Below are 121,896 nucleotides of genomic sequence, written 5' to 3' on the forward strand. Positions count from 1 at the left end.
CAGGAAAATGCAGCCCCCACCAGCACAGCTTAAAAACATTCCCACAGATGGAAACAGGCTTTGAACCTTCTTTTACCCATCAGTTTTATGAATGAGTTCAGGCTAAAGGCATGTCCTTTATATAAACTCAATGAAAACAGGCTTAGCACGTTTCCCTCCCCATCACATATCGATTCGGTGAATGACCAGCTCTGGAAATAAAATGCCTCTGAATTACAAATAGACTCTCATGCCAGCACAGCAGAAGGCTTGTGCATGAGGGACACAATTAAACAATAGATCCCAGATAAGATTCCTGAAGCCTGATACAGGGCGTTATCACAGCAACCAAATGACAGGTCCTCTTTGGTTGCAATGTTTGCTGCTATGAATTCAAAATCAAGAAAACAGTAGCAGGTTTTAGGGTGTATTTTGTGAATGTACAGGAGTGTAGATACTGGAGCTACCAGACAACGACTTGAGGAAATAAGCACCGTTTGGTCAGCTCAGCCACACCAACAATAGGCCTTCCTCACTTTAATGAAGCCTGGCTTTATTACCACCAGCCTTCTCCAGTAAATTGCCTAATAAATAGCACAATAATGCAGTCTCTGCAGTGAGAGCAATTGCACTCATGTTGTTTCAGGTCAATTCTGTTTTGAGGCATTAGTAGCAGGGACTGATGGCTCATTTGCACTGGCTGATGCAGTCCTTCTGGAGCCTGGTAGACTGCTCAACAATCTTCTTGGGGGTCCACCTCTTCTATAGCCTACTGAAACTGACTTAAAACATGTCAACTTCTCTCAGAGGAAAATGGCAAATCAACAAAAACATAAATCAGGCCCTAAAGCGTCTCTTGTGCCAGGTCAGGCACTGAAATTATGTTGGGGAGCAAAACAGCAAAAAAAAAAAGAAAAAAAAAGAAGACTTTTCACCCAGACAATATGTTAATAGTGCTGACAACAGTTGGCACATAGTGGAGCAGAGGTCTGCGTGATGAACTTGAGCGATGGGCTCTGACATCGTATAACTGTACGCAGTAGTCAGTGTTTGAAAAGCACAAACCAAAAACAAAATAATGAACTTTATTCATGTAATTTGCCACATCTTTATCCAGATCAAATCTGAGCCCAGACATGTAGTGCAGAGGAGAGATTTCAGATTAAGTGTAGATAAAAGGAGCTTTAACACCAGAGGAACTTTAATTTTTGTAGGAACAAAGAAAGCACTATCATCAGAAAGCAGTATAAGTTCTTTTTAAAGCATTAAAGTATGAGATGCATCAGTCTTTTAACAGTGCAAACTTAGAAGTACTGTATGCAGATGTCAACACAACACCACTCAGAGACTTCCTCTTGGTTTGAGAACTCCTGAAGCTAGGTTTTATTAATGTGCATTTCTGACTAAGAAAAGGCCTTCAACAGTGTTACTTGTTTCAGTAACAGGTAATCTAACTAATGACTTTTTCCATCGTTACAACGCTGTTACCGTTACTGAGGATAAAACGTTACTGACAGCATGTTACGATTGTAGGATGAGATTAATTTTTGTTTTGGGTAAGCAGAAGTTTCATATTTGTTTGGACTATAGTGTGCTACTGCTACAGTGGAGTGATTTGGTTAAACTGAAGAATAAACTCAATGTTTAGTAGAAGAGTTGCCGTGCTGTGACTGGGTCCAAGCTAAGAATAAAGTATCATATGTTTGAGCCAGAAGTTTTCCTCAAATTGATTTTATGACCCGAATTCAGTTAATAGTTAACACTGAAGACGCAGATAGTGTTGCACTATAATCCTGCACACTGACACCGTCTTAATCTGACCAGGGGAAAACAACCACAGAGCCTAAATGACAATGATTGACTGATGAAGAGTAAAACGCCATGGCAGACTTGAGTAGGTCTGCGTGCGCAGCCGAACACACACACACAAACAACCAGGAGACGCATGCAGCAACGGTGAAACCAGAGAAAAACACAGGTTTTAATTTGGAACCACAGACATCATTTTCCCTCAGAGATAAAAGACAAGAACATTATGAGAAATGTTCATTATGACCAGACGCAAAGAGTTTCTTCATGGTGGCTGGAAGCAGTTAGAATCACACGAAGCTTCTCTCCTGAGGAGGAGATGGAGACACGACATCCAGCAGCCTGAGATTTGTGTAGTTGATTTTTATTCCACTAGGTGTCCGTTCAATTCATTAGTCTGATGTAATATTCTGTTTATTATGAATAAATAAACATGCAGATAAATTTGAAGTTCTGCTTAAGGGGACATATTTGAACTATTTTTTTTAAAGTAACGGAATAATTGCTTTTCTGTGTAATTAATTACTCTTATAATGCTGTAACCCTGTTACTGTTACTTTTGTGAGACATTAAAAATAAAAATATACACATTTATTAATATCTAATCTGAATCTAGTAAAAGTAGCATGAACACTAAGATAATAAAGAAAAAATAATTATTAATCCAAGAGGGAAATTGTTAAAAGAAACGCTGTTTGCTAATGGTAGGAAAGTTTAAAAAGGAACAAGTCAATAGGGAAAAAATGTCTCATGGCTTTTACACCTAATACGCCTGTGTGGTAACACCAGCAGATCAATTTGCATTTGAGGCAGCCTTGAAGACACTGGCATGGATAAAGACATATGTTGGTAGTTTAGACATTTAGAGCTGGTTGTTGGGTGTTTGAGAATAATAATATTAAAATCTCTATCCTTCGTCCTTCAGTCTTCTACCTCAAGAACTCTACATGATGAAGTCTCAACAATGTGGAGACAGAAAAATGACCTTAAATTATTGGAAACTTTGTTGTTTGTACAAAGTGTACCACATGGTCGCCTCAGTGCCAATTGCTTGTGCAAGTGGCGTGCATAGACGAATATTTGTTAAGTTTACGATGCAGCAGGTGCGTTTGAACACATGACTGTTGAGGTTTAATTCATCAGGCTGATCGTTCATATGAAAACTAGTTAAATCATGTGTACTGACACTATAACTTTCAGATGAAACAATCAACTTTCTTCACTTAGTCTAATGCAAACAGAGCAGAGGTGTCTGTATTACATTGTTGGCTGTTACCTTCCTGTATGCAAAAGTTATGATAAACTGTGCAAGTTCCTCTCCTTCACCTGACACCCCCTCTGTTGATCCAGCACATCATCCTCCAATATATTCCACCTCCTGTTTTTCTTCCCAGCATGCCCACACTCTGTCACTCCAACAACCCACAAAGCAGCCCAGGCGCAAGTGTGCCTGTCAGACATTTGCATCTTTGTACAGCTCCTGTTCGCATGTGTGCGCACATGTACGCCTATCTATACTGCAAGTGCGTTTGATGGCGATGACTGCATGTCGTCCCAGGCCAGTCCCGCGACAGTTTCATGTCACAAGACTAAAAACATCAACATGCTGAGTCTGCAGCAAGGCGCCAGTCACCAGGGAAACAATTCAGCCAGACACACACACACACACACATTCAGTCAGCCAAAACACATTGTCTGAAAGGCACCAGCAAAAACAAGGCGTCTAAAATGCTGCAGACTTAAACACAAAAAGGCAGCATTTGTACTCATCGTGAGCCAGTAATTTAACTAAATCCTTTCATTTGATTTGTTTAAGAAGGCGAGAACAAATACACTGAATTAAAACAGCCTTAATATTTTAGCTGTTGTGTTATTTGAGAAAATAAAGCCTAAAAAACAGGCAAACCACCCCAAAATCCACTTTGAGTTTGTTAGTAAGGACGTGCTGTCATTTGACAGACATTTGATACTCACACTGAAACCCTTACAACAACAAAGCATTGGACTGCGACCGAATTGCAGTGCGAACTCGTATCTTTTAGATCCTTCTTTGACTGTCCTTAACTGATAAATGTTTCAGATACATTAAAGCAAAGATCTAAAGAGAACTAAATCATGCATAACACTCTCCCTCCCTCGGCTTTCCTCCTTCCTAGCAGTCAAAACATAACAGTTAAGTGACAAGTAGTGGGCTGTAGCTGCATTCCTGTCCACTTTGCTCCGAAATTTGCTTTTACATAAACCAGGTCTGCACCTTCCAAATCAAATCCCAGATGTGCCGTCATGTGTTAGAGTCTGCTTACCTTTCTGACAATGATTGGAGTTCCAGCAGCGGTAATTGTAGTTGTTGTTAAACATGGTCTTTCTGCACAGAGGGTTGTTCTCCATAATGCCTGGACAAACGTCACTGCACTCTTTGGACTGCTTGTTCCCAGCGATGTAATTGTTGAACTCTGCATCCATGATGAGAGACCAGTCTAAGGAGTCCAGGTAGCAGAGCTCTGGGTTCTTCTCAATGCGGATGGCCCCGCGGGTGATGTTCCTCAGGTTGTACAGACCGATGTCCTTCAGGCTGGTCATCTCGAAGATCACCAGGGCGTAGTTATAGAAAAGGTTGCGGCCGCGGATGACGGCGAGGTTGGGAAAGAGCGTGCTCAGACTGTCCAGGCCAGACACCCTGAACAGCAGCAGATAGTCTGTGATCATGGTCAGCTTGGGAAAGCTGAGGGAGCGGAAGACTTCCTGGTTGATGTTGTTGTTGTTTTTGTCACCGATGAGGAGGATCTGCAAGTAGCCCTCCACCACCGTGCAGTTCTCCAGACGCCTAAATTCACTGATGTCATTGCCAATGTCGATGCTGGGACCACAAACTACGGAGGAGGAAACAAAAAGAAGTCATTTCTTTGTTTTATCCTCTACTTGATGTAATCAAAACAATTTCATGATTGCAGTATGACTAAATCAAACACTTCTGCCTTCTTGTTTTTTTTTTAGGCACCAAGCACCAAAAATCTTAAATGTAACAAAACAATGTCCTCATTCCTGAAATAGTGATACTTATGAAAAGAAGTTTATCCAATACATTTTTTAAATATTGACAGTACACTTGAGCTGTGCTGTTGTTGGCAGAACATGTTTGCCTTCCAATTCTGCTTTTCAAATAAACCTAACATGGCGCGATAAAGTAAACATTCGAGTCAGGTTTGATTGCAGCTGAGGTTAACAGCTCTATAAAGTTTTGATTGTGTCCACCTTTTAAGCCCTTGGTGTTTAGTTTCATGCATCTGCTTTTACAAAGCTTTCTTTGCAAAGCATCAAAGGACGTCATACTTTTCTACTATAAAAGACGTCATCCATAAATGCTGTGTGTTGATCGAACACCATGAATGTGGTCGAACTTGACAAAGGACAGAATTAATGATGGAGGAGTTTTGTTAGTACTACAGCAACATCACAGCTGGCCTTTGAGGCAAAGCAGTGGCACATGCTACTAAATGCTAATGCAAATATATTCAGTACAATACAGGTAGGTTCAAGTTACAATTATAGGTCATTTAATAGGACAACTACCCTCATCCCAGTATACGTGAGAGGGAAGTTGATTTATTGTTTGAAATTAGTCGGAAAAACATTTTTATGTCACTAACAAAAGCAACTGGAACAATTTAGCTTATTTAACAAAGGGTTGGCATAACCATTTCATGTGAATATTTTCTGTTATTGCTGGTTGCTTCTTCTGTGCACGGGATAGTTTTATGAAAAGAGATGAAACAAAGGATGGGCACCATGGAGCATATCCTGAACTACATATGCTCAGGATATGCTCCATGGGTTCATTTAAACTAAGGATACGTAATGATTTCTGGATATTGTAATTCATCTTTCAACCACATCATCTGTGTGTAGTAATTCGATTCTGAGAAATGTGGTTAAATATGAATACGGTCAGATATACAGTGTCTCACATAAGTGAGTGCACCCCTCACATTTTTATAAAAATATTTTAGTATATCTTCTCATGAAATAACACTATATAAATTAAACTTTGTTATACAGAATATCAAACTATGGAAAGTAAACTTTGATATTCTGTATGTCAAAGTTTAATTTCTTTAGTGTTGTCTCATGCAAAGATATACTAAAATATTTGCAAAAAAACACAACACAACACAACACAACAACAGAAGCGTCACGTGTCGACCGCTAGTTTTGATGCATGCAATTTATGCATCTTTGCTGACGGCATAAATACTCTACCAGAAACAGGTTTTGCTTCAATAGACCAAATTAAAAACATGACACAGAGGTCAACCACTGTTGCTGTTGTGCTTTTCGCTGGTTAAGTTTGGTCTGAGCGCGTAAGCGCCCTAAGATTCCAGTTTACACTGACGGGACTCGCCTTGCGTTGTGAGTAAATTTCACTCTGGAGGCTGTTGTTAAATCTTATCCGTTTTATCCACCCAAAACTCTGTTACGGTGTAAACAAGAAGCCAGAACACAACAGAACTTTTCCGTTTTACTGTGTCAGCATTGTGGTGTAAACAGGGCCTCATTCAACAGTTTTCAGTTCAGTTCAACAAACATTAGCCTCACAATGGCACTGGACAAAAAGGTCAGTAAAATACATCTGGATAGCCAAAAAGGTCATAATTCAATTTTGCACCAACTCACTATATGCTTCAGCTGTATGTCCTCTATTTGTTTAGATATAGCAATTCAAACCAAAGAAGTCCAAACAACACTACCATGGCATCTACAGACTAATGCTGCCAACGCTTAATAAAAACTCTGTTTCTAAATTAAGTGTAAGCCACTAGAAGTCTCCACGTGTACTGGTCTTTGCATACACTATGATCTGACAAATTGAAGAATTTGGTTAGAGCAGGAAGTGAAATGTCTTGGCTTTAGATCAAAGGCCAGACAACAAAGGACAGTTGTCTGCTGTTTGATGTGAACAAATGACAAAAACATGCATTTATGTCCCTTAATGTTCAGTGAAGAGTAGAATTGTGCACATTTGTTTATTTTTTTTTAAACCTTTTGAAGTTTGCTGTTGTTTAATAGGAAGTAGACTTTGATTTAATTTAGATAAAAAGTTAGAAAGTAAACCAGAAAAACTACAGAGTAAAGTATATGGGCTTTACACTGTGTGGGCGCTCTGAGTAATGTAAACCTGCATGTGGAAAAGTTTGGTGAGGCAAGATGGTAATGATTGCTGATGATAGGTGGAGTGTTTATATTTCCAACTCTTACTCCCACCTGCGTGATGTGTTCCAAACAATGCTCAGCCTGGAGCCCCAGCGGCGCACACAGAAACATGGAGGCCATTATCACACATCACTGCAAGGAGGATTTAAACTTCAAAAGCTGCAGGGCAGTGAGTCATGGAAAACTCACACCAACCAGTTAACAGGTTGCTACACTACTGCTTTGCCCTGTAAAGTTTTAATGTATGAATGTGAAGCAGAGAGGCAAAAATGATGGATTCCCAACCAGAAAATGTCACGTTTTCTTAGTAACGGCATGGTATAATCAAAAAAAGTTTAATTGTGGACATAAATTACTTTCTTTGTTTAAAATCTTTAATACAAAACTCTGAGCTATGCAGTGCACTGTTTCATTTTCACTCTGATGTCCAGGTTCAGCTAATAAATATATATAGTTACTATTAGAAAGACAAACTTGTGCAATTGCATAAATCTAGTAAATGGCTCATTGCCAATTATTATGAGATTTGTTACAGAGTAATGCTAATAGGAAGGTTTGTAACCCTGTAACAAAAAAGTCAAATGTCTCTGAACTACATCACGGTGACATGTCAAGCCAAGTTCACACTACAAGATTTTAAGTTTCATGTTTACATCACACAGTCAAATGGCAAAAATCTGAGGCAAATCCAAGTTCAATCAGTGGTCATCAATCAATGTATGTGAATTAGGGCTGCATGATAAATCGTTTAAAAATCGCGATCTCGATTCACACATACACGTGATCTCATTTCTACACAGCGATTCTAAAGAATTTTATATCACGAGCTGTATCACAAACCAATGCTCCTAATTTCCAGTCGGATTTTTTCCAAGCGTCCCCAAATGCAGCACTGCCGTTGCTTCCTCCCTCAACCAATGGGAATTCGCCATTACAACGCGTGATCCAGCGGAGGAAGGCCAGTGTTTAGAAAGAGTGAGTGAAAGCGGAGGAAAGTCCGCAGGAAGGAGGTTTAAATGCATAGCGACGAAAACCCAAGTGGTAGTGGCGACAGTCACCCCCCCCCCCCCCCCCCCCCCCCCATCCCCCCCCATTCACCGGAACCAAACTCATACCCAAAACAGGTTTGCATTCAGCAGCGGTGTGGAAGTATTTTGGATTTAAGCCAGATGATGACAAACGGTGCGAGTTGCATAGTAACACCACAAATCTCTACAATCACATTAATCACGTACAAAGCAAGAAACAAAGACAGATGTCAATAACCGGACTGAAATGTGTGTGTGTATTATATTTATATATGTAATATATACCTGTAGAAAGTTTAAGTTTTTGCATTTTTTTCTCTTGCTATAACAAGGCATTTGATTTTTCAAATGAAGAAAGCCTGTAGAGAATGTTTTCAATTGAAGTTACTCTGGAAAAAAAAGTGCATATAGAGCCAAAGAAATTAATGCGACAGATCTGAACAGACTTTTGATTTTTTTAATTTAATGATTAATGTTGTTTCATGGGCAAGCACTAATAAGCTCTGTTAGATCCAGGTTCAATTTGCACAATAAGGTCATTATAAAAAGGTTTTTAATAAATATTGAACCACTCCGGCCCTCAACTTGTTTTTGTTTTTTTTTTAAGTTCAGTGCAACAAACATTTTGTGAAAAAAATCGTGCCAGAGAATCGAGATCTCAAATCTAAGCACAAAAAAAAAATCGTGATTCACATTTTTTTTTTAAATCATGCATGCCCTAATGTGATTAATTTAAAAACATTAATTTTGAGCCTTTGGACATGTCTCAATGTATTCTGGGGTAGTTGGTGAACAAGGAGACACAGCCAGTGAGAATGGGAGCACAATGAATGGGTTAGGGTACAAGAAAAAAAGATGGAAAAGGAAAATAAGTAGAGAGCAAATAAGGACAGAATGATAAACTACTGTCTACTTGGCAACCAAAGTAGAGCTTGGTAAAATATTGGCAATTCCAACCATAATGCTTTAACACTTTGATACTATTTGACAGACTCCAAAAAGAGACAAGATGGAAAGAAACAGTCAGGTGAACAAAACATACTGAATCATACGGTGCTACTTGTTTCATAAAGCAACACTGCCAGCAAAGGAGAAACTTGTCTTCTGTTTTATAAGAGATCAACATATGAGTTGGGAGTTAAATCCCCCACATCATACATCATCCATATTCTTAAGTTTTAATCCATCATGGGCGCGGCTGAACTGGCCGTCTACAGTCTTTCTAAAAGCTCTTTTCCTTTAACTTTACTGAAATAATCATTGGTATAAGCTCATGTTTGCATGTTTTGTTTGTTTCTTACATCTTCGAAATGCTCCTTTTGTCTCTGCTGTTTTTGTCCAAGTGGCGTTAAAGAAAAAGTGGTAATATTAGTTAATACTTATTAAACTGGAATGTTTTGGAGAAAATAAAAAAACTGTTCTTTTCATAGCAGCCACTTGGAAATTTCCAGGTAATTTTATTTAGTTGAGAACCTTCCTAAGCCTAAATAAACACTCCAACTGCACTCTACTAGTTTCAAAATCACAATAGAAGCATGCTGCTATACAAAATTTGAAAATCTTGTAGTGTGAACTTGCCTTAAGAAAATCAGCATTTCTTTGTTGTACTACTTTACAGCCTTTGAATCTTCTCAACTGTTTTCAAACAAGCACTGTAGCTGTAAAAAAAAATGTTGTTTCTGTAAATGTTCCCTTTAGACTGACCAGACTTTACCCTGCCAGGTCCCAGATATAAACTCCAGATAACGTCAGGTAGTATGGGCAGACCACAAGCTGTCCCAAGGAATCTTTCCATTCTTTCATCAATATTTTGAATAAGTCCATTTAGGTCACACATGTAGATGATCGCCACATTTTTTTTTTATATATATATTTTGGATGATTTTTCATCCCTAAGTGAACAAATCTGAAAACGCCATGATTTAATTTTCATGTTTACAACCCATGCGCATCTTTTCTGAACCAATGACAGCATAGCCTCTCCTTTAACCCGCCTGAACAAACCCTGACAACAGCTACAACAATGGATTACAGCAGGGCTCCTCAAAAAAAAAAGACTTGAAGAACACCAGCCTTCGAGGACCAGGACTGAGGAACCCTGGTTGACAGTGTTGCATTAATGTTGCAGAAGCTACTGGGCGTGATGTGGCTTTCACATCAAAATTTGTAAAAAAAAATCTTTTCAGCGCCATTCTCCGCCACCATCTTCTTCATATGTTTGTTTACATTGGACAGGTTTGTTAGCATGCTCTATGTCTTATTTTCTGTTTTTAACATATTTCTGTGGCAGCATTACAGCGCCACCTACAGACCTGGAACTAATATTTAGAGCATTTTCAAAGGTTTTGTGTGGACACACATTTCGTGTAAAAACAGTCAGCACTACATATTTTATTATCTTCATTGTGCTGAATATGTACGTTTCGTTTTTTACTTGTTTCTGGCCTCCAGCATGCTCCAACAATATGTGGAATTTCCATCGCTAAGAATAAGTCTCCAATAATAAACCCAAACAAACAACTCTGTACAATACCCTGACATGATAGTCCAGACATTATCCGAAGCTCAGAAACGCTTGTAAACTGGTTTAAAAATGGGAAATCTAAGGATTTTTGGACCATTTTTTTATTGACGCGGATTTTACCATGAAAACGAAATAATTTTTTCCAGATCCCACCGGGCAGAACATAGCTGCTGGTGGAAAGAAACTAGTCTGTATTACCACAGAGAAGCACTCTCTCTTTTCCTTTAATTGTGTTAAATAATGAGATCTCAATTTCAATCAAAATAATCGTGATTATCATTTTTCCTATAATCGAGCAGCCCAAATATATATATATATATATATATATATATATATATATATATATATATATATATATATATATATATATATATATATATATATATATAAATATAAATCTGTTCACACCAAGGATGACTTTTACCCCAATATTTAATAAGAAAATGTCTACTGAGCTAATGTTGTGTTAAAGAGAAAGAAAGAAAGAAAGAAAGAAAGAAAGAAAGAAAGAAAGAAAGAAAGAAAGAAAGAAAGAAAGAAAGAAAGAAAGAAAGAAAGAAAGAAAGAAAGACTAACAGTCCATCTCTAGGAGATCCATATAAAATTCAAATTAAATTTTTGTGTTTGTCATCATTCAGTGCTCAGATATATTTTTTAAAAAAAGACAGTAAAGAAAATGAGTGTTGTTATGAGCAACCAAAACTGAGTTTCAGCCATTTCTAAACAGGGCCTTTGGGGTGATTTAAGGCAAAAGGAGTGCTGGTATGGTGGTTATGTCTTCCTCTATAATCTACTTGTCAGCGCACACTGTCAGCAGCCCTCAGCAAGCTGCATACCTGTTAATACACTCTCTGTAAAAAGACACAGTGCCTGGTGACGTTACATCACCACAGCCTCATTGCTTCACCCTCTGTGGCCTCTCTGCACCACCAGCATGGCCACCTTTCACGGGAACTGCACCCGATCATGCTTGTGAAAATCCCAAACAATAGTCTCCAATCAAAATGCACATCTTTGCACCAGCTAAGTGAAAATACAAATGGCAGGTGTAGCAGCTTATTAACTCCCCCTCCCTCTCCTTCCACAGACAGATTTTAAACAGCTGAGTACACAAGCCTATCTGTGTTGCTTTGAAGAGCCTCCAGATCACATATTTACTTTTGATAACCTTTTTGAAGCCGTCTACAGTAAGCGGACTGTCTACAGTCAATCACACAAAATCTACTAGAAGCTCCATGAGACAGGAAATAGGCAGCGATATGCCCTCTAAGCTGGTGCTTCATCCACTGCCACTAGACTGCAGCAAGTCTGTTTACTCCTCATTTCCATCCTGTTCGTGACAGAGTGCCCGAGGGGGCAAACATATTCATAAATACTTTTCCACATGAGAGCAAAGGTGACAAGAAATACACCAGAGAGCTTTAGCAAAAGATCATTCTTGACAGAGAAGACTTGTTTGGGTGACATGAAAAGCAGTAAAGATGAATCTGGTTAACCTAAACCTGCCAGCTCCCCTTAAGTCCCAGCTGATACAGTAAACCAGCAGCAATGCTCAGAGTTTGGCCACATAAGGAATATTTAAGCAGCTCCACACTGGAGTTAGAATAAATGCAGGATTTCAATGGAAGAACCTCACTGCTGCTCGCAGGTTTGTCCTGTGACCACCGGGGCTAAAAGTAAACCCCATAACGCACAGTTCACAAGCTCCTCACTCTTTCCAATCAACAGAACTTAGTCTGTTTTCTTGTGAATGTACTTTGGCTTGTTCTATTTTAAAACCCAGACCCTGGTTCAACCCCGTAAACCACCCCTCCCCAACTTGTCATAATGAATGGGATGAATCAGGAAGCCTAGTTTATGGTTTCGCTGGAAAATTTTCAGGTGGCAACACATAAAACAAACGTTTGTGTAAACAGAGGAGCTTTACATTAATCAAATCTGAAGGGTTACATGGTAAGCTGTGAGGACTTGTGTCATTTCAGTCTCTAGGAAATTCTCTTTTTTCCTCTGTGTGGATATAACTGTTGCTTCTCAATGTTTGTTAAAAATGTTAGAGGAATGTGCCCTGTTTCACCTAAAATATCAGAGAATTATTCATTATTCCAGCGCTTTTAGATTAAATTATTTCCCCCGATGAAAGGATGTTGCTATGCTCCATCAGCACAGAAGCATCAGCCTGGTATTCATGAAGATACTTCCAAGGTCAACTTATCCCTAGGTTTGTTTAGCAATTGAGAACAAGTGTCAGGACTCTAAGAAAAGTACAGATGGTAATTGGCAAACCAATTTCTTAGCTTAGATTTCATTCCTTGAGATAAAGATACTTTCTACTTTGTTGTTGATTATGATTCACCACATTGTGACTCAGAACTGACAACCCGCTGTGTGTGTGTGTGTGTGTGTCAGACTGACTTTCTCTGTTGCATGAATCACAGTAATGTATTTAAAAACGTAATTAATCTGACTCATGATCATGGCGTGTTTGATATCCTTATTACAACTACATTTTCTGCCATCATTAAAACAAAGTTTACCAACATCAAGCTGAATTTTGGAGCTAAAACAAATTATATTTGGTTATTTTTCAAATATTCTGTCATTTCACAGCTGCACAGTGACGTGCCATATTTTGTGCCCCCATCCTCATCAACTACCTTTCCCTTTGTATCAGTTTTAAATCATTAATGCAAGAATGTGGTTTAAGTGCTAAGAAAACCTTTTGTGTCTTGCTCCATAAGGGTTTATAATTCATATAATATGGACAATAAATCGTGGTGTCTATTGTATTAAAAACGACCCATAGCTCCTATATTCAAGTGATGCTGGAGCATAGAAAAACATGGTTTTCCAGTGTGTGGTAGTGTGAGTAGCATTACTTACTCTCTGCGGTGGCGGGCCGGAGGCAGAACGACAGACCCAGCATCAGACCCCAAAACAAGGTCAAGGGGCTCCTTTCCATTCGACACCGCATTCCTGTGAATGTAAATCCCGCCAAAATCCAGTAAATAAATAGGCTTCGGAGGCGTAAACGTGGGAAAACCTGGTCAGAATAGTTAAAACGCCTTTTAATCTCCAGCCAGCACCTTTTAGCTGTTAGCCGGCTAATGGAGCTAATAGCTACAACTAACAGGCTAGCGGAGTAGCCCTCTCACGTTCCTAATGGGAATCCAGTCGTGCTCCCAAAAAAATTTCACCGATTTATCCCCCTGGCCAGACGGCGTGAACTCATAGTTCTCTTTATCCCTGCCACAGACCACGCCGGATTGACGTGTATGATAAGACCATTACGGCTAAACTAGCGGCGGGGATTCCTCTGTAATCCACATCTTCACACTCCATATCTGGAGGAAAAAATCTTCAACGTCCCGCTGATAGAGGGTCCTCAGAATGCAAAAAATAACGGGTCAGACCTCAATTAAAATAGGTATGGAAAGAGATGAACCGGGTCACACTGTAACATATTACATTCAAACACAGCCCAGTTATGTTGAAGACACCACGTCTGCTTCGAAATTTCCAGGATAAAATCTGGTTTCAGACCGCAGCCTCCTTCTCCTCCTCCTCCTCAGCCGGTCATCATGCACGCACACACACCGCGTTGTTGTGGTAGCCGTAATTCACCTTCATGCTGACGGAAAATGTAATATTTGACCTATTTGCTCCGGCTCAGGTCAAGTACTTTGGCTACCCAATGCTCTCCGTCGATAGATAGCTGAACTGGTAGCGTAGTTGAACAGATTAATGCACAGGTACATACACAGTCTCTCTCGGTCAGTCTGCAGTCTGCTGTGATCGCTGTAAACACGGCGCCGTGCGCAGAGATCGTCTCTACTTCAAAAGATGAATCACTCCAACTTTTGCTCCGCCTACAGTCTGAGAAAGAGGAGGGCGTCGCTCTTACTGCAGTTTAGCCACCATAGGGGAATCGTTACCATGGTGATCAGTCTCTTCCTCATCACTAGTAACATTCTATATTTGTACACACTTTACGATAAGCCTATATTATTATATTATTTGCACCAGGATAGTCTCATTACTTCACTCTTATTATTTACTGAGGACAGTTTCATAAATGAAAACTCACCAGACATTGACACCAGAGAAAAAAAGTTTTATATGGTTGAGAATCACTCAATCGTATGTGGTCTATGAAAAAAATAAAATAAAACAAAACCTCTAAAATGGAGAAATATATGTGCGCACTTTCTTGTAAAGGTCCAAATAATCCCGATGACCGATCAAAAATGATGACAGAGTGAGACCTCCTTATTCCCGTCATGTCTTGGCACAGCAGTAGAGACTCCTTTTACAACAGGGTCTGAGTGAAATCCGGGACGCTCGTCCGGGATCAGGGTTGTTTTGCTGCTCACAAATGCACAGCAGAGTGCCACCTATACAAAGACTGTGTTTGTCTGCATCTGGGCAGGTGAGTAGGGGTGAGGGTTGCCGTAAACTACGATTCAGAGCACTGCTATAAAGGAATCTTTCTAGGAAATTGTACTTAAAGATTACGTTTCACTTACAAATATTATTTTTTTAAATACACATCTTAATATTTCTGAGTCAATTAACTATTTGACAGACAATTAGGCTATTTTGGTCCATGACTGCATCCTCTATGGCTCTCTAAGTGTTTAATTAATTTCTGATATGAAATTAATTCTGTTATTGTGGTTTACAATTTTACAATTCACTGTTTCATTTTTGGATCTACACTGAACTTAACTTGTAAACATTAGGACTGAATGTGGCTAATAACTAATTCCCAAACTTTATTATGCTTGCTAATTAACACCATAAATACAGAAAACAAAAATTTCTTATTGGTCTCTGATATGATATGTATCTGTGTCTGTCATATTGGGAGGGCAAGATTCCACCATAAGCTACAGAGTGCAGGCTTCACTGCAAAGAAAATACAATAATCTGTAGATTAAACATGGTGGTGGAAGCATCATGCTTTGGAGTTGCTTTTCTGCAACCAGAACCCGGAAGAAGTGTATTCACAGAGGGAAGACAGAGGGGAAGTTAGATATAGAAAGATTTATATATATATATATATATATATATATATATATATATATATATAGAGAGAGAGAGAGAGAGAGAGAGAGAGAGAGAGGGCTCAGGATTTCAGGTTTGAGTTAAGATCTACATTTAAATAATATAACCACCCAGAGAATATCACAAGGCCAACACAGGTGTCTGAATCTGAACCCAGTGGAGCTGTGTTCAGATTCTGGATCTGTGGAGAGACATGAAAATGGCCGTGCACTGACCCTCCCCAGCCAGTCTAGATGCACTTGAACATTTCTTCTATGAAGATCAGAGATGCTTTAAAGGAAAGAAGCGTTAAGCTTTCATCTCATTCGCAAGATGAGATAGAGATGCTACCAAGTGTTAAATCAAAGGTCCAAATACTAATGAAAATAAGACATTCCACTGTTTTATCTTTCATAAATTAACAAAGCAGTGTTTGCTCAGACATTGTGGAAAAATGTGTAAAAACTGAAGAGAACATGCCACATTATCAGGTATTAAACCTAATGTACTGTAATAGAATTAATTTTCTATAATAATAACTCGTATTTATATATTCCAAACGTATGTACAACCAATATCTCTAAAATATGACATCAATCCAATCATTTTCTGGATGTCCTGTTGGGGGAATCCCAGCTGACAAAGGATTATAGGGAGGCTACAGCCTGGATAGTAGTTAAGATATGTTAAAAAATCTGGGCGTTCCCACACTTTATTAATTCAGCTTTAGTCTAGCCTGAGAAACTTAATATTAAAAATAAGATTTGATCCTGGGTTTCCCGAGAAATCCACTGAAATGCTGCCATCTAGAGGAGAATAAGGCTAACTGCAGGCATATTATTGGCATTAATAAAAAAAAGGAATGATGTAAAGTTTGTCTTGATCTGTCTGGAAAACATATGTGTTCTTCTTAAAGACAAAACTTAAAGCATGTATTTTTTTTTAAATTACATATTATGTTCTGAAAGTTGCAGTGACAGATTTCACTGTTTTGCCAAACCTAAAGAGCCAAAGAGGAATTTCAGTTAATAACTTTGGCCTCCCATAATTTATTGATCTCCCCCCCCAAAAAAGTGAAAAAAAAAATCTGATTGTTCTGTAGACTTCTGACCTAAATATAGGGAGAGACTGAACAGATTACGGATGCTGACTCACATAGGTGGGGAATCGGGACCCAATCAATCTCATAAAATTGACTGTAAGGCAGGTACTACGCCACTGATGTTTGGAGGTTAGAAGCCTGGGCTGAAGAGGTGAAGAACCGACCGCATGTGATGCTGTGAGAGAGGTAGACAGTAAACAAAACCATCCATAGAGGAGCTCTGACAGTTTTGATTATCCCTGTAATTACATAGGGCTTTCATCACTTCCTAGAGCAGAGCACAGAGGCATTATTTGAGCGCCACACATTACCTCAGCTCTGGCAGACAACAATCAGCATTCGTCACAATCTGACAATTAAGCAGTGAAAGGGAGGGAAAAATGCACATTAAAAATTGAAGTGAATATCAATGGCCACCCAAGAGTCCAAATACAGTGAGTCACCCTCTAACAAGTGCTCACTGTACTAACATGACCCCACTGTGCCAGAGAATGTTGTGCCTGTCCACTCGCATTTGTTAAGTCCCTATTAAAGTCCTCATGAAGGCAACCGGCAGGCCCACCTACCTCGACTGTCCTGGTGGAATCCATTCTCGACCTGCACTCATGTGGAAATAAGCCTGTTTACCACCAGCGGGTCACACATGCTAATGAGCGTCTGTGTGTTTTCTACTGTGCTCATGCAGGAGGAAGGGAATTTAGGGGGGAAATAATAGATGATATGCAGACAACAACGCAGGTGGCTTTGTGGCACTAATTGCGAAAAACCTACCACAGAGAATAAATGGATTTGAAATCAGAACAGGAAATGTCCTCCATGGTTTTGATGTTGCAGAGGTTGAGCACACAAGCGTAGAAAATATCATCTGAAAGTAGTGTTATAGTTCAATGTCAGGCGGTCCAACCCAGGCCCTCCATCCAGTTTGTTTGTCTGATGAGCTGCCAGGTAGAGGATGGTTCCTCTTGAAGCAAATCGAAGCAGTTAATTGCTAGATCACAACTAAAAATGGTCAATGTTCAAGCACTCACAGACAGCCAGTTAGCTTAAGCAAATAATATACACTTTCAAACTTTCCCATACGGTAAGTCAACATCAAACCTTTTATTCTTCGGTTAAGATTAATCAGTCCTGTTTGGAGGTCCACACAGTTTTTAAAGAGTTTTGGCATTCAAACTAGACTACTTATCTCATCGCTACCACTAAGGTGCACTTAAGTGAGGTCTTCACCTGCTACTATGAGGTACTGATGCCCGTTCTGAAAAGCTGTGTCTTGTAGGCTACAAAGTCGGGCTGTAGTTTGTGTTAAATGGCCTCAAGGACAATGTAAGCATGCTGATGTTTAGACTCTAATTCCCCCTACAACAATTTACATATAAGGTGAATTAGTCACATTGTTTTACTTCGTACTTGTAGTTATTGAGTGATAAATCTGACTTTTTAGTTTTCTTTTTAAACCTTTATTTAACCAGGTTAAAAATCAATTTGAGATCAAGATTATTTTTTTCAAAGGTGACCAGGTCAAGAGGTCAGCAGTACACGTCTTAGAATACAGATTCAAAATGAAAAGACTATAAATTACCGAGCAAAACATTACCAATACATTTATACATAATTAAGAATGAGGTCAGAAACAATTAAAAACACAGGCTCTGTTCATAAGCTTCTCCCTGTCTGGAAATGAAGAACAAAACATATGAAATTAAATGAGTTCACACATTTAGATTTTAGATTTTGAAGTTTTTAGATTTTAGATTTTTTTTTTAAATCGTAAAAGCGTGTTTTACAAATTTGTCAGACTTGATACAAGTAAAACTGGATGAACTGATCAGTGACAGATGTTCCTCCATTTGACGTCAGCTTGCATCTATTGCTGGCTTGACTGTACCGATCCCCTTTGATGGACCAGTTCAGGTCTATTCTTGTCAAGCTGCTTTCAAATAAAACCAACGAGGACTAAAATTCTATAAACCTTTAATGTTGCCACTAGAAAAGAAAAATGTTTCTTTGCTTTTTTTCTTTTCTTTTGGACAATAATAATAATCATCAATGTTTTTTTAACAAATAGTTGAGATGACTTTTAATAATAATTAATAATATAGTAATAATAGCTAAATGGTCAAAACATGACGCAGTAATGGGATAACAAACACTTACTTTTGGCATTAAATACCTAAACAGGTTTATTTCCACAATTTTTTATCTGCAAAGGCTTAAGAATAAATTCCTGAAGAGATGTAATTTGCTATGACCTCATCCATGACGGAGAAAGCCGGTCATGTTAAAAGAAGGACAAACATAAATGACTTGATTTGACTTGTGAAAGGAAATGGAGGGACATAACTGAGTGTTCATGAGTTTAGATAAATGATTCTGCAGTCTCAGCAATTTAATAAAAATAATCAAAAGCATATTTACACTCCAGAAAATCAGTTTACAAGAATGTTTAAAATGTATTTATGCATTTATATGACTTACTCCTGGGCTTCAGAGAAAAACTTGCTCAAACAAGTTTAAAAGACATCTTGGAGACTAAAACATTTTGAAGATGGGTCTCTAATCAAAGATGAGACGAAACATAATTTTTCTGGCCAACAAGGAAAACAAAATCTTTGCAAACTGGTCTCACAACCCAAGAACACCAACTAGATAGTTAAGAATTGTGGTGTCAGTAAAATGCAGTGGGGGATGTTTTTAAGTGTGGAGCTGAGAAATCCTGACTGGAAAATGATGGATGGTGCTAAATACAAGCGACTTCTTAAGGGAAAGCTGCTTTAGTTTTCCAGAGAACTGAGACTATAGGACAGGTCTATTTTTAGGTATATTTTTTTGTGTGTGTTTCAGACAAATTTAGCATCTTCAAAGTGTTAAGCACATGGTGCTGATCAAATAATACAAATTATGAAAACCTTAAATATCTCTCTTAATTGAGGAACAAACTAATGAAAATGCCAAAGAAGGTGAACAATTCTGCAAGGTGCTGTAGTTATGTTATGTGTTACATAACGTCAGGATTGGTGCTTTAAACTAAGTTTGCAAAGTACACTAGCATTCTTTTAAACATTTATCGGTGTGGTATTGAAAGTCTTCTTACCAGCTCTGTCACCATGTGGTTTGGTAATCTCACTGTGAAAGAAAAGAAAGCTTTAAACATAGTGGTTTGCACCGCTCACAGGACAATAGACGGTGACGTACCAGTCCTGGAGGACATTTACAAATCCAGACTTTTCTGGCCACCCTGCTACAGAGATGTTTGACCTCCTGCCCTCAGGGAAACGATATTGCACTATTAAATGCATCACATCTCGTCATACTAAAAGTTTCTTTCCACAAGCTGTCTTTTAAGCTTGTGTTTCGCATGTTTTGTCTGTTTTAATGTTGACAGTGCACTTTGAGTTCTTTGCAAATGTTTTCCAATGTTTTTTTATAATGCAAATGGCAAATAAACTGAACTGAAGTAGATGAGAGAAAAAAAAATGTCCATCCATCCATCCAGTCATCTACCTGTTCATCAATCAAGTTTCTATATCTCCTCTGTCCCGCTGTGAAAAGCCACTACAGTGAAAGATAGAATACACCCTGGCAGTCAGTCACAAGACTAAAATGAATGAGTGATATGAGTTTAAAATTAGTCTCAGTAAGCATTGGCATGGGGAATTTGTGGAGATAGCCAAATTTAGGTAACAATTAAGGGTATATCTTTTGTAAATTAAAATATGGTGTTGCTTTTTTTATTTATTTATTTTTTTTTAACCCAGAATGATCATCTTTTATGAACATCACAGTTATTTTTTTAAAGATTCTTTTTCTTTCCAACATGAAGGAAAGGTCCAGAAAAACATCTTCAGCCATGATTCAACATTAGATGTTTCTGACCATGTCAGAAGTTTGGTTTCTCAGAACAAGTTAATTGTCCTCTTACAGCCTAGAATCTAAATATAACATAAATATAACATATTTGATGGTTAAATTATTTGTTTTTTTGCACTGGTATCAGATACGTTATGAATAAACAACAGCAAGTAAAAACTAGCTACAGGTGATTTTAATTCTACATAAATTAACAGTAACACTTAAAGCACAGAAGAAGAGTTGCACTGTTTCTTACATTTGTTAATGGACAAATATACCTTGGTATAAATGTGCAATAAATAAGCTTTGTTATAAGGTGAAGACCTTGGTCCTTTCTTATTTAATTTAGCTCAGTCTAAGTCCTTTGTCAGTTCTGCGGTTGAGGAACAAATCCTAAACATGTTTTCTTTTGGCACATCCATATTTATGTTTGTGATCTGTTGCTTTTAATCATATTTTTGAATTTACACAGCAGCAACTGTAAATCACAGCAAAAAGAGGTTATAGTTTGTGTGTCATGGCTGTGGGTTTTCAAGGCAGCATGAGGCAGCCAACAAAGGTACAAAGGGTACCAGTAATTATGTGGAGCCGCAATTGATGGTGCATTAGCCACAAAGACTGCAAAATTATATAATGTGTCTGGGGGAGAATGCTCAACTGGCCAACACATGGGGAAAATGATGACTGAAATGACAGCTATATTAACCATGCAATTCCATCATCCTAATCTAAATCTAAATAACAATGTGGACTTTACTAATCTTCCTTTACTGTTACAAGTTAGCTTGGTACATGAGTAATGTGTTTTCTGACCTTGAGAGCATTATGTCTTCAATGAGGATGATTTTATTTATTTATTTTTCACAGTCATATCTTTTACACTAACATATATTATACAAGTCAAAACACTGGAAGTTTATTGCATCTTTGGTGATTTCCTTTTTTTGGGACAAGGATTTTAAAAAGTACACTATATGCACTATATTTGATTTCTATTAATTCTAATAGATTTTAAAAATAAAAAGTCATTCAATCAAAATGACAAAAGAGGAAATCCTTGACTGACAGGGTTAAACTATCACATGCGGAACAAATATAATCAGTGTTTGGTTGAGGTCGACTTCTGCCTGAGGAGACGCAACAGGATGTAAACCACTTTAATGACTTCCGGTTTCTGACAGGCTACTTAGCACTCAAGCTAACGTAATTGAAATATCAAATATTTGCTCATAATCGCATATTGTAGAATAGTAACTCCAAGTAGTAGACATGATTAAAGCTATATTGATCTTTAACAACCACGGGAAGCCGCGACTGATAAGATTCTATCAGTATTTTGTGAGTATTTAAGTTTTTCTGCTCATAACAATAGCATTTTTCTGTTTCTTTTGCTAGCCGTCAAGAGCAAAACGTTATTGTAGATTTGTGTTTCATCACCACCACAAGAAATTTTAGGGCAGTCTTGATTAGTGTGTATTCATAATTGTTTTACACAAAACAATTAAAGGACGCCAGGTAAGACAAGCTTGCTTTAATGTCAGTGAACAAACTCCTGAGTTTCAGTTCTTTACAGTCACGTGTCTCTGTTATTAGACACTGTCCCCATTTGTTTAACCACAAGATTTTTCTTAAAATTACAGATTTTGGCCATTGTTAATTCATGTAAGTTTTACCCTAGAGCTTCTACTTAAGATGGGCCATGGTAATTTTTTTAAAGAGGAAAACAATATATTGGCACACATAATGTCTTATCTCTAATATCCGCTTTATTTGTATAATGACATGCATAAATGAAGTAAGGCTATGACACGACCTTACTTACACGGCTCACTAGAGTTTTCAGCTGTAGATCACCCTCATGTCAGAGTTCCTAAAAAATAAGGCATTTGATAGGGGTTTGTTGGAAAAAGGTTTTTTAATCTATTCCTAAACATTTTTAAGCTAATCCTAAAACATGCAGGTAGGTCTTATAAAGACTGTGTATTATTGTCTGTGGTGATCTAACAGTTATAACTGCTGTCAGTAACGTTGGGTTGTCACAATTTTATTTACTTATTCTCCTGTCTCTCAGCCAGAAGATGGCTGAGCAAATGATGAGTGGAGCATATTGACACACTGAATCTGTCTTTTGTGGTAAAAACAGAGCTGAGTCAAAATGCTCTCCACATTGATAATAATGGGCTAAGACCGCAAGAATTTGATTGAAATGTAAATGATCTTCCCCTGAAGAAAGGGAGTTCTTTATCACTTATAGAAGTTCAGTCACTCAGGTGAGGCGTAGATTGAAACAGTTGTTTGTATTTCTAACAAGTTTCTAACCATGTCTTGTCAGCTTAGTCGAGGTAAACTTCAATAATCCACAGGAAAAACTTAAAAAAGGTGGCCAGTGAGAGAGAGGCTTATGCAACTCTGCTTAAACTGCTTTTCCAGCAAACCAGACCCATATAAGTAATAGAAAAAGGATTGGATGGATAAATGTTGATAAGTTTTATTATTTTCTGGGTTTAATCTGTTAATGCAGACTAGGATTTTGCAGCTTGTTTAGCACTTAGTCTCAACATGTCTTCTTGCAGGCAGAGGACATGCAGCAGCAAATAATTCGGGAGACTTTTCATTTGGTATCTAAGAGAGATGACAATGTTTGCAACTTCTTGGAGGGTGGAAGGCAAGTATTGTTTTCTCTTCTGTTTGTATTTGAAAAAAATAAGCAAATGTACTACCATGTAACCATTACTAGAGTTGTGTTGACATAATTAATTGAGACTAATATTTGTAAGCCCCTGAGCCACATTTAGAGTTTATTTAAACTGATGTCAACACAAAAGCTGACATTAGTTGATAACATACTGGAAGAGCCAGCAGCAGACTGCAGTAGCTCAGATTAAACCATTAGATGGAGGCAAACACACATAAGTTTCAGTCACTTCTCTCAACTGTTTTTCATTGGTCCAAGAGTTTATTTAATCTTAGCATGTATTTACTGCATTTGTTAGACAGAGTGGAGCTGTCATTTCCCTCCTCAGCGTGATTAACATAAAGCCAGTCTTGTCATTAAAATGATTGCTTTTTAAACCTTTCAGTCTTATTGGAGGCTCCGACTACAAGCTGATTTACCGACATTATGCCACCCTCTACTTTGTCTTCTGCGTGGACTCGTCTGAGAGTGAGCTCGGCATATTGGACCTGATTCAGGTCAGCTGCTCTTTTGGATTGTTGTGACAAAACACTTGATGTGACATTTCTATTGTGGAGATCACACATAATATCCCTTTTCCACAGCACCCTCTGATGGATCTCAAATGTAAACATTAAAGTCCCTTTCCTTCATGAAATACATGTTGGTGTCATCTGTGATTACCCTCTCGGTGCTTTCTTGTTATGTTTTGAGACAGAAATCTGACTAGATCGGACCATAAATGCATCACTTTTAACATAACAGAAGTTTGAATTGCAGAGGTGTCATGTTAAAAGTGATACATAGATGGTCCAATCTGGTCAGATTTCTGTCTCAAAATGTCACAAGAAAGCATCGAAAGGGTAATCGCAGATGACATATGATCAGGAATGATAATATGTCATATGAGGAATACAGCAAGTCAGGATATTAAATGAATAAATCAGTCCTCAGTCATTATTTTATCTAGAATAAATAGCTGCTGCAATAAGTGTTTTTCACATTATCAGAATGAGATAAATGAGAGAAAGTTGTTTGAACTGTAACTGAACCTTCTGCTTTATGTCTGACCATGACTAATTTAGTTTGATAAGAGTTCTTGTAAAATAGAAATTGTAATCCTACAGGGACTTACTTTTGTGCAATAATCCAGCTTCCCCTCCTTCAATCAACTGTGACAGTGCAGAGACACTCTTGTCAGATAAAATAAACATTATGATTTCCTTGAGTTTATAACAACTACGCTGTTTTGTCGAGCAAGCATAATCCTGATTATTATAGGCAAGGCAGTTTATTTGTATAGCACATTTCATGTACAGGGCAATTCAAAGTGCTTTACATAAAACAAAAGCCTAAACCATTCTGGGATTTGTAAACAACCAGAAGGGTTTTAAAATCTATTCTGTGACTGACTGGAAGCCAGTGTAAAGATTTCAAAACTGGTGTGATGTGTTCAGATCTCTTAGTCCTGGTTAAAACTCTAGCAGCAGCGTTTTGGATGAGCTGCAGATGTTTAATGCTCTTTTTAGGAAGTCCTGTTAAAAGACCATTACAGTAATCCAGTCTACTGGAGATGAATGCATGGATGAGTTTGTCTTGGTCTTTCTGGGAGACTAAACTTTTAATTTATTATATATACATGTATATTATAGATGCCAAAACACGTAGGAAGGTAGAACTACACATTTGGTACACTAAGATAAATTGTTATTATAACGCGAAGCATCTTTTTGTCAGAAAAATGTGGTGGATTATTATATTATAGCCATAAAATCATAGCCGGCTGAATGACAGTTTTATTGTCAAATAATATATTAAGTTATATATGCACTTTTTGCATTATGTAGGAGAACATTTTTCCAAAAACAGATAAAAAAAAAAAGTTTTTCCATATTAAGATCCTTGTTAAGAAGAGAGCCCTTCTTTTGGTCTTACCTTAACAACTCTCCCATCTATTGAACTTGTAAATCCTTAGATAGTTTCTATCTGGATCTTATTTGAGGATACCAGAACTGCCTCCCAAAGTTGCAGTTTAGAGGTCTACTGCATCTAGAGGATCCTGCATGGAGAGTGTCTTGTTATTTCACACACCAGCAGCTTCAAATACCTGCAAATACCTGCTTGCTGCTCACCAATTTCTCTTGGGTTTTTATCAGTTGCTTTCTTAATGTGATGCATTTACCTGACAGAGATTTTCCTTGATATACCTTTATCTGAATAAACCAGAGAGTCAGTGAGTTAGTGAGTTCTTCTCTCAGAAGGTATTTCTCTATATGACAAGATCATTCTGTTCTTGTAGGTGTTTGTGGAAACGCTGGATAAGTGCTTTGAAAACGTCTGTGAGCTGGACCTCATATTCCACATGGATAAGGTGAGTCGGTGTTTGGTGTCTGCTTGATGTTTTGGTTCCTTTGAGCTGCTCCTTTCCCAGTCTGCTGCTAGGTAGAGCTGCAAGAATATATCAAATAATGAGGGAAAATGAATCATATCAATAATTTTCACAGCAAGCTTAATATTCTCCAGTTTAGCATCTCAGTTAACAAGATCACGTCAAAAGAAGCTTTCTTTGGACGTGTTTTCAAAGTGTTTGGGTTTTTAACTGTTAGCTTCACAAATTACCTGTTTGTTTTTTTTTTCTTTTCAGAGCGCTGTATAGATTGAATAGTAACAAAATATTTGAATAATTTAAACATAAAAAATAATAGATTACCATTCTGGTAATAAATAAGTATCTCAGCTGTAGCAGCACAGAATGATTCGACTGAAATACAAACTGTCGTCAGTGTCAGAACGACGTGCAGTTTCCAGTTGGTACGACAGCAGCAGACCACAGATATTTTAATATGACTCCAAGTTTCTTTCAGTACAAACCTCACAGTACAACTACACAGCAAGTGTTGTTTTTGTTGTAAAGCTTCTTCTGGATGTGGAAAAATGCTTTCTTCAAATAAGCCAGCTGGTCCAATATCTGTCAAAATGATTTCTCCCTACTTGTTTATTCATACTCTGTCTTCCTTCTACCTCAGCTGGCAAAGTTGGCAAATAAAAACACCTAGTACACTCCTCTTGTATGCAACAAGCTGGGGAATAAAGGGGAATTATGATGAGCTCAGCTGATCCAGAATTAGCTCATTTTTAATTTGATGGCAGCAACACATCTAAAAAGTTGGAACAGGGTGATGTTTAGCGTTGTGGAGCATCCCTCATACCATCAGGAATGCTGGCTTTTTGATCTGTTCACTAATAACAAGCTGGATGGTCCCTTTATGCTTTAGTTCGATGGACACCACATCCCTGATTTCCATATAGAATTTCACATTTTGATTAATCTGACCACAGAACAGTTTCCACTTTGCTTCAGACCATTTTGAATGGGCTCTGGTCGAGAGAAGATGGTGGTATTTCAGGACCGTTTCCACACATGGCTTCTGTTAAGCATTATAAAACTTTAATCTGCAATTGTGGATTTCATGTTTTCACAGGCAGTGATTTTTGGATGTGCTCCTCAGCCTGTGCAGTGATTCCCAGTTGAGAATCGTGTCTGTTTTTAATGCAGTGCAACCTAAAGATCACAAGCATCCAGATTTGACCTTCAGCCTTGTCCTTTGTTCCACAAATTTCAGACTCACAGATTGATCTGTCACAGATTGGAGAACTTCTACCCGTCTTTACGTGAGAAGCTCTGTCTCTCTCAAAATGCCTCTTTTTTAATGTCAGATGCCCCCCCAATTGTTTATTTGTGGCAGTTACTTTCCCAGCCTTTTGTTGCCCTGTTCCAAAGTTTTTGAGATGTGTTGTTGCCATGAAATTCAAAATGAGCTAATATTTTCCATGAACTGGTAAAATGTTTGTTTCAACATCTGACATGTTATTTATGTTCTACTGGCAATAAGAAATGGGTTTGTAAGATTTGCAAATTGGATTCAGATTTATTTATTTTTTTTCATTTTTAATAACATCCCTACTTTTTTTTTTTTTTTTAAAAATTGGGGTTTGTACATAAAAACCCACTGGTCCATACAATGTCTTAAACTTATTTAAATACACCTTTACAAGTCAGTTATTTACAACTGTTGCCAAAAGTTGAAGCCCTTATAGACTTATTTTAAATTTATAGTTTTAACCAGTTTAAACTTTTTCTGCGGGGCCTCACTTTGATGTAGGCTGTTTTTGCACACTGGTTAAAGGTTAAAGAACACTAGTTGAAATGTGTATATGGTCTGAATGGGTTGATATGTAAGTTTTCGGGATAAGTTTTACTTTTTTGGGAGCTCTGTATTAGAAGACAAAACTAAAAACAGAAAGACAAACAAAAAATAAACAAAGGAAGCTGCAGCAGAGGGCTGGTAAACTGTGCTAAGAAGCAATCCCATTTATTACTGAGGTCCAGGAGTTTCAGACTTCATGCATTTTATGTGAAAAATATTGTTTATAAAGTACAAGACCAAAGATTTCATTTATAATTGTGGTGATTGGTTGAATAACATTGAAGTCCTTGTAAGAGAAGGTTCTACCTATTGAAGATAAAATATAAAAATATTTAAAGAAGTTGGATCATGCACTCCAAGCCCACATCATACAACTACACAGCTAAAATAAGAAGGGAAAAGAAAGATGCGAGTGTTTAAACATTTCCAGACTCAACAGCACTTTGTCCATCTCATTCTTTGAAACAAAATATCTCAGCACGTCTCAGGGGAGTTGGTTCAGAATTGACAAACATTCACATGAACCCGTAGATGAACTGGTTAGATTTCAGTAGTCAAGGTAACCGACTGCCTTATTTTGAATAAAAAATAAATCTGTGTCTTCTTTAGAATGAATATCTTTAATGTTCATGTTGGAACATGACCCCCTTCTTGTGTAGCTGATTAGACACATGTACAACCATCCTGATTGAATTTTCCCAGCAGGAAATTGATGTCATATGGTGTGATGGGGATTGGCCTGAGGAATGTTCTCAAGATGAATCTTTGACATATTTTTACATTTGCTCTCAAAAAGGTCGTGATATTGTTGTTTTTTCATATGTGGACACACACACACACAAAGGGCTTTGAGACCTATGGAGATAAATTTAGGGTGCTTGAACTCAGGTCTGCAGTAGAAGACAGTTTTATGTTCCTGAAAATACCAAGAATTCCCAAATGAAAACATCAGAATGGAGCTGTGAGTGAGCAGATTGGAACATGAAGAAAAGCCTTGTGTTACCCGCTGTTGTGTTTCCCTGCAGGTCCATTACATCTTGCAGGAGGTGGTGATGGGAGGAATGGTGCTGGAGACCAACATGAATGAGATTGTTGCACAGGTGGAGGTGCAGAATCGTATGGAGAAGTCGGAGGTCAGGCTCTTTCTGCTCTATAAGTTTTATCTTAAAAACTGCAGCTTATTTGAACTTGCAAATTGTAGTATATGTTTACAAAGCATGACATAGACACTGCATGGTTAAATGTGTATTTTTCAATCAAGTTTTTTTTTTTTAATTAAGTTTTTAAGCTCACTTTACTGATCAACTTTAAAGTTAACGTCAGCAGTTCAGTCAGATCTGGAGTCAGAAATGTGGTCAGGTATTTATTTTAATTAAGGGGACACACTGATTTAATATTTTCTGTGCATGCGGTCACTTGATGATTAATCTTTAGAAAATCATTTACAGTGATGTTCTTCATCACCAGAGTAAGTTTCCCACACACACACAGACTGTAAAGGTATTTTCGTGGTGTTTTCCTTGGGCAGGGAGGTCTGTCAGCGGCCCCTGCTCGCGCCGTCTCTGCCGTGAAGAACATGAACCTGCCCGAGATTCCCCGCAACATCAACATTGGAGACATCAATATCAAAGTGCCAAGCCTCTCCCCGTTCTGAAGAGCGCTCCAGCCGAGCTCTGTGGCTAATATGGACAACACTGTTTTTTTAATTAATGTACAGTCCTACAGAACCACAACCGCTTACTCACCGCGTCATTCCAGTCTGGTCACATGTAGAAGAGAAAAGCTGGGACTACTTTCCAGTTCTGCTGTAAATACATGTTACAGATTGCTCCAGTTGAAGGAATTGCACAATAAAGTAAAATTTAATTCTATAAAGCATTGAGCATTAATATTTATTATCTGTGTACCTACTTTTTTTTCTTTTTTTTTTTTTTGTTCTGTTGTTCATTTTTTTTCTCTTGTCTCTGTGTGTATTTTCCCCTGCAGCTCTCAATCTTTGGCATTTGTCATCAGTTGTTTTGAATAGGCTTTAAAAATGTTCTCCTCCTGTCTGGAGTGAGTTTATTTGGACTTCATTCGGTTGACTGTAATACGATTCCTTGGCTTCTGTGTTTGGCTGTAATTACTCATACACCCTTTCTCATGATTTATTTTCCTTCCCTGTTGTGTATTTCATCTCTGACATCCTCAGGATTTATGATGAATATTGCTCTTCTGGGTGCAGATTGTGCACAGTGCAGACAGTGTAAATGCTGTTTGGTTCAAGCCAAGTTCGAATGGGGTGTGATAGGATTGCGCCAACATCTGTTCAGCAAGGCAACAGACTTTAGATTTTTTTTGTGTGTGTTTCTGTAATGTGTTTTTTTGTGTCATGTTTGTTGTATTTAGTAGCCAGATATGATCAGTCTTTTAAGGAATGAAGACATGTTTCAGTGTCATACATTCCTTGCCAAGTTAAAATAAACAAATATACAAATCACTCTAGCTGTGCCTTCTTCTTCCTTCATCAGACTTCTGGCATTTCAGCAGGTACGCGGAGGTCAACCAGTGTCATGTGAAACTCGCAGAACTTTCTGTACCTCTGGGGATCAGACTTCTTTCAGCTCAACCACAATGAGTTTGCTGTTTTGTTGATGCAGCCACTTCCTTTCAAACCCCCTTACCCCTAATTTTAAGATTTTTGGGAACTGAGGGAATTATTCCCTCCCTGCATTCCTGGGAAAACCTGTGTAAGCTATTACCACCTCCCACTTCCACCCTCACAGATGCTGACTGCAAGTCGCTCACATCAGTTGTGGCTCATTCCAGCTTAACTTCTACGTGCAGGCAAAGTAAAGTGTACAGTGGACGTTTAGTGATTGGTAAGTACTGTTTTCCTTCTACTGGCTGTTGATCTAACGTGCACTTTACCAAGCTACTCTTTGATAGATTTAAGCTGCTTTTTCCTCCACAGGAAGGTTTTGAAATTGCCTGTTTACGTGCTTTCCAGCTCTTGCCATCTGGCATTAATGATGCACTGTTTATTTTACAGTGGATGTTTTTCAGTGTTTGGCTGTTTTTCCATGGCTGTACAGAAATGGTGCATGAACGCATCATAGACTGAATATATCCCCTCCGAAGGAAGGTTTAGTTTTGATGATGATGATTAAATCAATGATCAGTCGTGTTACCTGGCTTCTAAAGCCAGCTGATACCATCTTGCAGTGAGCATAAAACCCAAGGAAAACTGCTATAACATGCATGTTTCCTCAGTAACTCAGTGTACTTTCAGTCCAAGTCACCTTTAGTATGTATGAAATCAAGACTTTGTGTGTCTGCTTTGCCAAGCAGCTTAAGGTGGTATTTATCAGATTCAGTTTGTTGTGGGTATAAGCTTTGCAGCTCCAGCTGCTGGCTGTAGTGCATCTGTACAGCATTGTGAGGACACCACGCAGAGTTTATAGTGTGGAGCACGAGTTCATGAACAAATAGAATGATAACAAAAGTACTTGGTCAAAGTGCAAGTATTTTATTATGTTTTTAGAATAAGCTGAACTTTACTGAGAAACTTCTCAAAAAGTAAGAGGTGGATAAAGAAAATCAGCTTGTGTGTTAGTTTTGTCCTGGTTTATTAAGATTGTACAGCATATCTAACTGTACACATAACATATTGTACGGAACATTTAATCTTTTCATAATACTGGAAAAATGGGCACGTATTTGAAATTTTCTTTTTTATAACTAGTTCACAGAAGGAACACCTGTTAAAATCACACCATGAAGTAAGTGGTCATTTGGCCCTTTTTGTTGTAGCTGTATATGTGATTTTGGTCCCTCAAGGTTAACATTCCCAGTCCAGTCATTAGCCTGCTATGGCAAGAAAAAATCCATGTAATTTGTGTGACTGATAAAATTTGTTAATTTTTTTTTTTTTATATGCTAGAGACAATAGAAACCTAAATCTATCAGACTGCTTATTAACTGAAGCAGAACGCTGATAGGATAAAATGCCCAATGTTGTATTTCTAAAAAATGTGTAAAGGTAAACTAATGCTTAAAGCCTTACACAGTCTGTTTTTGACAAAATGCTGTTCTATTGAACAAGCATTGTTTAAACTAATATACACATTCTGGTTATAAAACTTAATTTTTTCATTAGAGCATATGAATATCTTTTATACTGTATAAAATATTATGCTACTGAAATGAGAATAAAATGCAAATCAGGGGGACAAAAAGGAAAAAGAAAATCAGAGGTTAAATGAGTAAAAGTTAGCTTGCAAGTGAAATAGTGAAAAAACTTTAGCTAAAGCTAACTAGAGCTAAACTGAACAATAGGGAAAATATACTAGATTTTCCCACTAGATTGTGCTTAGTATCCTCATGCTATTAGCAAGGATGCCATGTGGCTATATTTGATGTTTTTGCTAACTCTATGCTAAAAACTCAGTCCTGTTACTTATTATATGAGTAACAGGACTGAGTACAGTCCATTGTTTCAATGATCTATTTGATTGAATATTTGTAGATATTACAGTATTCACTTGATTTTTAAGTTTTACATGTGAAATGACCTAAGATGTTGAGCCTAGTGGTTAGAGATGGGCTTGGGTCTGGAGAACCTGGGTTCAAGTCCCCGGGCTAGCAACTAAGGTAAACCACTGTGGGTCCCTGAGCAAGACCCTTAACCTCTAACTGCTCTCCGGGCGCTCGAACTTGGCAGTCCACTGCTCCTAGCAACTAGGATGGGTTAAATACAGAGAAAGAATTTAAAATAAAATAATAAAAAAAAAACAACAAAACAAATACTGTGTGGTGAAGTATGATGGTGACCTCTACCCAGGTGTCATCACAGGTACAAGTGAGACACATGTTGAGGTCTGTTGCATGCACAAAACTGGGATCAGCAGGTTTTTCTGGCCTGCGCGTGAAGACCTGGGGCCTCATTTATCAAACTGTGCATAGCAAAGCAAACTACAGGCGGCGTCTTCGGCGCAAAAAGGAAATGCTGCGTACCAGGTGGACAAGGAGCTGCAGGAAATGGAGACTGTCTTTATGGAAATTGGGACAACAATCACAAAAGGATTGTGTAAGAATAAATAAAAGAAATCCACCTCTTGTTTCATATGCGTTGCATCACCTCTAGACCTCCAGTCTGTCCAACTCCGCTTTATCTCAGAATAAATGACCAAAACTTACTTTCGGCATCTTCTTTTACTGACCGGTAAATGTTGGCAGCAGACTCTCCACCTCCTCATCTCCTTGATTTTATTCTGGACCGTTGGTGTCGCAGTTTCCCGTTTTCCCAGATTCTGTGCGTAATCCTGGGTCAGAGTTGCCGTGGAGGGAGGAACATTCTCCCGCCAAGTTTGGTTTTCATAAATCCCAAAAGTTGACTATATTTTGTGTACGCTGGTTTTTGTTCCTACGCCAGCTTTAAAAATGAGGCCCCTGCTGTGGTATCTCTGAGGACATTTTGTGCATCATCCCACCCCTGAGGCCAGTCACAGCTCGCTATATGACAATTGAAAAAGAGATCTGGGAGAAACTATCTTAGAATAGCCACACAAGTTTCATTTCACACAAAACGTACACATACACATGTGCACCCGCACATTCAGACACCCTTTGTACACGCTTCTGTTGTTCATTGTTCGTTCCTGTTACCCTTTCTTTAGTCCTGTTACTTTATTGTCTTTTTTTTTTTTTAAATGAAAACAATTGAGATTTTTTTTAGATATGTTTGGTCCATCATTTATCCAACTGTTTAATTGATTACATGATAATAAATTTAATTAACTTGAGCTTTGTGTCTTTGTGAAATTATAAATATAGCTTTGGACCTTTTAGAAAAATACAACTTCTGCATGTAACCGTTGATTTTTTTTTTAAAACCAGTAATTATTTGAACAAATAACCAATCATTCCATTAAAATAGACACTTTCTTTACGGAAAAATGCTTTGAAACATGTTTGAACACATTATTCCATAACTACATAAAGGTGTTGTTTAATGTAACATCCATTAAAAGGACCTTACAGCTAAAGCTAATTTCACGTTTAGCTCCTTTCTTAGCTTAGCTTAACTAAATTTGATGAAGTGGTTTGGTGAAGTTAAGCTTTCTTTTAACTGCATACAACTCTTCATTAAATACAACTTATACTAAAATATTTGGTTTTCAGTAAAAATATAAATGACACTTTATTACTGTACTATTATTAAGCTTACTATCATATAGCACCCAACACTGGTGTTCTTACACCTTTGTTTAGATAAGCTGAGACACAGCTGTATTGTAGGGTATACTGCATTCTCTCCTAGGTTGATGATAATTCAGAAGTACAGAAGTATACACCTTTTAGATATTATGGTAAGCAGCTTCTATGCAACAGTCTATCTGAAAAGCAAAATAAATCGGTTTAACCTCCACTATATTGCTAACTGTAGATTGTCACTGTATTCTGTACAACAGAGCACAACCGTATAATTATAACACTTTAAATGTAATGGCTAAACTTACTTCATAAGGATCTAATTACTCTTTCAGGTGCTCAAAGTCTGTTTCATATCAAACACGTCACAGTACATCTTCATTTGTGTGGTCCTGGTCTTACTATAACTCATCACATTCAGATGCATCAACTCCAGATGTTGTCCACATACCACTGACCCAAGTGAAAAACGTGTGTGTGTGTCTGTGTGGATGTGTGTAGGTCCATGTCCATTACTCATGTTGTGGTGACATAAAACTGTTTACATAGTCACATATTTGGACAATATCTTCCTTATGTACTCATGTTTTAAAATAAAGATGCAACAATTGTTAACTAATCAAGTTTTTAAAATAGAAACTTTTTTTAGGGGTTTGTTTTAGCAGAGGTTTATGAGTAGGTTGGAGTTTGAAACATGAGGTTAGAGTAAGTCTAGAAATAAACTGATAGTTGATCATTTAGGCAAAAAATGTTTTTTTTTTTTTTTTTTTAAACTTTTCCTGACTGCTATGTTGTGCCAAACAAATTTGTTTTGCCAAGGAGAGCTTTACGGGTGTAGGGCTCCTCTTGATAATCTGTGGTTTTTACATATATATATATATATATATATATATATATATTAAGCCTTATTTATTTATTTTAAATTTGGAATTTATGTAATCTTGATGGACCTGACTGGAGGGTACAGAATATAATAATAATAATAAAAAAAAAAAGAAAAAGAGAATCCTGAAGAAAAGTAAAAAGGAGGTTAGAACAAAGTAATAGGTCATAGATGCATCAGGTAATAAATGGAAACAAATACAAGGCATCTAAAGACCTGGAAAAGCAACTGTGTGTTTAAATGTGTGCCTGATCAGCTCGTTACTTTACAGAGATCAGAGGCGCAAATGCTAATACTAGACTGGATAACAAGATGGAATATATATAGCTTTGGCCTCTAACTGTTCTCAGTATTAATAGGTCATTATTACAATACAGAAGGGTCATCATTTAGGTGTAAAAATATGTCTCTTTAGGAACTTTTCATTCATAAAAGCTTATAAGATTGCTAAATTGTGGCTGAATTTCTCAGCAATGTCAATATGCCATTCAATAATCCCAAAATATAGCAATACCTTGACCTGTTGTAAATATTACTCCAGTTTAGCATAATGTAATAAAAAAAATTGTTATCCTCTTAGAAAAAGTTACAGCACATTCATACAAAAGTATGTGTAGAAATGTACATTTGAAAGAGTGAGAAAGCGATGCATTTTTTTTTTTTACGAGCTTTAATATCTAAAGATGTAATGGCTAAATGGGAAATAATTCATTGGTAAATTATTAATGGAAACATGAGTCTTTTGCTCTTAGTCTTTATCAGAAGATAAGGCCATCTCAGTGGTCGTCAGGCTAAAAGTATAAGACTTTAGTCGAGGCCCAAGTTAGGTATAAGTTCTAAGGCTTGACACATTTTCCATTTTTTTTGCTGTTGAAAGATTTATTTGATTAGCCTTATGTTATAGTAAAACCTCAAGTACTTGAGTTACCTTTATTCTGTTTTTTCCCCTCACTGGTAGCACGTAAAAAAAGCACATTTCAGTGTACTATTGTAATACTACATACAGCTAAAGCTTAAGTATGCTCTATTTTAAAGTTGTTATATAGTCATTCATGGATTTCCTGTGGACTACAATCCCTATCAAGTTTGTAAAGGAAATAATTAAAAAAAATATGATTAAAAATTATTGTAAAAACTAAAATAATGTTCTACTTAATCTGAGAAAAATCTAATGACAGGTTATGAGATCTATGGAAGTTCCTGTTTAACCAGATGATGTAGATGAAACACATGCACAGGTTGGATATAAAGGAAGGAAACTGTAGCAGATTGCACAGCACACAAATGACACAGTATGGTCTTTTTTTATATTTGCCATTTTTTTCTTTCTTTTTTCAATCGTTTCTCCTTGTGTACCAGCTGATATGAAGTGATTTTTACAGGATTAGAAACATTAGAAATGGTCAACAGGGCACTGGTTAAAAAAGACAATTTGTCACACTTTCTACTTTCAATTGTTTTGTTTTTTTGTTTGTTTTTTATAGGAGAGTCAAAGGAGCAACAACTTAAACCATTTCATAAACTAAATACTCGTGCCTTTGTTAATGTAAAAGGATTAATTTTATTGACTTACTATTATAACTCACCTTTCTGCTCTTTGGTAAACATTTACAGACTGGCTATTTGGGATCGGACCACATGACGGTGTCAAGCTGAGTGTCATGGCAATAAGTTGTAATCGCTGCTTATGAATAATCACCTTTTTTTATTTTCTCCCCAGACTTTATGGCTGCTCATTACCCCAGATAAATGTATAATTTAAAATAAATAGTTTTACAATGCATCATCTAATCACAGAAGGAAATACAGCCTATTATTTAAAAAGGAACAATAATTAATAGTACTCCTTTTAGTAATAAATCAAAGCATGACGAAAGAGAGGAAAGAGGTGGGAGGAAGAGGTGCCTTGAACTTTTGACATCTTGGAGTTTTCCATGTGCTGCAAATACTTCTTTGTCAGAAAATATGTAACCTTCTTCCAGTTGTGTACAAAAAGCAAAGAACAGCTCATTTAATGATGACAGTTCAAATAGAGAGTTGGGTATGTACTTTAACATTTGATATTACATAAGGTGTTTTTATAACTATAATATGTTATTACATATGCTACAGCAAGCAGTCTGTTAGCTTAGCTTAGCTTAGCTTAGCTTAGCTTAGCAAAAACCAGAGACAGTTGCCACTTTAAACAAAATATACATCTCTACAGATGTAGCCACAAAAATTAGCTGCCAAACAATCAGCAGTGATTGTACTTGGTTAAATGTTCTGACAGTCACAGTTAAACTTTAGGTGTTTTTACATTTTTGGAGTGGACAGAAAAGTGGATTTTATAACTTTATTCTTTAAAAATGATCAAAACAAGAGGTAGAATTTATACCAGACAAGGCATTTACATTCAGTTCTAAGCTTAATTTATTTACAAATAGTTTTTTCTATGTACCAGATGGCAGCAGCAGAGGGAAAATAAACTTCTTCATCGGCTCTTTTTCCAAATTAAATGCTGACAAATCATTAAAAAATTACACTAATTTTGATCTTACAGCTAAGATTGTGCAGAGCTTTCATAGCAGCACAGTTATGTTTATACATGCACAATTTACGTTATCCAACCATTTTGGTTTTTAGCAAACATTAGCACTGTCACCCGTTGTGACAAATTGGTTCAGTCTTATTGTTATAAAAAAGATGTCCTTGTTAACCATGCTGCTACTCCTTCTGTGTCAAACATATTAAACTCAGCACTGCATTAATACACACAAGAAAATGGCATGAAATATCAACTAATAAAAAGTTGATCTGTACTTAAATAGCACTTTTACTCAAAGTGCTTTACCATATACATCACATTCACCCATTCACACACACATTCACACACTGATGGCGGAAGCTGCCATGCAAGGTGCTTAACCATGACCCATCAGGTCATGGTGTCTTGCTCCGGACGACCACTCTACCCACTGAGCCACACTGCCCCAAGTTAGAACTATAACATAAAGTGTGTCCTCAACGTTAACAGTACAATCCTTTTACTCATCAGTCTGAAAGAATAGCAAGTTCTGCATCAGATTTCAGTCCTTTAATGCCTAAAAACTGTCTCCTACTACAGAGTGCAACACTTTTTTACTCTTGTGTTTTTTTTGTTTTTTGTTGGGTTTTTTTTCTTTGCTGATAGATGTGTTTTCTTTGTTGGAGGGGTTGGTGGCAAAGGTAATGTTCACTTGTCAGGAGTTACCACCATCGTTGTAATTACTGTGATTCTCACTAACTTGTGGTAAGAAGCGAACAAGCCAGGGAAATGTGACATTATTTCTTTATTTCTTTATGTCATCTGTAAGTTAAAATATGTTAACCTAAAACACAATCCTGTGCTGAATCTTTGCATTCACAGTTTTTTTTTTTTTACCTTTTTAAAATAGTTGCTAATGTTAGTTAACTTTACTACATCTACACAGATCATTACAATGTGGAGAGAGGTACAGATTATAATTACTGAATGATTCATGGGCAACTTCAGCCCAAATGATGGGATAAAACAGCAGTACTGTGACTTTGACTGGTTGAGTCAAATGACAGCTCATTCCACAAGAAGGCCAATGTGGTAAAAGGAGGAGGGCTGTGAAATGAGTAAGTAAAACTTTATTTATATAGCACCTCTCAAGATTTAACTGAAACATTTTATGCTATTTTTAAAATAGCATGTCTACAACACAGAATGATATGAATAAGTGATATTTAAAAAAAATGGACTTATTTGAAAGGCAAACCTGTACAGAAGGAGGCTGAAGAATGTGACTCCAACTTGTGATTCAAAGAAGTATGTTGTCCACTTGTGGGTTAAAAGTCACTGTGAAGAATGAACCAATTACTAATGTCAGCTTGAGATATTTACAGGACTGGTTTTCTGTTTGTTATAAAAAAAAAAAGTCAAAACACCACAAAAGATGGTGCTTTTGCTCACCTAAAGCAAAAAGCAAAACAGTTTTAAACTTACAGCTTTGCCTCATCTCAACATTCATATTATTTTTCCTCAAAGCTGGCCCTGCTGATTCCCATGGCCTGCAGTCTGACATTATTAAGCTATCACATGAATAAAACATTCAATATTGCAGGTGCTGAAAGACCTTTGATATAATACACTTTTAAATGGAGGTATCCTTCCAACACTTTTGGAGGCTTCGTGTTTATAAAACTATGGACAAATGTGTATTTGGACCTTAGGGCATTTTTTCATTCCAGTACTTTGAGTCACTGGAAAATTGTCAACATAAACAATAAAAGATGAATGAGGCATCTAGAAATGAAAAGTGAGGTCTGTGCTCAAGTTTCATACACAGGGCAAATTTCCTGGTTACAAAATGAAGTCATCCAAGAATACTAAATAAACCCATCTGTAAATCCATCCTGTCGGTTGCAATCCATGCCTTTGTTTTTTGTAATCTGTGCTCCAATCTGTGGTGCATTCAGGCAGATAACTGTAGAATTAATTAGGTAGATTAAAAATGCCAAATTAGTGTTACAAGAAAATAATTTGAAAATGTTTCCAGGAGTTTCGAGTGAGGTTTTTTACATGAATACTGGAGAGTTTGTTGATAAAAGTTACATTTACAGACTTCCAGACTCACTCATTCTTATTGCTTATAATGGGACCATATGGCCCCGGCTGGAGTAGAGACATTAGTGCCACATTCTGAATTAAAACTCTTCTAATCTTATAAGTCAATGCTGTATGAATCAGTATTGGTTGATACCTGGAAATGTGTATGAAATGCTTTAATGTGTTAGTTGTACTTGCAATACCTTCCCACAAATAAACAAGAAAGACTGGGTAAATAACTGAAGTATTTCCAACTTTCCATTTCTCCTTAGGTTTTTTTTTTGCCATGTTAATAAGTCAACCATTAACTGTGAAGAGACGAGCCCTGCTGTGCTGGATTAACAGGGACTGAGATCCTCTGGAGTTCTGCACAAGCCTCCTTACGCAGTCATGGGGAAAGTCTACTATGTCAGTAAAAATGTGGGCCTCGGGATGCTTGTACTGGCAGGCAGTGCACTGGTTACTATTGTAGCTCTATCTATTGCCTATCACAAGGAAAGGGCCAAGAATCAAGGTAAGCCCGGAGATGGATCAGACACCAGCACACCTACACCCCCCACTACCCCCTTCACCCCGAAGGAACCCTGGGATTACTACAGACTTCCAGATGCCCTCATTCCTCATTCTTACAATGTGGTCCTGAGGCCTTGGCTGGAGCCCAATGCAGACGGCATTTACATCTTCACCGGACGCTCAGCTGTGGTCTTCAGATGTGTAAAGAAAACAAACCTCATCATCATCCACTCCAACAAGCTGAATCTCACCACTTTCCTTGGACACCATGCTAAACTGGAAGGCCTGGGTGAATTCACTGTGCCTGAGATACAAAGGACTTGGCTTGTAGTGAAAACAACATATCTAGTGATTCAACTGCAAAGCAGCTTAACTGTGGGAAGATCCTATAAACTTCACACTGAATTTAAAGGGGAGCTAGCAGATGACTTGGAAGGATTCTACAGGAGTGAATACATGGATAACGGTGTCAAGAAGTAAGAAACAACAAGACACACTGTTACACCATTATCCTGCTTTTGAATGTTCCAAGTATTGTATTTGCATAATTTTGCTTGGTTGACATCTGTTTTTTGTTTGTGTTTAATTGGAACATTTTGTAGAGTTGTTGCTACTTCTCAGATGCAGGCAACATATGCCAGGAAAACCTTTCCGTGCTTTGATGAACCAGCTATGAAGGCCATCTTCAATGTTACCATCATCCACACAAGAGACACTGTGGCTCTGTCCAATGGCAAAGAAAAGGGTTGGTTTTAGACTTTTACAGCTTTTACAGGTTATTTCTCTGGTGAAACTTTACTTCTAAAGAAACATGAAACTGTAAATAATTGGTAAGGTGGCTCAGAGTTGTAATTGAAAGTTTCCAGATCAAATTATTCAAACATGATCACGTCACTGGGTGTTCCTGAGTTCTACGTGACACTGTTGGACTTTAGATAATTAATAACTCCAACATCTTTTTAAGAAAATCAGCACAGCTTTTACAGTTAATACTAACAGAAGGTCAAGGTCTAACTTTTCCTGTTTTTGTACAGGCTCTTCAGACATTGAAATTGATGACAGGCCTGTCACAGTTACTACATTTGAGCCGACAGAGAGAATGTCCACATATCTATTGGCATTTATCGTCAGTGACTTCATTTGTATTCAGTCAAACCAAGGCAATTTGTTGGTAAGACAAGTCTGCATTTACATTACCTGTGTCTGCATTATTTGAATCTTTGATCACTAGAAATACAAACATTAAACATTAAGGAAGGTCATGGGCAGAGATTCCAACTTGAATACAGACCAGAACAAAGATTTTCTCTTTCTGTCACTGTGGACTTAGAGCTTTTAAATTTCTTGCAGGTCCGAATCTGGGCCCAGAGAAAAGCCATAGCTGATGGGCAGGGAGATTACGCTCTCAACGTTACACGGCCGATCCTTCAGTTCTATGAGCGATACTATAATACAACCTATCCTCTTTCTAAGTCAGGTAGGCCACCTCAGCATCAACATGTTGAAGCAAACATTTACAGCAGAGCCAAACAGGTTAAAGAAGAAAAAAAAAAAAAAAGAAAAGAAAATTTTTATCTTTAATAACCTGTAGATACCTTGCTTAAAAAGCACTGAAAAAAGCCATTAGAGTTCATATATGCTAGTAAGATAGGATGCACTCACTGGCTACTTGAATAAAGAACCCCTGTTCAATTGCTTGTTAACACAAGTTGCTAAACAATCAATCAGATGGCAGCATCTTAATGCATTTAGGCATGGAAACATGGCCAAGATGCCTTACTGAAGTTCAAAGTGAGTATCAGAATGAGAAAGAAAGATTGTTTTTGTCAGATGGGCTGATCTGAATATTTCAGAAACTGTTGATCTGCTGGGATTTTCCCACACAACCATCTGTAGGGTTTACAGAGGATGGTCTGAAAAAGAGAAAATATCCAGTGAGCATTATGGTAATTGAAAATTCTAGTATAGATAGATAGATAGATAGATAGATAGATAGACAGACAGACAGACAGACAGACAGACAGACAGACAGACAGACAGACAGACAGACAGACAGACAGACAGACAGATAGATAGATAGATAGATAGATAGATAGATAGATAGATAGATAGATAGATAGATAGATAGAGTTGGGATCCAAAAAAAGTTATTTTATTTCCATCATTTACACTTTCAAAATAACAGAAAAAATGGCATCTGCAAAAGTTTGGGTTCCCTGCAGAGTTAATACCTTGTACTGCCCCCTTTGGATAGCTGAGACGTGACAGTGTCGTGGATTGTTCTCAATCATCGTCTGGAAAGACAAGGTGATGTCAATCTCAAAGGTGTTAAATGCCCAGACTCATCTGACCTTGCCCCAACAATCAGCACCATGGGTTCCTCTAAGCAGGTGTCTAGAACACTGAAACTGAGAATAGTTGACGCTCACAAAGCAGGGGAAGGCTATAAGAAGATAGCAAAGCGTTTTCAGGGTGCCCAAACCTTTGCAGATGTTCTCTTTTGGTTTGTTTGTTTGTTTTCTGTTATTTTGAAAGTATAAATGATGGAAATAAAATAACTATTTTTGACATATAAGAATGTCTAATCTGTCATTTGATGCCTTTTGGAGATTTTTCCATCTTTCCTTGGCTTCTTTTTGCACATTACAATGAATTTTAACCAGGGGTGCCCAAACTTTGGATCCCCACTGTAGGTCCAACTCACAAATGATGATAAATGCAACAATGAAAAAATACACACACACACACACACACACACACACACACACACACACACACACACACACACACACACACACACACACACACACACACACACACACTTTTCTGAGAAAAAGATGTGATTATTTTGGTCACCAGTGTATTTCTCTAAAGTGGAAAGTTACTCATTGTGTTCATGACGTGTTACTACATTTATTTTTTGACATTCTGAGACATTTGCTCCTTTCCAAGGAAATAGGCCAAGGTGAGTGCACCTGTTTAGCTTTGATGGTGCATTTTAAAATCTCTTTGCTTGTCTTTGTTCTCTGTAGACCAGGTAGCTTTGCCTGATTTCAACGCCGGAGCAATGGAGAACTGGGGTCTGGTCACATACAGGGAAACAGCCCTGCTCTATGACCCCATGCTTTCTTCCACTGGAAACAAAGAGAGGGTCACCACTGTTATCTCCCATGAACTTGCACACATGGTATGCTGGGTTTATCATCTGAAAGTAGTTTTTCTAATCCCTCCTCAGGTTCCAACAATGGTCAATAACTTCCTTTAGACCTTTTACATTGAGAAATCTTCATCTGTTCTTTCTTTGTGTTTTTAGTGGTTTGGAAATTTGGTGACTGTGCGATGGTGGAATGACTTGTGGCTAAATGAGGGTTTTGCTTCATATGTGGAGTACCTCGGTGCAGACCATGCTGAGCCCACCTGGGATATTGTGAGACGGATCCTTGTTTCTCAAAAACAGCTCACACAAAAAAAGTTCCTCATTTCATGAACGTCTCCCTGTTATTGTTGGCTCAGAAAACCTGTCCTGACTCACCTTTCTTCTTGGATACAGAAAGACCATATCATTCTGTACGACATACAGAAGGTGTTTGCCGTGGACGCCCTTGTTTCCTCTCACCCGCTTTCCCGTCGAGAGGAGGAGGTCAATAACCCTGCTGAGATCAGTGAGATGTTCAACACCATCTCTTACAACAAGGTCTGCTGCTCTGAGTATTTTGCACTGTAGTCACACATGATACAGAGTTCATACAGCTTTAATTACATTCCCACCCCTCTACATCTTATCCAAAGTATTACAGCCAATATGGATATATTTGCTGCCCATAAGATGGAGATTTAATTTTCAATTTAATCTGTTTTTCTAAAAGCCAGGGAATGGTGCATTATCACAAACTCCCCAGCACCATAAAAATATGTAATATTTGATTTTGTGTTTCCTTTCTGAGCTTCTGACAGGTCAACAGTGGGTTTTGATATTTGCGTAGGATTATGCATAAAACCTTTACTGTTGTGAGAAGTTCAAACCAGCCAAATTCTAGTGGTTCATGTATTTGTTGTTTTTAGGGTGCAGCGGTGCTTAGGATGCTGTCAGAGTTTCTCACCGAGCCTGTATTCGCCAAAGGACTGAGTGTAAGTATGAAGTAAGAAATATGATCTCATCATTTGCTCTCTTGCGTTTGTAAATGTTGTAACTTACTGGCAGGGAGAAGTTTCTCAAGCATAAATCATGCTAAAATCATGACTTATGCTTCCTGAATGTTTTTCATGCTGTTCCTCACTGTTTTTTCTTGTCAGTCGTACCTCAACACATTCGCTTTTGGCAACACAGTGTACACAGATTTGTGGGACCATCTCCAAAAGGTTGGTCTGGTCAAAGGGGAAAAAAACATAAAGGTGCAGATGTGTGTTCATGAGATTAGTTTGAGCCGCTGGTATCCTCTCTTTGTTGTCAGGCGGTAGAAGACACTCCAGGTTTAAATATTCCCCACTCCATCCATGACATCATGAACCACTGGACACTCCAGATGGGTTTCCCAGTGGTCACTATTGACACCCGGACAGGAAATGTCACCCAGAAACACTTCCTGTTGGATCCAGAGTCTAAATTGGACAGGCCATCTCAGTTCAAGTAGGCACTCTTTTTTATGTTTGGATTATAAGCGAAGACATTTATTACTTAAGATAAGTAAAAAACAACAACAAAAAACACACTGCAGCATCTGTAATCATCGGCTTGGTACATATAGAAGTGCATTATATGCTGCAATCACTGACACTTAGGACATCTGAAGCTTCCCTAAGGGAAGGTTAGTTTTCACTTAATATTTGTTAGCAATTCATTATCACCAACCATGCCTTTCTATACAAATACACAACCCTCTGATGGTGAAATTGGTGCTTTGTTAATTTATTATCCCCAACCCACAGGTTCAGAAAAAACCTGACTTTGTTCAGCAGTGAGATCGTACTGAAAGTAGACGACCCTCCGCTTCACTCAACAAATCACCTCCCCCACAATTTTGAAAAGCTAGCTATACTCCAGCGGGATTTAACCTAAAGAATTAAGAGGAAATAAAAATAAAAAATTAAAAGGCTAAACAATAATACTCAGAACAACGTCTACTGAGAAGAGTCATGAGGACTATGTCTCCACTAAAAACAGACTAACGTTGTCCCTATGTCTTATTTTTTTATTTATTTTTGTCCAGTTATACATGGTTTGTCCCCATCAAATGGATGAAGAATGGTGTGCAGCAGCAACAATACTGGCTCCTTAAAAAGACGGGTAAGACATTCAAAGTAACACCCTCTGCATTTCTCTTCATGCTGGTGGTGCAGATTAACCAGTCGTTGTGTGAAATAAATATTTTGCACATTCTCCTAGACACCCGTAGTCCGATGACAGCTTCAGGAGAAGAGTGGCTGCTGGCAAACACAAATGTTTCTGGATACTTCAGAGTAAACTACGATCTTGAAAACTGGGATCGTCTCCTCTCTTTGCTCGAAACCAACCATCAGGTGAGTCGTGCCATACACAGACTCTGCAACTGACTACAGAAAAGTTTAAGGAAAATAATTAGTATTTTAGTGATGTTTAATAGTTAAATTTAAGTTTCATTCTTGTTGTATACATAAAGTAGCTACAGAATCTAGTGTGCCCAGAAGATGATTTAGATTAAGCAAATCTGCTTGACGAACAGCATTTGGGTTTAATTTTCTGACTATAAATTTAACCCAAATTTCAGATCCTAACATACGGTTCTTATAAGTGAAATATGTGCTAACTTTGTATACGCTAAGAATGTATGCACCAGGACTAAACTATGACAATAAACTGTCTTCTGTCCTTTTTGGCTCTCTGTGAATTGTATTATCTATGTGGTTGTTCTCCATTTCTTTCAGGCTTTATCAGTCATCAACCGAGCTCAGATCATGGATGATGCATTCAATCTGGCGAGGTAAAAGTAAAATAAATCAAATCAAATAAAATAAAAATATTGTGGTTTTTTTTTTAATGGTTGCAAACTGTTTGTCTTGTGCAGAGCAAAAATAATCTCCACAACATTAGCTCTTAAAACAACTAAATACCTGTCTAAAGAGAGAAACTACATCCCGTGGGAATCAGCTCTGAGAAACCTCAACTACTACATTCTTATGTTTGAGCGTACGGAGGTGTATGGAGCTTTACAGGTTAGTCCTATCTTACTAGAAATGTTGAAACTGATAGCTATTCTGGTGCTCCAGGAGAGGATTTTTGAATAACTGCATACATATTGAAAATAAAAGAACTATGGTTTGCATTTTTGTTTTAGGCATACCTCAAGAAACAAGTCAAACCACTTTTTGAGTACTTTAAGACACTGACAGATACCTGGACCAAAATACCTACAGGACACACTGAGCAGTAAGAATTCCTATGAGAAAAGCTTACATATTCTGTCAAAATTATATGTTCCCATACGTTGGAGGTTGCTCACCAGTTTTCACCATTGTGTTTCTTCTCAGATATAATCAGATCAATGCAATGTGGCTGGCATGCAAGGTGGGTGTGGAGGGATGCAGGGAACTGATCAAGAGCTGGTACAGTCAGTGGATGATGAATCCAAGTCTCAACCTGTGAGTACAGAGGGATTTAAGCCTTCTATTGCATCTTAAGTAGTCGTTTTTCACAACCATAACCTTAGGGACAGAATATGCCTCAAATGTTAAAACTAATGAACCAAGCCTAGAGGCAGTGGTCTAGCTTTATAGTGTTGGCATGTGTGAGGAGTCAGCCAGTGTTTTGGCTGTGAAGTAATCATTTGCCTATCTGTTGGATGCTGACCAGGATACACCCCAACTTGAAAGGCACGGTTTATTGCCTTGCTATAGCCTTTGGTGATGTGGAAGAGTGGGATTTTGCCTGGGGAATGTTTCAAAATGCCACTTTGGCATCGGAAGCTTCCAGGCTCAGGTCTGCTATGGCTTGCACCAAGACACCATGGCTGTTGAACAGGTATGTGCAGCATTTCTGTGGGATCCACACTGACATATGCATTAATCACAGCAATACAACATGCATAGTTGGATTTCAAAGACACAAACAAGTTTACTACATAAAAAAATTTAGAGGTGAATCCTTACAGACGCACTTACAAGAACTTTTTCCAGTGACGCGCTCCTATCGGCAGCTAATTTTGCATCCATCTTGACTCTTCCTGTACTGTGAGGGCTCTCCAGCCAGTAAAAGACAGCTTGGCTTTTGTCTTATTTCTGCCTGTGTCCCTTTTGCTCTTTCCTCTCTTCTTCCAATGTCCTTTGCTGAACAAAGCACTGTGTACGTTCAAAATGGCCATTTTTATCTGCTTGCTAATGTGTTATGAGGTGTGAAAACGCTGCTGCAACATCATGTGGGGTCCTGAAAAAAGCGTTGTGAAGTGTGGTTTCTCAGTGTTGGAACACTGCTGGGCAGCAGCAGCTCCAGAAATCCACACAACGGATGTCCCTGTGCCATTAAACGAGGTTGGAAAGTTACATAGTGCGTCTTTAAAGATTGGGACACTGTGTAAACTATCATTTAAAACAGAATTCAGGGAGTTGAAGATCCTTTAAACCTTGAAAATGATGCAAACAGTAAAAGCTATTTCAAATAAGATGCTTGGATCATGTTGCAAGGACACATGTAGTCCTACTTAGAGTATGTTTATATTACACTAGAGAAAAGTAGAATTATTGTTTTAGTCCTACCAAAACTAGACTCTTAAAATACGCATAAACATGTCAGTCTGACTAAAATTGTATAAAACTGAAGCTATCAAAACCAGACAAACACATCCAGATGATGCATTTAGAGCTTGAGCAACTCCTACATATAACACATTTAGACTCAAATGGGCTTCTGCACAAGTTCCAAACACCATGTCTTGTTTTTGCATTTAAGTTAAAATGGTAACTGATAAAACTGAATTCCCAATAAAGCTGCTTTCATTTACTTACTTTTCTGTTTTGGTTTTGTCAGTGAAACATGCCAGAAACTGAGTCTATTAAGACTTATGTATCAACCCAGAGTCACTCAAAGCATCTGGAGGCTGTAGCTTTACTCTAATGAAACTTTAACTTGCAGCATTATCTGACAAAATGTACCATGCCATAGATAACTGTGCCGTGATTTCAGACTGTCAGTGTCAGTGAATAACTTAGTTAACCTGTCTATGTATGAACACTGGAGCAAGGTTGCTCATCCAATTAAATGGGAAGGTTAAACTCTAAACATAACTCAATCAAAATAAGATGGCATGGTGTATATAACTCAAGATACCTGGGGTATGGTTGAACAGTAAAAATAATCTAGCTCTTATAGTGTTTTCCTTGACCTCATGGGGACACATGAGTTAAGAAAAGGTGGTAGAAAAACTTTGGAAGGACTCAGCAAAAAATGAATGCCTGCAATGAGCATCCGACCACATTTATACTATGATGCAACCTGCAGCTCTGAAACTGATGTTCAGTAAGACTATATATCATGCTTGTATGCTAGGATATAATATAAAATATTACTTAATCTTAAAGTTTATAATTATGAAACAAAGAAAAAAGGCATCAAAATTAAACCCATCACAGGCTGGTGACACTTGCTCATGCATCTTCACATTTATCCAGAAGACAAAATTATTTAACTGTAGTTATAACCAGTAAAGCCCTGCCAACAAACAGGAAGGCACTTCTTTGACAACACATACTTAGTGTTTCCCAATCCAGGTCCTCGGGACCCCCTGCCCTGCATGTTTTAGATGTAACCCAACTTTAATACCTAAATTAAATGAATGGCTTGTTAACAGGCTGCAAGAACTGATGAGGAAGTTCAATAATTTGAATCAGGTGTGTTGGAATAGAAACACGTCTAAGACATGCAGGGCAGGGGGTCCCGAGGACCTGGATTGGGAAACACTGCTTTAGCTGACATCTGAGTTTAGGGAATGAATTACTGTCAAGATGTAACAAAAGAAAACTTAAAGATTTTGTCATACTGATCCAGCTTGTCTTTACTATTTTTGTCACGTTTTATTTTACTTTCAAAATATGAAGTGAGGACTTTTCTTTTTTTTTAGATGTACCAAAAAAACAAGCTGCTTTAAATGATGTCATCAAGCCACAATATGTGAATCACAAACATAGTATTAATATTTACTTCACGTTATATTACCACAAACCTATTTTTACGTTAGTGCTTAATTGTGGGACAGGTATCTGGAGTACACACTTGACCCAACTAAGATCCGCAAGCAGGACGCCACCTCTACCATTCAGACCATCGCTGGGAACGTTGTGGGAATGCCTCTGGCTTGGAACTTCGTCAGAGCAAAGTGGAGCTACATCTTCCAACAGTAAGTTTCCTGTTAGAGAGACGTTTCAGAGAAAAACAACCAGTGCTCTCAAAGGACTAATTCAAGCCAGAAAAACATTTAATTCACAGAATCTGCAGTAGTTCCGACTGAATGTTGAAAATACTGAGGTTTCTTGGGAGTTATTTACACTTCTATGCACAAAGCCCTTTTGTTTAACTGTATCCTTTATCCAAGGTATGGATCAGGTTCCTTTTCCTTCTCTGGTCTCATCAGCGGAGTCACAAAGAGATTCTCCACAGAGTTTGAGTTGCAGGAGGTATACAGCCCACATACCTATAACTACACACTCAGTTTTTCACTGGACATTAAAGGAAAAGAAACCTAACAAAAGCAAATAAGTTATTATTGTTCTTTTTCTTTCTCCAGCTGAAGAAATTCAAGGAAGACAACCTCCATGCTGGCTTTGGCTCAGCCACCTTGGCCTTGGAGCAAGCCATAGAAAAGACCACAGCCAACATGAAATGGGTGACAGAAAACAAAGCTGAAGTGCTGAAGTGGTGTACAGAGGAGGCCAGATGAGAACAGAAAAAGCCAAATGGCAATCAAAATGAAAAATAATCACTATAATGATATGGAACCACTAAAAGTTACACAAAGACCTCATCCAACACCCTCATCAGAGCAAATAAAGAGAACAAGATTGTATTTTTCTTTTCATGATACTTCACATTGTAAGTTAATGAGTATTATGATAATGCATGTAGGACATAAACACAAGGCACTGACCTGGCTGTAGATGACCTGCCTCTGATGTCACTGACAATAAAAGGTTTAGACCTGTGACTATAATTCTTATAATGATTACACAATGCTAACTAACTGATGAACTGCAATTGAAATGAGCTTCTCTCTATGAAGGATTCAAAACCTGTCTCACAAATATGATTTCACATTGACTTTTTCTGAAGCTTCCTTAAAATTGGCTTTAACCCTTTAAATAGATATTGTCATGTGAAAATAACATGCCCTCCTTAGTTTTTAGGTTTTAGAAGGACATTTTATAAAGTTTTATATGAGATCAGTATTTGTTTAACAATTTTTCTCATTTTGGAAAAAAAGGTTGAATCCCTCCTGAACTGCTACACAGAGAAAGGTTTGGGAGGAGTGGTAGCCTAGTGGTTACAGAGGTGGGCTTGTGTTTGGAGGACCTGGGTTTGAGTCCCTGGATTGCCAGCAGAGCCGAACCACTGTGAGACCCTGAGCAAGGCCCTTAATACCCCCCTTCCCTCAACTGCTCCCTGGGTGCCGGAACATGGCAGCCCACTGCTCTCTGGTAAATCTACTAAAGATGGATCCAATGCTGAGCTGAATTTCCCAAACAGGATAAACAGAGCAAAAATTATTATTTTCAGACACCATTGATCACGTCATGTATCATAAACAATGCAGACCTCGATGCATGCTTCACTAAACACTTCCTGGATTTGTCGACACATGTTTCAAAACATCAATGCAGGACGTCTCGTCAGTAGCTGCTGCTCACCAATCTGAGAAGGTTTCCTAACAATTTGGACTCCCATTTATTTATAATAGGAAATTATTTGCAAGTGGAAAAGATTCAAGAAAGTTGCCAATAGTCTCACTAAGTATACCCCAAAGACAGACTATACAATCTTAGAGAAACTGTATAACAATAAAGCCCCAAATGCAATCAGTCAGACTTAAAGACCTCAAGTTGTTAAACAGACGTGAACTATTATGGGTCCTTGAGCAACACCTCTAACCCCCAATTGCTCCCCAAGCACAGAAACATGGCAGCCCGATTCTCTCTACTAGATCAACTAGTACATCTACTAGAGATGGGTCTAACACAGAGCTGAATTACCCATCTGGGATTAATAAAGTAAAAAATATTATTATTATTGTTTCAAGTTTATGGGGTGCTGAGTAGCTGAACTGGCTGACACACCAGGGGACGCCTCATATATAGCAGCCGAAACTCCTCAAGACAGCTGGCCTGGGTACATGTCCTGGCCAGTCTCCAACCTCTTTCTTGTTGAAAGGTACTTTCAAATAAGAATGACAAAACTTTATTAGTCTCTCAGTGGGGAGATTACTTTGTTGCAACAGTACAAGTATAGTAATATAGTAATAGTAATAATAATATGTATAGTATATGGTTTGACAGGGTGAGTATGTACAGTATATAAATATTAAATATGTACATAAACTTGAGTATAAATATGTCAACATAGTTTACCATTTTAATATAAAGTCTGACAGCAGCAGGGAGGATAGATCAGTCTGTTACTGAAGCTGCTCTCCAAAGCCGGGGGGGGGGGGGTCATGGTCCAGCACAGAGATCAGTTGGGCCAGGACCCTTTTGTCACCTACCTCCTGCACTGAGTCCAGAGAACAGTCTGGTGCTGCTGCTCCAGCACACCACACTGTACAGGATGGCTGATGTCCTCAGGAGTGCCCCCTCCACTCCAAAAGACCACAGTCTTCTCATAAGTTGTAGCTTGCTCTGACCTTTCCTGCTCAGTGTGTCAATGTTGTGAGTCCAGTTTATTGTTTAGGAGAACACCCAGGTACTAAGAGTCCACTCTCTCAATGTCCTTTCCCCGGATGTTCACCAGTGACGGGACAGCAAACCGACATGTGCGAAAATCCACCATCTCCTTGGTTTTCCCTGCATTGACCAGGAGGTGGTTTTGCTGCCACCAGTCCACAAAGTTCTGCATCAGTCCTCTGTACTCCACATTGTCGTCCACAGTGATCAAATAAAGGCCACTAGAAAGGAAAAAACAGCTTTTAACAGCATAATTACAGACACTGAGCAAGCACAGTTTGTTTAAAAGTGTTTTTCAGAAAAAAACTTTCTAAAGATAACATGGTATTATTGTATTTGATCAAACCACAAGACCTCTGGAACAATCTGACAGACGAGACCAAAGTTTTCTTGTCAGTTGTCTTTTTTTTTTTGTTTTTTTTTTTTGTCGTCTTCATGACTGTAACTGCATCTGAATGTGCAAAATGTATTAAAACAAGATTTCTGTTAACATAGGCTTTTAGGTTTCTGTTAATGGTCATTACGTAGTGTAAGTTGTACTGACCAAACACATTTGAGCAGGCTGGGGTTGAGCCTGCATGTAACCAAATACAATCATCTGGAGAAAAAAAGACACAGAACTTCACTTTAGAAAGAAAATCTCTAAACCTTGTGCTATTGTCTGGCAGCAGTTTAGTTTCTGATTTGTATACTGAATTTATCTTCAAATAATGTTAGGACCATTGAGAGGACGCTGTATGTGTGGTCTCTTTTTTGGATATCTGTCGGCTACAGAGGAAGTCTGATGCCTGTTGTGGTTTGAACTTGACCTTTACCTAATTTTCTTTGAATTTATGAAGCTTAATGTTAAAATGCATTTTTGTATGCAATCAAAACCTGAAATGTTTCTGTTTCACTCACTAACAGGATGCACTTCCTGTATGTCAAAAAATAGGACGTACACTGAACCTGCTGCTGCAGGCTGTGGTTAAGCTGGTGTTTTGCAGAGCCAAAAGTTTTTGAAAATGCACTAGAGCAAAAGAGCTTTTAAGGTACAGGATGGGCATCATGCCCAACTGGGTCTGAGCCTACGTCAAAAACAAAGTTTTTTAAAGCAGTCAGGTAGGGATTTTAGATGCTTCAGCAATTTCCAGCCCACTGAAAGAGGAACATGTTTTTTTCTATAACTTTAGGTTATACTCCAGAGGGTACTGGTATATAGGCAAGAATAGCTTTTTCTTGTGTTGTGCTTATATATTTTAAAATAAAAGAATTTTCTGAGGAAAATCTGATTCACGTTTACTGATTCCTGGCTCATTAGAGAGTAAGACAGGAAAGCAGATAATACCAACCGACACACGGACCTAACCAGGTGCTTCCTGAAAAGGTGAGTTTGCTTCTATTTAAACTGAACCTGTCAAAGGCAGATAATTTATACTGTTCAAGTTATATTAATAAACTTATGGGTTTGTTTTAAGACCTTAAAGTTTAGACCTCCTGAACTATATATTTATTAAGGCACTTAATAAATATTATTAGCCCTTTAACAGCCTTCTCTACCGTTTGGTTGATAGTGGAATAGATGACTGTAACAATGAAAGAAGCAACAACATTGGCACACATACTCCTTGGGGATAGCTCCTTTGATAAAACCCATTAGCCACCTAAAAATTCAAGATGGCCACCATCTAGAAAAATGGCTGCCATTGAGTATTCAGAAAAATCAGGGGCTCACCTGAGTGAATAAGGGTTAGAGTCTGAGCCCTGAAAGTATCTGGCAGCACGTCATGGCCCAGAGAAAAACTAGCAAGACTGAGAGCTGTTCTCAGTACTTCCACTATATTGGCTGCATATTTTATTTAACTATTGGTTGCTCCTTATTTGCTTTCAACTTGATCATTAGATAATAAACAATTTAACAATGCATTGCGTTTTTCTGTCAAATATAACCACCTTTACAAAAGCTGAAATCCTCCTTTTCAACAATGTACAGTTCACATTCAGTGGATGAAAGTCATTGAGGGGTGGGATCACATTTAAATGCAGTCGGTCTTCTCCACTGAGAACACTTTTACAGGTCGTTTATCATTAGGAGTGTTTCTCGAGGATATCAGTAGACATGGCTCGACTTTCTTGTCTGGGTTATTGTGATGGAAACCTGATGCTTCTTAGCAGCCACAAGCTTGAATGTTTAAGTCCTGAATTCAGTTAAATGAAAAATGAACATCATAGGGTTTCAAATAAAGTATTAAAAGCACATCAGATATTTAAAAACTGTCAGGTCTTTACAGTCTGAGCCATTGTGAAGTTGAGATGTTTCCTCATCCAGGTTCATGTGTGGAATTATGTAAGACTATACTCTTTTGGCAACTTCAGAGGTAAAAAGAATTAACCTAAATTAAAAACTAAGTAGTTAGGGTTAGGTTAATTCTTCAAAAACTCTGTAAATATCCCAACGTCACCCTTCTGATTTTACATATTAATCCAGTGTGGTACTTGTCTGCATAACTGCTCCGTTTGAGAAAATAGCTCAGGTTATATCATCCAAATCATTTGGCAAGAGATTCTAAGAATGCACCTGCAAAAATGATTGTTCTTGGAAAGCAATCAAGAGCTTTGACGTGTTTTACAATCAGTTTTGGATTATACCTTCCCCTCATGCATTCAATTTAATATCAAAGCAGGCAATTAAAAAAAAAAGAAGAAGATATCTTTGTAACTTGATGAGACAGCTTGTAGCATTTAAGGATTCCAACTTTCAGATCCACTTGTAATGAATGACCAGGAGGTCTCTGAACTGTAAGGCATTCATGCCTCTCTGCATGGCGCATTTCAAAACCTATAAATAACAATATAGATTTGTAATAAAAAAACAGTAATTCAATAGCTTTCCTTGCTTAAGAAAATAAGTTTCCATCCATGTCATACATTCTGCAACACTGAGAGTAAAAAGACTTTGAAAAATGTGATGAAAAATATCAGTATTTGAAAACATTTACACTGTGTTACTCCTCAAGACATGACACAACAAGTTCCAAGATGTCTTCAGTCGAGATAAAAATGGTGTAGTCCAGGATTGCACACCATCCTGCTGCACCAGACTAACGAGTGAGTGCAGTTTAGCGGGACAACGCTGCTTTACTGTTCTACTAGCTGCATGTGAAAAAGCCAACAAATCCACTGAGACAAAACCGACTAACTCTAAGCAAGGTAAGAAAGGTTTTATCCTATCATAACATGTTGCTCTAATTTTATGTGTCTCTGTGTGTGTCTCATGATTAAATAAGCCTAGTGTGAAAAATAGTTTAATGGCTAACATGCTGGAGTAGGACTGCTTCCCGTGATATATCGCAGTGTGGGGTTATCAAACACTGATTTACTGCCTGGAAGTTGACATGATCAATGAGACAAAACTATCTGTAACAGTATAACTAACTCCTACTAACTACTACTAACTAATACTAACTACTCTGTTATACTGACAAGTGTGTTGTTACCTCACTGTTTTCCTTTTTCCTTTTCTTTTCTTTTTTTTTTAGCTCAGATATGTCATTCAAATTATATTTTTGTGCTTTTTAATAGTTTTATAGGTTAAAAAAAAATCCCCATGGAAATATTAAACATTTTCACATTTTCTTATGACTCAAACACGTCTTAAAACGGATAAATTCTTTTATTTTTCCTCATCTGTCTTTACACAGTTCTACATATTGACAAATCAAAAGACAGTTCTTGGAATTTTTTGTTGTTTTATGAGTCTTTATAAAGTACTTGTCACCAGGCATGAAACTCTGGGCCTTATGTGGACTTGATCAGTAGTTCTTGTGCATGCGTTTCCCATTGTATAAGACAGTGTTTCACAATCGGGGCAGCAGTGGCTCAAGTGGAAGAGGAATGCCGGCAACTGGATTCCCACTACCCCAGTCAATCTGTTGTTGTGTCCTTGGGCAAAACCCTTCACCGTCCTTGCCTCCAGTGTTGGCATCATTGGTGTATGAATGTGGATAATGTTCGGTGGTTGTCGCTTCCATCAGTCTGCTCCAGGGCCGCTGTGGCTGCACATGTAGCTTACCATCACCAAGTATGAACAAGGAGTAAATGAACAATGGATATGATGTGAAGCGCTTTGAGTGCCTTGAAAAGTGCTATTTAAATCTAATCCATTATAGCTATAATCCTGTTCCTCAGGGGCCACTGCCCTGCACGTTTTAGTTGTTACCAACTCCAGCACACCTGATGCAAATGGACTGAACTGCTCGTCAAGTTCTATGCAAGTCTGCTAATGTGTTATTTAAGTCAGATGTGTTAAAGTATGGACACCTGTAAAACATGCAGGGCAGTGGTCTCCGGGATCAGGATTGAGAAACATTGGCATAAGACAAAGATAATAAATATGATCTTAGTTTAAACTCTAAATATTAAACTGGCTTCTCTGGCCATGTTCCTGAGTCATCTGTAGGGAACTCTGCTTCATTGCTCAGCCTCTCGCTATCTTCCTGTTCCTCTTTTTTCCTCTCCTCAATCTTCTCAGTTCCTTCAGAGAAACCTTCACTTCCTATTTCTTCACTTGCATCTTCTATCCCCCCTTCTGCTGCAAGGAGGACAGACCCCATACAAGCAAAACAGGTACACGATTATTATCTTGGCGGCATTGGTTTGTCTGTTAGGAACATAACTTAGAAAATTATGAACAGATTTTGATGAAATTTTCAGGAAATGTCAGAAATAGAATAAGGAACAAATGATTAGATTTTGGGTGTGATTCAGATCAGGAATTTTTTAAAGGATTATTTACGTAAGGGGAGATGGGGATAATTGTGCTGTTAGAGCTTCTAACTAAGAAATAATGCCCATATTTATTGGCAAATTAAAATTACAGTAGCTCGGTGGAGGTCTGTGCTCTCTGAGATGTTACTTAGGTGGGCTCCACATGTGCTAAATTAAATGCTGCTAGTTTTAATTCTAAAGTTAATTTGTGTAAGGGCTCACAGCTAGTAATGTTTGACAGAATAAAAACCATGCTACGAGTTTGGTATCTGTAGATCTGTGGCATTAGTGCAAATCTGGGGAGCAAAACCAGATGATTTCTGGCTTTTCTCAACCCAAGATAACGCTGTTGTTCAAAACTGGATGAAGTTTAGAAACACAGACTTCCCAGGTCTGGCTCCAAAATAGGTATTTAGAGATTTAAAATCTCTAAGAAAAGAGTTACAGTATAGAGATTAGAAAACCTGAGAAACTGACTGACAACCATCAGTTCAGCAATCCCCCAATCAGAACTTTTTTCATCAGAGTGGCTGGACAGGAGCCGCTTCTCACAAAAACACACGACAGACTGCCAGAATTTTACAAAAGGAATTAGAAGGACTCTCAGACCACATTCATATAGGAAAATGTGTGGATAAATCAATTCCACAGTTTTGTTTAAATCTTTTTTATCTTAGCCACGACAGCAAGGAGTGTGAACTAAGCGACATAGTTATAAAAAACTGATATTCTGAAACTGATAAGAATATAAATTTTTTTCTGTTGTAATATTACAGAGCTCCTCTTTTAAATTATGCTCAAGGAAAATTCACCCGGAGCAGAAACAGGGATCCTGATGCTACAGAAAAAGCTCTTGTTAATTACCAAGTACACATCTGTGCATATTAATCTAAAGTTGTTCATCAGTTTTATAAAAGGTAAATTCTCATGTTCATAAAGTTACAACTTCAAAAGTTACAAATATGAAATGTAATGTATGACTATGGTTTCATCTTTATGAATTTATAAGCAGACAGCTGTGAGTTAACTGCCAAAAATATGTCACAGGGTCACAGACAATATTCACGGAGTAGAGAATAAATCAATTCCAGAAACTCTGCATGAATCTTAAGTCCTTTCAGCTCAGTTTTCCCAGATGGCTGCCCTAGTGAAAAGGTTGCTGAAATACAGGATGTGTTGCAGATCAATTGAGTTATTTGGTAAATTTTTGACACAACTAAAGTACGGTGATCAGATTTGAGTTGGTGAAAAGAAAAAGAGGACATTTGGTGGTGGGGTTGAACCCTCTCACCAGGAAAAGTTTGAATAGCTTCACATGCTGCAAAACTCATTCAAGACCATGAGCAAGACTCCTGTGCACTTTTCCCACAGTTTTACAAAAACACAGTTATGGTTTGTTCCTGTTATCCTGTAGTTCTGAGTGGCCGACAGCAGGTGACCTCATTACCAGGTAACTCTGGTTACTCTGTGCTGCAGCGCCCTCCTTTCCCCCACCCTCTCCTGTTGCAAGTTGTCTGAGAGAGTGTGGATATCAATAGATTGTAGGACTGAAGTGCAAATCCAGTGTAAACATATTGTAGATTGAGATGGAGCAAAATCCTGGACAACTTTGAAAATCTGGCTGGACACATTTTTAAGCTCTTAAAAAGAGGACATGTCTGCGTAAAAGAGGATGTTTGGTCACCCTAATTAAAGTGTTACATTTTACATTTACGATGGTTAAGAAAACCAACTTTTAAGGAAAATTAGAGCATTTTTCAGGGATTTTGAGCAGACTGGTCTTGTCAGTGTGCTTTACAATAAAATTTAGTAAATACAGTAGCAAAATTACTATCCCAGCTGCATTAGCACCCTTTTTCTATTTATTTTACAGTTTAAAAACACTTATGTGACAAGAAAAGGTTAGAGATTAGTTAACATTAGTTAACAACCCTGAAATAATAAAGTCCTGCCAATGCTTCACCCTTAAATTCATTCACATGAACAAGCCAGCAGATGGCGCTCTTTGAATGGATTAAATGCTTCAAGTGAATGGATTTCACAGCAGACGTGTCAAAGTGGTTCAGTGCTTCACAAAGCTTCACTTTCACCCTTCCTGGTAAGATTCAAATAAACAACCCTCCTTGTTTACAGATATATGAACTGTTTGATGTTGCATGATTTTATTCAGTGTCAATATTTGTCAAACATATATCTAGGCATGTTCAACTTTTTTTACAGAGCAGCTTTGTTGGAGGTCATGCTGGTAGATAGAGTTCCCACGAGATTTGACAAGAGAAAGCATGCACATGCGCTAACTGCTCATACACTTGTATAAAGTTCTGTTAATTAAACAAGTGAACTAAAAACAACAGCTCGTCTTTCACATGGTTACTTTCTCCATCTTTTCCTTTTTTGGCAGTCTAGGAGAGGTGGGGTGCATCACTGCCTTTCCCTGTTGAATACATCACTACTAGCAGCTGTTTTGCTTTACACAGTTTATGGAATTGATTATCTTCTACTCTACGTGAATATTATCTCTGACCCTGTGACGTATTCATGACAGTTATCTCACAGCTGTTTTTAATGAAAAACTGTAACTATAAATGACATTTTATAGTTGCCATTTTAAAGATGTATCTTTTCAACTCATATTCTCACAGACAAAATACACAATAAACGCAAAACATACACATCGTTAAATTATGCACAACCTTAGATAAATATACACGGATGTGTACTTATGCTAACACTCCCAAATGACTGTTCTGTAATTCCATAAAGAGCAGTGCTTAAATTAGGGCAGGACTGAACTTGTCTACCTCTGGTTTTGCTGCCTCTACGCCAGAAGTAGACAAGTTCTTGGAGAGTAGCAGTCCTTCAAGTTTTAAATGTGTCCCTGTTTCAACACTACTAATTCAAATGAATGAGTCACTGAGCAGAACTTGATAAGGTTTTAGGCCCATTTAAATTAAATTAGGTGTGTTGGAACAAGGAAACATATAAAACCTGCAGGACTGTGGCCTTCGAGGACTGCAGTTCTCTATCCGCGCTCTACGTCCCAAGTTATTCTGCATGTAGGGTTTTAGTTTACTAAAAACATATTTGTTTTTTTTCTGTCAGATTTAGCTTGTTTTGTTTCTGTTTACATCTCTGATCACAATCTCAGACAGGTTTGATTGTCAGTTTTCCAGTTGAGTTTAATTAAATCAAAACTACTCAAGCAGGTTGTTCCACATTGTCAAACAAGTCAGTTTTCAAACAAGTCGGGGGCGGGGGGGATCTTTTGGTAAATTAAAATTGTAAAAGAAACGTGTGAAAGGAATTAACTTTGGACATTTAACAAAAGCAAGATCAGTAAAAAACATTTGTATGTGATTCAGAAAGCAGGAATCAGCTCAAGGTTAGTTTATCAAGGAGAATTTCTTTCAGGGAAATGTATTGTATGCAGAGAGCAGCTGTTAAAAAGTCACCAATGAGCAGCAGTAATGTCTCCAGGCAGAATCCTCCAGAGGCTGCAGTTGTGTATAAAGCTGTATTTTGTTCACCCGTAACCAATGCTCACAAACAGAAATGTTTGCAGTGGGCTCAGAAATGCATGATAACTAATTTTCAGACAGTTTTATTCATTGATGAATGCGGTGCTACACTGGATGGTCCAGAGTGATGGAGTTTTGGATGGCTGATGACCACCATGTCCCAACAAGGCTACAATGTCAGGTGGTGGTTGAGTGATGTTTTGACCAGGAATAATGAAAAAAGGGAGGATGGGCCCCTTTTGCTGAGGGTGGCAAAATGACTTCTGCTAAAGTGCCAACTGACCATTTTCTGTGTATTTTCTGTTCCTTCTGTAGTAAAATCATTTTCATGTAAGACAGCGCACCATCCCATACTGCAAAAAATACCGTTGGCTAATCTTTGGCTGTTTTAGATATAAAGAGAGAAAAACTCATGGCATGGCCACCATCATCACTTGACTTCAACACAAGTGAGAACTTGTGGTGCATCCTAAAATCTTTGAGGGTCGGAGGGCAGTAGACCCCCAAACATCAACTTTAGAGGGCACTTCTGATCTCCTCAAATGAGATCCAGAGAGACACTAATTATCGACCTCCAAGTTCAATTGATGAGAGAGTTGTTAAGGTGATATCAAAGAAGAGCACCTACTGGATGTTAACATGTAACTGGATCTGGAAAAATGCATTTTCGATTTTGATTTTAGAAAAAATATCTCGTACATAATGCAAAAAAAATCTAATAGGACTACATTTTCATTTTTTTACAGCCTATTTACCATTCACATCCACTGTCATGTACATTGATCATTTAGAAGAAATTAACAAAAACAACACAGTAATATGGAACACAGTGTAAAGAAGCTGAAGATGTATTTAAGCACCCGCTGGCATTTACTGATATCTCAGCTGTGATTTATGTCTATTTTCTGTAGACAAAGCATAACAGTTAAAGACACAGGCCCTTATAGGAAGATAAAATGCATCAGATCAGATAATGCTACTGAGTTTATGGCACAAGACTTTCAGTCACTGTTAAATAAAAATGCCATCAGACATAATACATAACCATCTTACTTACATCATTAGAATGGCAGAGCTGGAGAACCTGGTCTGAAATGGCACAGTGTACTCTATGTCGATGAATTACCTACTTAAAAATCAGCGTGCTGTAATGACTGCTGCACTGATTCAGAATAGGTGTTAAAACCAACATGAGGGACAAACTCCATATGATATGGTAACAGAAAGATAATATCAAAAATGAGTTTGGATCAGTTTGTTATATGTGCAGACAGGAAAAGAAAAATGAGCTCAAAGTGTGATCAGGGATCATTGTTAGTTACTTCCTGAAACACAGATTAGTCAAGTCCATCACTAAAAAAGTGGGTGAGAGGATGGATGATGAATCTGTCATGAAATTAGATTCCAGCTAACACGAGTGACTCAAACTACCCCCACATTGAGCAACAAAAACACAAAGATGACACAAGAAGAGGAGAGTCAGGAAGTGTGCTCCTCTAAGTGAGAGGAAAAACTACTTTATACTTAAAGAATTGAGTGTAAAACTTAAAAGTGATGACTAGTCAACAGCCAGTGTTGATTATTTATACCGACAGATAGGTTACACAATACAGAGAGGCCGTGACTTCACCTGAGTCAAAGCAATTGATAAATTCTGTGAAGGAGGAAAGACTACAGCCAACTTGCTCGAATAGATTATTATAAGACATTTTCACCAATTGCAAGCATGACATCTGTGTGAGGTTAAACGCAAATGGAAGCACAGTATGATTTTAGAGTTCCACCTGATAGAAATTAAACTGCTCATTTTTGTGAGGTTAATATTGAGCAGCCGGAAGGATATGAAGTTAAATCAGATACAGAATAGCTAGTCTGCAAACTCACGAAGTCATTGTATGTTCAGAAAGCAACTGGAACAAAATGTTGCAGGATCAATTCAGTGAAGATGGTTTTGTCTAAAATCCAGCAAATAGTTGCATCCTGAAAATAGGCTCATTATCTGGGCTACTACAGTAAACTACACTAAATGGTGTGAAAGAAGTTTAAAATGAAAGATCTGGGAAACCTTTGACATTTCTTAGGCATTGATCTTATTTAGACTGAAATGACAAAAGACCAAAATGAGGTACAGTATCATGGTCTAAGGGTTTTGGTTTATTTCTTGTTGGGTTTGTGTCTCAGTGTCCATTGGTTCAGGCCGACTCTTTTATCTAATTTCCTGTTTTATTTTAGAGATTTTTTTTTCTGTGTAAACTCACTTCTTTTTTGTTGTCACACCTGGTCTTCAGTTACTGATGTTACACCTGCTCCTTATTTATAATTTAAGAACTTCTCGGTTTCTTTTGTTTATAAGGGGCATATTGCACAAAACCAAGATAATGGATTAAGCCCAGATACTGCGTCTTGGTCATTCTGGCTTAACTCATCCGGTTGCACAACAGCAGGATATTGGAAAGTGTGATATGTTATGACACAAGTTACCACTCAGATTTATTCTGTGGAGCTAGCCTGCTCTGAACCAGGCTACGTTCCAGGATTTAATTAATCTCATCCCTTATTACAGTCAGCAGACACATTGTAATCACATTCAACTACTGTCATTATTTAAACACTTGTGGTTATTAACTAAAATAATTTTAGAGAAATGATTTTAGATGATTTTACAATCACTAAATAGTTTGCGTTTTCCCATGGACTATGTATAACATTCATCGTCCGTATAAAAACACAAGAGAAACATAATGTTCCTTTAGTAAATAAGAATAAATCAGAGCAATTCAACCATGAGCTCCGTTCAAAACTGAAGTCATACAGTGCTCTACAACAGTGTTCTCAAACCTTTTAAGCCACGACACCCAAGATAACATACAGTGTTGGTTTCCTGCCTGGGCTGACACTTAAGTGGTGAAGACATTGAAAGCATCACTTCATGAGGTCAAAGGTCATTTCTATTCATGCCCTTGTCCTGGCATGGGCATTATTACATGCCTGTTGTACTTCCTGAGGGTGTGCAAATGGTGTCAGAAAAAAATGCTGGCAGGCCCTCTGCTCACCTGCAAGACACCAGAAAATTCACCTGTGAATACAAAACATCACCTTCACAACCCCGATAAACAGAGGAATATAACTGTCCCAGCCATGATGTTTAAAGTGATTATTAAGGGACTACGGCTCACCTAGTGAAAGGCGCTGATAGTTGCAGAGGTCCGAAAGACTCGGGTGTCATTGTCCAAGCCAGACCACTTTGCCACATCATTGCTGATCAGCCAGTCAGCTTTTCAGACCATCTGAAATGAAAGATGTAGACCATTAAACCAATCAATGCACATCACAAGCAATGTTCAATGTTCATTAACGGACAATATGAAAAAGTTCATCTGAACATTAGTGCTGTTTCCTATTCATTTCTCCTGGGTATGTGAGGGGGATCATCTGCAGTCCTATTTCACCTGCAATTTCAACAGATTCCTAATCAGAGGACAACTATGTATTTGGAGATTTGGGTATTTGTGTACTACTTACACACTCAGTCCAAAAAGTCCCAAAACTTTCTACTAGCTCTGTAAAGCATACTCCTCCAAAAAGATGGTCACTGAGGATTAATGAGGAACAGCTGTGAGCACTAATAACAGCTTTGCAGTCGGGACAACTTTCATTACATAAATACATGATTGCCTGTCATGCATAGAAAGTCTGGGAGGGCAAGGTTGTAGGACTAAAACAATATTGTTATGATGTTGTCTCACTATGCACCCACTTTACAAAAGCAGGGTATGGCCACAGACGCAGTTCAGCTAAAGTATGCACTAGATTTTATACTGCTCACACTGACTGTACTGAGTTCTGAGAAAGCACAGCGACCACACTTCATTAGTGAGTTATGCTAGCATCCCGTGCATACTGACAGCGTGTTCCTCCCTTCTGTGTGGATACAATCCACACTTCAGATAGATAAGAACAAATTTCCAAATAGGTGACATGTCTCATCAAATTTGTCATAGTCATGGCTTTGGCTTAAATTTTTGTTTAGTTAAGTGATTCATGCACAAATCATGTGTGTTCAGTTCAAACATGTGACTGTCTCTACTTCTTAAAGGCAAATTAGCCTGAGTACATGTAGGGTTTTGAAAAACAAAACACAAAAGAGCCAGGCTTAAATAAAAGTTATATTCCTGTCTAAACCCATATTTAGATTATTTACTTATGGAATTCACGCCTCTTTACTTTCACATGACCACATCTGTATACACTTGACATTTGAAAACTGTATACTCATACAGAGAGAGTTCTGCTCCAAATCAACCCCTGCAGGATTTACATTTGTTAATAAACAGAGACATCACAGCCAAGCTTCTAAACATGGCCATTATTCAAAGCCATTATGCAGATTTAAAGTTTACAGAACTTATTTTTATCCCAAGAACTTTTCTTGACAGAAATACGTAGCACTAACTCTCATTCTTCTGTCTTCTTCTTCTCTGGTGGAGACATGGGGAAAGGCTTCTACACCAGGAAAACAGTGGTGGTATGTGTGGTTGCAGTCATTGTGGTTGTTGTGACCATCATCATCACCCTGTCTGCGGTGCATGCTCGGAACAAATCTAACCCAAAAGAGCCTTGGCATCACTACAGACTTCCAAACACCCTCGCTCCTGTCTCCTACAATGTGACCCTGCGACCTTGGTTGAAGCCCAATGCTGATGGGCTCTACATCTTCACTGGAAACTCCATGGTGGTTTTCACGTGTGTGAAGGAAACTGACCTCATCCTCATCCACTCCAACAAGCTGAACCTAACCCTTTTTGACGGGTTCCATGCCAGGTTGAAGAACCTAGATGGAGCTTTTACGCCCAGCCTGAAAAAGACCTGGTTGGAGGTTCCAACCCAGTACCTGGTGGTCCAGCTCAACAGCCCACTGGAGGCGGGCTTAAAGTACGAGCTCTTTACGGAGTTTGTTGGAGAGCTGGCTGATGACCTGGCAGGTTTCTACAGGATTGAATACGTTGAAGACGGGGTGAAAAAGTATAATATTCTTTATGTTCTTTTTAATCTTGTGTTTTTTCCCCTTAAAACTGAAACTCCTTGTATCATGCTGACATTTAAATTAGAGTAGTCATTCTGCTAGCAGGTTAGTTCAGCTGGAAAAACAGCTAACATGACACTGTCCAGCTCTGAAGTTCACAAATTAACATGTAACACCTCACAGTTGGTCTTTGTGCCCAGTGAGACTAGATTGCTGCTGCTTGTTGCATAAGTCAAAGGGAAATTAAAAGGAACATGAAATAAAGTAAAGAAATGAAACCAACTTAAAGAGCAGTATTTATCACAGCTCATGTGGGATTTTTGACTGGCAGTAACATTAATGCATAATAGTAAATTGTACAATATGGCTGCTATTAAAAACTAATACAGCCAGTAATTTACTACAATCTCATGTTAAAGCATGAAAAAGTTACACAAACATAATTCTCCGTATTTAATTTCACTGTTATTTTTTTGTTTATTTTCATGCTACAAAGATACCAGAAAATATAGTTTCACGGCATGTTGTGAGATTTTCATAAAACAGCTGAAACAGCTGTTGGAATACTGTGCATTTAACACACAAAAACCCACATATATGTTTGGAGAGCTTGAATAGTGCAACTACACACACTGCTGTCATGATTCAGGTTTTGTGCTGAGCTCTTATGCTTAGTGTTTCTCAATCCTCAGGACCTCTTCCCTGCATGTCTTAGACGTGTTCCTACTCCAACACACCTGATGCAAATTATTGAACTTTCCCATCAAGTTCTTTGCAGTCTGTTAACGAGCCATTCATTTAATTTAGGTGTGTTAAAGTAGGGTTACTTCTAAAACATGCAGTGCAGTGAGTCCTGAGGACCTGGATTGAGAAACACTGCTTTAAAGTAACCTCACTTTAAAATGCCATTCTGCATTTAGTAGTTGTTTCCTCACTCGTTTTTTTTCACTGTTCAGCTGCTGTTTAGCATTTTGCAAATGATTTGGTTCAGGTTACAGATTAAAAATTCAATTACTTCAAACAAAACAGTCAAAAATTATAAAATGGATTTTTCTACATATATCACCTATTAACTTCACAAGAAGAAAACGATTTACTGTATTAATATTACTGCCATTATTTCATGGAGTAAAATAAACAAATAAGCAATTATGATTGTAATTAGAACTGATTATGGATCTGAAAAAGAAATATTTTCCTCAACCACACAATTTTTTTGCACAATCCCTAATTTAAAAGAAATGGCATGTAAAGTAGAAAGCAACACATGAACTAAAGGTCTACTCTAACAGTTTATCTGGTTTATTTATGTGCTTCCACTGACAGATAACGGCAGTCTCACATGATGTTGAACAGATTAAACTGTGTTAGTTCACTCAGTAGTACAGCTGTAACAATGCTTCAATTACAGGCTACAAAACTGGTATTTGGCTGCATCGTGATCGGCATTGTACTTAAAGTGAATCCATATAATGCTAAATATTTAAAGAGATTTTGGAGAATTTTTAATTTCATCTCAAAAGTTCATAACTGAGCTTTACAGATAGCTGGCTTGTAAATCAGAAACCAAAAATTAAATTACTTTCTATAGCACCAATATACAGCAAAGTCATCTTAATGCATTTTTAAAGGTGCAGAGCATCAGTTATATTCCAATAAAATCGAACTGAATACATAATCAAATTAGTCCGATTCATAATAACTGTAGTAATATAAAGCCAATTCATAGAAAGAAATACTTTAAATATCAAAGATAAAAAGAGTTTTGAAAGGAAGAAAAAAAATGTATCCACCCCCAAGTGAAGTAGGAGTCATAAATCGTTCCTAACTGTTTTCAAGGAAATAATTAACTCTAATTAATGATGAGCCAGACGCTGGTAAATATATGCCAAATTGCACAAAACATAATATGATAACACTTAAGCATAGAGTTGGATTTCATGGGAACCTAAAAGAAAGGTTCCCCATAAACCAGTTAATCACTTTGATATAAAAATGGTACCAGAGGAGTACCAGGTACATGTTTAATGTTGGCCTACTTATGAATTTTCTCCCTTATCAGAGTTGTGGCGACAACTCAAATGGAGTCGACAGATGCCAGGAAAGCCTTCCCCTGCTTTGATGAGCCGGCATTGAAAGCTGTCTTTCATGTGACCCTTATCCACCCTCATGATACTGTGGCTCTGTCCAACGCCATGAACCACAGTAAGTTCTGCTCTTGTTCCAGTGATCACTGCAACATTTCCATAGAAATGTACTATACTGTATTTAATAATATATATATATATATATATATATATATATATGCTTTAGCTACCCCATGACCCTGAATTGACTAAGCAGTATAGAAAATGAATGAATTATTAGTTTCTCAACTAATTGGAAAAAGACTGATTGTAAATCATATGCAGTCATCAACTAATGATATCTGTTTATAATTTACTTACTTAGTCATAAAAATGGTGATCAGATATTTGATCATATTGTTCAGTCTGACAGACTTGCTCTTTCAATTTCACTTGCAATACAAACGTAATTGTAGTACTGATATGTTTAAAAACAAATTGGTTAATTAATGATGCTCACTCTATAAATACCACTCTGATTTGTTGTTGTTTTTCATCCCACATAGACCCTGTAAACGTCACTGTGGCTGGCCAGAATTTAATTAAGACCAGCTTTAAACCCACAGAGGTCATGTCTACCTACTTGCTGGCTTTTGTTGTATGTGATTTTGCATACAATGAGACGAATCCAGATGCAGATGTTTTGGTAATTATTTCTTAAAGCACACAGAGTCACTAAAGGACATCATCTACATCGTTTGATCAGCACATCTTTTTTCTAGCTTGTTTCTTTTGAGTAGTTTCAAAGTGTAAGACTGTGAGCTTTTCAGCTGAAAAAGACTGACCTCTGAGCTCCATCACAGAAGAAAGCGATAACTACCTGCCTCTGAGCTTTAATGAGCCCAGCTGATGATGAGGAGTATTCACTCTGACAGTGTCTGCAGTAATGTCTACTCTGAAATCTGACACATTGCTTAAGATGGTGAAATCACAGCTTAACAAAGACAAACTCATCAGGCCCTTTTTAGAGCCATTACTGAGAATCTAAAACATTTCAAACTCATCAACCAGTCAGATTGATCCTGTATTGGATCTTTAATTTGCCTTCTCTTTCCCGTGGGCTCGTTGTTTCTGTGCTGCCCTCTGCTGGATTGTTAACGTAGTTCTTTTCCTGTACAAGATTAGGATCTGGGCTCGCAAGAAAGCCATAGAGGAAGGTCAGGGAAACTATGCCCTGGAAAAGACTGGACCCATACTAGCTTTCTACGAGAACTACTACAATTCTTCATACCCCATGAACAAGTCCGGTAGGAGCCCACAGACACAAACAATTACAGTGAATCTGATTACAATCCTTTTATAGTTATTTAAACCACTCATATTTTTGCAACAAAGTTTGAAAATCTCTGACCAGCAGTAGAAATGTACTACCTAAACCTCTGTGATGTTTTTTAGACCAGATTGCTCTTCCTGACTTCATCGCTGAAGCCATGGAGAACTGGGGCCTGATCACCTACAGAGAGACTTTTCTCTTGTATAATCCTTTAGTGTCATCTAATGGAAACAAGGAATGGGTGGCTACGATCATCTCCCACGAGCTCGCACATATGGTATCACACTGAACGGTTACTTGCTGCTGTGTAATCATAAATGTGTTTGCCTTGAAAAGTCTTTAAGAATGAGACAAATGACTGGAGCTGTGTGCTTTCAGTGGTTTGGGAACTTGGTGACCATGAAATGGTGGAATGACTTGTGGCTTAACGAGGGGTTTGCCACCTATGTTTCTTATCTCGGAGCCCACTATGCTGAACCGACGTGGAACATGGTGAATTTTATATTCAACACTGGTGCAGAAATTAGTTTAACATCTTTATAAAATGTGTGGTCGTCATGTGCTCCATTTATCTGTTTAATTTCCAGAAAGATTTGTTTGTTCTGAATGAGATCATGGATGTGATGGTTGTGGATGCTTCTACTTTCTCACGACCTGTCTCTCTCGAAGAGGAGGACATCCTGACGCCAGATCACATCAGTTCGATGTTTGACTCAATCACTTATAGCAAGGTGGGCAAGCAGAGAACGTATGTGATTTTACCTAATGGGTTAAACAGATCCCATCATAAAGAGGGGTGATACTCCTTTCAGCACCCACAGAGAGAAATCACAAATTGCTGCTCATCATTATGTATTAATTATGTATTATTCTTCTATTTTTCAGGGTGCTGCTGTCCTGAGGATGCTCTCAGAGTTTATCTCTGAAACTGTCTTTTCCCAAGGACTCCATGTACGTAAGGCTAATTAAACTGATGAGCATCTTATCTTTGTGAGGAAAATTGGTGCAAACTACAGTATTCAGTGTGATTTATGTGTCAACAGTAGCTTATTCTGTTTTTCACAAATGTGTAACAAATATAGCACATTCCTTATTATCTGTCTGCAGACATATTTGGAGGAGTTCCAGTATAAAAACACAGACAACAAAGACCTGTGGAAGCACCTACAAATGGTAAGATAGTAACATTTAATATGTAGTGCTTTATTTAGATTTGAAAATGTCTTTAGAAAAGGTAAAAAGCGTTTATTTTATTTATTTATTTATTGGAAAAATAATTACAAATTTCCTCATACATTTCTAAATAATGAACTAATGATATTGGATTTTTTATTTTATTTTATGACATATGACATCACACAGACAGTGGACACAGACTTTTAAGTCCCGTACCAAAATAAGCTGTAAATATCCAACAGATGAAATTCCAATATTTACTCCCCTGTTAGCTCTGTTCCAATTTTTGGAGGAAATTGTCTCTTTAACAGCTCAAATCAATTTCAGCCATCCACTCATTGTCAATAGTCTGCTGTGTTTGAACAAGTCACATTGAAGTCTAAATGAGCCTCCTGGTCAGACTTCCATTGAAGTGCAGCAGCACTCTCATCAGGTTGGAAATAGCTGCATTTTTCTTTTGTTTTAAACATGGCACGAGTGCATTCTGTTGTGTTTTCAGTTGATTCCCAATATTATCAGATTAATGGGATGTCATATAACCTGCTGGGCAACACAAGTGTGAAAGAGATGTCACAAAAGCTGAAAACAAATTACAGCAGAACCTGCCAGTGTGGCTGCAAAAGAAAACAAAAAAACAAAAAACAAAACAAAACAAAAATGAATGATTTATTGGACTGTTGAGCAAAATCAGACACAAATGACTGAACTGGCTTGAAAATTAAAAATAGTGTCAATCACAAACCGGGATGTCGTCAGTGGGCAGAAGATAATTTAACCCGAAGACCAGATTGCTGTATGGCTGATGTTTCAATCAAGTTAAAAACGAAAAAAGGAAAAGAAAAGCCAAAGCCTGATGATTGCTGGCTGTCAGCATTCACACAAGTGTTGTATTGCACACTGTGTTTCTATTAAGCTAAAAAAAAGAAAAAAAAAAAAAAGAAGAAGAAGCAGAAAAAAAAACACCACCAGACCAAATAATTAATAGACCTCAGAAAGTGAAGCAAGAATACTGTGCCAGCAAGAGCAAAGCTGGATGTGGTGCTACATGTCCATCATTCCAGCTGCTGGACCGCCATCCCAGCAGCTACAAATAAAAGCTACAACCTCATCCCCCATCGGTCCTCCATAGATGAAGAAAGTAGGATGATGACAGACCAGCCGTTGAAAATAATGTTCAGATCAGCTAATTAAGATCCATCAAACACTGATTCATTAATTATAAGTAAATCCTGAAGTCCCTGTGTTGTTATGTTGCCTGGCAATTGATTAAACTTTTGGTACACAATTTATATAAGCTTATGTTGACATGCTAACATCTCCTGAATTTCACTCTGTCAAGTTTATTGTTTATTATTGGAAGACTGTAGGTTAAAATAATATAGGTCTACATCAGGTTCTTTTAAGTTGGAATCATGTTTTATTATTGTCTTTAACTTTATTTCTTGCATTTTGGCTATTTTATTTTAATATATTCCTTCTGCTTTTATTTCATTCATTGCATTTCTTTTAATCTTTATTTATTTATTTTTTGAATGCACTTGTATTGCTTTCTGCACCCTGCTGTAATGATTTATGTAAAGCACTTTGAATTGTCTTGTACATGAAATGTGCTATACAAATAAATTTGCCTTTGCCTTTAAAATGGAGCCTGACGACTAATCATCAGCTATAGTGACAGATCGCTAAGCTGTTGATGTGTAAAGTCTACCCACTAAGGTTCTGGCTGAATTGCTGTGAACATGGGCTGTAAACACACTTGAGAACAGAGCTGCTGCCAGAACCAGAACAGTGTCTGCGCGAAAACACCAGTGCAGAATTCCCTCTCCTGCTTCTGCTTCTTTATTAGCAGTAGTTTCCATTTGCACATTGTTCTTTTCAGTTTTCGGTGTATTTCCATGGCATTGATACTACAGCTTTTCTCTAGAATTGTGTGGATACAGTTTATGGCTGAACGAAAACCTTTTATCTAAAAAACTCAGTTGTTTCATCGCTGTGTGGATGTGGCCTGACATTTCTATAAGAATAAAGTTGAATTTATATCTAATACAAAGTCAGCGATAATCCAACTTTAGCTAGCTGATCGGTGGATAATGGTGAAGTAGCTGAAGATAGCAAAATACGTAACTATTTCTATGCTGATGATAAAAGTAGTCTATTAACTACATTGTAACCGTTTGATTGTAGCCAACATCTTTGCCACTCTTAAAAAAAAAGTGTTGGATTAAGCTGTTTGTCAGACGATTTTCTTACTATCATGATGATGTTATAATCAGTACACAGTCTTGCCGTGGGCCCGTGGGCACCTGTTGTGCCTGCTGGTTAATTTTGTGAATTGTTGTCTTGACGCGTCACCAAGGCTATCAACAAAATGTGATAAAGGCAAAGTGACAGATTAATTTAGCCCAGATCGTTGTAGTTTCCTAACTTTAACAAGGTAGTTTCTTGGTTTTTTTTTTTGGTTTTTTTTGTAGCTGTTTTTCTGTCATGTAATTGATGCCTGATCTTAACAAAGTAGCTTTGATATTTTGTGTGTGATTGAAAGAAAAGCAATGAAGCAAAGAAACTCTTACTGTAATATGGTCTTGAAATTAAGTTAACTAGTGAAAGGACAAGCATTGACTTTATCCATCCATTTTTATTCCTCCTAACAAGGACATTATTGCTTGTGGAAAGAAACATTTTCTAATGACATATGCTCTGTTGGTATGAATGGGAAACAGCCTCCTGCTGAGTACCTTTGGGATCGTTTGAATGAAAACACTTATGGATGGCAGAGAGTGTTTCTTTTTTTCATGATTCACATTAGATATTACGTTAGCAATAATGTCATCATAAATAAAATATTAAAAGTGAACCTTAAGTAAAGCACACTAGAGAAAAATGGATCAAACTTTGCACAGTAAAATGCAATTCAGTTGTATTTAGGAACAAAGATGTTCTTTTATAGTAATTTGAACATTCTTGTTATTAGGCAGTAGAGAAGTCTGGCATATCACTGCCCCACCCTGTGGAGGTTATTATGAACCGGTGGATCCGACAGATGGGGTTCCCTGTGGTCACCATCAACACTCAGACTGGACAAATCACCCAGAAACACTTCCTGCCTAATCCTGAGGCTGTGGTGGACAGAACTTCAGAGTTTAAGTAGGATTCAGTTTCTAATAATTCATGTTAACATGATACAAAACTTGCCTCTTCTGTCTGTATTATGTCTTTATTCTCTCACTTGTGCGGCTCAAGCTATGAATGGTTTGTCCCCATAACCTGGATTAAGACTGGTGGAGCTGAACAACAGTACTGGCTTCTTAGCAAAGAAGGTAATACTTATTTTACCTTAATGAAGAAACAAATAGCATATAAAAAATGCTAATTTATATCTCCCTGAAAACAGCTACAAAAATAGATATGGTTCTTCAAAAAAATGATTGGTTGGTGGCAAACATAAATATGAAAGGCTTCTATAGAGTCAATTACGATCCTAAAAACTGGGAACGCCTCCTTGACAAGCTGATCTCCAAACATCAGGTATAATATCCATGATGCCTCTTCAGCATTTTTAAATGACAGCCAATGCCTCTAAAGTTTTCGTCATTCACTGTTCAGGATATTCCAGTGATCAACCGGGCTCAGATTATTGATGACTCTTTTAATCTAGCAAGGTGAGGCCAGATCTTTAGAAACTGTTGCTGCTAAGTTCTGAAGGAAAGGTCTGAAAATGTTTGTGTCACTTACAGGGCAAAGATAGTGAATACAGATTTGGCTCTGAGGACTACCAAGTTCCTGAATAAAGAAGTTGAATACATGCCCTGGGAGACAGCCAGACGCAATTTGAACTATTTCAACCTAATGTTTGACCGCAGTGAAGTTTATGGACCCATGCAGGTTTGTAAAGGACCAATACCTCACCAACGATTGATTTCAGATGGTGATCCTGAAAATGTATTTGTAGTATGAAAAGTAAATTCAGTGTAACTGACTTGCATCATTACAGAACAGAAATTTAAATAAACCTAATATTTCTTCTTCATTTTTTAGACTTACATAAAAAACCAGGTCACCCCTCTGTTTGAATACTTCAGAGATCTCACGCTCAGCTGGACAAAGATCCCAGAAAAGCACACTGATCAGTAAGGATGTTAACATGCAGCCTGTTTAAAATCCTTTCTGCTTCATTCTCTGAATCACCTGCTGCTGTGACCTTTGGGAATTATCACCCAAAGACCAAATTGTGAATTTTAAAAAGACAAGAGTGATATTTTACTTTCTGTTCTTGTGACTATAAGACACAGTAAATCCCTTCTCTATAGACTGATAAGGTGAAGAGTTGATTATTTTTTATACAGTTGGGTATATTGTTTCTGGAAAATACAGCCTTTCCACCCAAAGAGCACCACATCTAGCCTACATTTTTATTGTCTTTATTTGACTGAAGTAGTAAAGATACAAAACAAATTTGCCTAAATACAGTTATGAAACAGTTATACACTCATCAGCCACTTTATCAGGTCCACCATGCTAGCACCATGTGGGACCCTCTTTTACCTTCAGAAACGCCTTGATTCTTGGTGGCGTAGGTGTTGGTAACATTCCTCAGGGATTTTGCACGACAGCATCACACAGTTGCTGCAGATTTGTCGGCTGCACATCCATGATGAGAATCTCCCGTCCCACCACATTCCAAAGTTACTCTATTGGACTGAAATCTGGTGACTGTGGAGGCCATTGGAGTCCAGTGAACTCATTGTCATGTTCAAGAAAGCAGTTGGAAATTATTTGAGTTTTGTGACATGGTGCATTATCCTGATGCAAGTAGCCATCAGAAGATGTTACACTGTGGTCATACAGGGATGGACATGGTCAGCAACAATACTCAGGTAGGCTGTGCTGGTTAAACCAGGCCATGTTTGTACTTCAAGGCCAAAATTGTGCCAAGAAAATATCCCCAACAACATTACACCACCAGCCTGAATCACTGATACAAGGCAAGATGGATCTATGATTTCATGTGTTTTCAACAAAGACTCATCAGACCAGACATTTTCCATCTTCTGTTGTCCAGTGTTGGTGAGTCTGTGTGAATTGTTGCCTCAGTTTCTTGTTCTTAGCTAACAGGAGTGATAACCGGTGTGGTCTTCTACTGCTGTAGCCCATCTGCTTGATTGAAACCAGTAGTTATTTGAGTTACTGTTGCCTTTCTATTATCTTCAGCCAGTCTGCCCATTTTCTTCTGACCTCTGACATCAGCACAGGAGTTTCATCCTGACAGCTACTGCTTACTAGATATTTTCTCTTTTTGGTAAATGGTAAATGGTCCGTATTTTATACAGCGCTTTACTGTACCTGGAACGATACCTAAAGCACTTTACATTATACGTCACATTCACCCATTCACACACACATTCACACACTGATGGCGGAAGCTGCCATGCAAGGCGCTCAACCACGACCCATCAGGAGCAATTAGGGGTTTGGTGTCTTGCCCAAGGACACCTCGACATGAACTCGACTTGGCCGAGGGTCGAACCAGCAACCCTCGGGTTACAAGACAACCGCTCTACCTTGCTGAGCCATGCTGCCCCATTTTTCTGACCATCCTCTGTAAACCATGGAGATGGTTGTGTGTGAAAATCCCAATAGATCAATATCTTTAAAAATCCATAGATCAGTCACAGTCACTTAAATCCCCTTCCTTCTTCATTCTGGTGCTCAGGCTGAACTGAAGTCATCTTTACTATGTCTACAAGCCAAATGCATGGCATTGCTGCCATGCATTTGGCTAGTTAGCTACTTGCATTAACAAGCAATGAATCAGGTGTTCATAATGAAGTGGCTGGTGAGTCTATATGATAATTGTTTTAAAACGACTACATTATGGGGATTATGGACATTATTCACAGTGTATCTCAGAGCTTAATGTTTTCTTTCACTGAACCATTCTGTAATTTTGAGCCTTATCCTGATTCTATCTGTCATACTTGTCCAGGTACAATCAAGTGAATGCAATTACCCTGGCCTGCAGTGCAGGACTTGAAGACTGCACAAAATTGACTACTGGCTGGTTCAAAGAGTGGATGAAGAACCCTGCTATTAACAAGTAGAGCATTGTTAGCTGTTGATGTTTTTAAAAATTGCATTTTCTTCCTGTCATTTTGTTACTAGACATGTTTACACTCTCGCCTTCACTCCTGTCTTTATCAAACTTTCCAGCATTAGTCCCAACCTGAGGTCCACAGTGTACTGCAGTGCAATTAAAACAGGAGGAGTGGAGGAGTGGGACTTTGCCTGGACCATGTATAAGAACGCCACTATCGCCTCAGAAGCTGAGAAACTTAGAGAAGCTCTGTCCTGCACCAAAATGCCCTGGCTGCTGAACAGGCCAGTTGCAAAGACATCATGTTAAATATTTGCTGTCATATTATTAAAAATACTTCTTTTTTTTGTCTAGAAACCCCTTTCCCCCCATTTTCTTATATATTTTCTTATATTTGAATTAAACTAATCTGTATGTTTCAGGTACCTGCAGTATTGTCTGGATCCAAAGAAGATCCGGAAGCAGGATGCATCTTATACCATTATTGACATCGCTAGTAATCCTACTGGCCAACCTTTGGCTTGGGACTTTGTTAGAGCCAACTGGGACTTCTTATTCCATGAGTGAGTTTTCATACCAAACTATTTATTTCAGCAACTAAAGGAGGGACAGTCTCATGCCAGGAAACACACATTACAAACCCTGAAGTTTTCTATTCCTCTTTATTTATATGAACCTTTTCGAAAGAAGCACTTTTCAGCATCTTCACTTTGCTGCTTCTTTGTGTTTAAAATGACCAACAAACAAACCAAGGAGTTAATACAGAATATAAGTTACTAGAGGCAAAGACAGAAATGTTTTTGGACTGTACGCAACTCCATTTTGACCATTTCTTTATCAAGAAATTCTTATTAGTTTTATGTGAGGGGAAGGTTATAACACTTTTTAATAGCCTATATGTTACAGCCTACCCCTACAACCTATTGTTAACTTTATCAGCATAGTGGTTTCAAATTAGAAATGGGAAAATGCTTCACATTCTGTCTAAAAGACAACTGTTTTAATTACTGTAGGTCATATGATTTTATCTTCAGTTGCATGAATTCTAAAAGTTTAGTGTTGGTAAAAAAAAAAACTTGAAAATTTTTCCTCAATAAAATCTGCACTTGCCTGTTTGAAGCCCTGACAGCAAACATGTGAGATTGAGAAGGAAGTGGGTAAAGACTGAAACGATCCTTTAGTGGTGGAAATGGTGGAATTACAACTCTCCTCATGTTACAAATATGCAAATAAGAGACCACTGTTATTTATGATTAAACCAGCACCTTTGAGTTTTACTACCAAAAGCTTCATTTCTACACAAGCACATCTCATTCTGCTTTTCGAGGACAACAAAGCTGCAGTCTGGCAAAGGATTAAAACAAATTTGAACTGAAAGGATGACCGCAAACTCATCACTCAGGAACCATCAAGTGACCATCAAATACAGTGAAATTGTGGGGTGAAGTACATGGCAAGAACAGTTGGAAACATGTTCCTATAGGCAGGACTGGAGTCATGCAAAACTCACCTTAAAGTTTAACTACTTAACTTTTGCTATTTTCTTACTGACATTCCCCTACTACTGATTGCTAATTTGGCATCCACATTGCATCCTACCTGTACTGTGAGCTCCCTCAAGACAGTAAAAAATAGTCTTCTGTTGACTCTTCTCTTATCTCTTATTCTGTCTTTGACTCTCTTTTGTTTCCTTCTTCCTCCCATAATGTTTTCTTACATTTCTTTGTTGAATCAGCCACAGTGCACACTTAAAACAGCTAGTTTGTTTACATCTACTTGCCAGCATGTGTCGTGTACGCAAAGCAAACTCAGCTGCAAAGTCATGCAGCTTCCCGGATAAAAAATTTGCATAGTTTGGTTTCTCAGCCGCAGGATGGCTTAAGAAATGCACACAACAGATGTCACTGTGCCATCAAACAAGTCTAGAATGCAGAGTTTTAAGGTAAAAAAGTTAAGGAGTGAGTCTTTAATAAGCAAAGACCTCAGGCTGAGGTGAGACAAAGACCACAGGAACTGGAGAGTAGAAAACTGGAGTAAGGTCATCTCTGAGTCCAGTTTTCAGCTTTGCCCAACACCTAGTTGTTTTATGGTAAGATGGACTGTTAGAGGAGGATCAGTGATGATCAGGGGTGCTTCAGCAAGGCTGGAATTGGGCAGATGAGTCTTTGTGAAGGATGCATTAATAAAGCCACATCCAAGATTATCCTAGAAAAACATCCTTATGTCAAGATTGTGCTCCCCAACTCAGAGGATAAAGCAGGACGACCCTCCAGGCCACACAGGCAGGGGAATCATGGTCTGGACGGTGGATCACCACATCTAAAACCTGTCATGGCCAGCTCAATCTCCAGATCTGAACCTGCTGTAAACCTCTGGAATGGCATCAAAGGGAAAATGGATGGTCACAAACCATCAGGCAAAGCTGAGCAGTAAGATGTGGTAGAAAGTTGCCCAACAGCAATTTAATCAGTTTGGGTAGCGATTGTTGACGGATGATTAAAATGTCTGCCATCTAATAGTGGAAAGTGGTAACAGGTTTAAGCTCTTTTTCTGGAAGTTTGGCTCTAGTTGCCTGCAAAATTGTTAAAAAATCTTCCATTTATTGTTTCCTCAGTTATGTGGGTGGATCATCTTCCTTTGTAGAACTAATCGATGGAATAACCAAACGTTTCTCTACGGAGTTCGAGCATAAGCAGGTACAGTTTTGATATCAGCATTTGTGATGAAAATTAGAGTCAAAACAATGGCATTAATCTGTAAAGGAACTGTTCATAAGAATGTAAGAACTGATTCAGGATTATGTTGACTCTCTTCCTCTCTAGCTGCTGCAGTTTAAAGAAGAGATTGAATCGCAGCTGGGCTCAAAAGCTCCAACCCTTGAACACATTCTGGAAAGAATCAAGTCCAACATGAAGTGGATGGCCTCGAACAAGGAGCAGGTGCTGGACTGGTTCATCAGTGAAACCGCCGTCAATTCAGTAATCTAAGGAAACCGCTCAGTGGACAGCATTTAAATGTACAATGGATTGTTCTACTAAATACAAACACTTTTTTAAAAATCATTATATATATTCTGAATCAAATTAATATGTTTTTAGTGTAAAACTTTGATTAAAACCTTTTAATTTACTGCAACTTGGTTTTGTATCTGAAAGAAATGATATATTTATTTTAATAGACTAGTCCAAGAACATCACAAAAAGTAAAATAACCCTGCTTGCCACCATTTTTTTAAATTTACAATGACATGCATGTATGTAAAATCTGTCAAGGCTAAAATTGTGACTAAGCACAAACAGAAATGGAGGTAATCTTTTCACAAATTCACTGGATAAAGGTCACAACTTTTAAAAAGTGCAGCATCACAGCAGCAAAAGGTTGTGAATCTGTTCTCAGTTAGCCAGCAGAAGCTATGTTTTAAATAGACAAATATTTCCTTTTTGAGTGAAATCAGTCAAGGGATCTGATCAGGTGAGTATCTACATAATGGAAAGACTTAACTAGATAACACTTTTGGCAGCAATGTGTACTAATTCAGAAGACGACGACTAGAAGATTTTAATATGAGCATGATGGAACTATATTGTGCATATATTATAGCAATTTTTGCTTCACTGATGCTTCTTTTAATGTAGCGACAAAGTCAACATCATCTAGGCCGCCTCATGCTGTGTATTAACAAGTGGAGAGACTTCTATTCATTCATTCTCTGTACCGCTTAGGCCATTATGGGTCACGGGTAAGCTGGAGCCTATCCCAGCATTAACAGGTGAGAGGCAGGGTACACCCTGGACAGGTCACCAGTCCATCGCAGGGCCAACATAGAAAAACACACTCACTCCTAGGGAGAATTTAGAGTGACCAATTAATCTAAAATGCATGTCTTTGGACGGTGGGAGGAAGGCGGAGTACCAGGAGAGAACCCACGCATGCAAACTCCTCACAGAAATCCACTGCCCTCAAGGTTCAAGCCTCTCCCCAGCGAAGACTTGTTAAGTCTCTTAACCACCCCACCACCGTGCAGCCCAGAGAGACTTCTAGTTGTTTTAATTTGATCAATGGATCGGTGGATTCTCATTTCGACTGAGACGTTCAATAAACCTTTCCTCTGTCAGTTTCCTCTACATCCACTTCTGATTTGGTGTTGTCATTTTTCAAGTCTTTGCTAAAACTCATCACGTCAGCTGATCCCCGCGTCATTCAAGCATACACAAAAACGATCGAAACAAGTGTATACGTGGTTTCTTTTTTTCCCACTGATTCAGTCATGAAAAGGTTTAAACCACCCCTCTTGATCGGATAGAGAATTGTTTCTGATCGAGGCTGATCGGATAAGCTGTAATTTTTACTTGATGCATTTTTATCATGATTACAGGTTCAACTGGAATCAAAAGTGCTCCATATAAAATCTACTGACTAAAAGACAAAAATAAAAAAGATTCCGTTAGTAATCTTAACTTTGGTTCATTTTCAGTGACAAACATGGAGGAGTTAATTTTCTCTGAGTTTTTAAGATTCCTCCTGGTTAGGTAGTTTAGAATAATATTACAAGATGTATTAACATTTCTGGGCCTGTGTTTATTATTGAAAGGATTTTTGTCACCAAACTCAACAATATTTATATTAAAGATGCATTATGTAACTTTCCGACCTTAAAGTCCACGTTTAGGACTCGTTTGATGCCACAGTGACATCTTTCTAGAGATGTTGCTGCCCAGCAGCATCCTGAGGCCAAGAAACTACACTAAACAACTTTCATCCGGGATGTTGCCTGGCGTTGCAACCAAATGTCGCTTCACATGCCAGCAAACGGATATAAATACACAAGCCGTTTTGAACGCACACCATGACTGATTCAACAAAGAAACACAAGCTGACTTTATCAGAAGAAGAAAGAAAAATAAAGAGAGAAAGAGACAGAACAAGAGTCAAGATAAGATCGTCTTTTACTGTCTGGAAAGATCTCATAGTACAGGTAGGATGGACTCAAACTTGGCTCTCTTGTGTGTTAGTCTGTAAAGTAACACCATTTTTCTCTTTTTCCAACTTCCTTATAAAAACTTAGAACATGTAATAGTCATGTGATTACACATCTGTTACGTGTAATTCAAAACAGGTTAGCAGATTTGATTTTTGAGAACAAGAGTCTTAAAAATGCAGTAATTTGCAGTTTCTCTTAAACAAATTTTTACCTGCACCTGATAAAATTTTCAACTTCATTTCTCCCTGACTGACGGGCCATTTAACCTGTGTGACTTTGTGAAGTTTAGATGAAAACAAGTAAACATTGGCAACCTTCATACATACACTGGAGTCCTGAAATGTACCTGAGCAGTGACATATGAGAACACAAATTCCCTTAGGACTTTCTATGGAGGCTTTTCACCCAGGACCCAGGTAAAATCTTTGAAGCATCAGTGGATATTAATAAATATTACAGAGCTTTTGCTGGCGCTGTGAGATGGTGATCCGAATCACCTCCGAAATGGAGCTAATAATTTGTTTCTTATTCAATTTTCTGACATCTCTTTAAAATTTAATCGAAATTTGTCTATAACTTTTTGAGTTATGTTGTTAGAAGACAGAGAGATGCTGCTGAAAACATAACCTCCACCTTGGCGAGGCCAATAATAACAAATGCCTGTTGGTGGTTTTTGTGAAGTTTCTTGTTAGAAGCTCCTTCACAATGTGACGGCGGATAGACATAAGGGCATTCATTCAGTCCTACTGCCACCAGCTAGGCTTCATATCTTTTTCAAGCCTTAACACTAGATCAATATAACTGTTTAACATTATGGATAATTTTCTCTCAAAAACCACTGAGAAAACTTTAAACTATGAGACATTTCACACTTCAACCCGGATGCTGGTACAATGCACGGTTTGGTTTCACCGTCAAGCAATTCATGGTCACATGACCACTGGGCTGTAATGTAGGTTTGCGCCTGTCCATGGGGAGATGGGGATAATTTTGCCATTAGAGCTTCCAACTCAAACACTAATGCCTACATTGCCCAAAGAAAGTGACAATGGTTTGGCTGTGCTCTTTGAGTGCTTCTAGTTTTATCACTGTGCTGCTTATAAAATGTATTTGATTTGCTGTTTGACAAGTGTGAGCGACTACATGAAAAGCAGGAGTTTTAAAACTTTGCTGCTCTTTAATATTCAGGATTCATAAATGATCTTTTAATAAAGTATTTCTGATTCTGTAGCTCCAGCCCCAATTTGCCCCTGATCTTGGCCCACTGGGACCTGTGCCCTGGGACTGTGGGGGGCTCTTGCTGGGGCTCTCCTCTGCCGCCCTTCGGGTGGGGCTGGAGTCGTCTTCGTGGTGGGGTGGCTTGGGTTGGTGCTCCGGGTCTGCTGCTGAGGGCCCCGGCCAGGCCCTGGTCTGCCTCTGGCCTCCGTGGAGGCGTGGTCGCATTTGCATGATCTCACTCACCACTTTTCATCACTGATCACTCCTTGTTTCTCATGCTCTGCATGCTGACACAGTCACTGAGTTGTCCAGTGGGTTTTTATACTAAGAGATAATTCTTTTTTTTATTTTTCCTGTGAGTTAGTATCTGGTCGTTATTTTCATGATATGTCTTTTTGATTTGGTTATTATTTAAAAACTCTTCATGACTAACAGCTCTGTTTTTTTTTGTGTGTGTGTGTGTTTCTGCTTTTGTAAAAGTTGTAGGAAATTTTCTGGTGTGTTCATGTACAGGTGTAAGAGTTTGTTGTCTGGTGATGGTGTGGATTGAAGGGTCGTTTCCTTCTGTCTGTGATCTTTTTGTCTCCTTTCTTCTTTCCCTTTTGCTCTTTTTGCTATTTTCCATCTTTTTCTGTCCCCTCCGGTCAGGTCCATCAAGATTACATAGATTCCATGATTCAAACTAAATAAATAAATTAATTAATCAGATTATCAAGAGGAGCCTTACCCATAGGCCTCCCCTTGGTAGAGCAAATTTGTCCAGCACGATACAGCAACCAGATTATCATTTTGCTTGCTATGATGGTCTGCTATGATGATTTACAAAGAAAACCCAACTTACCGACAACTTATAAGTGTAGTATGTTACTGAGGAAAAATGCTGTGTACCCATGATGTGCAAATAAAGCGTTAAACTCAGTAAAATCACAAAACAAGTATATTAACAATGTTCCTTAAGAAATTACAGCACTTTGTTAATGTGTATATTATTATTATTATTATTATTATTATTATTATTATTATTATTATTATTATTATTATTATTATTATTGGTATTTGATCCATAAATACCAGAGAAGTAACAAAGCTGAGAACTCAGTACAGTTCTGGTTAAAACCTAAACAAACCAATTGTAAAAATACCAATCTACTGTATTCAAATGTATTCTGTTTGCTGTTGCATTATGAGACTCTTTCCTGGGATAGTTTTGCAGTAAGCAGTCTAATCCATCAGTCATGTTTACGCTGGACAGAAAAAGTGCCAATTGACTGGTCCTGGTTCAGCTGTCACATCTCAGTGGGGGTACTTCCTTGAAGACTTTAGAGGGGATGTGCTCCCTATTTAGCACCTCATTGTCCTGCTGACAGCTGTTTGCATAAGGAAGCACAGGCCAAACACGTGAGAGCAAGCACACTTTCTTTTGTGCAAATGGTCAAATTTGGGGGCAATGAAAGTAAAACCATCAACAAATAATTTTAGGATAAATAATGTTTATTCTATTCACAATGTAAAAGCTTAATAAATACAAAACTCTATGTACAAGAACAATAATAGAATAATAAATATTTTGTTCAAAACAACAACGATGATAAATATCGCCCACGAGTTGGTTAAGAAGTCATTGTTGCAATGAAATTGAATCATGATCATCACATCTTTCAACATTGTCCAGAGAAGGTAAAAGTTTGGGGTTGTTGCTGGTGCATCCAGTGCTGCTCACTGTTGAGACAAAAGCTTGAAACCTGACAGAAAACAGAAAACAAATTAATTTAATTACTGAGAAACAATCTATAATAAGGAATAGAGATATCTTTCCATGATTTAAAGGGACAACATGAACATACCTGATATGAATGCTGCAGAGACGACAGCACCTCCTTGCTCACAGCATCACAGCTTGATTCCTGTGGAGTGCAGCTGGCGGCTGGCTGACCTGGGAGCTGACTGAGGGTTTGGACCCCCTCTTCAATACCTGAGGATCTCCATTGTTCCAGCACCTCCTCGTTGAGGCCCAGCTGAGCTGACAGGTAGGAGATGTAACGAATGGTGAGGCGCAGTGTCTCAATCTTGGTTAACGTCTGTCCTGCTGGTGCCACAGAGGGTGGGAGGTATGTCCGGAGCTGATGCAGAGCTTTGGTCAGATCCCTCATCCTCAGCTTTTCTCTCTCACTGGCAGTTTGCCGCTTCTTACCCGGATACCTGGACCTGGATTTTTTTGTGGAAGAGGAAGTCACAGAGGAGGAACAGAGTAGAGTTTGAGGCTCCACAGGGCTGCTGAAGAGAAAGCTGTCCAAAACATCCTGATCATTTCCCACATTTCCCTGGACGGAGGCAGGGGAGAAGCAGGAGGAATCCACAGAGGAGGTGGGAGACAAGCTGCTACCAGCGCTGACGTAACCAGGGTCTGAGGCTGGCTCATGACCCAGAGGTTTGTCCAGCACAGACTCATAATCAAACAGAAAAGTGTTGGGGAGCTGGAGAGGAGAAGAGTAGGACATCTCCATGGCTGCTGCTGAAGTTGTTCAGTGTCAGAGGCTCTTCTGAGAGTGGTGGTCGGGTGAAGCATAGGGGACTGAGAGGCTGCTCTATATATGGGGTGGGAGGTGTGAATTTGCACCTCTGGTAGTCACCTCCGCTCCTGAGAAGCTCTGGAAGTGTGGGCGACACCTGGGCCAGGGGGTCCCATGGGAAACTGGCATGCTCCAGGATAAGGTGTGACCTGGCACCTCACACGGGGTTTTTAAACTATACAGATTCACACTGTAGGTTCCTGCAGCCTGAGAATGTGACCCTGCCATGACAAGACCTGAACCAGGACCACAGCTTCTGGCTCTGAGCCTCAGATTATTTATAGAAACCCAGAACACTGCTGTTTAAAATTGCAAACAGCTAAATTGTCCATTGTCAACAGTTTCTCCTAATACCGGAGAAAATGACTCATCCAACTCTGTGTGTTGACTGAATGGCTGGATTAATGAAAGAATAGGTCCTGTGCTTCCTCATTCTCCATAAATACATGCCACTTAGTGAGATATGGGAGATTATGTGATTGTATATTTCATGAATGTTCTGGTCTTTGTGTGCTGCTCTGATCCCTTTACAAGGCCATGCTGACAGAAGTGTGCCTGGCCAGCTGGGAGGTGTGAGGAGTTTGCACTTTGGACTGTTTTGACAACAGAGAGTTTGGGTTACTGAATAAAAAATGTGCCTCACTACTATGCTTTTTACCAGATACAAAATACGATACAAAATATGACATCAATACAAATTATAAATAAAATATGTTTAATATCAACAGTCTGGAGGGCTATTTTATGCTTCTCAGTGACTTGTCTCCACTTCTAGTCATCAATGCAAAAAAATCATCTTTTTTTCAGAATATCTCACAAATCTTATGCTGCAGCTATTAAATTAATAAGTAAAACATGTATTAGTCCCATAATCAGACCATTTCAGTGATGAGCAGTTTGCTTTTCACCTGTACTGTGGAGCCGAGTCCTGAGCAGCGTTCCCACAAACCACCGCGTCACATTTGTCTCCTGCCTCTCAGCAGACGTGAAACCTCTAAGCAGGAGGTGTGAACTGGAGGTGCACAGCCTTCCAACACGACACTAATGCAAGAAAAACAGGGAATTTAATTAAGCAAAACATCCAAAGCGACGATGGGATTCCTCTAGAGGCATTAAAGCCGGTGACAGCAAGCTTGCGTACAGTTCAGTAAGAAATAAATGAAATTGTTTTCAAATCTAAGCTTAAACATCATCTAATCCTTACGGCTTTTTAGTGTTTGCCTTTTATTTCTATTTTAATTTGTCTCTAGTATAGGCATTGCCTACATGGAGAAGCTGCTTCTAGTTTTTATGTACCATGATATTCTCTTATTTCTGCTTTTAACCTGTTTTTGTTTATTCATATTTATGTTGGCACCTGTTGGCTTTGTTTTAAACATTTTGAATAACTTTTAATGAAAAGTGTTACATAAATAAAGTTTGATTGCTTGATTTGATTCCAATTAGATAACTACAACCTCAGATAAACAATATGTGACATATGAGGTAGTGTCATAATTTACTGAACTAAAACTAAAAATACAGAGGCAGTGTAAAACATATAACTCTGCTGGATGCTGCTGATCAAATGCATCTGATTATCTGATCATCAGCTGGTGTGAGCATCTCTGTAAAAGGGTTTTGTCACTTTGCTGGTCTGGAGAATCAATCAAGTCAAGGAAGAAAGTTGATAAGATATGATATGATTTACTTTATTGTCCCCATAGGGAAATTTGTCTTAGGGTCGATACTGTGCCCCTTGATGACTTCACAATAAGAACAGCAACACAGAATCACTGCGTCACCATCAATGATTTTAGAAAGGAAACTGTTGCTGCCCATCAATCTGGGCAGGAAGATTATTTTCAAACTATTTGGAGTCCATCATTCTACGGTGAGAAAGACTATTCTCAAGTGGAAAACATTAAAGACAGCTTTCGATCTTCCAGGCAGTGGCTGTTCCAGCAAGTTTAGCCCAAGGTTAGACTGCAAAGCTCTGAAAAACTACAAAAGAAAAAAAAAATGGCTGAGATGCTAGGAGAAATTTTAGTTCTTTTTTTTTCATTTTTTTTTTTTTTTTTGCATCTGAATAAACAAAACAGATTAGACCAAAGTGAAGATGTGTTTTAATGTTTTTTTTTTTATCCATCTCAGACGTAGAGCAGTTTGTTTCAGCCATGGCTGGTGTTAAAGCACTCAATAAATGAACTGATAATGATGATGATGTTTGGCTATAACGCACTGCTTATCAGCTTAAACACCTCAGGCCAACTCTCACACATGGAGGTGGATGACTGATGATTTGGGCCACACAGGACCTGGACAGCTTGCCGCCATTGTTTCAAGCATAAAATCCATAAATTTATTGACAGAGTTATTCAAAGTGCTTTACAGAATACAAGAAGCATAATTTAACATTATAAACAAAAGAAAAAGGAAAAAGAAAGGACATTGGATTAAACAGTATTAAAAGGTTAAAATAAAATATTACAAATCTGAAAACTCCTCCACCAGGATGTGGAAGACACATCATACAGAAAATAATTCTGAATGTCCTGAAATGTAAAACCTTAGAACTGATTCATGGTGTAGTTTCTTTCACACAACTCTATGGTACATTAAACCTACACTTGTTGCTCTGTAATAGTTGTGTTTCTTATTCAATTCCAGCACTCGAAAAATAATGAATTTCATCTGATAAAGGAGGAGTTTCACTGCTCATTTTCATTCAAAACTAACTCAGATTCCAGTAACTTTCTTCCTCCCCCTCAGGTGGAGGCGCTCCCTCTCGTAATCCGCATTAGCTCTGATGGTGTTTACTCTAATGTAATGAGTGAATAATCAGCACTGCAGCGCTAACCCTTTCATCCCAAACCATTTTAGCCCAGAGAGTTTATTAGCTTTACTGTGATGAAAGACTTAAGTGAGTATAATAGGTTTTGTGTTGGCTTGCTGTTTGCATATCAAATGAACCACATGTATGTGGCAAACTAAACACTCGGGTCTAATTCTCCAACCTGATATGCAAAGCCACACTCCTCGATGAATATTAAAGTCCTCTCAGTTGGATTTGGTTAGTAATGAGGGCAGCAGGTGAGAGAAAGGGAGGAAAGAGCAGGAGGGGATTGCAGTCTAGACTTAGCGGTGCCAAGGTTGTCTCTGTGTTTGCAGTGCTCCATTTACAAGGAAACTCTAAAATAAGCCAATAACCTGTTGCAGAGGCTGATCTCTGGCCTGCAAATCTCAGGCTTTATGTCTGCGTCAGACTAGAGAAAGATGACGACTCTGTTTCCAACAAAACTGGTGATAAGCCTCATGAATACCCGAAAAAATATTCAAAATATAACCCAATGCTCAGCTTGAGTAACATGAATTCATTAAAAGATGGAACATTTGATTGGATGAACTTGTAGTGAGTCGGCTCTGATAATTGAGTAAAAGAAAAAAACATCAAAGAGAGAGCAATTTAAAAATCAAAGGACCCATCATAAAAGCAATATATATATATATATATATATATATATATATATATATATAAGCTGCTACTGTTAGAAAGTTAACACTTGCTGTTGTAATTTTCTCTTTTTCTGCTCCAATATCTGAATCTCCATAAAAGCCCCAGTTTGTCAAAACCGTACAGCACAAACCTGGCCGAGTGAATGCATAACTCATGGTCTGCAAGGAGGAGGGCATCAGATCATTCTCATATTCGTTCATTGAGCATCACTAAGCACCAGGTGCTACCTACCAAAGTCACAATTCACATTGTATTGTGAAGTGATACTCACATCACAAAAAATAAATAAATAAAGCAAAATATGAATGTGTAAGTCACTTGTAAGTCATTTTTTCACCCAATGTTTTGGCTTCTCATTTTATCTGCTTCTTTATTCATCTGCTTATCTATCTATCTATCTATCTATCTATCTATCTATCTATCTATCTATCTATCTATCTATCTATCTATCTATCTATCTATCTATCTATCTATCTATCTGTCTATCTATCTATCTATCTATCTATCTATCTATCTATCTATCTATCTATCTATCTATCTATCTATCTATCTATCTATCTATCTATCTATCTATCTTCTACCACCCACGCTTCTGTTTGATGACCTTTTGCCCCCCTAAGACTTATTATAGAAGTTTGGGCCATGGATTTGAGTTGTGAAGAACCTGACAAACTTTGGAAGAAAGCTCGTCACTGATAGAGCGTTGATAAATGTGAGACAATGCATGCATAATACGCTTAAAATATTTGAAGATTCGAATCCAAAACCAGGTCTCACTAGAAGACACAGTTTATATGATTATCCAAAAATTAAGTAGCATCTCAATCAATAGTTGAAGAGTTGTTACAACATGGCATGTTTGGGGCATCAAATTTAAATGAGATCATATTGTTTTTGTCATGTTGTTTTCATACAATTTCCAGTTAGATATAGGTTACATATTTAAAGAGTTTATCAGAAATGAGTCTGTCACTGAGGATGGGCCCCTCAGACACGTAAGTTAAAGCACTATAGTAAGTTTTGGATTTTGATAATATAGGAGCTTTAAATGATCATCTTAAATTAAAGGAATGGTTGAGGCAAACAACAGTTTCTATGCTCCTAACGTTTGTTTTAGAACAGATTGGACAAATTCTTTTATCTCATTGAAAGATGAAACATGAGGCAGAGGAAATACACTGACCCACTGTGACCAGCAGAGGGCGCCTGCTATAAACTATCATTACTGACTATACCCACAAGAATCCAGTACTTTGTTAAAATAATAATAATAATAATAATAATGTCAAAGTCATAATAATTAATTTACAAAAGACCACGATATGTCCGTTTGGGTATTTTGAACAGCAACATTATGGTTGCTAGTTGTATGAATGAGGACCAGTGATTATGCATTTTGATGATTTATTATAAATAGTGGAATAGGAAAATATAAAAATAGCTGTTGAACATATTCACATTTACAAGGAAGAGTCTCAGTAGAAAATAAATAAAAGGTAGAATAATATATATTCCAAATAAATAAACTGATCCACAGTGAAGTAGTAGAAACAGTGAAGTAGTTTGTGTTTCTGGATGATGATCCTTCAGTGATGGAGTGTTTATCCCCAGTACTCTCTCTGAACCAGTGGGATGCAAAAGTCTTTGCCGCACATCTGTGTTAAAAAAAAGAAAAAGTCAGGATATGTATTTGTGTTGTGTAAAAAAAAGAAAAGACAGGGTTCAATATGAGGTTTAAACAAACATAAGTCATGTGCATGAGTGGATGATCACCAACCTGACAGGAGGGCTGCGACACTGGAGGTGACTGCAGAACTGCATCTGTGTTGATGTCTCCTTGAGGGCCTTCACTGTACTGCCTGCTGGACTGATCCACTTCATAACTACAGTCCCCAGAATGCAGCAGTGTTCTCTGGCTGTAACATTGGCTTGGGTACAAGCTCTGGTTCAGATTCTGGCTGTCCAACTGTCCTCCAGTGGAAGCGTTCTGGAAGTAGCTGATGAGATCAGGAGAGGAAGGGTCACTGGCTGAGGTGTCTCCTTGTTCCCTCCTCTGAAACAGAGCCTCCTCGCTGAGGCCCAGCTGGGCTGACAGGTAGGAGATGTAGCGGATGGTGAGGCGGAGAGTCTCTATCTTGGTCAGAGTCTGTCCGGCAGGAGCCACTGAGGGCGGGAGGTAGGACCTGAGGTGGTGCAGGGCCTTGGTCAGGTCCCTCATCCTCAGCTTCTCCTTCTCGCTGGCGCTCTCCCTCTGTTTGCTGCGGATCCGTGTGGCTCGGCTCGTCTTCCGGCCACGTCCAGACAGGGAATAAGGTGAAGATTTTAGACTTTGGGAATATCCACTCTCAGCTGTTGTGGGAGTGGACTGTGGAGGTTGCTGGTAGGAAGGGGAGAGGCTGGAGTCCATGGAGTGGACCGGAGAGAGTGTTTCTGGAGAGGAGATGCAGGAAAGGTCTGAGTCGGAGCACCACTGGTACTGCAGGCTGTAGTCAAGAAGAGGGACCGAGGAGGTATCCATGTTGTGTGGAGGAACTCTGTGGTCTGAATAGCAAAACTGGGAAGCAGTGAGTGCTGCTCAGCTCTCTTCCACTGGTTTATAAGACTGAGCTAGGCCGCAGAGGTGTGAAGTGACACCTCCACAGATTCTGACAAAACACTGTCTAAAAGCAGAGGCCACTGCCCCTGAGCACACACACAGTGGGACCCTAACTCGGACCCTCTCCCTCTGCTCTCAGTCTGGGAAAATCCAGCTTCAGGAGTGGAAGTGTGAATTTTGACTCCTGCTGAAAGCAATAAACATTTTCGCTTTTGGGGGGTTTTGTCCCAGGAGGAAGCCAGATGCATTATGCACATGTTTAAAATTTGTTTTGAATGATCTGATTTCTTTTCCATCTCTTTTCAACATATGGACACAAAAGTCAGCAAAATAAAAAAAGAAAGGCGTAAAGAAGAAATTATGTAAACACAACAGTGTATCCCAGAGTTTAGATTAACCACCACCCACACATTCTATTATAGATGGATTCATTTAAACGTGGATTAATCCATTAATTTTGTATCAACCTTGTTTTAATCTGCAGAGATAATACATAAGAATCAATCTTACCCAGGTTGACAAGTTAGCTGTAAAATTAAGGAGTAAAAAATGTTAAAAAATAAGTCTGGTTCTGACTGGTAACACAACCAAACTGAATATAAGTAACTGCTACTGAACACTAAACAGGCTGCTTTACCAAGCGGTCTCAGGCACATATTGCTCACTAGCTGGGATTTGCAACATATATCACATTTATTGTAGGCTGAAACTACCTTTTCGTGCCCCTACTACTCATTTCACTCCAACCTTGAACCTGACAGCACCTCCTAATATTCTCTTGATCTTCTCCACTTTACATCCCCCATTTCTCACCAGCAGGATCATTTTATAGTCAGAGGAAGTCAGACATGAGCTGATCATGCTCCTTCTTTATCTCGATCATGGATGTGAAGCTGCAACCGGCTGTTTGATGTGCTTGTGGGAAGAAAACTGACGTCTGAAATGGCTAAAAATGTAAATATAATGAGGTTAAATGAAGCTAAATTAAGCCTAATGTTATCTATTTAGAGCAGAGGCGTGATGGTTTCACACTGATGAGAACTGATCAGCCTGAAGGTGTCGCTTCACACCTCGGCTGTGAGAACCAGGACTGCTGGACTGGTAATCCTTTTCTGTCCCCCACCTCTCCCAGCTTCTAATGGAAATGAGCTGGGATCGAACAGATTCTTTGTAGAAGAAGCAAACATTTTCATCCTGACTTACTAATGTAAATTTTCATTTTCTTAGCTGCATCAGAGCAGTGTTTTAAGATACATTGGGAAGCTTTGAACTTATATCTTTGTAAGTTTGAACTAGAACACCTCTGAGGAAGGAAGTTCAGCTCTCTCCAGAAAAAAAGTCTAAAATGCAACTCAGTTACACAGGAAGATTTTGCTTAGTGTACAAAGTCCAGTGATTTTTCCTCATTCAGTCTGATTTCCTGTAACCCTTTTTTCCTGAGAAATTGTCATTCATGTCAGTATGTTTTTGGACTTTATTATAGCCAAATATAAAGATAGAAGATATCTGCAAAGCTTACTTTAGTTTTTCCTCCCTGAAAACTGAAGCTGAAACTGCTTCATGGGAGCAAAATGATTACAAACACGAGGAGCTCTAACAGATCTTAAGTTATGTTAAGTTCAAGTATGTGCCTGGATGGAAAGTAAAGGACACTAAATGTTCAAACATGTTCACCGTGTCAGGCTGAGGGCAGCGTGAACCAGGGCTGAACCCGTAGCTCGACCCTGCCAGCCACCCTGACTGAGGTGAGGTTGTGGGAGCCTGGTTGGGAGTTTGGCACCTCTGGGCGGACGGCCACCCACAGCAGGCTCAGAGACTGGGCTGCTTGCCACCTGTCTGGGTCTCTTCTGTCCATCAACCTTGTCATGACCTCAAATCTGCTCCCTCTACATGGAATAAAATGATTTCTGTCTAGATATTGTGAGAATATGAATGGAAACTTGATTTTAATGTAAAAAATGTAATAACATCAGCATCTGAAAATTTGGATGGTAGCTTAATAACCTTGTTTTATCATTAAAAGTCTATAGAGTCAATGTGAGATCTCTGTATAAATGAGAAGGTAGAGTTTGATTCCCCAGAGGATGAATATTAACACCTTCTAGTCAGGTGCTTAGACAAGACCCTTAACAGTACTGCCTCACTCTAAGTCGCTCTGGATAAAAGCATCTACTAAATGACTGTAAGGTACAAAGCTGTAGGCTTAGTTAACACCCACATCTGTAAACACCTTAAAATTTGAAACTACAATCAAATTGAGAGGGCACTTTCCAGAAAGGCAAAGTATCTAAATGTGTTGCCCTCATCTATGATTAGCTGCAAATGTTAGCCCTAGCTAAAAACAGTTAGCAGCAGCATGCTCCATTTGTTCCCAGTTCCAGGGTGCAACGCATGAAGGTCTGTTTTGACATATGTAGTGTACAGTTTCTGCACATTAACTCAGGTGTACCACATGTTTGCAAACATTTAATGAATGAAAAGTTTCTATTGAAATTTTGAACAAAAAATGGCCAACTCTCTATAGTGCACCACATGTTTGGAAAGCTTGAATATTTTAACTCCAGTCTCATGTTGGACCCTTTTTAAACCCCTGCAACCATGAACTGGAATAGTTGGTACAGAAAATGGATGGATTGGAAGATTTTGAAAGGGATTTTTTTGTCCCTCTTCATGAACCTTGAAGTGGACTTTGATAGATGACACACAAATTGAACCTGTAGCAGGGACGGACTGGCCATTGGGGATACCAGACATGCTCCTGGTGGGCTGACATAGTTTATTTATTGGTCTGACTGGTCCATTAAACTAGGTAGATTGGCAGCCTAACTAACAGTCAGCAAACCTACTCAAAATTCTTAACAATACCCTCTTTTACCGGCCCACGTTGCTCTGTGGTTCACTGGTTCTAATCTTAACTGACACCAAGCTGAATCAGTCAGATACTTGAAACCCCTTCTGGCTCAATGCCAGTGGATGCAGCTTGTCAGAACTGAGGAGAGAAAATGGCGAGGACGCTGCCAAATGTCCAAAGATTATTTACGTTTGCTACAGCAGGACCTTCATCAGCTGCAGTGGATGATGATGATGATAAAAGCTGTGGTAAGCTGCACTGTTTTCACATCTCTAAAGTTCTGCTCTAAGTACAGAAACCCATTAAACCCAGTAAGTTTGATTCATATGTGCCAGTAAAAAGAGAACACCCTGAGGAAGGCGGTGACAATTTGCTTGGTCAGCATTCATCTAGTATTCTATTGGCTGGAGGACGTTTGACAGACAGCTCATTCAGCAACCCAAGAAAGAACAAAAAATATTCAAGAAAATAAGTTTTAAGAGCAAAAAATATCCAAGAAAACAAGTTTTGAGACAGCAGAGAATGAATCTGAGTGTGAGGGAAAGAGACCAACCAGAAGATTTGAACCTGCAACACTAAACTTTAAAAGGGAAGCAGAGTTTTGAAAAGAAAAACAATATATTTGAAAGCAAAAAAAAGGTCTTTTTGAGTGTGAGAGCAGAGAGAGGGGGAGTTTTGAGAGAGACAAATATAATTTTTGAGCAACAAAACAAGAAATCTTGCTCTCAAATCAAACAGTTACACTCTTGATTAAAGATGGGGAAATACCCCCATAGATGACAGTTTTTTTTTAGTGTTAATGAAAACTTGGACATGTATTTTCCTTCGTGGTCTCACCAAACGAAACAGTCTGAAAATAGGAATGTTTTCTGACGGTAATTGTAATGTTACCTCCTAAATATATCGTCGGGACATCCCTAATTTGTACACTGCGTTAACGTTTTGTGAGTCTGCTGTTTTGTTGCTGACTTTGACATGAAGAGGAAATACTTTGTTTAGGACAGTTTCCACAGCTGAAGGTCTGATACCCATCCTGCCATGAAATATTTATAAACCTCTAATGACTTGTGTACTTTTAATTCTGTCCCTGTGAACTGCAATGAGTTTTTTGTCCCAGTAACTTGTTACATGCAGTCCTTGTACACTACATTTTGTTGCGTTTAACAAAAGTTAAAAACGCAAAGGGTAAACTCCCCCAAAACCTTTGTGCTTCACTTGTACACAGACTGGAGAAATCTTTTTGGGTGACGCTTATATTGATCATTTTATTGCAGTGTGTTGCATTAACTTATATTTATTTTTCATCACTTAATATAATCTGTAAATGAATTCAGTGATGTTTTTATTTTAGGGTCTCTCAAAAATCTTAAACTGTTATAAATTCTGTCTCTCTGTTGCTTCCAACATTAAAGCTTTGATTAAAAAAAAAAAAAGATTTGAAGTAATCATTCATTTTTTAAATCTGTTTTTCATCATTATTATAATTATTGTTTTTTATTGTATTTTTTATTGTGTGATGTGTGTGTTCAATTTGTATGAGTATAGCTGCACAGGTCCATAGAAATAATTTCCACGCAAGTTTTATTTACTCTCTGGTCTCTCTTCAGTTGACCCCATGAAAACTACAAAATAAAGAACATTCCAGTTCACACAAAGTATTCCATTCTCTTCAAGCTTCATGCTAATGTCTGTCACTGAAGCAGATTCAAACACATTAGCATCACAGGAATAAAATGAATCAAAGAAACCTTAATAGCAGTCCTGGTGTTACACCAAAATCTGTGACCACAGGGGTCAACAGTGTACATTTCTCTGCATGTGCAACAAATGAAGTCTTGAAAACACTTATATTTAAGTCTGAGTTCATTTTGATGCAGGTACAGTGAAGTCACTGATGGCTAGCACAGATGGTGACCTATGTAATCCTGGCTATGTGAGGGTCATATTATGTTAAAAGAGTCCAGTGAGAGGGGTAACCTAATTCACCATATCTGATAGACATCAGGTATTTTAAATGATACTTGTAGGGGTGGAGCTTTGGGAACTTTCTCACCAAGGAAAATGGCATCCATGAACATTTTATGGGAAGAGGGAAATTAAGTGCAAAATAATTTTTAATAAGCAAATTTTGTCAGGAAATGTTGTTTTTATACGTTATATGAATCTCTTAAGGACACGTTAAACCATTTGTGTAATTAGTTTTTTCCCAAAAATATTTGAGTGTTTATGAAATGTCCTTATTAGTAGTTATTTATTACTACTATTTTGTTCTGTAGTCTTACAACCATACCCAACTGGGTTGAAGGTGTTGGTTTTGGCCACACCTACTGGTTTAGGCTTAGACTTAGTGGACCACCAAGGCAAGACCACTTTCAGAGTCACAGAAGGATTGGACATTGAAGGGTGTTCATCATTTGGCCGAGTCTGTTTCCCAAGGAGCCCCACCTAGTCTTTGACAGGTTCTTTACAACTGTCTACCTGGACATCCTGACGGCACAAAGTTGACATGGACAGGAACCCCGATGATGGCAAACTCTAGGCGATAGGCCAGGGGTGTGCAATGTTGGTCCTTGAGGGCCACAGTAGTGCATGCAAGTTTTAGATGTTTTCTTAACACATCTGATACAATTTATGGGTCATTGTGCAAAACTTAAGAAGTTGTTGGATCCATTTGATTTGAATCCTGTGTGTTGGAGCAGGAAACATCTAAAACCCCATATAAATATTAGAAGATGCTAAGAATGCATTAAAAAAAGGTTTATAATGCTGAAATTTGGAGCTGTGGATATGTTTCCCATAAATTACAAGAAAATTAATAATGTACAACTTATCAGTGTTCAAGGTCACTTTTCTCTATACCAAATAGCACATGCTTTTGAAAGAGACTTTTGTGTCTTTATAAAAACTTCATCATATCAGATTTTTGTGTATGTGCAGTCCCAGAACAGATGTAACAGACTTCTTTTACAGCTTTTACAAAATGTAGATAAACAATCGAAATCTCATTTATATTTTTAATTGAATAATATTTTCACTGGAAAACAGTTCAAATTATGTTTGTTTATTTTTATTTTTTTTATTCTGTTGACCAATAAGTCAACATTAACCATGACCAGTTCCAATTAATATTTTCAAAAGTGTTAGACAAAGGATGGTGAAGATACAACTTCTCTCAAAACAATATAGTTTGCTTAGCAGCTTAAGTTTAGCCTACCACATCAACGCAAAACACCCTGTGGCGAGTGCAGCCACAGCTAACGTTAGCAGCGAAGACGTTAGCAAGTTAGTAAGCCATAGCAAAGCTTTTCACCAAACTAAACAGGAGAACACCCCACATATGAGCAAGTCTGCGACCGACAAGCTGACTAATGTGCTTTCCAAGTGGATAGAGATGAGCTGCAGGTTGATAAACATAGTGGAAAACGAGGGGTTAACAGAGGTGTTGCAAACTGCGTCCAAAGAGCCATCATACAAGCCACCTTGCAGGACTACAGTGACGACCAAAATCATCAAGATGTACAAACATCTACCATCCTGCAACTTTTAGATGCAACCCTTTTCCAACACACCTGAATCAAATGACTGGCTTGTTACCAGGCCTCTGCAGAGCTGAATGACATGCAGATGACATCTGATTCAAGTGTGTTGGAGAAGGGTTGCATCTAAAAGTTGTAGGATGGTAGATCTCGAGGACCAAACTTGGGCACCCCTGCTATAACTGGAGATCACTGGACCTCAGCTGGCAACCACAGCTATTTGGGGGTGACCGGACACTTTGGTGGTGGGTGGAACCTCAACTCATTTGCGCTTACCGTCATGAAAACGGAAACCAGGCACTTTGCTGATAAATGCGCCGAACAGTCGTAGAAATGGCTGGGGAATTGAAAACAAGGTCAGCATAGCTGCTTTGTCTTCTGTGGCCAACAACAATTGATGGCTTGATGGTATGTCAGCACTTTATTTTGTGATGATGAACAATGTTATTTTTGATGTGCTAACTTACAGCACTGTGATTAATGAGTCTTTAATTTTTATCTGAAGCTGAAGGAAAGCAAAAAATTTCAGTGTTAAATACTTGTATTGCTCAGAAAGGGTTCTTAATGTTTTTGATGTGTTAACTACAGCACTTCATATGGACCTGATGTTTTATTTTGTTTTCAGATTGACAAAATAACACAGTAATATTCCCTCCACAGGTTGAAACTAAAGGTTGCAGGCAGCATTTGGGACTACTGTTAAGTACACCAAAATGTAAATTTCTAGAACTGCATCTGTTTAAGTCTAATAAAAACAATAAATGATTTTATAAAGTCACTTTTTTTGTTATATCAATCTTTTGATCTGCCAAAATAATTAATGAAAATACCTCAAGTTGAGGTCTTTGCTCAGCATTTTTAGGTGAGATTAAAAAGAGATTAACTAGATTAATTAATTACAGATCATAATTAATTAATCTCTCAAATTTTTTTTATCTCTTGACAGCACTAAAAATGATAACAAAAAAAAAAAACATCAGAATTGAGGATTTTTAAAGGAGGTTTTCAATGTATTTAATTTTAAATTTAGTATTAAGAAATGAAAAATCTAATCTATCGATTCCACCGTTGTCTGGCTTTTTCATCGAAACATTCTGTTTAATAAGATGAAATTTGTTTTTCCAAATTCAATTGAAAATTAGTTTGTCTATGCAAAGTCTAGATAATCTCTTGCCTTTGTATTAAGGGATCTACCTGCAAGAGACAGGTCTCTTTAGAGCCAGAGGTTAAATCTCTGTTCTAAAGATTTAATCAAGGGGTGAAGTTCTCCAATGATAGTTTTTCCAAGGTTTTTGACTTAGTTATTTATTGGAATCCCATATAAAATACCTTCTGTAGAGGATTTCATAGGAAGTGGTTCACCATTATTTATGTTTCATGTCAAACTAGAGCCATTAGAGAATGAACTCACAATGTCAATGGATAAATCACCTTAGAAACACCTTCAGCTTTTAGTAAAAGAACCCTGCCAAAAATGGTATGATCTCTACCCAGTCATCTACTGAGCAAATCTTTTATTTCTGTAGTCCCCTTGCCAATATTTATGTCTTCCCTCTGAATACATTTTTAGATATGGTAATTCCCAAATATTTGACTCTAGATTTAGGATCTGCCGTGTGAATGTAGCCAAATACCACCTCAGTCCTAACAATAGTTTATAATCCTGAATCCCTTCAGGTATTTAGTAGTGCACGGTAATGACGTATGCATGGGAACATGGTAGCTGTTTTTATTTATTATATGAAGCATTTACCTACCACTTCAGCACAAAAAAGTAAACTATCAATGTCCTGAAATATAATTAAATAAAATTTATTTTCTTCTCTTACATACCCATTTGCATTTATGTATGATTTATATATATTAGGGTTATTTGTGACCATAAGTCATTATGGCAACAGCTGAAGACCAGAAGGTGGCCCAGTCAAAATGTCCCTCCATTTAGAGAACAGTGAGGCAGGCAGTGAACAGCCTTTCATGAGGTAGGAGGAACATAGCCGAGCTCAGAAAAGTATGTTTTAGGTTTCAATAAAGTTTTTTTTTTAAGTACTTTTTTTAATTACATTTTATTAAAAACGTTAAAAAACCAAATGCATTAAAAACATGTTTGTTAAATGGTAACTTTTTTTTTGTTTGTTTTTTTTTTTTTTTTTTTGCTGTGGGAAATTCTTGTTGGCTAGGTAGGCTGTCCCATTTCAAGAATGTTAAGCGTGCAGACTGCATAGGCTAAGGAGTGTCCTACGTAGTCTGCACACTCTGAATATATATATATATATATATATATATATATACCTGTCCCTTTGCTCTCTCTCTCTCTCTCTCTCTCTCTCTCTATATATATATATATATATATATGGCAGAACCACAGTAATATAAATACTTAGTACACAATGTCAATACAAAACATACAACCCTACATGTTTGAGCCCAAATCAGACCCCAAAAACGAGAGTTAACAACTCAGCAACCTGCAGCAACGAATGCAGCAGGATGTTTCTGGTAAATACTCTGCTTACTATTGTCCGATATAATGTTGTTTGTGGTTCTTTGCTTGCCCTATATATTTGTAGAAACCCCTGTTAATAAGGGTACATGTGGCAAATGTACCACAATGCCAACGGAGGTGGAAAATGTCTGCTGCCAAGAAATAGATAAGCTAATGATGCTATTTGCTAACACTTTTATGCAATGTTACACTATAGTTAGCTGTATTTCAAGCCACTCCATATACACCTATTATTTCACATAGCTGATCAGTTAGATGTTTTAGCCTGTTTTTAATGTTTTGTAGCATTTCCATCAACAGTGTTTATCGCTAACTCTCTGGTCATCATGTGTTACCTGCTGGCAACGATCAGGTAAAATAAGTGTGGGTTAATTCTTTTAGTTTGACCGTTGCTCACACACTATCAAAACAAAACAGACACCTCTTTTGGTTTTGCGTACAGCTTGTGGCTTAGGATCGGAAACATGGTCCTTGATTGTGGGAACAGACCCTCCTTTCAGCTCGAAGCCTGGTTGGAAATCTCTCGTTGTACCGGCCCTTACTTATCCAGCAAGCTTTGGTGAAGTGCCAGTCGCAAATACAAATGTTGGTGAAACTCTGTGGCTGACTTCAAAAAACAAAATTTTAGCTTTTTCTCAATGTCACACCTCTACTTAGTGTTAACTTTAGTTAGTTAATTATTCTATTTAATGCTCTGAAAAACAATGCCACATTTCTTTCACATGCTTTTACTTTTTTTTATTTTACATCTACATGTAGTGATACTTTTGAAAAAAAATCTTATTTTACTTTTTATTTATTTGATACTATTTCTGTTCTATTATAAATTAATCAGATAATAAATACTATTAATTACTATTAATAGTTACTAAAATACTTCTATCAAAATAAAGTTGTATTATTATCTTTCCTGTTTATCACAGAGGAAAACTTGGTCATTACAATGTATGTATATAAATGTATAAATTATATATTCATTACCTCTTTAGTGAGTGGTAATGTATTGGATATCTTTTCAATATCCACTGAAATGGTTAATTTGCAATATACCATCCCCACCCATGCGTGTACTACAAAACAGTTTCTAATTAATTGTCTATTCTAGTGGACACTTTCCTTTAAAGGTTTTTAAAAAAATTAAAAGAAAAAAAAAACTCCTACAACATTAACATTTCCATCTGGGATGAATAAAGCATTTTTCATTTGATTAAATTAATTTCATTCCTTAGTTGGAGAAGGACAGGTCTGTTTAGTGGATTTTTAAACCTCTGCAAATCGATATGATTCTGATTTAGGCCTAAAATAGATGCTGAACTTTGAAGAGACTGATCACAATTACACCAAATAATTCTTGACACCAAGCCTTCACCATAAGCCAGATTTGGAATACTTTATTTAACTGAAATGAATTTGAACAAAGGGGTGAGAGTGTGACTGACTCCCTGGACAAACAGAAGGCTGCTGGAAGCATCAGATTCATACACAAAGTGGTTCATCAAATGGTTTATTCTGACAGTAATTACAGTTTGGTCAGCTACAAATTATCAATTAAATTAATAAAAATTATGTAAATTTGAGTGTTTGTGAAAGACCTTTGTAAACCAACTGTGACATAGCCCTAACTGGTGCAGCCTGATCAAATGTATTATAAGTTGATGAAAATAACCAACAAAACTGCTGAGTAAGCATCCGTGTTAGTGGAAGGTTTTTTTTGTTGCAAGATTTTAGTGAGTGTGGTCTTATTTATCTCAAATGTGTGTGGCAATGCTAGGTATGCTGTGTGTGTGTGAGTGAGTGTGTATGCATGACAGTGGGTGAGGAAGGGGCTGAGGCGGACACATTTTGCACCCTCGGTGTGAAACATAGCTGGAACTGAAGAGGTCAGCCAGAGGTGGACAATAAATTTCATCCAGCTGTAAAAGTGTGACATTCTAGGAAAATCTGAACAACTAACAGTGAGTACTTAAACACAACTTTTTCTCCAAGTAGGAAAAAAAAAAGAGTTGCTGAATTACAGTACATTCAAGGAACTTTTGAGGATATTCTACTGTCATTCGCCCTTGTTAATATCATACAAGATAAAATTTACATGATGTAGAAAACACTTCATTGCAATTTCACTGCAGCCATTAGACATCCTGATACCCCTGCTGAACAGATCAGCAGAGTGTCTTTCACACCTCAGCCAGAGTAAACACATCCTCCTACTACTAGCACTTGCTCACACTTGTGTGCTCCCATATTTTTACAAGTCTTCCCATCACCCAGCTGCCCCTGACATGGGAACAGTTTTGTTTAGCTCGCATTGAGATGGCTGAAAAAGAGCACGCTCCAAGGAAATGATCCGATCTGCAAACAGCTTACATTCACATGGTAATTTGAATATGTCCTGACAATACAAAACCCTTCCAGCTAAAATACACAGAACAAAAATAAAACAAGAAAATGAAGGTTCATCTATGTTCAGTTCATTTTCTTTCTCCACAAAGTTGACAAATTTAAAATAAAATCATCTACCAGTATTCTTAATGTTATCATTTTTCCCTTTTTTGATGTTCTTTCATAGATTAAGCCTCAAAGGACTGTGTGAGATGTTTGTCTCTTAATTGGCTCCTGACATGTTCTCATCTTACAGGAACCTCTGAGAAAATTCTGCATAGCCTCTTTTATTCCATTACATTATGGGTCTTTAGTCATTTATAATCCCACATGCGAAGGAATAGCTCAGTGTTTTGGACAATGTTCTTTTTAACACCATGAATTAGATGAAATTTACACCCCCAATGCCAAGAAATAATCCTTCACATGTACTGTTATTAAACTGTATACTGTAATTCAGGAAGGCTTTTAGCCTCTCCTCTTTTCTTTCAGTTTGGCTTTCAAGGATCCAGACTTTCTTTAAAGTGGTCTTAAGTATAGTTTTCTAAATCGTTTGGCTTTTTTTATTTTTACTTTTTTTTTTTGCAAGCCGGCTGTAACAAAGACACATGATTTGATCCCATTTCTTTCACTGCGTCAGCAACAATGATCGACAAAAAAACTATTTGAAAAGAATAAAACTGGATTTTTGCACCAACAGGGTGATTTTCAAAAGACTGATTCATCAAAAACTGGGTATATCAAAGGATGGTGTGCAGTTTGTCCCTAAAATCTGAGGAAATTGGACAAGTGGAGAACAAAAGAAAAAGTGTCAAACCGGAAAAAAAGAGAAAATTTCAGCAGATAAACAGTAAGAGGAAGAGATGTCCCAAAGAAACAGGAAAAAAAGAGAAATCAGAAATGGCCTATAGAGTGGCTGTTGAGACGTCATTCTCAAGGAAGGAAAACGGAGATAAAAGGCTGAGGTTTGTCAACTGACACAAGAAACTTACTGAAAATCAGAAGCAACAGGTCTGATGGAGAGATGAAGAGCCGGAGCCTCAACAGTCACTTAACTCAAAAGTGACTGAATCAATTAATACGCAAATAACTTCAAACAAGGGATGAACTCATTCATGCTGGAAGACTTCTAACGTTTTCTTCTTTTAAGCTAATTATTTTTATTTTTGACCAGTCATTTTTTAACAGACTTTGGCTGCATGCAGACTCATGTAGAGAGAAACAAAAGGAGAAAACTGATGATGATGATGTAGCTTTTTATGTACTTTCTGAAAATGTAGTTGTTTTGAGATAGCGACTCGCGGAAGTCTTGTTCCTGATGTTGATCGGTTAAAAATAAAGATAGAAAATAAAAGTCTTAAATGATGAGACCACACAAAACAAATCCTGTGACTTAATACACTTTTAAATCCTGTGTCTGGATAAAATGAAGTTCTTTTTTTTTTTTTAAATAACAGAATTAATTTGTTGTTTTTCCTTTTTTGGCTTCTTGTTTGTTTTCCTGTGCATATCAGCGGCAACCAAAACCCAAGCAGCAAACCTCTTACTTCTCTTCTCCAGACTTTGCCTCCAATCACATCCAAAGATATTCCCAAAATATCCAACAAAACTGAAATGGCATCTAAAGTTTGCATAGTTTGAATCTCTCATTGAGTAGGAGACGGGATCACAAGCCCTCAGCTTTATTCAAGTCATGATGCAGCTATTATGGTACAACTAATATACACAGGTCTATATGTACAACCACAAATACAGTATTGATAGTCAGACTGTGTCTCAGTAAAATTCACAGACGTGTGGATAAGAGCCATACACACGCACACACATGCACACACACGTTGCACAATCATGTCAAAAAAAGTAACATGCTCCTTAGAAATCATGACACGTTGTCAGAAATACAGATTGTTCTGCAACTCGGTTCTTCATCAGAACCTTACAATGAGAGCATAATATCAAAACATCGAATCTCACAGTTCTCCTTTTTTTTTTGTTAGAAAAAGACGAAAACAAACAACAGTTCCTTACACTTTGTTCATGGCAAGATGTGACAGATAAAACTCTTATTCTACATCATCCACCTACGAAACACAGCTCTACAGTTGAGGACAGACACAACGTCTCAGAGTCGAGGACAAGATAACAAATGAGGAGAATCCAGTCAGCCTGGATGTGAACCAGCTGGGAAAACTGAAGAGGGGTGAATTCAATTGAAAAAAAGATCATCTATGTTTAATAAACTAGTGGATCCAGGTTTATACCTGGAGAGAACAAACTGAGCGACAACTACCGACATCATAGGACTGCAGAATAAATAAAGACTGGGGGAATGGAGGAGGTGTTTTCTCTGAATAATAATACCAGTAGTAATGCTGCTGCTGGGCCTCAGCTGCAAGTACAACAGAACTCTCACACAATTCAAGTTATCACTATAAATCCTCTCTCTTTCTTCAAGAGGGAATGAAATCAAAGCACAACATGGTAACATAAACTACATCACCTTTCAACACAGTTTCATCTCATATTAATCTTTTACACAAGCCTCAAACAAAACAGATGTTGCCACGCTGTGTGTGAGCACACGATGGGATGACAGGATGACAAAAACTAGATTCACATGATAACACAGAAACGCTGGGCAGCCTGGGGAGCTTCCTGGGAACAGAGAGCAACCTCAGGTTCATGTAGGCATCCAGACGGGTTTTCAACATAATTTAATCATACAACTATAACAAACTCACAAACACAATTCACACAACATAGCCTCTTTTTCTTGTCTTTCTGTTTTCAGTTTAAGCTGATTCCTTCCCCAAAAAGTGTTTTCCCCCATTTAGCCATATTGTGTGTGGGGCACCGAAGCAGCAGGAAGTTTTGGCTTTTCAAGAGAGGATTTTCTCCCGGGTTTCGGGCAGCCTCAGAGCCACCAGACCTCCACAGACGAGGGCGGCGAAGGCCAGGAAGATGGGGATGATCTTAGTGATGCCAATGAAGGAGGCAAAGATGAAGCTGGCAATGATAGCTGCAAACTTACAGATCCCGTTCAGGATACCAAACGCGGTCCCTCTGCAGAGTCAAACAATGGAGAAGGATTAGAGCTATAGCTCAATTCACTGTTGGATTGAATAAAAGGAAGATTGTCCTGTACATACTGTTGATTTTGGTGAGGGAAGCAATGCATGCAAGGTTTTAATAAACAGGTTTTCCTTCAGATGGTTGAATATTACCTTAGAAGGTAGCTAGATTCTTGTGAGGGGCAAAAAAGTCTATTTATGACCAAAATACAAAGAATCAGTCCACTCAACATCCTGTTAGCAAGTGCCAACTTAAAATTTCTGATGACTTTTTGTGGTTGTATCTGATTCATTTTAAACAAGATGTGAGCATTGACTAATAAATAATGTTCTACTTGTATTAGAGTTTGTTAAAGCAGGCTGGACAGATTTAAAAGATACTTGGATGAGTAAAACATTTGCTGGGTCCCTATTAATTTGTATAGCAAATCTAAAAAACTCGCATTAATGCTCCACAATAAGAGAAAAGAATTTAGTGGAAATGAAAAATTTTATTTCACTTGTTTGAAGCCTCCACAGGAAAAATGGAGAGGGGTCTTCTTGGGAAAATGCTTTTATCTCTGTAGTTTGGGGATTTTACATTACATGGGAAGTCACAAAAGTTTATTGTTTGTCGGCTCGGAGTGGAAACAACTGGTGAGTTAGGTCATTTGAATCTTTGCCAGTTAAGACAACATGTGCAAAGTGGTTTCTAATCTTAATAATTTGCATCAAGTGTGTTTTTAAAAAGGCAAAACCCACATCAAGTAAGTCATTGTTGCTTTTGCATGTAATTGGAGGGTTTTTTTTTTAAATAATATTATTACTATTTCCTTTCACCTGTTGTTCTGTTTTTCTTTTGTAAATAAAAAAATAGTAGTAGAAATCCAGATTTTTAAATTTATTTTGTCTCCCATATTTCAACAGTAAATTTTAGCTTTTTACTGTCACAGAAGAGAAAAAAGCTTAGATTGAGAAGATAATGATGGGTTTAACAACGTTACGGTACTTTTGGCCGATGAGTTTACCTGAGATACCTCATTCAGCCTAATATGTATTAAAGTAATCTTCAATCTATATTTTCCTAAATCTTTTTCTCCTGCTTTGCTTTGTTTGTTTTTGGATTTTTAAAGGTAAAAGAAAGCAACACCTGCTAAATATTTTAAAGACTATGTCCCATGCACACCACTTAAACTTGTGGAGCCACTTCAGGTTTACAAGCCTACTGTGTCTAGTTACACCCATTAAGCTGTGACTGGACATTTCCAGTTAGATAAAGATTGCATTGCACCGCGCATTAAAACATATGTACCTTTTAGAGGAGGGGTAGAGCTCCACGGAAATGACCTCTAGTCCATTCCAGGCTGCCACGCTGACGGCGTAGAAGAGACACTGCCAACATATTACAGCTCCTTGGCTGAAACTTAACAGCAGCAGGAAAGTGCAGGCTGATGATGCCAGCATGGAACCACCTAAAAATAAAGGCAAATGGATCATGCAACATAGTCTCACTATAGCCGCAAAAATTAATCTATTAATTTGACTTTTTTTGGACACAACACCAACACACACATGTCTTGTTTAATATTAACTCTGAGCTTGAACTTTTACTCCCTATTTGGTTAGATTTAGACAGCAATGCTACTTCTTTAGGTTAAAAAAAGATCATGGCTTGGACCATTTCAAGGTTACCGGGGAAATCTAGTAAAATAAAAGCCAAATGAAAGAAACAATCGCTATTCTGTGCTGATGCTTTCTGATGATCTCACCTATTATTCTGATTCTTCCTATCTTGTCCATGAACAGTGCTGAGATGATGTTGCCAGGCAACACAGCCAAGCTTCCCAAGAAGCTGACCATATAGATGACTATGTCATTTTCCTCCTGGAAGTTTAAATGACAGCCTTTCTTCGGGTGGAGAAAGGTGGTGTTTTCCATTCGACAGTCTTTAAACTTTTCCTGCCACAAGTCTGGAAGGAGAGCACAGAGAGTTTTGAAGGACTTGCTCACAGTTTTTGATGAGATTTTCCTCTGGGCTATAGCTTTTCTCCTCTCATTGCTTTAATAGAAACATGCTGCATTGGTTAACAATGACTGTATGGTACCTGTGTTATAGAAGACAGTGTTTTTGATGGTGCAGTTCTCAAAGAATGTGTTGGTTGACTTAATGTCCTCGAAGTAGCAGTTCTCAAACAGAGAATCTTCAAACTTCACAGACTTTATTTCTATGTTTGCAAATCTAAATGAAAGAAAAGACATGGTCTGTTAACTATATTTCAGGACACCATGCGTAAAAAGAGACCTTACCAGCAGGTTAAGGTAACATACTTGTCATGGATGTACTCTCCTTCACGATGGACTTGGTTCACCAGAGAGAAATTAAAGTGGAAGCGTTCCACTCGTTCTCGGTGAAACACTCGAACCTTGGACTCGAACTCTTCATACTGCATGTACTTGATCATATCTGGGAACCACACTCCCAGCCCGTGGTAGCTGATGCATTCAAAAACATAAAATCAAGAGCCTGTTAAATCAAAGCAACCAGCGGAGGTGAAACAATTTGAAATTAGGGATCAATCTGTTCTCCTTGTGCGCTTTAACCATAAATCTCAACATGGATGTCTTGTTACCTGAAGGCCATGCAGAACCACACAATGACCAGGAAAAGACCTTGAAGTCTGAGCTCAGGAGCAGATAAAGACATCACGTTGGCCATCACCTTTAAGAAAGAGAAACAGACAATCAGGCTTATAATGTTTGATGACTCAGATCTCCCAGTAACATGAGAAAATGACATCAATCTCCACAATAAAGAGGATCTTGTTTTTGTGCCACTATCATTCAATCCTCACAGATTATGTGCTTCCAAGGTGTAATTAGATACTAATAGTTATGGTCTTTTCAAGTATATCTGTGAAACCAGGTTGTGTGAGGTCTACAGGACAGAAAAGCAAATGCAAAGTAAAATTCTGGTCAGTTGTATTTTATTGTAATGGAAAGTTATTTCCAGACCTGCTGCAGCATGGTCATCTTTCTGACAGTCCAGCGCTGAAAGGCAGTCCCAGTGTCACTCTGGATCTCTATGAACTCATCTTCCTGAGTCTGTGGAGTCTTGATGTTGGTCACCTGCACATTGAAAGAGAAGGATTGTGACAGAGTTGTCCTCAGTTTTTTTTTTTGTCTAATTGGCTGTTTGCAAGACAAAAAAGGAGACCATTAATTTTGATCACTTCCTTTAAAGCGATACTACATAACTTTCTGACCTTAAAACTTTGTGATTTGAGTCATTTTGATGGCACATTGACATTCATTATGCACATTCCTGTCATTGCCCTGCAGCATCTTGAGGCTGAGAAACAGCACTTCACAACTATTTTTTCCAGCCTGGAGCAGCTGCATTTCACTTCGTGGTACTGCGTCACACACCAGGAAGTGGATATCAATACACTGGCAGTTTCATCAAAGAAATACAAAGAAAAATGCCTCTTTAGAGAAACCTGACACCTTAGCATCCACACATACATACTGCTTATTCCAATTCAGGTTTGCAGGGAAACTGGAGCTTGTCCCAGCAATTAGCAGACAATAGGCAGGGTACACCCTGGGCTGGTCTCCTGTCTATTGCAGACACCTTAGAAATTCTTTATATTGACTTGGCTTGCAGCTGTGCTCTCTTCTGTCCACTTTGGTCATCTCATACTTTGATTCAAGGACATTTGTTTTTCTTTAACAGACACATGTTCTTTGAATTCTCAGAGAAAAGCTGTCGGTGTTTACTTGAATTTATATGAAGATTATCTTTGCTGTCATAGTGCATATACCCAAATTTCCCTATGGACTCTCCAAAGGGATTAATAAAGTATTTCTATTCTATTCTATTCTATACAAAATGAAAATGCAGTCTTTCAGGAACATAAGAGGACTTAAAGAAACCTCAGCCATAAACAGACGTCAGTGGGATCTATAGAGATTCTGTGAATGAAATTATCACTAATGGTAAATTTACAGATAACAAAAAGATTACTTTCATAAAGACTCAGGCTGACTCATGCTGTTGTTTGCAGAAAGCATTGTGGAAAGCATGAATTGGCTCTAACACTTTGGTTTGTGTTATGTGAACTGTTATATCACCAGTACGGTGGAGTATATGTGCAGACATTCATCTTCCCTCCTATTCCGTTTGTCCTTGATATGCCACTATAGTATAGTGGCCATTTCACAAAAAAAGTGCATTCAATTGTTCATATGCAGGAAAATCAAAATGCCTGCAGAGTAAATACCCCGTAGAAGTCTGTGGACTATGCATTTGTGGAATATATTCTACAAGCAGACTCAAAACAGACTGGGAAGTATTTTAGTAAATATGACTAATAATTATGCATGTGTAAGTTTCCACAGCTGTCTGTGCATGCTTCTGCAAGAGAACAGAACAATCCTGTCTGAGACAATACAACCTGTCACATCCAGTAAAAACTCACTGTTACTGATTCCCCTGAGTGGTGCACTTAACCATCATGATTGTAAAAGTTTGGGTCAGAAATTCTTTCTACTAGTTGACAGTAAATTTTAGACTGTCATTTTTACATCCAAATCAAAAGTTACTGTTTAATCTGTGCGCTGTACTTTTCATATTGTAAAGGCTTTTTTTTTTTTGCGTTTATTTTTCGTGATGCTATCACATTGGTAGTCGAGGAATTTGTCAAACTTAAGCATTGGTGGAAATAAAAAGCCTTACAGTGAAGACTCTCTCAGGCTCCCCCTTGGCTTTCCAGTTGGTGTCATGAACTTGTCGCAGGATCATCCACGCCTCATCATGTCGAGCATTCTGTAAACCACACAGACAAAAATTTATATACTGAAGATTTTTTCGTGACTCTGTAAGCTTAAAGGCTGCTCTGTGGAACCCGTCATGGCCTTTGGAAACTGTAAATGAAATTAAACAGTATAGTTTACTATATTTAAGAACGGCTCTTTTAATTATGGCTCACAGTTTAACCACTGTAACTTTCCCACATGCAGCTCTGCCACTGCCAGACACACCGGCTGAGTGTCAGCATTCCCATTCGGTCTGCCTCTTATCTGAAGAGGTGATGTGTAATAACTTGGGGGCGTGTTGCAGCAGTAACACACAAATACAATACCACATGTGGTTAGAGGGTTGACATTGTCCTGGATGGGAAACAGGGGTGGGTGGCGTTCTGCTGATGCCTTAGCAGCTCTTTGCTACCTTTGCACAGCAGTGGGATGTTGCTGTGGTTGCTGGTGACTCATCTTTCTTAGCCAATCACAACTCAAATGTTTAATACTGCACATTGACATTGAATATTAGGTTATTGCACATATGACTGCTATATTTTAAATCTGTTGGGGGTTTCTGGCCGGCTATCTGACCTCGAGCAGGAAACGTGGACTCTCTGGCATGAAGATGACTCCGATGAGTGCAGCCAGCGCAGGGAAGAGACACACAAAAATAAACAGTCTCCAGCTGTGCATCTGAAACTGTGTGCCAATGGCGAAGCCCCAGCCTGGAAAAGGTGGAAAAAACAATTAACATTTAAAACAATAAAACATTTTTATTCAATTAAATCCACATGGATGTGGGTTTGTTTGGATACACAGATATTTGATTGTTTTAATTTGGAGAATTTACTTGTTTACCAAATAACTGCTGCGGTAACTTCAGCAAATAACACTCTATTAAACTAATTCAGCCAGGGGATTGGGGAAAGTCCAAAATAATGCTCCAGCAGTGAATTAAGTTTTAATGAAAAGTGAAATACTGAGTCTGTCTTCTCAGTTAAAATAAAGTGGATTATTGGTGATTGTGTGTTTTTGTTTACTTATGAGAGTTTGCATCCTACCGTAGTGAGGAATGATTCCCCAGGCAGTAAAGGAGGCATACAGGCCTCCCAGCATCCAGAACATGCAGAGCCAGCTCAGATGTTCTCCACGTTTATCCATCTGCAGGAACTCAGTGAAGTAGGTATACACGATTGGGATTGAACCACCGATTCTGCAGCAGGAAAACACACTCGTTATCCTCATTTTCCACAAATACATTTGTGATTTATAATCATGTATGTTCTTAGTTATTTCTGGTGTTTTGTCAGCTTTTTTTTTTTTGAGTTGAGATTTAGAAATAGTCTCAATCTGCCCCTCACTGGGCTGATGGTTCATCGACTTGAATTTGTGTTGCTCAAAGCAGTAAAATGAAGAAAAAATAACTATATTTGTCTTTATTGTGTATTGATTTCAGCAGCATGCTGGCGAGTTATTACACTGAATGCAGAAAAAAAAATCTCACATCTCATATCCAGATTTTTCTGTCGGAAGAGCAGTGATATTAGAAACGTACAGTTAAATGTACTTTGGTATCTAATGAGAGAAAAAAGTACTGGTGCAAACTGAATATTTCATGGAGTTCAGCATCAGTGTTTGATGTCAGGTCCATATTTCACTCTAAATCTAAATTCTGTTTCTTCTTTCAGATGTTTTACATGATGATAGTCCCTGTTAAACTTTTGCTGAAGCTGGTTAAAAACTGGAATAAAGAGAATTTTTCTGCATGTACGACTAAGAAAATATCACATATCAGTTAACATCAATAAAAGGGACTGCAGCCATTATCCAAAAAATTTTATCTTTGAATTAATCCACCAATTCGCAGAAAAAAAAAAACCTCACTATCAACTTGCCTTGTTTAGACAGATTAAAAAAAGCTGAAATCTCTAAATTGAATTTATCCAATCAATAAAGAGACAGAAAGACATGAAGACTTGGTGAGCTGCAGGATGTAGTGCTGCAATCAGCTGTCTGGGTTCAGACTATTTTCAAGACGACTAAAAATATTGCAAGTAACAGCCTTAAAGATGAAAGGAATAGTGAAATATATGTGTGTTTTATTATTAATGAGATAAACATATAAACCCATTGCTGTGGACTTTTTTTTATCCATCATGGTGTTCCAAAACAATCATTCTGTGTTTTAATGGAAATGCTACCTCTTACGTAACTTATTTAAATGTCAGGCGTCTAACTCTAAAACCTGTTTCCGTTATCTGGTTTATTTGTAGAAAATGTCAGTTGTTACAAGTATCCAGTGGAGTTGTCATTTATTCAAGCTTTGCAAATGCAAATGTGACATAAAAAAACTGTGCCTCACCCAAAGCCAGAGCAGAACCTGAAGAAGAGGAAGAAGCCGTAGCCCTGAGCGAAGCAGGACAGGAAGGAGAAGACCAGGTCGATGGTCAGGACGTAGATTAGACACTTCCTCCTGCCTATTTTATCACACAGACCACCCCACACTAATGCACCCACCATCATGGCCACGTACACCAGCAGACCTGCAAATACACATAGTGATGCATATGCACAATGAAAGCTTTACACCTCAGATTTTAAAGCTCAAGACTGAAGTGAATGTCCTGATATTCTCCACCAGGGGTCTCCCTTTACCCTTGAATGAAAACAGAAGAGCAAACAAATCTTCCACCCTTTCTGTTGTATATCAGTGTGATGCATCCTTTCATGTGAGGTCTGATCAACACCGGATATTTCAGGATATTTCTGATTATGTATTAAGAAAATACACGTAGGCTGATAATAGGAGTCCCTGAAAGATGACAGAGAAAGAAAAGGTTGCAATCATGTTGACGCATACAGGAAAAGAGTATCTCTACATCTTCTTACAGCTTTTTTCACATGTGACAAGTGTTGCTCCAGCTGTCTTTGTGTTTTCTGAGCACTCTCTGCAGCATTTCATTGTTGCCATGAATACAAGATTCTCTGAGTCATAGCAGTCTGGAGTCAGCGGCAGCATTCAACAGGCAGCTGGTCTTAGTCTGGCACTCCTTCTGGTTTTAACACTCAAAGGACTGTAATGTCTTCCTCTTTTTTGTTGCGTCAGGATTTAATCACACAGCTTCAGCTGTCCACTCCACCGAGTTGTTTAAACCTTCAGACCCATACTTCCTGCCTGCTCTGTGTTTTTACTACACAGCCCTAATTACAGAGGGCCTAAGCAGCTTACCGGCACGTGGAGCCATAGTGTGCACCTTCCCTGTGGATTACTAAACTATCCAAATGCCCTAACGCTCCACACGTCAAGCTGCACATCCCATTCAACAAGAAACTGCTCAGGACAGCAAGAAACAAATACTCAAAGTCATAATGTCACCTAACATCGTGGCCTGGGTGATGCCTGAGGCAGTGTGTATGTCTTTGATATGTGTTTGGACAGGCTCACAGGAAAGGCTTGTGATTAGAAATCCTTCAGGTGGAGGCCCAGAGTCAATCCCAGCAGCAATAAGCCTGAAAAAAAGTGTCCTTGAGCCCAGTGAGGATACTGAATACCTGAAGGGAAGAAGAATTTCTTTTTACTTTGCGGTATTAAAAGTGAAAGCACTTTAAGTGCATTTATTACCTCTAGAAGAGGAGATAATGTGTCTACGAAAGGATGCGACTGTGGCCACATTAACCACACAGCACACACTGAGTGAAGCAATGCTTACCCTAAGGGACAAAATAGATACAGATATCATTATTATATAGATAAATATCTAATTCATCTCACACTGATGATTTAGCCTTAGCGGCATTTACTTACATTACCATGAGAAGCATATTTAAAAGAATACAACACGAGTGTCAGGACCAAACATTAGCTTGATAGCAGTATTGAGTGATGAGTTTGTGACGCTGGAAAAATATTTCACATTTACTTTAAACTGCATGAATGCTGCTAACTGTGACTTACATCATTTCTCACAGATTTAAATAATTCATTCACATACTGAAACTGAAGCAACATTTGCATATCAAACTGGAAGTGATGGGAGCATCATCAATTTCATTCAAGCAAAGAATAATTGTATGGAAACATGACATATTTGTAGTTTGTTCAGAAGCTGAGAAATTAAGGTTTTAGTTGAAAGTCATAAATCTATCAAGTCTTTAAGGAAACCATCTGGTATTGGAGGCTGTTTTGAATCATTGTTCACGTTTCAAGACATTTTTGTAAACAACACCTTAGGTGTGAATACGTTTGAGACAACATTGTTCCAATGGTGTCCAGAACTACAGCACCTGTATCATTCTGTCTAAAATATTCTGTTTTAGCTCTTGTCTCTGTAAAGTGGCACTATGTAACTTTCTGAATGGTTTTAATGGCACAGTGACATTTATTATGTACATTCCTGCAGTCGTCGTTGCCCAGCAGCATTTCAAGACTGAGAAGCTGTACTTTAAAACTTTGGGTTTCCGGTTGTATACGTCATAACTTCAGCCACATTCAGCCAATAGGAGAGAGACTCCATGTTAAAGGTAAACACTGCGTTCCTCAGGGTGATATAAACTTTGTAAGAAGAGTGAAAAATGATGAGTATAAAATGATCATTTCAAGTGATCTACCAAAGTTGTTCAAATTTCTTACCCTAACCAAGTGATGCCATTGTCTCAAGCCAACGAGGAAATGACAGTTTCATTGTAATGCATTGTATTTAGGTGTAACCAAAAACTGACTGCCACTTTATAGAAAGAATGTTAACAGTGAAACTTTTCTATCCCTAACCTAATAATGGTGTCTAAACCCAACCACAAAGTTTGGAAAAAACGGATGTTGGCCTCCATCTTACGTCACACAAAGATGTGTGGTTTTAAATCCCTCAACATCATCCCCTCTTTCCTCAACATTATGACTGTAGCTTCTTAAATTAGGGATCTAATAAAGATGTTTTTCTCCAAAGTGAAAACACTCATATGAGTCTAATTTTCCTCCTGCTGCTTGTCAGGGTTGTACTTTACAGGGCACAGTTTTGGTTTGTGTAAAAGGGCATGAATAAACAAACTTCATGGTCGTATCATTTGGAGGACTTGATGATAAAGAAGTTTGGAAGGACTCTTGACTAAAATGTATAAATTAATTTAGATGGCAGAGTTCTGTGGATCTTAACAGGCTCAGTGTGTGCTGGCAGCAGCTGCAGCAACAAAATCCTATGAAAGTGCTTTGCTGCCTTATTCCTGTGCAAGGTGGGCAACAAAGAACAGCAAGAGATTAGCAGACACAGCTGATATTCTCTGTCTCAGCTACCAAACCAGGCATGGTCCAGATATTCATGGCAACCAAACAAGTGGCTTTGCAAGAATTGGCTTGAATTGAAGAGATGGAGGAAAAATTACAAAGAAATAAAGATCAAGTATGTAGATCTGATGGTGGAGTGGTTGAAAGTTTAAGTGGTCTGTAGAGTTAACATTAAACCTTTGGTCCTGGATCTTTTGTTTATTCAGTCTCTAAAACAACATATAAAAGTCCACTTATCATGATTATGAACATCTTGTATAGTTGACATAATTCCTGAGATTTCTCTGCAACAGAAACCACAACATAATGACATAGCAGGAGGAATGCACCATAAAGCCACCTCATAACTTATGCATGGATTTTTTTAATCACAGCTTTTTGCTTTATCGTGTTATCTATGCTTCAGAATTGCCATGTTGTTTTTCCCTTTAAATCTCTTTGTTTGCTGCATTCTGTCTCCCAGTATTAAGCTCTTTTCTCATTAGTCTGTAGATTAAACCATAAAAGCACCATTAAATGTAAATGCGCCAAGCCTCTTGTTTTTTACAAAATGTTTGGGAGTCTATCTTAAATTGAAGACAAAGGGTAAGCTTGAACACATTTCTGCCCCCTGTGTGTCAGGTGTACAGAGCATGAGCATGCATCAAATACTTTCATTCTGCTGATCTACTTCATATTCTTAGCCAGCGACGATAGCACACCTCCTGCTCTGCACAAACAGATGCTGTGATTTAATTTTCGCCAGGCCTTCGTCCTGCTACCACAGCCTGTCAGAGGCCTGAAGCGTATCTGACAGCTCTGCACTGGGCGCTGCAGGCCGCCAAGATCTCTGACTGTGGCAGCATGCTCCATATTAGCCTGGGAACACACAATGAATGCAATCACCACCAGGTTTCTCATCAGACTCTCACAACGCTTCTTCCCAGGAGCTCGTTGTTAAGATGAAATGAGTGATGTGTAATCTGCCACATCACCTGGCTAAATACGAAGTCTGGGAAATAAGGTGAGCGGCTTTGATTTGCAGCTTAGTTGTCTGCACAGGCAGTGAAGAACAAATGCTTTCAAGGTACATTTATCGGTAAGTTGCATCTATCCTGCATACAAATTTCTGCATCATCTTTTAATGTTTATTCTTTCCAATAAAACATGCACATCCCATAATCCACAATATATGTAACAATGGATCTAAAATCACCAAACAATGAAGATGTGTTACTGTATGACTCCCTCAAGTCGACTTAGAGACATTTGTAGCATCACTGCCAAGACTCAGTTAGGCTAATCTTGTTGTTCACGACAGAACAATTGTCCATGAAGACACAGTGGTGATTATTTTAGTTTTTTGTGTTTGCCTGTAAAAGATCCAAGCTTTTCCCCCTAACTTACAGGAGCAGGTGGAGGATATTTCCATCTTATGGTTTGCAGTCATCAAGAGCTAAACATCTGCGGGATTTTGTTGCAGCCAAGCACAACGGCACTTCATTTCACTGATGAGTTCCTCCTCTCTGGGTAAACACTGCAACTTACAGACAGATGACTGTAATTAGGAAGTACTGTGGGTTTCCTGAAGGCTGCATGTCTGTTTTAAAGAAACAAGTTTGCTAAATTGATTTTTAGCCATGCTAGCTAAATGGTTTAAGGGATGGCGTGTTAGCCTGGCTGTCTGTTCCACGGAAATATTTCATCAACTGTTGGACTGATTCTTGTTTAACTCTGTTAATTTATGTTATTTTTTTCCTTTGCTAAAAAGAGGACAAATTTATTTTTTCCTCTCTTTTCGTTGCATTAGGGGCTGTCGTGTTTTGTTGTTGTGTTTTGACCAGCAGTTACATTTCAGCTGAATTTACACTCACATGGTGTCTGCGTATGGCAGGGTTGATGCAGCTGATGCCGGTGAAATGTGTTCTCACACTCAAGCGTAAGGTTACGCCATTGTGTTGCAGTTTCTCTTCCATGATAACCACACAAATTCAGCAAGAAGCTCCAGAAAGCATCCTTCCGGATTTCCCTACCATACTATACATGTACCCTACCATACACAGATGAGTATAAATCCAGCATACGGGGGTGATGCTGTAACTAACTTGCAGATGCAGTGTGTGTATAACACTAGAAGTCCCAGGAATTTTGATATCTCCCTAAAGTCCCAGAGAAGGGTCGAAAGACCTTTAGTCCAAACTGACGACTCTGCTGGCAAAAATTAGCATCTCTTCATTTGTAAATGCAGCCATTACCTGAGGAATGCACCCATTGCATCCAGCCCCTCCTTGTTACCTTGAAACGTCTGGTAAATTCTGTGGCAGTGGGGGATGGTGGGCTGAGGGGGATAAATAGTAGCTAGCTTCACCTCCAACAAATAGAAGGAAGCAAAATGCAGAGGCGGCTTACAACTCAGCAGGCATTGGACCTGATCCTCAGCGATACAAACCCTTGTGACTCAGATGGAGAAGAGATACAAATTCAGCTGGATTCGGACTCTGACTCTGAGCAGTCTTCAGGTAAGATTTGAAACTATTATTGAACTTTTTGGTATGACAAATTTCTTTCTTTCTGCTTTGTCCTGTACTGTGAGTTGCAACACTGGAATTTCTCCATTTTGGTACAAATAAAGGATTTTTTTAATCTTATTTCCAAAACATCCTATTTTCGTCCTCTGAAATTGTGAAATTGTTTACCTTGCAGATGATGAGACTGCTCCACTGCCAGAAAAGAGGGCTCGGTTGGGAAGTGAGAGGACAGAGATGGCTAAAGATGGCACAGTGTGGCATGAAGAACAGCTGGGGACATGTCTCAATTTCACCCCAATAGAACCATACGGCACAGATGGAGAGCCAACTGCTAAGGCCAGAAGAAGTATCCGGACTCGTCTTCAAAGCTTCTTCTGTTTTATAACACTTGAAATGCTTCGTAGCATTCAAGAATGGACCATTCAGCATGCACGGCAAAAGGAGCAGGCAGATTGGTTCATGAACCTCCCAGAACTAATGGCATTTATTGCAATTATTATCTTGCGGGGGGTGAAGAAAGTTCCATCACTACGTGACAATTGGTCAGCAGAGCTGGGAAACCCACGAATCATTGCTACTATGGCCCGAAACCGCTTCCAAAACATCATGCAACACCTACGCTTTGATAACATGTTCACACGCAGTGAGCGAGTGGAGATAAATAAGTTTGCTGCAATTTCTAATCTGTGGGAATCTTTTGTCAATAACTGCATCAGATCTTATAACCCTGGTCGACACATCACTATTGATCAACAGCTTTTCCCGACAAAGACTCGCTGCAGTTTTCTGCAGTACATTGCAACAAAACCGGACAAATTTGGCATTAAGTTTTGGCTGGCTTGTGACTTGAAATCAAAGTACATTTGCAATATCCTGCCATATCTTGGCAAGGACCCCAGTCGTCCCAGTGGAGAGAGACTCTCTGAGAGTGTAGTGATGAGGCTGATGGAGCCGTTCATGGATAAGGGCAGAACTGTAACAACAGACAATTTTTTTACATCGCTGTCCCTTGCGCAACGACTGCTTAGCCGGAAAACCACCATCCTTGGCACAGTCAACAAGATTCACCGGGAAATTCCTCAGTCAACTAGACAGAAGGACCACACTAAATTCACCACTCGAGTGTTTTCCACCACTGGTGCAACACTCACAGTATATGCGCCGAAACGGAAAAAGACTGTCTATCTTCTCAGCAGCATGCACAATGTGGTTGAGACTGAGAATACCACCAAAAGGAAGCCAAACACTGTCACACAATACAACACCACAAAGTGTGGTGTGGATGTGATGGACCAGATGGTGCGGGAGTACAGCGTGCGTGCAGGAACACGGAGATGGCCAGTCGCCGTGTTCTACAACATGATCGACATGGCGGCACTGAACGCTCATGTTCTTCATAAGGAATGCACCGGAGTGCAGGAGAGAAGAGTGGACTTCCTGGTTGAGCTCGCGAAAGAGTTGGCCAACTCTCATGTGAGTCAGAAGAAGGCACATAAGGAGCAACTGCTTCAGCAGCAACCTCCCACACCTAGCCCTGGGAAAAGGGCAAAATGTCAGGTCAACCATCGATGCAAGAACAATTGCGCAACTGTAAGATGTGTTGACTGCTACAAATACACATGTGGCAAATGCAGGATGGAGATACCATGGAAGTGCCAAGCATGTTTGGACTTAGCACAGACGGACTGCTGAAAGAGCAGAAAAGCCATTCACACAAGGGCATGCCACTGTAGCCTTGTGTAAATATTTGTGAAATTGTTTCATTACTTGCATTATTTTAACTGTTTTGTTGTTTTTTTTATGACAAAAATAAAAAGCATTGGAAAAAATTCACAGTTGTTCTTTTATATCTTTGTCATGTTGACATTTATGCCCTCTTGACTTAGACACTAATGCTTCTGGACATTTTACTCACAGACCCTGCCTGTACCACCACAATCAAAAAATGTTCATTTTAAATATTCAAAATTGTTCATTGCTTGGGCTTTTTGGACATAAGGTACATGAACATTGGGTTAGAAAGTTTGAAAAATTGGTCAAAAATTTTGAAAAATTTGTATTTTTTCATTTGTATGAAAAGAGGAGAGCTGGACCTTTTAAAGTGATTTTTAAAAAAAATATGAATTCATCATTTTGTCATATCATTCTAAATTGTTTGCTTTTTTATTGAAGGCCCACAATGATTATCTTTTTTTTTTCTTCTAAAAGCACACAAATGTGTCGAGGAGGTATATATCATATATCATATCAAATATATTTTTAATTATTTGAAATATACCAGAATGCAGGAAAACCTTTATGAATCTGTTTGAGGTCTACTCCAATCTCATACTCAGGGGACCAAGCAGTGTCTCAAGCCAAGCTTTGGGCAAAAGTTGACAGTCAGGTTTCAAGAGTCTACAGTGTCTCCCCTAAGTATGCACCCTCCTGGGGTGTGCCAGTAATTGACTCGTCTACAAACAAAAGAAGCTGTTCACAGCTTAAGACAGGATTTTAGCTAAAATCCTACTGGTCAATCGACCCATCTCTGGGTTGTAAAGGTAGAAAGGTCAATTGACCCCTCTCTGGGACTTCTAGTGATAAATCCAGCTAGTGTGGACTTTCAAAATTTTGAGCCAGAAGGCTGGAGTTCTGGCCACCTGGTCCTAAAGCTTTAATTTGTGACTTCAGAAACCACTGGGTGTTGGACTAAGGTTGAAAAATCTAACTCCAAAAAAGCCCCAGGCTTAACCAAAAGTGGATCCATAACAGTTCATAGATGCTTAAATCTGGTTGTGTATAAACTCCAGTTTCTATTACTTTCTTTCTAGTTGTCTAGCAAAGATTTACTCAGCAAACTAGAAAGTAGGAGAGCTATATCTTTATATTGTAATTATTTGTTTGAAATCCTACATATTCATTTTTAATATTTTGATTAGTGTTATGCGGTTGTTTTTCCATCTATACTTTTCAGTTCTTTTTTTATTCGGTTTAGGCACTAAAACAGCTATGCTGGGTTAAGGAAAATGTCATAAGAGATTTAAAAACCTTTTTCTGGTTTGCTATTGCATCTTGCAAGAGCAATATAACCTACAGATTAGATTTTTCTAAGGTCTTGTCTCCATTCCAGGTGCTGTAGGACTTGTGTTGAGCTCTGCTGAGCCATTGCATGCTAACAGAATAAGTTGGGTAATGACAACAGGTTTAGCTTTGAGTGTGATGTCTCAGCTGTTCTCTCACAAACAAACTTGTATTAAGATTAAATACATTTACCTTCCTATGATTTAATTTCGTAAAAAGGGTTCTGCTGTACAATGTCTCACACAGAAGTCATGAAGATGATTGATTGTTACACATAAACTCAGTACAAACTTATTTCACTTCTGTGTTCCACAACTTTGCTGCTACTAACCCAGCAATCCTTTGTCAGCGTTGGATATGCACATGTCCTTCTCAGCACTGGGCAGGACAAAGCCCACTACGAAGCCATCTACACCATCAGCCATGAGCGCCAGGCCCAGTACAAAGAAGAGCATCCACTGGAAGCGCCCATGGCCACAGTCCTCCATGATGGTCTCATACTGCTCAGGCAGGTTTTCCTCCTCCTCCTCCTGCTGGGCAGCCAGACGGGCTTTCCTCCTGGCCTCCAGCCGAGCTGCCCGCCGTGCCTCCTTGATCTCGTCAGGGTGGGGGATGCCCTGGTACTCCCCTTCATACATCTGATCATCGTCATCTGCCCCCTCAGTAGCATCACTGGCGGCATCTTCATCCTGTGGGGGGTAGTCTGTCTGGTAAGGGTAGCCATCTTGACCTCCTCCGTCTTGAGTGTAGGTGTAATCCCCACCCTCTGTCATCTGCTGGTTCACATTGTTCTGATAGGGGTCATCCATGATTCCTGCTGCTGTGAAAATGGAGCAGGGATGACTTTATCTTGTAGCTGTTGTACGCTGAGGAAGCTCAACTTGTCAGCTATAATGGCATAATCCTCCCAATGAGCTGAGGTACTCCCAGTGTAGCTGCAGTCCTGGATACCAAGAAACAGCAGGTCTTCTGTGGTTAGAGTCTCAGCATTAAGGCCTCACGAGCTGCGCTGATAGATTGTTACCTTCCTTCATTTACACAGTGCTGCATGCTGAACCTGAAATACAACACAAATGTCTGTCAACTTAACTGCAAAGGAAAAGAAACTTGTGATGCAGACACATGCCTATGTCACAGTGCTTTTTGTGACCTGTCAAGTTGGGCTCAAGCCCCAATTTTAAAAACCTTCGAAGCAACAGTTTATGAGAACACAAAATGCACATCAAACTCACAAAAACGCAAAACAGAAATATAGAAAATAGGTCACCTAATTTTATCACTGCATCTGTTTATTGTTTTTATTCTACTATTGTACTGCTAATGTAAAATGTTTTCTGCAGCTTGCTCTTGCTTTACATTAGTTCCCTCTTCCATCAATCTAATTCATTTAATGTAGTTTTCTGGGTTTTTTATTTAAATTTGAACACACTCGCTGTTTTAATGTAAGCTCTGATTATTATTCCAGATGAATAAAAAGTGTTTTTTTGGTTGGATAGAGGTAGTCAGGAGTGCTGGCTTCTCCTTTAGGCTCTTCGTCCTTCTGCACAAGCAGATAATCTCATCTCCTCGCTCAAACGCTCTGACGCCATTTTGATCCATCACACAGCACTGCTG

At 38.3% G+C, this 121,896-nt stretch overlaps 6 protein-coding genes across 10 annotated transcripts in view; 3 read left to right on the forward strand and 3 right to left on the reverse strand.

The window, feature by feature from the left end:
• Window positions 1-14,358, reverse strand: part of igf1rb (insulin-like growth factor 1b receptor) — a 54,977-nt gene extending 40,619 nt beyond the window's left edge. The window contains exons 1-2 of the mRNA XM_041986416.1: window positions 13,429-14,358; window positions 4,092-4,658 (exon numbers count right to left, since the gene is read on the reverse strand). Of these exons, the coding sequence (XP_041842350.1) occupies window positions 4,092-4,658; window positions 13,429-13,519 (658 nt within the window). The 5' untranslated portion in view covers window positions 13,520-14,358. The remainder of the gene's footprint in view (window positions 1-4,091; window positions 4,659-13,428) is intronic.
• A 7,319-nt stretch (window positions 14,359-21,677) lies between these two features.
• On the forward strand, window positions 21,678-29,903 carry ap3s2 (adaptor related protein complex 3 subunit sigma 2). Its single transcript, XM_041992105.1, has 6 exons — window positions 21,678-21,880; window positions 23,116-23,207; window positions 23,623-23,734; window positions 25,516-25,587; window positions 28,450-28,557; window positions 28,953-29,903. Exons 1-6 carry the CDS (start codon window positions 21,812-21,814, stop codon window positions 29,076-29,078), a joined length of 579 nt encoding a protein of 192 aa, XP_041848039.1. The 5' UTR covers window positions 21,678-21,811; the 3' UTR covers window positions 29,079-29,903.
• Window positions 29,904-30,219: 316 nt separating this feature from the next.
• On the forward strand, window positions 30,220-49,772 carry LOC121640821 (aminopeptidase N-like). Its single transcript, XM_041986712.1, has 21 exons — window positions 30,220-30,285; window positions 39,366-40,082; window positions 40,209-40,351; window positions 40,641-40,777; window positions 40,957-41,083; window positions 42,639-42,793; window positions 42,920-43,033; window positions 43,157-43,300; window positions 43,669-43,734; window positions 43,900-43,965; window positions 44,058-44,233; window positions 44,814-44,890; window positions 44,990-45,123; window positions 45,508-45,563; window positions 45,648-45,795; window positions 45,918-46,009; window positions 46,111-46,221; window positions 46,433-46,600; window positions 48,828-48,968; window positions 49,164-49,245; window positions 49,356-49,772. The coding sequence occupies exons 2-21, from the start codon at window positions 39,484-39,486 to the stop codon at window positions 49,506-49,508; spliced, it is 2,889 nt and encodes a 962-aa protein (XP_041842646.1). The 5' UTR covers window positions 30,220-30,285; window positions 39,366-39,483; the 3' UTR covers window positions 49,509-49,772.
• A 2,789-nt stretch (window positions 49,773-52,561) lies between these two features.
• Window positions 52,562-79,225, forward strand: LOC121640831 (aminopeptidase Ey-like). Of its 5 annotated transcripts, XM_041986737.1 has the most exons (23): window positions 52,562-52,867; window positions 54,498-54,690; window positions 64,253-64,787; window positions 66,851-66,993; window positions 67,421-67,560; window positions 68,035-68,161; window positions 68,310-68,464; window positions 68,566-68,679; window positions 68,775-68,918; window positions 69,073-69,138; window positions 69,295-69,360; window positions 72,335-72,507; window positions 72,604-72,680; window positions 72,755-72,888; window positions 72,967-73,022; window positions 73,098-73,245; window positions 73,399-73,490; window positions 75,347-75,457; window positions 75,571-75,738; window positions 75,877-76,017; window positions 78,069-78,150; window positions 78,277-78,470; window positions 79,177-79,225. In XM_041986737.1, the coding sequence occupies exons 3-22, from the start codon at window positions 64,255-64,257 to the stop codon at window positions 78,439-78,441; spliced, it is 2,835 nt and encodes a 944-aa protein (XP_041842671.1). In that variant the 5' UTR covers window positions 52,562-52,867; window positions 54,498-54,690; window positions 64,253-64,254; the 3' UTR covers window positions 78,442-78,470; window positions 79,177-79,225. The 5 variants fall into 5 exon arrangements, with proteins under 5 accessions (XP_041842671.1, XP_041842656.1, XP_041842680.1 ...); XM_041986722.1 differs by lacking the exon at window positions 79,177-79,225 and having other exon boundaries at window positions 78,277-78,588; XM_041986746.1 differs by lacking the exons at window positions 64,253-64,787; window positions 79,177-79,225 and having other exon boundaries at window positions 78,277-78,588.
• Window positions 79,226-83,311: 4,086 nt separating this feature from the next.
• mespaa (mesoderm posterior aa) lies at window positions 83,312-84,157 on the reverse strand. Its single transcript, XM_042003465.1, has 2 exons — window positions 83,498-84,157; window positions 83,312-83,395 (listed from the first exon to the last, which is right to left on the reverse strand). Exons 1-2 carry the CDS (start codon window positions 84,155-84,157, stop codon window positions 83,312-83,314), a joined length of 744 nt encoding a protein of 247 aa, XP_041859399.1.
• A 19,565-nt stretch (window positions 84,158-103,722) lies between these two features.
• Window positions 103,723-121,091, reverse strand: sv2ba (synaptic vesicle glycoprotein 2Ba). The gene is made up of 12 exons (XM_041987169.1): window positions 120,614-121,091; window positions 111,800-111,980; window positions 110,499-110,650; window positions 110,029-110,162; window positions 109,373-109,462; window positions 107,650-107,763; window positions 107,268-107,356; window positions 106,966-107,130; window positions 106,743-106,876; window positions 106,407-106,607; window positions 105,950-106,109; window positions 103,723-104,650 (listed from the first exon to the last, which is right to left on the reverse strand). Exons 1-12 carry the CDS (start codon window positions 121,089-121,091, stop codon window positions 104,467-104,469), a joined length of 2,082 nt encoding a protein of 693 aa, XP_041843103.1. The 3' UTR covers window positions 103,723-104,466.
• Window positions 121,092-121,896: the final 805 nt, after the last annotated feature.

The sequence above is a fragment of the Melanotaenia boesemani genome, chromosome 1 (assembly GCF_017639745.1).
Source record: "Melanotaenia boesemani isolate fMelBoe1 chromosome 1, fMelBoe1.pri, whole genome shotgun sequence".
Classification (NCBI taxonomy): domain Eukaryota; kingdom Metazoa; phylum Chordata; class Actinopteri; order Atheriniformes; family Melanotaeniidae; genus Melanotaenia; species Melanotaenia boesemani.

Excerpts from the sequence above, each read along its gene's own strand:
- ap3s2 (XM_041992105.1), top strand. The coding sequence starts at position 21,812 with ATGATTAAAGCTATATTGATCTTTAACAACCACGGGAAGCCGCGACTG. Across the intron at positions 21,881-23,115 it reads TAAGATTCTATCAGTATTTT|GCAGAGGACATGCAGCAGCA; the intron begins GTGAGTATTTAA and ends GTCTTCTTGCAG. Across the intron at positions 25,588-28,449 it reads TCATATTCCACATGGATAAG|GTCCATTACATCTTGCAGGA; the intron begins GTGAGTCGGTGT and ends GTTTCCCTGCAG.
- LOC121640821 (XM_041986712.1), top strand. The coding sequence starts at position 39,484 with ATGGGGAAAGTCTACTATGTCAGTAAAAATGTGGGCCTCGGGATGCTT. Across the intron at positions 40,083-40,208 it reads ATGGATAACGGTGTCAAGAA|AGTTGTTGCTACTTCTCAGA; the intron begins GTAAGAAACAAC and ends AACATTTTGTAG. Across the intron at positions 45,124-45,507 it reads TGCTCGAAACCAACCATCAG|GCTTTATCAGTCATCAACCG; the intron begins GTGAGTCGTGCC and ends CATTTCTTTCAG.
- LOC121640831 (XM_041986737.1), top strand. The coding sequence starts at position 64,255 with ATGGGGAAAGGCTTCTACACCAGGAAAACAGTGGTGGTATGTGTGGTT. Across the intron at positions 75,739-75,876 it reads ATGCCCTGGCTGCTGAACAG|GTACCTGCAGTATTGTCTGG; the intron begins GCCAGTTGCAAA and ends TGTATGTTTCAG. Across the intron at positions 76,018-78,068 it reads TGGGACTTCTTATTCCATGA|TTATGTGGGTGGATCATCTT; the intron begins GTGAGTTTTCAT and ends TTGTTTCCTCAG.
- mespaa (XM_042003465.1), bottom strand. The coding sequence starts at position 84,157 with ATGGAGATGTCCTACTCTTCTCCTCTCCAGCTCCCCAACACTTTTCTG. Across the intron at positions 83,396-83,497 it reads CTCTGCAGCATTCATATCAG|GTTTCAAGCTTTTGTCTCAA; the intron begins GTATGTTCATGT and ends GTTTTCTGTCAG.
- sv2ba (XM_041987169.1), bottom strand. The coding sequence starts at position 121,091 with ATGGATGACCCCTATCAGAACAATGTGAACCAGCAGATGACAGAGGGT. Across the intron at positions 109,463-110,028 it reads GTCCACGTTTCCTGCTCGAG|AATGCTCGACATGATGAGGC; the intron begins GTCAGATAGCCG and ends TGTGGTTTACAG. Across the intron at positions 107,764-109,372 it reads AGCCTGAGAGAGTCTTCACT|GTGACCAACATCAAGACTCC; the intron begins GTAAGGCTTTTT and ends TTCAATGTGCAG.